Below are 144,179 nucleotides of genomic sequence, written 5' to 3' on the forward strand. Positions count from 1 at the left end.
CGCTTAGTGCACCTTCGTAAAAGGAGCCCTAAATGTAAATAAAGCGATGGGGCAGGATGGTGTACATCCAAGGATACTGGGAGAACTTACAGAAGTTCTAGAGGCTCGCTGGCTGCCATTTTCAATGCTTCTCTAGAATCGGGATTGGTACCAGAGGATTTGAGAAGGGTGGATGTGGTCCCTCTCCACAAAATTGGAAGTAAGAAAGAAGAAGAAACATAGAAACATAGAATAAGACGGCAGAAGAGGGCCGGCGGCCCAACAAGTCTGCCCACTCGAGAACCCTCCCTCCCTGGTGTACCCATCCTTTATGCATAACTCTATAGCACCCCCCACCTGTTTGTCCCATCGACTTTTGAAGTTGAGCACGCTACTAGCCTCGACCACATGGCGTGGAAGTTTATTCCATCGACCAATCACCCTTTCGGTGAAGAAGTATTTCCTGGTGTCACCATGAAATCTTCCCCCCTAAAGTTTTAGCGGATGCCCTCTTGTTGCCATGGGGCCCGTAAGAAAAAAATAATTCTTCCTCCATTTCAATGCAACCCGTAATGTATTTGAATGTTTCTATCATGTCCCCTCTTTCTCTGCGCTCCTCGAGAGAATATAGGTGCAGTCTGGTTAGACGTTCTTCAGGGATCTAAAGGGATGGCAAGTCTGATTTCTGTGGTAAGCAAATTAGTGGAAACACTTTTAAAACAGACAATAGTGCAGTTTCTGTAATCCGGTGGATTACACAACTCAAGGCGACAAGGAATCACTGGAGGCAGGTCTTGTCAGACAAATCTGATCAATTTTGGGGAGCATTGTAACAGTGAAAACATTCTGGATTGTCTATTAATTCATGAAATATATTAAGTCAGAATCTGAATTAGGTCCAGATTTTGTTTGACTTCCCCAGACTAAGGACTAAAGAGTTCAGACAAGTCCATACCTAATCAAATCAATCTCTTCCTGTCGCACATTATTTTCTAGAATTACTGATGCTTTATTGTATTACTATGAGTTGCATTGGTTGTATTGCACTGTTGTAGTTTTGAAAATTAATAAAGAATTTAGAATTACTGATGTTTTACAGTTCATTTAGCTCTTTGCCATCTGTTGCCTTGATGACACTGCGAATATGGGGTGAGTAATTTAGGCCCTCATTTACTAAGGTGCATTAAGCGTTTTAGCGCGCGCTAAATCAATGCATAGAAACATAGAAAAATGACGGCAGAAAAGGACCAAAGCTCATCAAGTCTGCCCACTCTAGTGACCCTTCGCCTTGATTTTGCTCACCACCCCCTGCCTTTACATCATTAGAGATCCCACATGAATATCCCATTTATTTTTAAAATCTGCCACGCTGTTGGCCTCAATCACCTGCCGTGTGAGTTCGTTCCAGTGATCGACCACCCTCTCGGTGAAGAAATACTTTCTGGAGTCACCATGAAATTTCCCTCCCCTGATTTTCAGCGGATGCCCTCTGGTGGACGAAGGTCCTACAAGACAGCCAACTGCTAACGCATCCATAGGATAACATGCACGTGTTAGCGTTTAGCGTGTGTTTAGCGCGCGCTAATATTTATCGCGCACTAAAAAGCATAGCGCACCTTAGTAAAAGAGGGAGTTAGTGTATTTCTGGAAAATACTTTTTTTGCATTATCTCTCTTGTTCTGCTACTCTGATTCTACACACTTTGCTATTGATAAATTCCTACTTGTCTTGTCTGATCAAGTGGGTCTTATAATCAAAGTTTTTTGTCCTAAACTTCTACTTGTAATTATGATGTTTTCTTGATTTCAGCACTCATCTTCTCATCATGATGTCTAATGCCTCATCCATCATCAGAACTTCCTTGGCTGCAGTGATTTTATCCACAGACATGTCATGTACTATTTTAAGAACAGAACGTCTTACTTTCTGTCAGAAGCTCATGCTTTTTATTTTTCTTTCTATTAGAAAAGATAATAGTTTCTCAAGCCTTTATCTATAATTGCACTGTGCAGTTAGTAATAAGTCACTTCTATACTAAATATTTCTTATATAATTTAAACGTGATATGGCACAATTATTATTCTGAGATGATATCTGATCTAAAATTTGGAACATCAATGTGAGTTGCCATGGAGCTAAAATTATAAGCCCCCAAAGTAGTAAACAGCAGTACTAGAGGTGTAAATAGGTTTTCTCTTTCAAATATAAGGTGATCATATGGATAAATGCTATCACATAAATCTGTATTTGCTGGCATTTCTTTTGCAAATACAGAGGGGTGCTGAAAAGTTCTCAGCCCAACCAAGAAGAAAATGATGTAGAGCTATGAAACTTACAAGTTATTCCATATATTCACCCCCTAAGTTCAACACATTTGGCCTACACTAACCCCGATTCTGTAACTGGCATCCATGTTACAGACTAGAGAGCTGCACGGGAACGGGGATGACGGGAATCCCGAGGGTTCCCCCTTCGGGTCACGGGGATCCCGTGGGGACACCCCCTAGGGTCACGGGAATCCCATGGGGACGCCCCCTAGGGTCACGGGGATCCCGTGGGGACGCCTCCGAGGGTCGTGGGGTTCCTGCGGGGCTGGATGTCATCGACAATGGTCATCGACTTGGCAGCTTAACTTCAATGCTAAAAAATGCAAAGTGATGCACCTGGGTAAAAGAAATCTGTGCAGGACTTACACGTTAAATGGTGAGACCTTAGTTAGGACCACGGAAGAACGGGATTTAGGAGTAATCATTAGTGAAGACATGAAAACTGCCAATCAGGTGGAAAAGGCTTCCTCTAAGGCAAGGCAAATGATGGGTTGTATCCGTAGAGGTTTTATCAGCAGGATGCCAGAGGTCATAATGCCACTGTACAGATCCATGGTGAGACCACATTTGGAATATTGTGTTCAATTCTGGAGACCACATTACCGGAAAGATGTGCTGAGAATGGAGTCAGTTCAGCGGATGGCCACCAGGATGGTCTCGGGGCTCAAAGATCTTCCGTATGAAGTAAGGCTGAATAAATTGCAGCTGTACTCACTTGAAGAACGAAGAGAGAGAGGGGACATGATCGAGACATTTAAATATATCACGGGTCGTATCGAGGTGGAAGAGGATATCTTCCGTCTTATAGGACCTTCTTCCACCAGAGGGCATCCGCTGAAAATCAGGGGAGGGAAATTTCATGGAGACTCCAGAAAGTATTTCTTCACTGAGAGGGTGGTCGATCATTGGAATGAACTCCCACGGCAGGTGATTGAGGCCAACAGCGTGGCAGATTTCAAAAATAAATGGGACATTCATGTGGGATCTCTAATGAGGTGAGGGCAGGGGGTGGTGAGCAAAATCAAACAGAAGGGTCAATGGAGTGGGCAGACTTGATGGGCTTTGGCCCTTTTCTGCCGTCATTTTTCTATGTTTCTATGTTTCTATGATGTACTCAGTCGCGCGGCTCTTCTTCTCCCTACCTGCTCTGCTTGCAGCACAGAGCCGAACGGAAGTCTTCCCGACGTCAGTGCTGACGTCGGGAAGACTTCCGTTCGGCTCTGTGCTGCAGGCAGGGCAGGTAAGGAGAAGGAGAGTAGCCTCGCGGTTCGAGTGGCTACCAAGGGAGGAGGGCGGTCCGCCCCGGGTGCAGCACAGCCGGCCAGGTCCCCTTACTTTTGTGGCGCTTCCCCGACCGACCGACCGACCGACAACAGCCCCGGTCTGACAATCCTCCCTGCCCTGTAGCCGCGAATCTAAATTACCTTCTTACAGCAGCTGTAAGAAGGTAATTTAGATTCGCGGTTAAGGGCAGGGAGGTTTGTCGGACCGGGGGTATTGTCGGTCGGTCGGTCGGCTGGCCGGCTGTGCTGCACCCGTGGCGGGAGAGAAGGAGGGGGGAGAAGGACGCTGAAAGCACTGTAGAAGACAAAGGGATGGAGAAGGACGCTGAATGGTCATGGGGAAGACGAGCCGAGGGGGGGAGGACTCTGAAAGCACTTGTGGAAGACAGAGGACAGAGAAGGACGCTGAAAGGCCATGGGAAGGGTGGGGGGGGAAGGACTCTGAAAGCACTTGTGGAAGACAGAGGGGGAGAAGGATGCTGAAAGCGCATGGGGAAGACAAAGGGGTGAAGAAGGACACTGAAAAGACATGGGGAAGACGGGGGGTGGGGTGGAGAAGGACGCTGAAAGGTCATGGGGAAGACAGAGAGGAAGAAGGACGCTGACAGGACATGGGGAAGATGGGGGGGAGAAGGACGCTGAAAGGAAATGGGGAAGAGAGAGTAGGGAGAAGACACTGGCAGGGAAGAAGACAGATGCCAGACTATGGGGGGGGGGAGCGGAGGGAAGAAGATGGGTGCCAGACCAATTTGGAAGGGGGAAGAAAGGGAGAGGCACAGTAACAGAGCAAATGGAAGATGCAGAAGGAAGAGAGACAGTGGATGGAAGGAATTGAATGAGAACATGAGGAAAGCAAAAACCAGGAAACAAAGGTAGGAAAAGAATTCTATTTCTTTTTTTCTTTTTTTTTGCTTCAGGATAAAGTAGTATATTAGTTGTGTTGATAAAAATTTATAAACATTAGAGGCTCTGGTAGAAACCCGTTTACAAAGTATGTATTCTTCCCAATTAATATTTCCAAATTAATAAAGTCTTTTTGCTTATTTGTAAATGGGTTTATACCAGAGCCTTTAATTCAGTAGCATAATTAAATGAAATAACTATTTCTGAAGTTTATAGGGACGGGCAGGGACGGAGGGGATTCCTCAGGGGGACGGGTGGGGACGGAGGGGATTCCTCGCGAGGACGGGTGGGGACGAGGGATTCCTCACGGGGACGGGTGGGGATAGGTGGGATTCCTCACGGGGACGGGTGGGGACGGGTGGGACTTTGGTGGAGACGGGTGGGATTTCTGTCCCCGCGCAACTCTCTATTACAGACACCGGTTACAGAATCGGGTTAGAGTAGATGCGGCTGCTACACTTATCGCGGCAAGGGTTCTCCCTGCCGAGATAAGTATAATGTCTTCGGCCACCTGTCTGATTGCCAGCAGGAGCGTGCCCAACCCCTCCTGCCGGAGGACGACCCCCCACGCTAATGCCCCCCCGCAGTGCTAACACCCCGATGACCCCCTAACCTCCCCCAACTAACCGCCCCCCCCAACTAACCTCTAATTGTTGGCCGGCCAGCTGGGTCTTGCTGCTGCCCAGCTGGCAGGCCCACCTCATTGAAATGAAGCGGGCCCACCCCTTCCCGGTCCATCCCAGCTAAGCTTAAGGCCTGATTGGTCTAGGGTCTAGAAGCCTGGACCAATCAGGCCTTAGGTATAACAGTCCGCCCATCCCCACTAAGCCTAAGGCCTGATTGACAGATGCCTAAGCCTGCCTAACACCACAATTCTCTAACCGGCGTCCATGTCATAGGCGCCGGTTAGAGAATTGGGTTGCCACTGAGCTTATCACAGTATGGGATCTCCCTTCCCCGATCAGTTTAGTAACAACCCATTCCCCCCCTTGCGAAGACTACTGGCAGGAGAGATGCCCAATTCCTACTGCTGGACACCCCCCCCCAATCGCAGCAAAGATCGCCGGGAGAAGGGATGACCAATCCCTCCTGCCGGAACCCCCTGAATGATGGCAAAGATCACTGGCAGGTGAGATACCCAATCCCTCCTGCCGGTCACCCAACTGCCCCATAAAATAGCCCACCTAGACCCCCTTCCTCTACCCCCCAGACTCCACCAAGCCCACCCCCACCCGTACCCCCCTACCTTATGATAATGGAAGGCTGGAGGCATCCTTCCTGCCTCCAGCTGGCTGGCCCACCTTCACTCAAATGGCAGGCCTGCCCCTTCCCAATGAATTGTGGGATATGCCAAGGAGGGACCTTAGGTCCTGATTAGCCCAGGCACTTAAAACCCCTCCTTTAGGAGGGGCCTTAGGCACCTGGTCCAACTGGAATTTTAGGCTTCTCTCGCAGTGCATTCTGGGATGCACTGGGAGTGGCCTGATTCTGATTTGCCAGATCCCTTAGGCCACCCCCATGCCACGATGGGAGGGCGGTATCTGACAGGAGGGATTGGACATCCCTCCTGCCGGCAATCTTTGCCGCAATGGGGGGACATCCCTCCTACCAGTAGTCTTCACGGGGGAGGGGGGAACAGGTTGCCATGGTCGCTAAACTTACAACGGCAGGGAGATCCTTTGCTGCGATAAGCTCATTGGTCGCGTCTGCTTAAAATGTAGGCATGTAGGGCCAGCTAAGGTCTACCTAAGGCCATTTCCAGGTGAAGTCACACCCACGCCTAGCCTTAGCCAAGCTTAGGCGGGCTTACGTGCCTCCCTAGGCTCCCTGAGGTGCCTATATTGTAGGCGGCCTGCCTCAAGGTTTTTTTTTACACATGCGTCTCAATTGGCTAGTTAGGCAGCAGTAGGTCACCTACAATCAGGATGCCATTTATATAATTTTCTCCTTTGTGCATCACTTTACGTGGAATAACAGCGGAACCTGGAGCGGTCTGCTTCCCCAAAGCAAGACTACCCCCCTACTCCTCATACCCCTCACCAAACCCAAGGAAACAATGAAACCATGTGTGGTAAAAACTTGGCCGCAGCCCTGTTTATTGAAAATAAACATATTTAAATAACATATTAACATATTTTAAATAAACATCTTGCAAACAGCATTAAATAACATTATTGAATTAAACCAACACAATGGTATCACCATTGTGCCCCAGATCCCGAGCTACCATCACCGATGTAACAGGCCCCCGACCCCGCCGTCTAAGCAAGGGTCCGAGGGGTGGCATGTCCCCATTGTCCCAGGTCATCTGACCCACCAAGCACGGCTTCCAGCCGGCCCACCACTCATCCCTTGATGAGCCCAGCAAAGCCCCGTTCACCCCCCCCAGAATAATGGTTGGGAGGGTGAGAAAGCCGACTTGGAGGACCGAAAGCTGTTAACGGTCCTCCGAGAGCCCGCCCTTTATAAAATTACCCAACCTTCCCTCCGGCTACGACCCGCCCAATCAGATGTCAATCCCCGAATGGGAAAGACCTCCCCCACGTCTGGTCTTGCTGCCTCTCACTCTCCTAACTGACAGGCGACCCCGTGGGCCTCCCAGCTCCGCGTTAGGGTCGTCCATCGAGACTAGCTCTCGGGCTTAGCATTCCTGCTCACAATTATAAATGAACTTATCATGGACTGTAGAAGGAGATGGAATAGGAAAAGATTAAAAAACAAAACTTAATCTTGCAGAATTAACTCAACTGAGGAAAGTAGGTCAGTGATGTCATTAGTATATGAGGATTGCCTAGATTTACAGCTGGGCAGTACTAATTATTTGCATTGAACCTAGATTATTTATTGATATCTAGATCTTAAAGTCAACTACCACATTTTATTTAAATAATACTACATTTATAATTAATTACATTCTCTCAGAAAATTATTTCAGGAAGAATTATGCTCAGAAGATTGATTACATCTGTAATAATGTAAGTAAACAGGGCTGTATATGTAAATTAATTTTGTTCTGAACTTTAGTGATTTCACTCTTTTTTCTCAATAATAATAACAACAACAAAATATTAAAAATAACATCCATATAAAAGAAAGGGCTATTCATAGTTTTCTAAAATATAAAAGCCACTTCAGTTGCCTGGGGGAAAAAAAAAAACCTGAGTAGTGTTGAAGCAGAATAAAATAAATGAACCAGTATTTCCCTCTTTTATTTTTATTTTTATTCAAAGTCTTGTTTGAGGGGTGAGAATCTTTTTTTTCTTGGTTTGTGTTAAAGGATCAAAAGGTACCTTGATAATGCAGAAAGTTTTACAATGAACAGCATAATAATGAGTTATTGAGTTTAATTATCTTCTGTAAGTATCCTCAATCAATTAGGAGGGGGTGCTGAAAAGTTCTCAGCCCAACCAAGATGAGAATGATGTGGCTATGGCTCAGTTGATGATCTGAAACAGGGGTAGGGAACTCCGGTCCTCGAGAGCCGTATTCCAGTCGGGTTTTCAGGATTTCCCCAATGAATATGCATTGAAAGCAGTGCATGCAAATAGGTCTCATGCATATTCATTGGGGAAACCCTGAAAACCCGACTGGAATATGGCTCTCGAGGACCGGAGTTCCCTACCCCTGATCTGAAACAATGGCAACAAAACAAAACCAAAACAAAGAAAAACTGCAGACAAACGTACAATGATGCAGGCTAAATTTATTATATCAAACAAACGAGTGTGGTTAACATTACCACCTTAAAACTAACCAAGAGACCCGACACGGTCCTTGTTTCAGTTAACATGCCCTAGTTCAGTGATTCCCAACCCTGTCCTGGAGGAACACCAGGCCAATCGGGTTTTCAGGCTATCCCTAATGAATATGCATGAGAGAGATTTGCATATGATGGAAGTGATAGGCATGCAAATTTGCTTCATGCATATTCATTAGGGCTAGCCTGAAAACCCAATTGGCCTGGTGTTCCTCCAGGACAGGGTTGGGAACCACTGCCCTAGTTGATAAGGTATCAGTTGAAACCGCAAACAAAAAACGTTAGCCTGTACCAGAAAACAATCACCGAAGAACGGTCTATGCAGGAGTTCAATGTCAAAACATAAAATTTAGTTTCTGGGAACAAAATAATACTTTTTTCAGCTACAGTGGCAAAATAATGCTCAGAATTTAGGAAGCTGATTGGTTAGCCTGAGAATTTTCAGCACCCCACCCCCCCTTTATAATAGGCAGCCTGCTGGATACAGAGAGTATCATCATCACACTTTTAAATGTCATTCCTTAAATTTTTGCTTTATGAAAATTCTTGCTTCATATATTAGCAGATGCAACCAAATGTGATACCTCTAGGGCACACATACACCTAGCATTGAAGAAAAAAAAATGATCAAGTTCAATAACCATAGCTTATTCAAAATGCTAGAGTTTTACATTTATAAATGGCATTTTAACATAGAATCAATACAGCAAACTAATTTGATAAACCACTTATTACATTTTAAATTAACAAGCCTGAGGTTAAAAGCTTTATTATTAGGACAGCCAATCAAACTAAGAAGATATTATTTAATAGTTATCAACATGCATTCTATTAGATTTCCCTGGATACCTAGTAAACAAAGCAGGATACCAATAAGTAATATTTTCCATTTTCTGTTTCATTGTCTTACTGTCTCTATAAATCACAAGTTTTCTATTTAACCATCTTTTTGTTTGTTTTTTGCATTTGTGTTATTAATTGTTGTAGGAAACAGAATACAAAGAAAAATCAGAGAACGTTTTGTAGGATATTGCTTAAGACAGTCAATAAGTCAACTGTGGAAAAAACTAAGCAGAACATTTTATTTACATAGATCTACTGTATAATCAGTGAAAAAGATGATCTTTATGATCTTTTTTAAAATCAATTATTTATCACTTGATTTCCCTACAAATATTCAAAGTTATGTACAACAGAAGGAAAACAATATACAGTAGTAACAAAAAGATACAACAGAAGCCAAACTGTAATGAATAAAGCAAGGTTGCTTACCTGCAACACTGGACAACAAATTATTCCAAAGGTTTTGCTTCCTTAAAACAACCTGGTGATTATGATAGACCCCTTCAAAATAAACACAAATATAATTTCCCACTGACTGTATCACATAGGACTTTTGAGAAACATGATGGAATCTTTAATTGACTATAACATGTTTTAATGCACAAAGTTTCTGATATGCTGTGATAGTTCGCTGTGGCTAAAAGTGTTTCCTGATGATTTTCGTTTGTACTCAGTGTCCGTTGCATCTCGTTGAAGTCCAACAATAGTCAGCCAGCATTGGTAGATTCCAGTTGCCCTGATACCTTTTCTCCTTAGTGGCGATGTCCTGATGAAACCTTTCACCATTTATGGCACTGACTGCACCAAGATTTGCGGGAAAGAAGTCCGAGGGCTCCTTTTAGAAAGGTGCGTTAGGGCCTTAACGCGCGGAATAGCGCACGCTAAATTGCTGCACGCGCTAGACGCTATCGCCTCCTTTTAAGCAGGCGGTAATTTTTCAGCTAGCGCGCATTATAGCGCATGATAATCTTGTGCATGTGCTAAAAACGCTAGCCCACCTTAGTAAAAGGAGCCCCAAGTGTGAATGTAGAACATGCATCTTCAGTGACATGTTGCACTTCATGGTTTTGTATGCTCTAAGTTTGTCAATCAGCTTAATAGTTTGGTGCTCTGTAACTGCTAAAAAAAAAAAAATTCTCAACGACATCCTTGAATGCTTTCCAGGTGAGTTCTCTGGCCCAACTAACAGATCTTCAAATTAGAGAATGACATGGTGACAAAATTCATCACCGTTCCCGTCCCCGCGAAATAATCCCATGTCATTTTTTAGTGTCTATTTCAGCCTCAGTCCTTCTACACCAGCATTCTTCAAAGCAAAGCTTGAGGGTCAGTGGTTGTGGCCATTCATACTCTGATTCTTCCCTCTCTCCTTAAAGAATGACATGAAGATGGTTTACCGCGGTTATCCACGGGGACGGGAACGGTGATGAATTTTGTCACCGTATCATTCTCTACTTCAAATCTCTTGTCTTGATGATATATTTGATCTTTGCACCGACAAAAATGCCTTCCTTAATCTTGGTATTAGTTATTCTTAGAAATATCTGTCTTAGATAAAGAAAACCTTTGCTTTCCTTGTTCATCACTTTTACAAAAAAAAAAAATATATATCAGTCCAAGTTTTATGTGAAGAGGAGGCAAAAATATCTTTGTCAAGTCAATAGTGGTTCATGTACCACATTTTTCTGTCCTGGAACCAAATTCTTATGAAGTGGCCAGTTCTTTTGAATGTAATGCAACTCCTTAGCACAGCTGTTCCATTCACAAAATAAAACAACAGTACTTGGTATATCCAACTGCATTCCAAATAGCAGAGCTATTATTTTAAGATCACCACAGATGTTCTAGTTGTATTTTGTGTACTGTATATGCTTTAATAGCAGTTCCATGTTTCATATGTTTCATGTGTGTAGCATAGCCAATAGGTATCGACAAGTAGACATTACCATTGTGTAACAACACAAAAGGAAGAAGAAACCTTGCCTCAATATACTGTACAGCAAACAAACAAAAAGACAAGTGAGATGTCTATCAACCAACTGTTACATTTATTAGCATAAAAAAAGTCCCAACAAACAAAAAAAGAACCCAAATATTCCACAGTGAAAAAATGGAAGTCCAGGCACAAAAGAAGAAAAAAGATTGTGGAATCCAATGATCTTGACAAGGCATTTATTTAAAATAGATATAACATCTCCACTTCATGAATGACTGACATATGATGTGATGCGACAGAACTAGAAATTCCACTCTTTAACCTCTCACATATTGAACTCATAAACCTAGAAGAAGCAGTATTAAAAAAGGGATTGAGTTTTGTTCCATCATGCCGTTACAATGCCTTTCAAACTCAAGTTGACTTGTTCAAATTTACTCGCAAATTACAGCTCATCCATGCTTTTTCTAATTCCGCCAACACTTACACAGATTATTTAGTAGTTAAAAGACCATCTAAACAGATACCATCAGGGAATAAGGATCCCCTAATAGAAGTATTCTCCACTTGCATTATGAATGATATTAAAAAAAAAAAAAAGAGAAAAATCAAAGATATATTTTAATTTCACCAAAGAAGAATTTCATCCTGTGAAGGCCTTGTCTACTCATCAAGACATTAAGAACATAAGAACATAATCAATGCCTCTGCTGGATCAGACCTGAGGTCTATCATGCCTAGCAGTCCGCTCACGCGGCGGCCCAACAGGTCCAGGACCTGTGCAGTAATCCTCTATCTATACCCCTCTATCCCCTTTTCCAGCAGGAAATTGTCCAATCCTTTCTTGAACTCTAGTACCGTACTCTGCCCTATTACGCTCTCTTGAATCGCATTCCAGGTGTCCACCACACGTTGGGTAAAGAAGAACTTCCTAGCATTCGTTTTGAATCTGTACCCTTTCAACTTTTCTAAATGCCCTCTTGTTCTTTTATTATTCGAAAGTTTGAAGAATCTGTCCCTCTCTACTCTCTCTATGCTCTTCATGATCTTGTAAGTCTCTATCATATCCCCTCTAAGTCTCCTCTTCTCCTGGGACAAGAGACCCAGTTTCTCCAATCTCTCAGCGTATGAAAGGTTTTTCATCCTCTTTATTAGATGCGTCGCTCTCCTCTGAACCCTCTCGAGTAACGCCATGTCCTTCTTAAGGTATGGCAACCAAAATTGGACGCAGTACTCCAGATGCGGACACACCATCGCCCGATACAATGGCAGGATAACGTCTTTCATTCTGGTTGTAATAGCCTTCTTGATTATGCCTAGCATTCTGTTTGCCTTCTTAGCAGCCACTGCGCACTGTGCCATCGGCTTCATTGTCATGTCCACCATTACCCCCAAGTCCCTTTCTTGGGTACTCTCATTTAATAACATCCCTCCCATCGTATAGTTGTACCTTGGGTTTCTGTTTCCCACATGTAATACTTTACATTTCTCAACGTTGAACTTCATCTGCCATCTCATCGCCCATTCCCCTAGTTTGTTGAAGTCCTTTGCAATTCTTCGCAGTCCTCTTTAGTCCGAGCTCCACTAAATAGTTTGGTGTCATCTGCAAATTTTATTATTTCGCACTTCGTCCCTAGATCATTTATGAATATATTGAATAGCAGGGGCCCGAGCACCGAGCCCTGCGGGACCCCAATCGTGACCCTCCTCCAGTCCGAGTAGTGGGCCTTCACTCCTACCCTCTGTTTCCTACCCGCCAACCAGTTTCTGATCCATCTATGTACGTCTCCTTCCACCCCATGGTTCTTCAGTTTCCGGAGTAGGCGTTCATGGATTTTTGGAAATCTAGATATATGATGTCTATGGGGTCTCCTTTGTCCATCCGTTTGTTAATTCCTTCGAAGAAGTGCAATAAGTTCGTTAGGCACGATCTCCCCTTGCAGAAACCATGTTGGCTGGTTATCAGAAGTTCGTTTCTTTCAAAATGTTCATCGATGTTTTCTTTTATCAGTGCTTCCGCCATTTTCCCTGGAACCAAGGTCAGACTCACCGGTCTGACATCGTTATTAAACCAGCTGACAAGGGCAATGGCATTGTCTTCCTCAACAGGACAAATTATACATGAGAAGTGTTAAGACAAGTTGAAGACAGAGGCTATTACTTACTTATCCCTAAAAGAAGATCCTACAGAGTGGTTAAAAAAAGAAATTGCAGAATTAGTTAATTTCTCCTTTGCAGCAGGCTTCCTTACACAAAAGGAGAAAGACTTCTTAAAAGTACAACATCCAATTATACCCACTATTTATATGCTACCAAAAATACATAAATCTGTCACTGACCCACCTGGAAGACCCATTGTTTCTTCAAATAGATCCGTACTGGAACCCTTGTCTACTTTTGTGGATCACTTTTAAAGACCCTATATACTAAAAATTGATTCCTACATACATGACTCTAACCATCTCATCAATCTTTTAGATTGCGGGTGTTGTCTGACATCTTTCTTGTCACCTTAGACAATGAAGCACTGTACACTAATATCCCTCAGATTAACACTTTGGGCTCCTTTTACGAAGCCGCGTTAGCAGTTTAACGTGCGTAATAGCACACGCTAGCCACTACCACCTCCTCTTGAGCAGGTGGTAGTTTTTCGGCTAGTGCAGGGGTAGCGCACAATTAAAAGTCACGCGCGCTAAAGACGCTAACGCGGTTTCGTAAAAGGAGCCCTTTGGCTTGGCTTTGGCTACAATAGCTCTTACAGAAAATTATTTTGAGTTCCAAGGTAAATTCTACCAGCAAGTTGTAGGCATGGCCATGAGTGCCACTATGGCACCGGATTTGGCAAATTTATATGTAGCGAACTTTGAAACTATCACCCCTTTCAGAGCAATATTGTGTTGTTTTTTTTATATAAATTATATATTGATGACATTTTTATTTTATGGAAGGGAGATGAGATTCAACTGGACACATTCTTCAACTGGTTTAATACAAGAGATTCCCATCTCAAATTCAAAATGAATTACAATGACAATAAAATTAATTTTTAGGACCTCTTAATATATAAAGGAACAAACAACTTTATCACTATGTATAGAAAGCCTACAGATAGAAACACATCTCCATTACACAAGCAATCATAAACCAACTCTCAAAAACAATCTTCTCTACACAAGGTTCCTGAGATTAAGACATATATACAGGTATACTGGCCCCCAAGACTTTGAAAACAATGCCATAGAATTGGCCAAAAGATTTTAATGTAAAGGAAATCCATCCTCTCACATATCTACAGGCTACAAAAAAGCATGGATGAAGGAATGAGCAGAACTGCTGCAACCCTCGATCAAGATTCTCCCAGACATTGTTTGCTCTTTGCAGTATACACATTTATCCAGAGATATTAACAAGATCATCAGAGCCCATTGGAAAATCTTAGAGGGACAACAATGTTTCCAGAGCAAAAAGCTTGTCATTGCTTATACGAGAGATAAGAATTTGAATAACTGGTTCCGTCTAGATTACCAGATATCTCCAAAGATAGTGCAACAAGCACACACACTGGTCACAGAATATGTGGCAAATGTACAGTTTGTCCGTGAGTCTTGAAATTAGCAGAACAAACTTTTGAACTACATCATTTATCAGATTGCAATACAAGTGACATTATTTACATCATATGACCAATCAAATTGATAGAGCATATACCGCTGTCTACTATTTCAGAAGGACATACTTTTTTGTACCACTGAATTATTCCCAATCTACTGCCAGTTATTTTTGAGGACATGTGAGCGCCATCTGCTGGATAGCAATTTTACCTCTGAAGCAAGCTTCCAAGCCGAAACATGGACCGTGTCAGGTCCATGATACACAGTGAATATATGACAAAGACTGTTACATTGTTATTTTAATAAATATTGACTAATTTGACCTTTCCCAGGTTGATGTGTACATTTCCTAACCCCACTTGATCGTTCTAGATTGTTTTATCGTGGGGCCCATTTCCTTGTTTTTTTGCATTGCACTTCAGCACAGCACATTATTAAGGATAAGAATTTCGGTGATTGATAGAGAGAGAATGATTGCAGTGAATTGAGGACTCACAAGAGGGAAGAAAACCCACCTGTCTACAGACATCTATATCTAAATAAACCACTCCACAACTAATCTCGTATTTTCTCTCACTGAAATTATATTTGAAACCTTAGAAATATGATGCCTTTATAAAATATACCAGAAAGAGGTGCCTACTTTGCCTTCATACAAAGGCGACTTGCTATATAATAACCTTCCTAGAGAATCTGCACAGATGTACATCTTTAGGGGAAGTGTACATTTGTGTGTGCACTGCTTGTGGTCATTGTAGAAGCCCACGTTATAAAAGCACAAAAGCGCCTATGTTGTCTTCATGAAATAGGCACCTTTTTTGAAGCTGCTTTTAACTCTTAACCCCGTGCTCGCCTGTTCAATACCCATATTTTTTGTAGTCATTCCCATAAACAATTAAAATCTCTAACCCCATATGTGTCCTATTGATCCCATATTTGTCATGTGTTTGTGGGTATTACGCCTCCCCACCATTTTCACCCCCTTTTGAACGCACAGGGATTAGACATCTACTCCCTTGTTCTGATTCAGCTTTTCTCAGTTTATATCCCCCATGTTCATTTTGCAAAGGTGCGCTAAGCTTTTTAGTGCACGCTAAACATGCGCTAAATGCCAACGTGTGCATGTTAACCTATGGATGCGTTAGCAGTTAGCGCGCCTGTTGATTTAGTGCGCGCTAGAGCTATGCTAAAATGCTTAGCACGCCTTTGTAAAAGAGGGCCTTTGTGTTTATCCATTAGTGTATGATTTGCATAGGGTGTTATCCAGTTCTAGGGTTACCAGTCCCCTAGACCCTCCCCCAGGCCCGCCAAGTTCTACCCATCCCCGCCCCGTTACACCCATGCCATGCCCTAGCCCTGCCCTCGTCCCAGCCCCTCAGCCTGCTCGTCTCAGTTGGGAGGGCATGCGCGGATGCCCCTCCTGACTCGATTTGCTTTTCAAAACCTGGACATGCCTGGATATGCCCTCTATAAAGAAGACATGTCTGGGTAGATCTGGATGTCTGGTAACCCTATCCAGTCCCCCTCTCCTAAGTACCATATGTAAACTGGATACAATTCTCCTGCATCACTACTGTTCTCCTTCAGCTTCGATGGAAACAGTTAAATGCTGATTTGTCCTGTTTGTTGAGCAGCGGCTGCCTCTTACATGTTTGTGTGCGGCGCTGCATATGCGCACTGGCACTATAGAAATGGTAAGTAGTGGTAGAATGAATAATAACAAAGCAAAGACTCCAGCGTTTCAGGAGGCAAAAAAATAAAAAAAGTGAGATATATCTGTTAAATGAACCGAAATGGGTTACTTTTTATGACCTGTTCTGACTTTGAAACTTGATTGATCTTTCCATTATTCTCACTCTGCTGTTATTATAGAGAGGAATCTCATTTCATAAAAAGTAGTTAAGTACATAAAATGGCAGGAATCATATTCTCAGTGTCTGATACAAAATGGCCTATCCTGCCGACCAACATTTTTGAAGAATAAAAGAGAGGCGTAATAGCTTTTTCTTTAAGCTGTGATCACCACACAGAGCATATTGATCTGAGCGGCAGTATCAATACAGCATTTTGTAACAGTTGAAAAGGGACATGTCATAACTTGTGAGTTCGGTTCAAAATATCCTCATTGATAAATATGCTAGACAAAATTTATTTATTCAATTTTCTATACTGTTCTCCCAGGGGAGCTCAAAACGGCTTAGATGCATTTATTCAGGTACTCAAACATTTTCCCTGTCTGTCCTGGTGGGCTCACAATCTATCTAATATACCTGGGACAATGGGGGGATTAAGTGACTTGCTCAGGGTCACGAGGTACAGCATGGGTTTGAACCCACCACCTCAAGGTGTTAACGCTGTAGCTTTAACTACTGCACCACACTCTGTTATCTGATCAAAATGGACAAAAAAACAAACCCACCTCTTTTATGAAGCCATGTTAGGCTTTTTTTTTTTAGGCCACAGCAGTATTAGCTCTGATGCTCATATGAATTATGTGAGCGTCGGAGTTAATACTGCTGTGGCCAGCAAAAAAAATGCCTTAACACGGGTTCGTAAAAGAGGGGGTATGTTAAAAACTTTTCACTTTAGTTTTACTAAGATGCATTAAGCAACTAGTGTGGGTTTTACCAGAAATAAACATGAGTGCATCCCTGCACTAATCTCTGAGGCACATTAAAACCAGCAGTACTGTGCACTTACTCCTGCTAGCTGCCTAAGAAATTCTTCAAAATACGTATAACAAATGTTCACATAAATATACCCAAAATCCATTATCCTTATTACACAGATATACTCGCTACTTATATGAGATCCCACCCATACACCCCCTGCCCCCCGACCAAATTATAATCAGCGACACACTTCCACACCACTGCCAACAGAGCAAGGACGTATTTGTCAGTGTGTCATGTCACCCTGAGAACTTTCCAACTTGTTTATTGACTTGAAACCACATGTTTATATTTTCTATTCACGTAAACCGCTCCTGAGTGATTCTTTTGTGCACCTCCAAATTCTGCAGAACATGGATAAGACTGCACAAAGACTCGATGAAAAGAGCATAATTGCCATCAATAAACTCAGAGATAAGAGGAACAATGCACGAAATGAGGACTAATATGGTTTGGAGACAATCAAAACGGACCAGAGTAACCAATTAAGAGAAATGACATAAAGGAATAGAGTTCTAATTTAGATGTTTGCCAAGGCAAAAACAATAGAAAAAGAACTCTTGAAACCTCCCTTTTAAAACTTTGAGAACATCAAGGCTTAGTATATGTATATGTGTGAGCTAGCATTACACAAGACACATGATAACCGTATGCGATGGTTCCATTACAGATTTCTATTCTGCCATTACCTTGCGGTTCAAGGTGGATTACATAGGAAATGTATGACATTAAGAAGAATTTAAGAAATAGTCTGAACATTTTCTAATTTGCTAAGGAGTAGATAGTATTTCAGGTGAAGTTTGGGACACGTTTGGTTGTGTTATATTGGTTTTATGTATTTTTTTGAAGAGTAGGGTTTTTGTTTCTTTTTTGAAGATTTTGTAGTCTGTGGTCGAGATCAGTAGATTGATGATTTGTCTGTCCAGTTTCGCTGCTCTGGTGGCCAGAAGATTGTCATACATTTTTACTTGTTTGACATTTTTGGTTGGCGGGTGTGTGAATAGTGTGTGGGTTCTCCTGTGTCTGGTTGAAGTGGATTGAATTAGTTGATTGTTCCAGTAGGTTGGGCTGTCTCCGTTTATAGCTTTAAATAGTAAGCAGTGAAATTTGAAATGTACTCTGGCTTGTATTGGGAGCCAATGTGAGTTGTGGTATGCCTCTGTGATGTGGTCGTATTTTTTCAGTGAATAGATAAGTCTTGTGTTTTGTATTGTTTGTAGTTGTTTTATCATGGGTTGCTGGGTAGGGGAGATATAGTATGTTGCAGTGGTTAATTGCTCTGAAAAAATGTATCTAATCATTGCCTGCATCTGATGAACCAAGATATCTGTTATCTGATCAAAATGAAAAACAAAAAAAACCCCTCTGAATCATTTTCTTTTGGAATTGATTTTGTCAGTGATTTTAAGCAGCTGCAGTCAATGTCAGTGTTAATTTTTGAAGCGATGTCACAGAAATTAGTGTTAACTACTAAATATTTGCTACACCTTTATGTTGTATCATACTTATAAATCTTTTGCTACGTTAAACCCTTTCATTATGTATGCTTTATAGATCCTAACAGAGATGTCAAGTAATGAAATTTTGCAAGTTCATAAAATCTTCATAAATCTCCATAAATTGTGTCTTTATAGAGACCAGCTTTCATTATACCTGATTTTTATTCATAGGCAACAAAAATGTTAATATACTTTAATTAAGCTAATATGATTTATCTTTTCACTCATCATATAAGTTAATTTTGTTCCAAGGAAGTCCTGTTTTCAAATTCTCTCCAGCAATTTGGTTTGGAAGTAATTATAGTTTGGCACAGGAAATTAGTCAGAAATGTCTCGATTTCTAAAATTGGACCTTTCACTAGACAGACAATGCTGTGTGCTCTGCAGAGGAAAAGATAGGAAATAAATTTAATTTTCATACTTCATATTCTGTACTTGGAGTCATCACATTTGTGAGAGAGACCTCTAAAACACCATCCCCCTCTTTTACTAAGGCGCGCTAGCCCTTTTAGCGCATGCTAAATAATAGTGCGCGCTAAACGCTAACGCATCCATAGACGTGCTAGCTTTTAGCGTATGCTAATATTTAGGGCTTCTTTTACAAAGTGCGCTAGCTTTTTTAGCACATGCACCGGATTAGCGCACGCTAGCTGAAAAACTACCGCCTGCTTAAAAGGAGGCGGTAGCGGCTAGCGCGCACTATTCCATGCATTAAGGCCCTAGCACACTTTTGTAAAAGGAGCCCTTAGCATGCACTAAAACAGCAAGCGCACCTTCGTAAAAGAACCCCCTATATGCAGCTGTTGACAAAGTAATAGAGATGTGCACAGGCATAAAAACCTTTCAATTCTTTTTCAGAATTTTCCAAACTTTTCCCATTTTGGGGTTGTTTTTCTTTTTCAGGTCTTTTAACACATTTGTTTTATTTAAAATGCTATAGCATAGTTGAAAGTTTTAATGCAAATCAATTCCAGTATATGGAGGGACAGGTGCATTAAATCAATTTTACATTCCCTAAAATATTTAAGATGATCTAAAGAATTAAACGAAACCTTATGAATGCACATTTCTTCAAAGCAATATTTTGTTAAATATGGTGACTAGGTAAGAGACATATTAGATATTAAACTGATAAAAACTGAAGCCTTTTGCAAGGCGGTAGGGGCTAGCATTTTTAGTAGACTAACCACACAGACACCCTAGTAGAGCAGTGGGGCACCTTAGTGGTGTGACAAACCTAGCACCAGCACTAGTCTTACCCCTAATAGGATCCGGTGCAGAAGAGCTGACCAGGTTAATTCTGGTGACCAACTCGAGGCTGACCTCCCTTGCCCATACAAACAGAGCAGTGGTGATCTGGATCAGGGACAGGCAGACTGGCAACAGCAGCATTATCCCAGGACAAGGAGGCAGCCTATTCTCACATATGGGTGACATCATCGACGGAGCCCGGATGCGGACGCCTCACAAGCAGATTTGCTTGAAGAAACTCGAAGTTTCGAGTCGCCCGCAAAACGCATGCAGAGCACGTCTCCTCAGTTCTCCACGGAGCCGAGAAGTCCATCTTTGACTCTGCGTTTAACTTCGTTACTTTGTGCCTTCTCTGAACCGCAGTTTGTATTTTTTTCCTCACGAATCGCTGTTCTTATTTTATTTCTTTCATTTTTAGTTAAAAAAAAAAAAAAAATTTCCTCTTCCGTCTGTTTCCTGGGACAGGCCGCTTGGCCGCAGCCAGAGGGCCTCAATCTTGCGGTGGCTATTTTTACTTCTATGTCCCGGCCTGTCCCAGGCTTCAAGAAGTGTAGCAAGTGCCAGCGTGCGATTTCTCTTACGGACCCACACCGTCGCTGCCTCAAGTGCCTTGGGCCGAAACATCATCCGAAGTCGTGCCTGCGCTGTGCTACACTTCAACCTCGAGCCTTCAATCGTTGTATTTTGGTGGACAAGCTCTTCGACATGGATTCTTCTTCTGATCCCTCGACTTCAAAGGCGACCTCGGCCTCGACTCCTACCGAGGTTCCTCCTGCTTCTACTGCTTCCACCTCGAGCCTCATCAGACCTTCGTCATTTGCAGTGGCTCTTTCTTCGACGACATCTGCTGTATCTTCCCATGTTTCCTCAGGTCAGATAGCTCAGCAGACAGTTCCAGCGGTAGTAATTAAAGTGCCTAAGACTTCCAAGTCAAAGCACACTCACACTACCTCGAGGGAACCTCCAGCCAAAGCAGGTGGTCCGGTTTCAGACGCGGATCCATCCTTGCCGGCTTCTTTCCAGACCATGTTGGAGAAGCAATTCATTCAGTTCCTTACTAATATGGGACCGAAGCTTCTTCCTCTTATCCAGCCTGGGCATTCAGCAGACTCCCGCGAGGTCAAGCTGCTTCCTTTGTCTCAGTCTGAGATTAAACACTCTTTGCAGGGAGCAGAGTCTCTGTGAGTGTCTGGTCTGGCATCTAAGCACGTATAGCAAGGAGCAGAATCTTTGCAAGTGCCTTGGCAGGAATCCTCACACTCTATACAAGGAGGAGAGTCTTTGGGAGTGCATCAAGGTTCCTCCACCAAGCCTCTGGAGCTTCGATCTATAGCCTCCAGTCCTATACATTCTTTGATACCATCGGCTGCTTCCATCTCCGAGGCGAAGTCTCCTCGGTCTTCAAGATCTGCTTCCAGGCGCAGTTCTCATCGACGATCGAGGCCTTCATCGAGGCATCCTTCCAGGCATAGTTCTTCTTCTAAAGAAAGACCTTCTTCAACTAAGCCTCAATCTACCCCAACTTCGACTAGACCACCGACTCCTCGTTCGAGGTCTCCAATGCCGGACCTTGAAGATGTCGCGGTTTCGATTGCCTCGTCCAAGTCACCATATTCCTTTGATGCCTTTTTTCCTGCCGTAGCTTCATCTTCGACCCAAGCTGCCTTGACATCCTCAAGTCCTTTTCGAGGCAAAGCATTGGCAGATCAGCTATTTTTCTCATCTTTTCTTCGTCAGATGGCTGTGGACTTGGATCTTCAATTTAAATACTGGCTCCAAATACTCTAAGGAGTATCTAGAAGTCATGCATCTTCCTCAACCTCCGGCAGAGTCACTTAAGCTTCCTCTTCATAAGCTTTTGAATCAGACTTTTGGTCGATGCATGGAAACACTTTTTCCATACCAGCTGTTCCAGGAAAATTGGACTCTAGGTATAAAACTGTGCATCGCAAAGGGTTTGACAACTCACAGTTATCTCATCAATCCCTGCTTGTCGAGTCCTCCTTGAAGAGGTTTATGCCACAGTTCCTCCTGGAAGGGAAGGGAAAACGATGGACAAATTCAGACGTTGCATCTATCAAAATGCCATGATGTCCTCTAAAGTCCTCAATTATAATTTTCAGTTTATTACTTATTTTGAATTCCTCATTTCTCTATTACCAAAATTCTTGACTTATTTGGATACTCAAAAACACTTTGAATTTCAAGAAGTCCTTGCTTCTTTATCTCAACTCAGATTACATCTCCTCCAGTCATCTTATGATGCCTTTGAGTTGTCTGCCCGAGCAGCTGCATGCTCTGTAGGTATGCATCACCTTGCCTGGCTTCATACCATTGACATGGACCCTAATCTTCAAGACCGCTTGGCTAATATTCCTCTTTGATGAATCCATCGAGGCAGCCACCAAGAAATTGTCTGACCATGAAAAATCCTTTGCTTCTATTGTCAGACCTAAGCCAAAGCTAGCTTCTGCCTAACCTGCACACCCTGCTCCTATCTATCAACGGCGTTTTGCTCCGAGGACGGCCCTTTATAATCGCCCTCCTCTTAAGAAACAGCAGCCTCAGAAGCAACTAAAACCTCAACCTTCTGCTGCACCTAAGGCTACTCAACCTTTTTGACTGTTTACAACAGAGCATAACCTCCACCGTTCTGACTATGCCTTCCTTTCCTCCTATAGGAGGTCGTCTCCATCTTTTTTACCCTCGATGGACGACAATCACATCCGACCTCTGGGTACTGACCATCATCAGGGAAGGATACTCTCTTCATTTCATTCAGGTTTCACCAGAGCTTCCTCCTAGAGAGTATCCTTCCAATCCATCCCAGACTGCCCTTCTTCTTCAGGAAGCTCAAACTCTGCTTCATCTCCATGCCATCGAACCAGTTCCCTTGGAACAGCAGAACAGGGTTTTTTACTTCCGTTACTTCCTTGTTCTGAGTAAGACGGGTGATCTGTGGCCCATTCTGGATCTCAGGGCTCTCAACAAATTTCTAGTCAAAGAAAAGTTTTGAATGTTGTCCCTGGCATCCCTATATCCCCTCCTCGAGCAGAACAACTGGTTATGCTCTCTGGATCTCAAGGAGGCCTACACTCATATCCCCATTCATCCTGCATCCCGTCAATATCTCAGATTTCGGGTGGGGAATCTGCATTATCAATACAGAATACTACCCTTCAGCCTGGCCTCGTCTCCCAGAGTGTTCACCAAGTGTCTGGTAGTGGTAGCAGCAGCTCTAAGGAATCATGGTCTTCAGGTATTTCCCTACCTCGATGACTGGCTCATCAAAGATTCCACATCTCAAGCGGTTATTGTAGCGACCCAATGGACTACCTGGTTCCTACAAAGTTTGGGATTCAAAATCAACTTTCCTAAATCTCAACTTCAGCCCTCACAGAATCTACAATTCATTGGAGCTGTTCTGGACACTGTCCAACTCAGAGCATTCCTTCCACAACAACGACTGGAAGCTCTTCTTCAACTCTGTCATACAGTGTCTTACCGCTCTTCCATCTCAGCGAGACACAAAATGGTACTTCTGTGTCACATGGCCTCCACAGTACACGTGACTCCTTTTGCCCGACTTCACCTCAGAATTCCTCAGTGGACCCTGGCATCTCAATGGACGCAAGTTTGCGACCCTCTTTCTCGACACATATCAGTCACTCCATCATTGAAGCAGTCTCTCCTTTGGTAGATGCTCTCTTCCAATCTTTCCAGAGGCTTGCTTTTACAAACACCCCACCATCAGAAGGTCCTCACGACAGACTCTTTGACCTACTCTGGGGGTGCTCATCTCGATGGTCTCTGTACTCAAGGCCTCTGGACCAGTACGGATCGTCAGTATCATATCAATCTGTTGGAACTCAGAGCGATCCTCAAAGCTCTCAACGCTTTTCAACATCTGCTTCGCGACCAAGTAGTCCTCATTCGGACGGACAACCAAGTTGCCATGTATTATGTCAACAAACAGGGAGGGACGGGATCTGCCTCAGCTGGAAAAACACCTGTAAAAACCCCTCGGATGTACCACAAGGTTCACCACTATCATCCACCCTATCCAACATCTACATATCATCTTTAGGACACTTCCTGAAAAAGCTAAACCTAAACTACTACATATATGCAGATGACATTTCCATTCTAATCCCAGTGAGCAGCATAACAAACGAGACCTCAGAATACATTTCTCATATTATGACCGAAATAGAACAGTGGACAATAAACTTCAAACTGAAACTAAACACAGAAAAAACAAAAGTCTTCCTTGCAAGCCCAACAGACAAAATTACCAAAACAACGTTAGGTGTAAAAGATCGCGACTACCCGATTACTAAAACAATAAAAATACTGGGAGTCACATTAGACACACATTTGACAATGGTTGAACACACAAACATAGTGGTAAAAAAGTGTTTCCTGATATTATGGAAGTTAAAGACCATCAAAAAATACTTTGACCCATTATCATTTAGACTACTAGTGCAATCGCTAGTGCTTTCTACACTGGACTATTGAAATATCGTTTATACGGGTATACCCCAAAAAACTGTGAGGAAACTTAGAATTGTTCAAAACACAGTGGTCCGCTTGATATTCGGACTGAAAAAAAGCGACCATGTCAGCCCCTACTACAGACTGCTTCACTGGCTGCCAATGGAGGCGCGAATAATGTTCAAGTTCTCTTGCATATGTTTAAAGCTAGTCTGGGGACTAGTTCCTACCTACCTGCTGCCGCATTTCTTACTATACAGCCCTACAAGACAAACCAGAAACAGCAATCTATTTGCATACCCAAGCATTACCGGCTGCAAATACAAATCCTTTCTGGATAGAACTTTTATGTACCAAGCAAACAAACACCAACACTGGCTAGACAACTACATTAATGGAGCAAGACTGACCTATGACGCCTTTAGAAAAGCCATAAAAACTGCCTTATTCGACAGAAATATCACCTAAAAAGTATCTACACAAAACACTAAATCAATTTCTAATATTACAAACATGTCCACTTCAGTGTATAAGTCTGATATTTCTAACATCTCTTATCTATCTGTATATTGTATTTTGCTGCCTTTTTAAGTTTCTGCATACTGTATTTCTCTTATCTCTGCATATTGCAACTCGCTGACTATCCAGCTCTCTTCAATGTAAACCGCCTAGAAGTCTCACGACTATGGCGGTATAGAAAAATAAAGTTATTAGTTATTATTATTATTTGTCAAGAAGCTTTGAAGGTTTGGGACTGGGCAATCCGCCACAACACCTTCCTCAAAGCTGTCTACATTCAAGGGGCGAAGAATTGCTTGGCGGACAACTTGAGTCGTCTATTACAACCTCACAAATGAACACTCCATTCCTCGCCTCTTCATCACATTTTTTCACAGTGGGGAACGCTTCAGATAGACCTCTTTGCAGCTCCCCACAACTACAAACTGTCTCAGTTCTGCTCCAGGATATACTCTCCTCATCGCCTCGAGGCAGATGCTTTTCTTCTGGAATGGACAAATCTCTTCCTCTATGCATTCCCTCTCAATCTCAAGACTCTGGTAAAGTTGAAGAACGATCATGCCATCATGATTCTAATTGCTCCTTGGTGGCCAAGACAACCTTGGTACTCCCTTCTACTTCAACTCAGCAGAAGGGAGCCATACCTTCTACCAGTTTTTCCTTCTCTGCTTACACAGAGTCAAGGATCTCTGCTTCATCCTAACCTGCAGTCTCTACACCTGACAGCTTGGTACCTCTCAACATAACCCCTCTTCAGTTTTCTCCATATGTAAGAGCTGTTTTAGAAGCTTCTAGGAAGCCTACCACTAGACAATGCTATCACCAAAAATGGACTAGATTTTCTACGTGGTGTTTTTCTCATCATAAGGAGCCTCAACATTCCTCCTTATCTCCTGTTTTGGACTACCTTTTGCACTTATCCAATTCTGGCCTCAAGTCTACATCTATCCGAGTCCATCTCAGTGCAATTGCGGCTTTCCATCAGCCTATTGAAGGAAAACCTCTCTCTGCTCACCCGGTGGTTTCCAGATTCATGAAAGGACTTTTCAATTTCAAACCTCCTCTCAAACCGCCTCCTGTGGTTTGGGACCTCAATGTTGTTCTTGCTCAACTGCTCCTTTTGAACCACTAGATAAGACTCATCTGGAGTATCTCACTTGGAAAGTAGTGTTTCTCATAGCCCTCACTTCTGCTTGACGAGTCAGTGAGCTGCAAGCTTTAGTTGCTGATCCACCATTCACAGTGTTCCATCATGACAAGGTGGTTCTTCGTACTCATCCTAAATTCCTACCTAAAGTGGTCTCAGAATTTCATCTCAACTAATCCATTGTTCTTCCAGTGTTTTTTCAAAAGCCTCATTCTCATCCTGGAGCAGTTACTCTTCATACTCTGGACTGTAAACGTGTTTTGGCCTTCTATTTGGAACGCACCAAACCACACAGAACTGCTCCTCAACTTTTTGTCTCCTTCGATCCAAATAAGTTGGGACATCCTATTTCTAAACGTACCATCTCCAACTGAATGGCGGCTTGTATCTCATTCTGCTATGCCCAGGCTGGATTACACCTACACAGTAGAGTCACAGCCCATAAAGTTAGAGCAATGGCAGCTTCAATTGCTTTCCTCAGATCTACTCCTATTGAGGAAATTTGTAAGGCTGCTACTTGGTCCTCGGTTCATACCTTCACTTCTCACTATTGTCTGGATACTTTCTCCAGAAGGATGGACAGTTTGGCCAAACAGTATTACAAAATTTATTCTCCTAAATTGCCAACACTCCCAGCATCCCATTCTGGTTAGCTTGGAGGTCACCCATATGTGAGAATAGGCTGCCTGCTTGTCCTGGGATAAAGCACAGTTACTTACCGTAACAGGTGTTATCCAGAGACAGCAGGCAGCTATTCTCACAACCCACCCACCTCCCCTGGTTGGCTTCTATGCTACCTATCTGAACTGAGGAGACGCGCCCTGACCTGGGCGGGAAGGCACTCTTGCATGTGCGGTGCAGGCGACTCGAAACTTCGAGTTTCTTCAAGCAAGTCTGCTTGTGAGGCATCCGCATCTGGGCTCCGTCGATGATGTCACCCATATGTGAGAATAGCTGCCTGCTGTCCCTGGATAACACCTGTTACGGTAAGTAACTGTGCTTTCTGTGCATAACTCAGCTAAGGTAGCCAAGGATAAATCAGTTGAGCCTAGGAAACCCAGGCAGAACAAACAAGGAAAGCCTGCAGTAGCACTAAAGCCTATCCCCCTCTACAGGCTGAAGGGGATTGGCTGGGGACTGATTAAAAGCAGGCTGAAGCAAACAGCAGGGGGAGGAGAGAGTGACGAGGGTGAGTCACTCCAGCAGCCCAAGGCAGTGCCAGAGCCTTGGGATCAAGCAGCAGAGGCAGAGTTTTCAGATTGGCCAATGCAGGAGGTGGAAGAAAGCCTCCCCACTTCTGACTTCCAGATTTCTGAAGGTGTAGAAGGAATGGAAGTGCAAGACGCTGGCCCTATACCAGAGAGCCAGGCAGATCTCATGGACACAAACTGAGAGTCAGTGAGTAGCTGGAAAACTGGTGGTATTTTGTTCCTTTCTAAGCCAGAAAAGCTTTAAGTATTTTTGCTGCCTATGAGCGATTTATTATTTTGGGTACAAGAAGTGTACTTACCTGCATGTGGATAGCTTGTTTTTCCTAAAGGGAAGTTTGTGGCTAAAGAGCTTAGGAACTGTATGAATGGGGTTTTTTTTTCTGTTTGAAAAACCTTACTGTGACTGCCGTTTGCTGGTAACATAATTACCTGATCTCCCACAGCTGCACTGGCTTCCAAGAGGTAGCTGCAGAGACAGTGGGCTCTTTGCAAGGCTGTGCTGTGGCTTGCTGCCTAACAGAGTATCTAACCTTGGCTGTTATAAGAGGTTGTTTTGAACTTTATATGAATGCTGAAAATCTATGTTTCCTACCTCTGGGATAAATACTGCTGAGAGGAAGTTTGGATTATGTTTTGAATACCACTATAAAGTCATTGCTGAATCAGAGTGCAAGAACTCAGGCAAGTCAATCTGTACATGATTTCTGCTTTTGTACCTTTATTTTTCCTTTGCAACTTAATTTGTTTTGAGTGAAATGCTACAGATATTTGCCTTGGTGTTTACCTTTTGGACCACTAAGGTCAGAATAAAAGCATTATTCTTTCTTGAAGAACTTGGTCTGAGTGGTGGTGACTTGAAGCCAGTGCTTACCTTGCTTGCTCCAGGCCTAGGCAGTTTCCTAGGGCCCTTCAAAAGTCCTGAAGATAACCCTGATCATAGGGGACACTCCAGAACAGAAGGTTTGTCACAGGATAGCTCTGCTCTGAGGAGTGTTTGTGACAGTGGACACTAGTGAACTTCACACATATATAGAGCAACATAAGCTTTTCCAGAGCATATAAAAAGAGGACTAATACACTGAAAAGAAAATTGGACCAATTCTTGAGGAAATATTCAACAAAAGTTAAGCCAGGTACGTAGACTTAGAAGCACCATGGCTCATCCCTATAAAAGAGCTATGAGAAATAGATCAACTTATGAGAATCTGCCTGGTATGTGACCAAGATTAATTAGTTAATTAATTAAGTAGTTAAGTAGTTAATTAGTTGGCTTACAAATGAATTAGTTAATTAATTAATTAGTTAAATAGTTGGCTTACAAAATACAAACATAATCATAAAACGACATAACACAGTTTCAATAAACTCATAAACCCCCCATACACCCTTTTACAAAAGCGTAGTGTGTTTTTTAGTACTGGCTGAGGCAGTAACAGCTCAGACACTCATAGGAATTCTATGAGCATAGGAGCTGTTACTGCTGTGGCTGGCGCTAAAAAATACACTATGCTTATGTAAAAGGGGGTGGTGGTAGAGGGTAATATCACTACTCATTCAGTCAAAAGCCTCCATAAACACAGGGCAGGATTAACCAATAGGCCAAGTAGGCACGTGCCTAGGGCCCGAAATGGTCAGGGGAGCCCGATGAAGGAGAGCATCAACATTGTTTTTTACAAACGGCGATGGACCCCTCCAGCATCGATTGGTAACGCCGGGCCCCCCATCGACGGAAAATAAGACAAGCAAGTAACGCGGGTAAGAAAGGCAACAGGAACTGTAATTGTGCAAGCGATGCTGCTTGCCCAAAGCTTCCCCCTGATGCAGCTTCCTGTTTCCACCTGGGCGCCTGGTGGGGTGGGGTGGGGCAAGGGGACCCAGTGTACTTGTGTGCCTAGGGGCCCTTGATGAATTAATCCTGCCCTGCGTAAACAGAGTTATTTTCAGTATCTTCTTGAATTTCTGAATATCAACGAGTGCTCTCAATGGTTCTGTCAAATTATTCCATAATGATTCCCCTGCTACTGAGATTACAGATGCTCTCATATTTTCATAATGTTACATTACATTAGGGACTTCTATTCCGCCTATACCTTGCAGTTCAAGGCGGATTACAAAAGAGCTAACTGGACATTTCCAATGAAGTTACAACAGTTTTGGGGGGTTTTTTTGGTTACAAGGGAGGAGAGGTACCTGGATTAATTCCGGAAGAACTTGCAAATTGGATATTAAATTGACTGTACGTTACTGTGTGGTATAACAAATAGATTACAGTTAGAGTACAAATAAGATTACGTTACATTTCAGGGATCTGAATACTTGGTTGGTGTTTTGGGGAGGAAGAGATTATTTAAGTGGAAGTTTGGGGGGAGAATTTATCTAGGAGGAGGGGGAAGGGTTGGGTTAAGATATCTGGATAAATTTTTTGAAAAGTAGGGTTTTGATTTCTTTTTGAAAAGTTTTGAAGTCGCTCGTTGCCATCAACAGGTTGGAGATGGAGTGGTTAAGTTTTGTTGCTTGCGTCACCAGAAGGTTAGCAAACATCTTTTTGCGCTGAGTGCCCTTGAGTGGAGGGAAGGCAAAAGGGATCGGAGTTCTTCTTTGTCTTGAGGTGAGGATCTGGTTTAGGTGGTTGTTTAGATAGGGGGGGGGGGGGGCGGAGCCGTTTAATGCTTTCAATAATAGACAGTAGAATTTGAATTGAATTCGTGCTTGCATAGGTAGCCAGTGAGAGTCTAGGAAGGCAGTTGTAATATGATCATATTTTCTCAAGAAGTAGATCATTCTGAGGGCAGTGTTTTGTATAGTCTGAAGTTGTTTTATCATGTTGGCAGGACAAGGTAGATAGAGGGAATTGCAATAGTCCAGTAGACCTAAGACTAGGGATTGGACAATTAGCCTGAATTGTGCTGGGTCGAAGAATTTTCTTATTTTACGTAGATTTCTCATAATTAAAAAAGCTTTCTGAGATGTTTTATTAATTTGGGACTGCATTGTGCAGCATCTGTCTATCATTACTCCTAGGAGTTTGAGTTCGGGCTGCATTGGGTATTTGGTGTTTTTAATTTTCAGTTCTGTAATGGTGGGAGTTTTGGCCTTTTCGAGCAGAAGGAATTTTGTTTTATCTGAGTTTAGTTTCAGTTTGTGGTCTACCATCCATTTTTCCACTGCATTTAGGGTTATTTCCAGTTTTGCTGTAGTGGTGGGCTCTGATGGGTCGAAGGGGAGGAGTATGGTGATGTCGTCTGCGTAGCTGAAGGATGTAACATTTAAATTATCTAAAGTGGCTCCAAGGGAGGAAATAAAGAGGTTGAAGAGCGTAGGTGATAGAGGTGATCCTTGTGGAACTCCGCATGGGTTGGACCATGGTTCTGATTTGATATTATTGGACTTTACCCTGTGCATGTAGGAGTTAATTTGTTGATAATCACATTGCTTCTTCTGACCTTAAAGATCTAAGAGGCTGGTAGAGTGTCATCACCTGTGTCAGATACCAAGGAATTTTATAATGGATCATGTTAAAGACCAATAAAAGGACTTTAAGGACAATATGAAAGTTTACACGCAACCAATGAAGTTTTTTCAACCCTGATGTAACATGTTCAAATTTATTTCCACCACATTTGTTTATTTATTTAAAAACATTTATAATCTGCTTTTATCTTAAGCGGCTCACAATTTACGGACACAGCTTAAAATATATGGAATTTCACAAGACCAAGTCCAAAACAGGGGAAAGAGAAAAGGTAAAGCTTACAAAAAAAACTATGTCATAGTCTTCTGTAAAAGGTAACATGATCATTATGGTGAAGTATAAATCTAACAAAAAAATGCTTGAACAAAAAGATATGTTTTGACAGTTTTCTAAACTATAACAAATTTCCATAAAACTGTAAAGTACCAGTCATGACATTCCAAAGAATGGGCCCAGCAGTAGAAAAACAGGATATTTTAGTTCACATGTGCGATTTCTGTATATCAAGTAACTGACGATTATCAGATGTCAGAGCTCTTAGTGGTTTGTACTTTATCAGGCATTTAGTAATATAGTAAATGATGGCAGATAAAGACCAGAATGGTTATAAACACCCTGTTGAACAAGTTTTACCTTTTTAAATTGAACTTGAAATGAAACTGGTAACCAATGTAATATTTTTAAGATGGGAGTAATGTGATCATAACAATATACTCCTGTCAACATCTGAGCTGCTGAGTTCTGAATAATATGTAAGGCATTGATTTGAGTAGTCGGTATGCCCAGCTAAATACCATTACAATAGTCTATTGGAGAAACACCATCATTTGTAATACCTAAGACAAGTCCGAAAATACTTTGAAAGAACACAATTTCAACTCATAGTTCAATCCCCAATCCTACTACACTATTGTAACATCCTTTACTTTCCCTGCCCTGCAACATTGACTAAACAATTACAAACAATACAAAATACAGCTCTGAGACTCTTGAAACATGAGCTTTAAAAGATAATTTGGCATCCAATAATACACCAAATACCCATATCTCTCCAAGTACCCGTATATTTTCACTGATCTTAATCAAAAATCTCTATGGGCCATAGATGTTCATCTGATCTCACACAATCAAAAATTTAGCTCCATGAAGACATTACTCCCAAATAAAGTGCATTACAGTAATCCAAACTTGAAATAATTGTGGTCTGTACTACCAACTGAAAATCATATCCTGATAACATCGATTTAAGTCTACTCAGGAAACACAAATGATAGAATGCAGATTTAATCACAGCTAGTATCTGATCTTTCATACTCGATGTCGAATCTAACCAAACCCCCAGGGTTTTCAGACTTGTACTTTGGCTGACTCAGCATGATTTTTCTTAGGTTCTTAGATTATAGAATAAAATACATCTGTTAAAATTAGCAGTTATAAAGGGTGACAAACAAAATAGCCAGTATAGAAGCGATCATTGTGAGAAAGGTCTGCTTTATAAAAATCTAACAATCAAGAATATTAAACTATTCAATTGTGAAACTAAAATTAATTATCTGCCTAGAGTAGGCTGTATAGCAATATAAGTTCTTCTAAAATAATCAATTTAAATTATGAGCAGACAATATAAATTATGCAATGATGAATTATTTTCGTGAACTTTTCTTCTATTATACTTCCATGATAACATAGTGTAGGAGAAGAACTTTACAATTTTCTTGTTGTATGATGGATGGCTATGACATCTTTTGAATAATCGTTGATTAAAAAGGAACTATATGTTGTCCATCACTGCATTTCTTAATATTTTCTTTTTATAAATTCACAGATTTATGCATAAGTAGATTAGTATACAGTTTTACAGTTAGTACTATGTAAAACCATAATTACCATAATTTACCAATAGAGGTTGGCATAGATAATGTGTATCTTATTGTAATTATGGTCTGGTGAACAGATATCCTATTCATTAGAATCTTAAATTACTTTTGCATAATGGCATTGCACAATAGAAATCTAATAGATGAGGGAAGTAATTTTAGAACAGTTATGGACAATTTACATGTCTAAAAAGATGATCTGAACATATAAATTGGAATAAACATATAAGTAGTGATTTCTTTTTAATGTGCCACTTATACATGGATGAATCAGCACAGAGAAATTATAAGGGGATATGCTCTGGGCTTGGTTTGGATGGTTCTTCAAGGCATACACTTATTCCATATTTTAAAACAGTAATTCACGTATACTGTTGAAAAGTTTTATATCAACAGTTATATCTTTTTTTTTATATAATTCTTTATTCATTTTCAAATTTTACATGAAGTGTACAAAATATTGAATTACAACTAATGAATACACAATATCACTTTTATATCTAATACATAATATTCTAAACATATTTTTATCTCCTCTCCCTCCCCCCACCCTTCAAGTACTTTCCAATCACCCCATACATATTGTATACCATATTATAACATGTTGTGTAAAAATTATTTTCACTACCCCTCCTCCATGTGTGTCACAAAGAAGATATTGAAAAGAAGAAGAAAAATCCTACTATTCATTCACTACAATATTTTGTCAATGGCCCCCATATTTTTATAAATTTAGGATATATCCCTCTTTGTATTGCTATTGCTCTTTCCATTTTGAATATATGACAAATTGTATTCCACCAAAATGTATAATTAAGGTTACTATGATTCTTCCAGTTATTAGTTATATGCTGAATGGCAACCCCTGTCATGACTAGTAAAAGCTTATTATTTTCTGGTGAAATTTGACTTTTTTTTCTCATCATCATTCCAAATAACACTGTATCATATGATATTGCTATATGATTTTCCATCAATTTATTAATTTGTGGCCAAATTGCATTCCAAAAACTTTTAATGCAGGGACAATGATACAGTAAATGATCCAACGTCCCTGGTTCCAGATTACAGTGCCAGCATTTATTGGACTTAGAACTATCTAATTTTTGCAAACGTGTAGGGGTCCAAAAAGCTCTATGTAATAAAAAGAACCAAGTTTGTCTCATAGATGCTGACACTGTACATCTCATTCTCCAAGACCAAATTAGTGGCCATTGAGATGCAGTAATTTGATGCTTAATCTCAATGCTCCAAATGTCTCTTAGACCATTTTTTGGTTTTTTATTCAAATATCCAGATATTAATTTATACCACAATGCGGCTTGATGCCCTAGGAAGTCTGCTTGAAAACATAAGAACTCTAAACTATATTGATTATTCAATGTTTTCCATTCAGGGAACCCAACCTGAATGGCCTGCTTCAATTGCAACCATTTAAAACTTTGTGTTTTACTAAGACCAAATCTATGTTGCAATTGTGAAAATTCCAGCAGTTTACCTTCTGAAATAACATCATTTAGAGATCGAATGCCTGCAATAATCCAGTTCTTCCAAAGGATTTGAGCTCCGCCAATTTTGATCTTGGAGTTTATCCATAGAGACTCATTAGTTGACTTGTTTATTGGGATAGGTGTTAATTTACTAATAAACCTCAACGTTTTCCAAGTATCCATTAATATCTTATTTTCTCTGTATCTTCTAGGCATGTTAATACTTGGAAGATGAACTAAATTTAGGGGAAACATAAGGCGCCATTCCAAATACAACCAATCTGGTGCATTATCTATAAGTTCTGGGAAGATCCAATACATACCCTGACGTAGAATATAGGCTTGATGGTACCTATAAAAATTTGGAAAATTTACCCCTCCCTCCTTAATTGATTTTTGCAAAGTTACTAAAGCTATTCTCGGTATTTTACCAAGCCAAAGAAATTTCGTTAAAATGCTATTAAGCTTTTTATAAAAGGACCCCTGAAAATAAATAGGTATCATACTCATTTGGTAACAAACTACAGGCAACATCATCATTTTAATAGTTTGAACTCTCCCCCACCAAGAAATATGTAAAGGGTTCCATTGCTCACACAACTCCGTAACTCTTTTTAATACAAATTTTTCATTTTCTTTTACAGTATCTTCAATTATATTTTTAACTTGAATACCAAGATATTTAAATCCTTCTTCCTTCCATATGAACGGAAGATCATCAAATAGACCTTTTACACAATGAACATTTAAAGGTATAATTTCCGACTTACTCCAATTAATTTTATAACCTGAAAATTTACCAAACGTATCAATTAATTCTAATAGACAAGATAAGGTAGACTCTGGATTTCTCAAATAAAGTAAAATATCATCCGCATATGCCGAAATTTTATATTCCATATCAGAATATGGAATACCCTGTATCCCCCTTGCTTGCTGTATTGCTAACAACAAGGGTTCTAATACAACATCAAATAACAAAGGAGATAAAGGACAACCTTGTCTAACTCCCCTTTGCAATTTAAAACCTTCAGATAACCTATTATTAATATTTAATCTTGCAATCGGGAAGCTATACAATGTTTTTACCATTTGTATAAATCCAGAACCTATACCAAACCATTCTAAAGCTTAATACATAAAATTCCATTCTACCTTATCAAACGCTTTTTCTGCATCCAATGAAACTGTAAAAGCCGGTTCATCCATTTTTAAAAATAAATTTAATATATGAAACAATAATCTAGAGTTATTAGAGGAATGCCTTTTAGCAACAAAACCAGTCTGATGCGTGTCTATAATATGTGGGAGAGCTTTGGCTAATCTCAAAGCCAAAATTTTCGCCAAAAGTTTATTATCCACATTTATTAAAGATATAGGCCTGTAGTTCGAAACCAAAGTAGGATCTTTATTTGGCTTAGGCAAAACAATTACTATTGATTCAGCCATAGTACCTTTAATATCACCTTTTATAAGTTGTGTCTGATATAAATTTAGTAAATATGGGGAAAGGACATTTTGAAATGTTTTATAAAATTCTACTGTATAACCATCACCACCTGGAGCGGATCCAAGTCTAAGAGATCTCAATGCTGTTTCTAATTCTTTTAATGATATAGGTTCATCTAAACTCCGTTTTATATGATCAGGAACCTTAGGTCCATTAATTAAATCTAAAAAATTTTTACCATCTTTTTGCCTCTCCAAATAAGGCTCGGAAGAATACAGGTCTTTATAAAATTTTAGAAATTGTTTTAAAATTATATCCGTTTGATTCGTTATTATACCATTATCATCTTTTATCCCATTAATATTAGTTCTTCTCTTTTTTGCTTTAAGATAATTCGCTAATAGTCTTCCCGCCTTATTAGAATTTCCATAATACATTGTCTGCTTGGAAAACAAATCTCTTCTTATCATTTTTGAAGCTAATTCATTATATTTACCTTTTGCTTTCAAAAGAGCTTGTAAAACCTCATGTTCCCATTTACTTATCAATTTATTTTCTAATATTTTAATTTATTTTTCTAACTCTATATACTGCATTTTAATCTGTTTCCTAACAAAAGCCGAATAGGATATAATATGACCTCTCATAGTCGCTTAAAATGCGTCCCATACATTTTCAATAGATGTATCCTCCACTAAATTTATTTGGAAGAAATCACTAATTTGTGTTTTAAAATTTTCTAAAAATTTGTCATCCACAAGCAATGCATTATCAAATCTCCAAAGAGGTCTTCTATTCTCTAATTGATCTAATTGTAATTCTATCCATACACCCGCATGATCAGAAATAATAATAGGATCTATGGCAGCTTTAATCACTTGTTGCACCTTATGTGATGAAATAAAAATATAATCTATTCTTGAAAATGATTTATGAACCTGTGAACAAAATGAAAATTCCTGATCATTAAAATGAAGAATACGCCATATATCCTTCAAATCACATGATTGAGCCAAATTATCTAACCCTAAAGATTTTATACTTTTACCTGGTTTTTTATCCAATAATGGATCCATTACAGCATTAAAATCTCCAGCCACCACTAAATTAGAAGCAGCCAGTGGTAACAACTTACTCTGCAACTTTTTTAAAAATTCTGATTGATTCGAATTAGGGGCATATATATTGAACAACGTTAGGGTATTATTTCCCATACTTATATCAATATGTAACCATCTTCCATGTGGATCTGAATTTACTACCTTAAAATTGGCCATACATTTTTTATTTATAAGAACTGCTACCCCTGCTTTTTTACCTACTGCTGGAGCAAAAAAACATTCCTTCACCCATCCACCCATTAGTTTCTGTGATTCCTTTATATTCAGATGAGTCTCCTGCAAACAATAAACATCCGCATTTTGCTTTTTTAAAAATGCTAATACTTTCTTTCTTTTGATTACATGATTCAGGCCATTAACATTAATAGAAAATATCTTAAAAGTCATAATATATTTTAAACTTCTCATCATAATCTTCTTCCCTTCTTCTTTCATATTTAAGATCTAAAGAACTTTTCTCAATGACACACATTTTTACCTCTAAAATACCCAACCCCTTATTGATCTTTTCCTTATTCCTTCTATTAATTCCTTTAAACCCCATCTTTTTCCCTCCCCTCCCTCCCCAATATAATGACTGCTTAAGGACACACATTGGAACAGCAACCCCAACTTCCCCCTCCCTTCCTAGGCAACCAATATTTATTAATAACCCTTTATCATTTCTTAAGACAAACTCATTAACCCTCCACAATGTATCTTAGTATATCTCTCTTCTAATCATTATATATATATTTTTTTATTTTTTATTTTATTTTATTTTTATTTTATTTATTTATTTTTTTTTTTTAACATTTTAAAATAATTACTTTCTCTATCTGTTATTTAACCTTTAGTCACATAACCATATTTAATTCCTAACTTTCCATTAATGCATCTTTATCTTCTCACCATTTTTTAAATTCATTTCCCCAATATTTTACTTCATACAACAAAATTCTATCATAAACATATATTTAATAAAATAGTATTATTTTTCCATATCTCATACACTCTAATTCATCAACCCCTATCATCCTTTTAATACCTAAAAACAAATATCCATATCTTCCTATACTTCTTTAAAAATTGTTTACAATTTTATAATTTTTATCTTCTATTTATATATAAACATTTTTATTTCATTCTGAAAAATAAATTTTTCATTTTATAATAATTTTTTTTTATACATTTTCCTCTTTTCCAATTAAAATCTAATCCTATTAAAATTATAATATTACAAAATCAAACTTTACATTTGATCTTTTAGTCATCTTCTTCAATTACCAATAAATTCTTATTATGCATCTTTCTTGTATATTATTCATTTTCCTTTCCTTTACTTGCATCTAAATGTCATATAACTTTTCTGTCTATAATTAGTCCATTCTACATTCTTCTTTTTGTTGTCTTTTCATTCATTACTTTTCATTTACTGACTTATTAAATTAATTGAACTTTCATATTTATTTCTTAGCTATATCCATCCTCTCTTAAGTCTCTTGACTGCCAATTGTCATTTTATTTAATATCCTTTTAGTCTATCCATTCTGCTTTCTTCTTCTTCCCATCTATTTATTATCTTGTCCATTCTTCACTTTTCTCCTTTTGTTAATTATTCAAGTTCTTTATTCCTTTCTGTTCACTCTTTACTCCAGCCATCCATCCTTCCATCTCCTAAAGTTCAGTCTCATGACTTTCCAGTCCATCCTTCTTGCATTTCCTTCTTTATATTCTTTTATTGTCTTTTTCCCTTGTCCATTTTATTTCCTGTTCTTTATTTCATATTCTTCTTTCTTCAAAACTCCAAAGTCTCATAGTTCTTTACATTAAACTTTTTATTCCATATCCATCAAACCAGTCTTAATATTTTTCTTTTCATTTCAACATCCATTGTGCTAAAATGACATAGGTTCTGATTTTGAAAGAAAGATCTTTAGCTTTTCCGGGTCTACAAAATACAAAGATTTATCCCCACAAGATACCCTCATTTTTGCTGGGTAATATAACCCATATTTATATCCTTTTTCCTTTAATTGAGGTCTCAGATCAAGGAATTTCTTCCTAATGTTTGTTGTATTTTTAGCAAAATCAGGCAAAAACCATATTTTGGACCCTTTATAATTTAAATTTTTATCTTTCTTGGCAGCATTTAAAATTTCTATTGCTTGCTGGTATCTTAACATCTTGAATATCAATGGCCTTGGTCTCCCTTGGTTCTCCACACGCTTTGTTGGAATCCTGTGTGCACTTCTATTTCTAAAGGCTGTTTGAAATCCAACTGCAGTATTTTAGGTATTAAATTTTCTAAAAACTGTATGGCATTTCCTCCTTCCAAATTTTCTTGTATTCCAAAAAGTTTTACATTTTTCCTTCTGCCACGGTTTTCATAATCTTCCAGCTGATTTTTCAGTTGAGAAATTTCCAAACTGTCATTTTTACATCTGATTTCTGCACATTCCAAAACCTCCATTTTGGCTTCCAGATCCGTTGTTCTTTTGTTTGTCACTTCCATCTGTCTATGTATATTCAATATTTCTTCCTTCATTTCTGCCATGCTGCTAACGTTTTCTTTCAACATTTGTTTTATTTGTCTTAATTCCCCCATAACTTCGGCTTTACTTAACTCTTCCGACTCATCCCCCAGAAGCGGAACCTTACACAGAGTAACTTGATCCGCCTTTTGCCTCTTCGCCGCTCCTCCGGTTTCAACAGTTATATCTTAGGAAATTGGAAGACTGGGCGTCCAAATGGCAGATGAAATTTAATGTGGACAAATGCAAAGTGATGCACATTGGAAAGAATAACCCAAATCATAGTTACCAGATGCCAGGGGTCCACCTTGGGAGGTTAGCACCCAAGAAAAAGATCTGGATATCATTGTAGACAATACACTGAAACCTTCCATCCAATGTGCGGCGGTGGCCAAAAAAGCAAACAATATGCTGGAAATTATTAGAAAAGGGATGGTTAACAAGACTAAGAATGTTATAATGCCTCATTCCATGGTGTGACCTCACCTGGAGTACTGCATTCAGTTCTGGTCACCTTATCTCAAGAAAGATATAGAGGAACTAGAAAAGATTCAGAGAAGAGCAACCAAGATGAAAAAAGGGATGGAACTCCTCTCGTATGATGAAATACTAAAAAGTTAGGGTTCTTCAGCTTGGAAAAGAGACACCTGAGGGGGAGATACGATTGAAGTATATAAAATCCTGAGTGGTGTAGATCAATTTTTTACTCCATCCAAAATTACAAAGACTATGGAACACTCAAAGTTATAAGGAAATACTTCTAAAACCAATAGAAGGAAATACTTTTTCACACGGAGAAACATTGCCAGCTCTGGATTACATTGCCAGGAGTTGTGGTAAGAGTGGTTAATGTGGTTTTAAGAAAGGTTTGGACAGTTTCCTGGAGGAAAAGTCCATAGTCTGTTATTTATTAATTATTTATTTATATCCCGCCATAAATACAAAACAAATCCCACTGAAGGGTACTAAATGAGATAGTGGAGAGAAATGGTCTCAGAAACCTGCTTGGATAAGGATATTTCAATCCAATACCAAGTCATTCAAGGTTTGTAATTTCCATCACTGACCAAATTGCCTCCACCTGTTTTTTTTTTTTGTGAGATGGTATTGGATTGAAATATCCTTATCCAAGCAGGTTTCTGAGACAATTTTTCTCCACTATCTCTTTTAGTACCCTTCAGTGGGAATTGTTTTGTAGTTGTGGATTGTTTCCAAGGAATCCCATATACCATCTTCCTGGTTTTACTCAGTGGTTTATATCTCACTATCCCAGAGGAGCTCAGAATCCCAAGGGAGTGACCTTAGGGATCTGGCCAATTAGAGTCTTAGACCACTCCCAGTGCATCCAAGAATGCACTGGGAAGGAGGCCTAAGACTCCAGTTGGCCCAGATGCCTAAAGCCCTCCTATGGGAGGGGTCTTAGGCACCGGGTGGACTTTGGATGTGGAGGGTTGCGGTTTCAGAGAGTGGAGGGTCATGTGTTTGAGGGTGCCGGCAGGAGGGAGTAGCCTGGGATGTTTGGGGGGGTGCTAGCAGGAGGGAGTGGGCATCGCTCCTGCTGGCCGACTTGCAGTGGGGTTCGGTGGTTCCCTACTGCTGCCACTCAGCTGATCACATCAGGAAGATTCCCTTGCCACAATCAGCTCAGTGGCAACATGATTCTCTAAATTGTGCCTGTGACATGGATGCCGGTTAGAGAATCGGGATGGTTAGGTGGGGTTAGGGACAGACACAATTCTATATAGGACGCCCATGTGCGATTCTCAAAAGCCACTTAGGCGGTTACCGAGACTGGGCATCCTATACAGAATCAGGTCCTACACATTTACATTACACCTGATCCCGCTGTTCAAAGTCCACTGCACTGACCAATAGACTACTCCTTATACTTGCTTTATTAAGAAGGGCCATAATACCTGAAGCTGTAATATAGCCAGTCACTTTCACTTCTTAGGAGGTGGGTGGGAAGGGGCCAGTAACCACTGGGAGATGAAGGAGGAGTTATGCCTTCATTCCTCCACTGGTCAGCTGCTCAATCAAGGCACCTTTTTGAACCCTGGGTGTGACTGAAACAGATCTAGATAAAAATGTCCTTCAAATTTTTTTTTTTTTAAATTCAATTTTCTAGACCATTCTACCAAGAGAGCTCAGAACTGTTTACATGCATTTATTCAGGTACTCAAGCAGTTTTCCCTGTCTGTCCCAGCAGGCTCACAATCTATCTAATGTACCTGGAGCAATGGGGGGATTAAGTGACTTGCCCAGGGTCACAAGGAGCAGCGTGGGTTTGAACAACCTCCTTCTTTTTTTGGCCTTGGATGTTTCTTCCCATTCCATTATTGCTGAAAAAATATTCTAATTTTTGGGACCTCTCTAGTTCCACCGAAAACACACCTCCAACATACCTCCTTGTTGTCTGGATGAACGACAGTGCAAAACATCCAAATTCTGCCTTCCAAAAACCATGATGTGGAAGTTTTGGGCAGATGAACGATTTTTAAGACCATTTTGAGACTTTATCTGCTATAAAAATGAGTGTCATTATGACAAATAGGTGCGTACTTGAATACAGCTTAGATGTAGACATACTTAGTTTGAGTGGATCATTGGCAGAGTCATAAAACATACGTCTATGCTATAAAATACTGACCTATGTGTATACTTCAGCTGCATATGCTTACAACAGCTCCCTAACAGGTATGATGCCACATTTTAGCCCAAATTTCAACTTTTTCTGCTGATTTATCTTCACAAAATAGGCATCGTATATTAGGTATCTATTTGACCACCTGATCTAGGCAACCTGTTATAAAATTATCTTCCATGCTACAACATGCAAGGTATTTGAGGTTCATACATTTCTCTCAATATTCCTATTCTACAGGACTCATTTTATTTAGATGTCAGCTATCATCTTTGAAGTTATACCACAGTATTCAAAACCAGCTGCCATCTGGATATCAGTGTATAGAACATAAGAATAGCCATACTGGATCAAACCAGTGGTCCATCTAGCCCAGTATCCTGTTTCTACAATGACCAATCCAGGTCACAAATACCTGGGAAAAATCCAAATAGTTGCCACATTCCATGTTACTGATTTCAGAGCAAGCAATGGTTTCCCCCATGTCTGTCTTGATAGCAGACTATGAATTTTTCCTCCAAGAACTTGTCCAACCCTTTTATTTTTTAAACCAGCTATGTTAACCACTCTTTCCACATCCTCTGACAACACGCCTCGGAGCTTAACTATTCTTTGAAAGACAAAAAAAATTCCTTCTATTGATTGTAAAAGTATCAAGTGTCCTTGCAATTTTTGATGGAGTAAAAAAATCAATCCACTTGTACCCATTCTACACAACTCAGGATTTTGTAGACTTCAATCATATCTCCCCCCCAGCCGTCTCTTTTCCAAGCTGAAAAGCCTTAACCTCTTTAGTCTTTCCTCATACAAGAGTATTTCCATCCCCTTTATCATCTTGATCGCTCTTCTTTGAACCTTTTCTAATTCCGCTATATCTTTTTTGTGATAACATTCTTACCCCCTGTTTTACTAAGGTGCGCTAATCAAATTATTGCACACTAAACACTAACGTGTCCATAGACTAACATGCACATGTTAGCATTTAGCGTGCGTTAATCAGTTAGCGTACCTTAGTAAAACAGGGCCTTAGTCTTATTTACCATCTCTTCCCTAAGTAATTCCTAGCATCTTATTTGCTTTCTTGGCTGCCACCACTCAATAGGTGGAAGCTTTCAGTGTATTGTCTATGGCAGAGGTGTCAAAGTCCCTCCTCGAGGGCTGCAATCCAGTCGGGTTTTCAGGATTTCCCCAATGAATACGCATGAGATCTATTTGCATGCACTGCTTTCATTGTATGCTAATAGGTCTCGTGCATATTAATTGGGGAAATCCTGAAAACCCGAGTGGATTGCGACCCTCGAGGAGTGACTTTGACACCCTTGGTCTATGGTGACACCTAGATCTCAGCTCAGATGAAGTAGATCTTTTGTGGATCTCACTTCTTTACCCCTCTTCCTGAACATGCAGACAACCTAATAACCTAATAGGTGGCAGTCAATTTTAAAATTTTTACTTTTTGCACAAAAGCAGTGGCATACCAAGGGGGGGCGGGGGGGAGGTCCGCCCCAGGTGCAAGGCCCGAGGGGGTGTTCAGCTGGCCACTTACCGGGCAATAGGCTGCAGCCGGGGAAAGGCTGCCATTGCCGTCAACAGAAAGAAGCCGGCGCCAAAATCTTCCTCCCTGCTGCTTCTCTTCCCCGAGCCGAGCAACTCTAGCTGTCCAACGTCAATTCTGACGTCGGAGAGGACGTTCTGGGCTAGCCAATCGCTGCCTGGCTGGCCCGGAATGTCCTCTCCGATGTTAGAATTGACGTCGGGCAGCCAAAGTTGGTCGGCCCGCGGGAAAAGTAGGAGGGCGAATTCGGCGCCAGCCTGTTTCCGATGGCCAGTGGCAGCCTTTCCCCGGCGGTGGTGGCAGCATGGTGGTGGTAGCGGCGGTGGCATAGGGGAGGGAAGGGAGAAAGAAAGAAAGGGGGGGTGATCCAGGGAGCCAGAAAGAAAGCAAGGGGGGGAGACAGGGATCCAGAAAGAAAGAAAGGGGGAAGGGTGAAAGAAAGAAAAAAATGGGGCATGAGGAAAGAGAGAGAAAGAAAGGGGGGCATGGAGAGAGAAAGAAAGAAGGGGGCAGGGTTAAAGAAAGAAATGGGGCATGGAGAGAGAGAGAAAGACAGACATACAGAAAGAAAGGGGGCATGGAGAGAGAAAGAAAGAAAGAAGGGGACAGGATGAAACAAAGAAAAAGTTGGGGGAGGGAATGAAGTCTGGAGGAGAGGAAGCATACAGGAGGCTGAAAGAAGGGAAGAAATATTGGATGCACAGTCAGAAGAATAAAGTGCAACCAGAGACTGATGAAATTACCAAACAAAGGTAGGAAAAATGATTTTATTTTCAATTTAGTGATCAAAATGTGTCCGTTTTGAGAATTTATATATGCTGTCTATATTTTGCACTATGGGCTCCTTTTACTAAACTGCAATAGCAGTTTTTAACGCAGGGAGCGTCGAGAGCAGCATGGGGCATTCAGCGCAGCTCCCTATGCTAAAAAACGCTATCGCAGTTTAATAAAAAGGGAGGGGGTATATTTGTCTATTTTTGTATAGTTGTTACTGAGGTGACATTGCATAAAGTCATCTGCCTTGACCTCTTTGAAAACCCACGGAATATAAATGATAATTAACATTTTCTCTGCATACAATGTGCTTTGTGTTTTTTAAATTTTATTGTTGGTAGATCATTTTGACTTGGCCACGAAGGTAACGGAGAGGGAGGGAGGGGAGCTGCTGGAAGATATCTAGTAATCCTTGCAGGCTTGACTGCAGGGAATTGTTTTTGTAAAATCATGTTTTGTTATGTGACTGGCATTATTTAGACTTTAATTTCTATGAATGAATAGAATGAAAATGATATAAAATTACTTGCTTGATTTTATGTGCGTGCGCTGAAGGAAAGTGGAGAGAGAGTGGGCTGAGGACGCTGTAGGGAAATGGGGAAGAGAGAGTGGGGAGAAGATGGTGATTTATAAATTGGCAATTGTACAGAATATTGTTTCTTTTTATACTTTAATATAATAAGTTCAATATAAATCAATTCAAGGCTTGTGTGGATGGAATCAGGTGGTTTGTGGGGATGAGGACCGAGCTTATGGGGATTAGTCCAATAAAATGGTATTTTCTTATTTCTCATTATTTATTTTATTTTTATTTGTTAATTTGTAAAGTGGTGATTGTTATGTATCATTTTTTTCAAATTTACATCTACTGTCTTTATATTTTGCACAGTATTAGCGGACATGTATTACTGTTTTTGTGGTGTTGTGGTGTTGCATTGTATGCAAAGTCTGGTTTCTTGGCAGTTCAGTTTAACTTTTGTCTACATATTTCTATTTTTAGTTTGTGATTATTCCATATTAGGCGAGGGTGTATCTGTCTGTGTGTATAAAAGGGACATGGCTTTCTGATAGCATCGACTGTACAGGATCAATTGACTGTGCAGGATCTGGTTTGTTTAGTTTTAAAATGTATGTGTTGGTGTTCTAGTGCTCACTGCAGTGTTTAAGATGCTGCCTTTTCCTAGGTACACTCTTGTTGTGCGAAATGTAGATTGTTACTAAAAATCATATTTTTCATATAGATGGAGGAGGTGTCAAAAAATGATGGGCCCCGGGTGTCACATATGCTAGGTACGCCACTGCACAAAAGTAATTTTCCCTTTCTGAATTATAATTTCTAGTACCATTGTGAGTCTTGTTTTATTGGTTCATAGTAGAAAACGTGCAGGACAGTCGAGCGCCGACCATACTGAGCAGACAATCGCGCGCAGGACATCAACACTCCGGACTTAAACTTAATTTTAAAGTGCTCCGAAGGGGGTTTGGGGAGGGAACCCCCGCAGTTAAGTTAGTACTGTTTGTGCTGCTGTTGGGTGGGGGTGTTGCGGGGAACCTCCATTATAGAGGAAAGAGACGTTTTTCCCATGTTCAGGGAAAAACATCAATTTCCTCTGTAATGTGTGTGTGTGTGGGGGGGGTTCCCCCCCCCAATGGCAGCGACAACAGTACTAACTTAACTGCGGTGGTTACTCCCCCCCCCCCCCAGAGCACTTTAAAATTAAGTTTAAGTCCGGCGCGCTGATGTCCTGCGCGCAATTGTCTGCTTGATATTGTCGGCGCTCGATTGTCTCACGGGCTTTTGTCCTGTCACCGTTTTATTATGTGGATGCATGTTTTGGCTTGTTTCCCTCCAATGCCTTACTTCCCATCAAGTTGAGACGAAGTGCGTACCTCACCTATCAGCATCCCATGAACAGATAGGGCCCTACAGCCAACACCCTGTTTTCTAACCCAAACTGCAAGAGCTCTCTCACCCATTCCATTTCTGCTCCCGATGCTTCCACCATTCCTTCCCCAACTTTGAACCACAGCAACAGACAGTTATGTCCCCTTTCTGGTCTCATGTGACTGTCATTCTACTACTGCTATTTATCACTTCAATAGCACTGAAAGGCATACACAGCACTTTACATTTTGACATTTAAAAGAAAGTCCCTGCTCAGAAGAGCTTACAATCTAACTTGGACATGATATATTGGGTTGTGGATCCAAAACCCAAAGTGAGAGGAGTTAGGAGTTGAAAGCAGTCTGGAAGAGGTAGGCTTTTAACTGGGCCTTAATAAAAGGCTGCAGTGCTAACCCAGTAGCAAGAAGTACCGCATGCCTTTACCGCAGTGCACTAACTAGTACGTTGTGTGTCTGCATGCCCACTACATACCCCTTCCTCCGCCCATTTCCATCTTCAGCCAAAGTAAGCTTTACCGCCTGAATTGTCATGTGGTAAATCTTTATTAACCACAGTGGCAAGTGTGTCGTGCCTGTTGTATATTTTCTGCGCAGTAATCCCCTACCATGCTTTAGTAAACGGACCCCTAATTTACTCACTTTGGAATCAATCCGGAATGTTCTGCAAAAAAGGTAAATTTCAAAATATCAATATCCTGATAAGAAAAGGGAAGTTTGAGGGGAATGATAGCCATTTTCTCTACTTTTGTGGCTTAGGCAATTAAGAGAGAACACTTATTACCCAGGAACAAAAAAATAAAATAAAATTTTGTTACAGAGTATAATGAATGTGACTGTTGGGCAGTCTGGTTGGACCAAGCGTGTCTTTTACAGTATCTGTTATCATTTATTATGATCACCTTTCCTTCTTCAGTGTGTTGTAGGAGGCTACTTTTTTTCTGGGGGTTCTGAATATTTGAGAGGGATACTTTATGTATTATTGACAGCTATGTCTCATACTACAAATATTTCCCTGTGGAGTAGAAACAGAGAAGCTTCTGGCAGCAAAAGTTTTAGACTTTAGTATCACAATTTTTCAGTCACGGTGAGGAGAAAAAAAATGACATGACATACTACGCAATTAGCATAACAAAAGGTCTGATTGATATAACCTCTAAAAAGAATGCATAATGGATGGTAAAAAATGATTTACTTAAAAGGAAGACCATCCTTGCAAGAACAAAGAGGGCAGAGAAGAGTGAACCTGTCAGTGTCTGGGGGAAAAACTCAGGGCAATCTGATCCATCAAGTGTGTTCCCCCCCTTGTTAATAGGTCTATACTGCTGAATAAATAGTGATGTAAATGTGATAAAATGATGGAATAATAATATTTGAAACTAATTGGCTTCTGATGCTTAGACAAGTAACAGCCTCCAGAGAACACCATGACTAGAGAAAGCTTTCTGATGTGTACATAGTGAATTTGTGTTTTAAAAGAGCAATTTATTTTACACAAGAAACATTAAGCACCAGAAAACAATTATTTAGTCCACCCTCTGAGTACAAAGAAATACATAAAGAACTATTTTTTTTTTTAAGGCCTTCTAGACAGTTTGGGCTAGATTTTCAGCAGCAGTGGTCAGCATACTAATTTAAATGCTGGCTGAAGTGTTTAATTTAATACGTATATTCAGCTGTACAAATGAGCAGATTAATTTCAGCCATTTGTAAATTATCTTCAGTAAATCTGAATAACTGTGCATTGACTCAGATTTATTTATTTACTCAGTTAATATTAAATTCTTTAATTGTATAAATATTTCACTGTGCTATTATGTTTCATTTGGATTGTACTGGCATTATTGGTATTATACTTTTGTTATTTAGGCCTCACCCCCCCCTCGCCCCCTTTAATCAAGTTGCGGTAGATTATTTTAGTGCAGGCCGGTGAGGTAAATGCTCTGATGATCATTCAATTCCTATGAACATTGGAGCATTTATAACGTGACCATTAATTTTTTCCTCAAAATGGGACAGGACCCCTGGATCCTCTCCTCTTCCACCTCCCCCCCCCCCAGATTTCAGATCCTCCCTGGATCCTCCGGATCCCATTAAATATAGTACAAAATATAGACAGCAGATATAAATTCTCAAAACTGACACATTTTAATTACTAAATTTAAAATAAAATAATTTTTCCTACCTTTGTTTGGTGATATCATGAGTCTCTGGTTGCACTTCCTTCTGACTGTGCATCCTCTCTTTCATTTTTTCTTTCTCTTTCCTTGCTCCCCCAAGCCACCCTGCTTTCCTGACGCAGCCTGCTTCCCCTGCCCCCAACAAGCCAAGCCAAGTCACCCTGCTTCCCCTGCCCTCCCGACAAGTCAAGCCATGCCACCCTGCTTCCCTGACGCAGCAACACCAAGACATTTGCAGCAACTGCACTGCACAAGCGCCAGGCCTACAAGTCTCCCCCCCCCCCCCACTACCCCGACGTCAATTCTGACATCGGAGAGGAAGTTCTGGGCCAGCCAGAAATCCTGGGTTCCGAAAATGGGACATTTTGGGTGTGCTTCGTGCCAACGGAACAAGGTAATTAAAAACGAGACAGTACCTCATCGGCTCATGCTAAAACACTCTACTGCAGATTGATAAAGGGGCCCTTAATATTGCACTGTATTGTTTTAAGTTATATTTATATTATTACTGAAATCTAAAGGGAAATTATCAACACCAGTGATGCACTTGGGGAGTAGAAATCCAAGGGAACCATATATGCTGAGAGGTGAGAGGCTGATAAGCATGAATAGAGATAGGGACCTTGGGGTGATAGAGTCTGAGGATCTGAAAGTCACAAAACAGTGTGACCAGGCTGCAGCTGTAGCCAGAAGGATGCTAGGCTGTAAAGAAAGAGATATAATCAGCAGAAGAAAGGAGGTGTTGATGTCCCTGTACAGATTATACTGTGCTCAGTTTTGGAGGCCATATCTGGCTAAGGATGTAAAAAGACTTCAAGCATGTCAAGATAAAAGCAACAGAAATGGTATGTGGCTTGTACCAAAAGACGCAGAAGAAGAGATTGGAAGACCTGGATATGTGTACTCTAGAGGAAAGAAGGGACAGGGAAGATATGATACAGATGTTTAAATACTTGAAAGGTATTAATATAGAAACAAATCTTTTCCAGAAAAAAGAAAGTTATAAAACTAGAGGGCATGAATTGAAGTTGAGGGGTGGCAGACTTAGGAGTAATGCCAGGATATTCTTTTTTCATAGAGAGGGTGATGGATGCCTGGAATGTCCTCCCCAGGGAGGTGGTGGAGATGAAAACAGTGACGGAATTCAAAAAAGCGCGGGATGAACACAGAGGATCTCTAATTAGAAAATGAATTGCATAAAACAAACTAAGGCTTGTACTGGGCAATCCTGCACGGTCTGTGTCTCATATATGATGATTTCGATTAGGATAAGCTGGGGAGGGATTTGATAGAAGCTCCAGCGACAGGATGGTTAGGATAGGCTGGAGTGGGCTTCAATGGCTACTCCAGCAGGGGGAACCTAAAGACAGTATCGGGCAGCCTACTATGGTCTTTTGCCTAGAAATATTAAAAACAATTCAACCTTGAACTTTTGATGAGTGTGACTATTGGTCTTTATCTGCTGTAGAGAGTTGCGCGGGGACAGAAATCCCACCCATCCCCACCCGTCCCCGTCAGGATCCTCTCCGTCCCCACCCATCCCCGCAAGGAATTACCTTCATCCCCACCCGTCCCCATAAAAAGCAGCAATTACTTCTGACAGGATCATCAATTCCACAGTTTCTTTTGTGTTTGCGCTGCTGTTTTCTTTGTGGAACTCTTTTTTTGATTTCTGTTCAGGTAATTAACTTATAAACCCCCTCTTTTACTAAGGCTGACGTGTCCATTATATTATATGGACGAACCCTGCTTCCAAAGCCTTCCATCCCCGTGGGAGTCCCGTGGGCCAGAAGGAGGTCCCTGTTGGTTAGGGGGGGATTCCCACGATCCCCATTCCCGTGCAGACTTCTAATCTGCTGTCATTTGCTATGTTACTACTGTATGTTACTATAATTATGTCTCAATGCATAAAATGTGACTTATGCTAAAATAGCATGAATTAGTGGTAAAATAACATCTTAATGGTAGCCCATATTTGATAAATATCATCTAAACGTGGCTATTTGCAAGTTTACCTCACTGTTATAACTGTATGTTATGCTGAATTTGGCAATTTTACATTAGCTATGCTGTAAGAACTATGTAAATTGGTATCTGCCAAGTCATTCCTCCAAGCAAAAACTTGATTCTTTTCAACTCAGAGAGGATAAAATTTTATTTCTATAACATCCTCTTATAATCTCTCTGATAAGTTTTCAAAACCTCTTGAGATTGAAACTACACCTCTTAATCTTAATTGCAAGCATTTATAGCCCACATTCTCCCAAATAGGTCTAAAGCGGATTCACTGAGAAATTCGCTGAGACGTTGCAGCAGTAAAACTATAAAAGTGACAGTTAAAAATACTTTATTATTAATGCCCAGTTATAGATAAACACTATGGCCTGGATTCTCTAAATAGTGGCTGCCAATCACGCAACATAGTAACATAGTAACATAATAGATGACGGCAGATAAAGACCCGAATGGTCCATCCAGTCTGCCCAACCTGATTCAATTTAAATTTTTTTATTTTTTCTTCCGAGCTATTTCTGGGCAAGAATCCAAAGCTTTACCCGGTACTGTGCTTGGGTTCCAACTGCTGAAATCTCTGTTAAGACTTACTCCAGCCCATCTACACCCTCCCAGCCATTGAAGCCCTCCCCAGCCCATCCTCCACCAAACGGCCATACACAGACACAGTCCGTGCAAGTCTGCCCAGTACTGGCCTGGTTCAATATTTAATATTATTTTCTGATTCTAAATCTTCTGTGTTCATCCCACGCTTCTTTGAACTCAGTCACAGTTTTACTCTCCACCACCTCTCTCGGGAGCGCATTCCAGGCATCCACTACCCTCTCCGTAAAGTAGAATTTCCTAACATTGCCCCTGAATCTACCACCCCTCAACCTCAAATTATGTCCTCTGGTTTTACCATTTTCCTTTCTCTGGAAAAGATTTTGTTCTACGTTAATACCCTTCAAGTATTTAAACTTCTGAATCATATCTCCCCTGTCTCTCCTTTCCTCTAGGATATACATATTCAGGGCTTCCAGTCTCCCCTCATACGTCTTCTGGCGCAACGTTGCTGTATAGAGGATTGTGCCTCCAGAAAAAAATAGGCGTCAGAAATGTAGGCAAGGGTTTTCAAGGCTTACATTTCTGGCACCTATTTTTGCTGTGAATCAGGCCTATGTAGGTGATTTATGGCACCTAACACTAGTTCCCAACACCACCCATAGTGGCATTAGGCACCAGTAGGTGCCTCCAGAAATATTATTCCGGAGCCTTTTGTTTAGGCATCGGTAGGCACTTTAAATTTAGGGCTCCTTTTACTAAGCCACGTTAGGGCATTAACGCGCAGAATAGCATGCGCTAAATTGCCACGCACGCTAGACGCTAATGCCAGCATTGAGCTGGCATTAGTTCTAGCCGCGTAGCATGGGTTTAGTGCGGGTTAAAATGTGTGCGCTAAAAAACGCTAACACAACTTTGGGGTCCTTTTATCCCTTCTGACTCAGTCATATCAGGGCATGCCCCTTCCCTAGAAAGGCCAACAGTCCTCAACAAACTGGGAGGCAGGATAAGGAGGAAGCTGAGGGCTATCTCCCCCGTGGACCTAACCTGGCTCAAGCAGGAGTAATGTCTGTGCACCCACGGAGGTAGAGGAAGCTGGAACACCTCCGGAATTAACAGTAGCAGATGAAGAAACTCTCATGGAACTTCAAGGAGAGCTGCCTGCTGAGAAGCTGTGTGTATTTCCAGAAACAATGGATGTGGGAGTGGTGATCAGCATAGACAGTGAGTGTTTGTTCTTATTTTTGTGGTTGGGTTCTTTTTACTGCTCTCACTCATTTTGCAAGGACTTTCTGAACTGTGCACTTTGAGTAGAGCTAAGAGTGAGTGGGGGAGAAGTTTGCTTACATCCGGGAGGGATTTTTGAAAGCTGTTTTGTGCTTGTGGAAAGGCAAACTTATAGCACTCCTCTATGCCCAGCCCTGATATGTTTTAGGCTGGAGGCTCTAGGTTTTGGTATTTTCACTAAGAATAGTGGACTGAAAAGCATACTCTACAGACACTGTTTTGAATACTGTGGACTGCATTTACCTGAGTTCTGCTGTGGAGCAGACTTGGGAAGAAAGAAGTTTGGAATATAAACAGTCCTGTGAGAGGATATATCACAGGCAGGAATGCATTAGGAGTGGAAATCCTGAATGCTGTCAGAGTTTTCTTCTGGCCATTTTTGTTTTGGCCATATGTTTGTTATGGCGAATTTTGATTGTTTGCCATTCTGACATTATTTTGCAAAATAAATTTTCTTTATTTGCCATTCAAACAACTGTGTTAGTGATGTGTTTGAGATCCTTAAAATCCTGCAGGGTGACTCCAGTCCGAGTCACACGCTGGTGTACTTTTTGTTGGTGGCCACTGAAGGCGCTGCTGAGTCCCAGCCTAGAGCTCCAGTGTGGCTACAATTGGAAGTAAGTGAAACTTGCTTGATACGTTCCTACCCCCCACCCCCCGAGGCCAGCAGCGCTGCTCCCCCCCTCTGAGAACCGGCATCACTCCCCCGCTCGTGAATGCCCCCCCCCCGTGCGAACTGGCACCGCCCGAACAGCATTCAGCCTTATCCCATCTGGCACCGACACACAGCCCACAGGACGTGCCGGTGCCGGTGAAAGAAGTTCCTGCCTCTTGCATGGTCCTTGAGCATCTGCATGCTCAAGGCCTTCTGGTTCTCGCTCTCTTCTTGAAATGCAAATCTATCTCATGCATAATTATTGTGGATATCCTGAAAACCTGACCTGGCTCCGGCTCTCGAGGACTGGAATTGCCTACCCCTGCCCTATGTAGTCCATCGTACCAAGGATGGATTGTATGTATTAATTTAATTCTAGTACTTAATATGGTTACTGTGACAGAAAATCCTGTTCATAATATTTATTTAATATTCTTAACATCTTATATTTAACTGATATGTTCAATTATTCAGCCAACAATTCTTTTTTTTTTTTTGAAATTCTTTATTTAAACACTGTGCTCACAAGTACTACAAGTACATAGTATAACATATCATCAACAGCAAGAATACAGTGAAAACAGTATATCAAGTCTCCCCCCGTCCCTCCCCCCCCCCAACCCCCTCCCTCCTCCCCCCCCGATCCTCCTAAAGTACCCTACTTCCTATACTCCTACAACCCCCCCCCCCCCCACCCAGGAGATATCATAAAAAAGGAAGAAGAAGTTGAATATAGTCCAAAGCTTCAGAGGAAATATAATAGAACTCACAGTGGGATTACCCTATCTAAGTCTCCAATGCCTGATCCTGAACCGCAAGGTCCCCCTCCACCTCCAGGAATCGTCCCCACAGGTCCTCAAATTGTTGCCGTTGGCGGGTAAGTAAAGCGGAGAGCCTAAACTTTTCACAGACCCAGCTCAATTTCACTCTCATCATCTCCACCGTTGGAACTGTAGTGCTCTTCCACAGGGACGCCAGCACCATTCTGGCAGACGTAAAAGCCAGTCTCGCCAGCTTATCCTGTGTGGCCTCCACAGTCCCCGGAATAATCCCCAACAAAGCTGTTGCTGCTCCACATGGGAATGGACATTGTAACAAACTCCCCACATATTGGAACACCTGGGTCCAATAGTCCCCAACCCGGGGGCAGTCCCACCACATATGAAAAAATGTACCCCTCAGACCACATCCCCTCCAGCACTCCCCTGTATGGGATGCACTCATCTTTGCAATCACCACAGGGGTGACATACCATCGCACCAAAAGTTTAAGTGCATTTTCAACCAATTGCGGGGCTACCGCTACATGATGTATGCGTAATGCAATTTGTTCCCATTCCTCCCTCGAATATGTGTGCCCCAAATCCTCCTCCCACGCCCTCATATACGTAGTTTTTTGATCAGGGTCTGCATGCAGCAATCTATATAAATTGGAAATGCATCCTCGACTCACCGAGTCCCCCAGTAATAACTCAAACCCGGAACGCTTATAAGCGGATAAGTCTCTCACTTTACAACGCATCACATAATCCTTCACCTGGAGGTAAGGGAACATATCACTCTGCTCTAGATTGAAGGAGGCCCGAACCTCAGGAAACTCACGAATACGCTCCCCCTCCAATAGCTGGCCAAAACAACGCAACCCCCGTCGCTCCCATCTGCAAAAGACTCCCCCTTCCCTACCCGGGGTGAAATCCTCCGCATACCGAATGGGCATAAGATGTAATCTCCGCTTTCCACCCACCAATTTCCTACCAGCCCCATTCCAAATCCTTAGCGTCCATTGTATAAAAGGATTAGGAATAGAAGCAATCTCTCTGTCCCTTAACCCCACCCATGGTAAGTATGACAAAGCTAGAATGCCCCTAGGCATCCCCAGGAGACCCTGTTCCACTAGAACCCACATTTTAGCTGGGGTCGCATGCCACTCCACCACCGCCCTAAGTTGTGCCGCCCTATAGTACTGTTCCAGGTTAGGTATTCCCATTCCACCCTCCTCTTTAAATTTGAACATGGCATATCGCGCCACTCTGGGGCGCCTACCCCCCCATATAAAGTGTAAAAGAGACTTATTCCAACGCACAAAGTATGCTTTGGGTACTTCTACAGGTAACACCTGAAAAAGATAAAGAAATTTGGGCAAAACCATCATGCGGAGCACCTCCATTCTGCCCATCCAAGACAAATACAAATGATCCCATCTATCCAGGTCCCGTTGGAGTGCCACTCCTAAAGGAGGGTAATTAAGGCGTAACAGGTCCTCCCAGTCCGCCCCCAGCCATATCCCCAAGTACTTGATTGGGCCCCTCACCCAGCGAAAGGGAACCCTACGCTGCAGTACCAGGGCCTCCACCGCTGGCACTGAGATGTTCAAGATCTCTGTCTTAGACAGATTAGCTTTAAAGCCAGAAATCCGTCCATACTCTTGCATCAAATCCTTCAACGCCAAAAGCGATCTCTCTGACCCCTCCACTATGGCCAAGATATCGTCTGCAAAGAGGGACAATTTATGCTCAACCCCCTGCACCTGCACCCCCTTCACTAGCCTAGATAAACGTATGCGTTGAGCTAAAGGCTCAATCACCAAAGCAAACAACAGTGGCGAAAGCGGGCACCCCTGTCTCGTCCCTCGATATAACTCAAAGGGTTTGGAATAGACCCCATTAACTTTGACACAAGCCATCGGGTTATGATACAGCGTGAGGATCCACGAGATAAATCGCTGCCCAAAACCCATCTGGCGTAGGATAGCCTCCATAAACGTCCAATCTACTCGGTCGAACGCCTTTTCGGCATCCACCGCTACCGCCACCCAGGGAGACCCCGATCTTCGGGCTTCCCACACCAGATTCAGCACCCGCCGTATACCATCAGCCGCCTGACGCCCCCCAATAAACCCCACCTGATCTGGGTGGATCAGGTCCGGCATATGAGCCGCCATCCTATCAGCCAGGATTCGAACTAAGATTTTAGTATCAATACCCAAGAGGGAGATAGGGCGATAGCTACCACACAAGGACTCATCTTTCCCAGGCTTAGGAAGGATCGTAATCCCCGCCAACCGCATATAAAAAGGTAAACATTCCCCCTCGTGCAGGGAATTAAACAATCTAGTTAACAAAGGTGCAACTAGAGGGGAAAGTTTCTTATAAAACAGCCCTGTAAACCCATCCAATCCTGGGGACTTTCCCGGCTTCAAATGTCTAATAACTCGGAGTACCTCATCCACCGTGATATCCCCCTCCAACCCCAGTGCATCCGAGCTGGACAAGGTGGGTAACCCCAAATCCCTTAAATAGGCTTGGCTCTCTTCCACAGAGCCGTTAAGCTCTGGGGTATATAGCTCCTGATAGAATTCCCGAAACCGTTTCTGTATACTTATATCGTCAGTAAGCACTGTGCCATCACGCTCCTTAATAGCCAGAATATTACTCCTAGATTGCTGCGTTTTGACCCTGTGAGCCAAAAGTTTACTGGCTCTGTTTCCTGTTTCAAAATATTTAAGCTTCAATTTCTCCAGATTAAATTTAATCCCCTCATCCTCCAACTTCCCAAGAGCCATTCGGGTTTCCTGAAGCCGGAGCTTTAACAGCGGGCCCCCCTGTCCCCTCTTATGTTGGTCCACCAAAGTGCGGAGCGTTGCCCGTAGCTTCAATTCCTCCCTCTGTCGGGACTTTTTCTTATAAGCTGCAATAGATATCAGTTCCCCTCGCAACACTCCTTTCAAACTCTCCCAGATTGTCATGGGGGAGAACTGATCCACGCTATTGAACTCCAGGAAATCAGAGATCCCCATTTCTAACTTATGCACTACGTTTGGATCTCCCAACAGGGTATCATTCAACCTCCAGTACGTATCCCCTCCCCTTGGCCCGCCCCAGCATAGATCCATCCAAAGCGGGGCATGGTCCGACCAACCAATGGTATCAATCTTGGTCTCTTTCACTTTACCCCCCCACCCTTTATCCACACATATCATATCTATGCGAGTGTAGACCTCATGTACTGGAGAATAAAACGTGTAATCCCTACCCATCCAATGTTGCACCCGCCACCCATCCTCCACATTAAGGACTTCCAGAAATCTCTTCAGACATTTTCTATCACTCTTAAGTCTATCTCCCCCCTTACCCGTGGAATCCCAGGCTGGATTGAGAACCAAATTAAAATCTCCCCCCACTACCAAATGCCCCACCTTAACCGACAAGATCCTAGCCAATAGGAGATCAAAGAAGTGGCCCTGTTGAGAGTTTGGTGCATACAAATTGACCAACGTTACCCGGGTTCCATCAATAGTCCCAGTCCATATGAGCCACCTCCCACCCTCATCCCTCCATACCCTATCGGGAACTACCTTCAGCTTGTGAGAAAACAAAATCCCCACCCCCGCTTTTTTCCGCTCCACCCTGTTAGAAGCCCAAACCCTCAGAGGATAGTCCCGAAACTGTACAAGTTTTTCCCCAGCTTTCACAAAATGAGTTTCTTGAACAAAACAAATATCAAAACATAGGCGCTTAACTTCTTTCAACAGCAGTTGCCGTTTACGCGGCATGTTAAGCCCCTTCACATTCAGACTGCCCACTCTCAGTACATTATCCCCCCCCATTTTCGATTAAGAACACACACCCACCTCCCTCCTGTTCCCCCACCTTCCCCTTCCAGACACCATGCCCCCCCTCCCCGTCCCTCCAGCTCTCCCCCCTTCCCCCCCTCCCCATTCTTCCCCTCCCCCCCTCCCCACCCCACCCTCGCACCCACTCTCCCCACTCCCTCCAAGACTTCAAGTGACAACACCCCCCCCTCATGTCACCTTATTAATCCATCCCGTCCCCACATCCAAACCCCTCACACCCCAGAACCTCCCACCAATCACCTCCCCGACTCCGATTCATACAGTCCCAAGAACATGCTCACAGTCCCCATTGGATCATGATCAAGGTCCATACCACTGGAACCAGGAAAATTAGCCCCCTCAGTTCACCAGTCAGGTGTCAGGAACCGCGGCTGCACTCAGCTCAGCCACCTCCCCCTCCTGTCGACCACGCTGTCGTCCTCTCCTTCTCTGGGGCACCGCCTTCCACTGATACCTCTCCAACTTCTGCGCAGGTACGTTGCTCAGCACGGAGTCGCCCATCTTCACCAGGCCCTCCTTCAGGAGCAGCGCCTGCAGCTCCGCCACTGTTGACACTCGCTTATGCACACCATTAATAGTGACCAATAGGCCAAAAGGGAACAGCCAGCGGTAGCGCAGGCTGTGTTGCTTCAACACCTCCAACAACGGACGAAACTCTCTCCGCTTCTGCAAAGTGATGCTCGACAGATCCTGAAATATTTCCACTCTCAGATTCTTCCAGGGAATAACACCCAATTCTCTAGCTTTCTTCACCAATCGATCCTTATCAGGGAAATGGTGGATGCAGGCTATGATATCTCTCGGGTAATCCCCAGTTTTTGGACCGAGGGTTCGGTGCGCCCTATCCACTCTCAGGCCCCCACCGGTGGTCTCAGAGGCCCCGTCATCCGCCAGTAGGAACCGGCCAAGATCCTGTACCACAGCCACAGCATCTCCATACTCAGCAGTATCTGGAACTCCCCGGATCCGGACATTGTTCCGTCTGGACCTGTTCTCCAAATCTTCCACTTGAGCACAGCAGTCCAGAAGATCTTTCTGCACTGCCTTCACCTGCGTCGTGAGTCCTTGAACCGTCTCTTCTTGTTCCCCCATCCGACGTTCAGTTTCATCCACTCTACTGAGCAGGTCTGCAAAGTCCTGCCTGATCTCTTTCACAGCTTCTTTAATTTTTCCTTTCACCGCCGCCACCTCCTCCTTAATTTCAGCAGCCCACAGTTTCAAATCAGCCTTAGTTACAGCTACAGCCACCGCCGCCGATCCTGCACGTCTGAGCCTCGGGGAAGCGCCACGTTCTGACTCATCCTCCGACACGCTTTCCCCCGACTCTTGCGCTGACTCGCGCGCTGACAGGCCCGAGGTCCCTCGCACATGGCGGTGGCCCCCCTGCTCGCCGCCACGGTCCGACGCCCTGCCGGGCTCCACTCGCTTTTTTACCGGCATCGTAGAGGTGCGCCCAGCTTCCCCCACACTGTCGCAACTGCGCGAGGTCGGGTTTCAGCAGCTCGCTCCGGGAATGGGACGCTATAGATAAGGGAGAGTCAGAGCAAAATCTCTAACCCTCCATCTTGGGTCGTGACGTCACCGGAAGTCCAGCCAACAATTCTAAACAAAAAAGAAAAGAAACTGCTCAGAAAACTGAAAGACCACAAGCCTTCACTGGAAGAAAATCTCTTTTTGTCTGAAGCTATGTGCATCACTGGATGAATCACAAATACTGATGAAATCATGCTCTAGTGTGTTAGTTGCTTCATTCATCGCCTCCTGTCAGTTTCTCTGGAACATTCTTGTCACTGCTTTTTTTCAGACATGCCAACAGAGCCTACAAGTAACTGTTGAATTGTCAGGAAAGTAATGTTTCACTGTGGACTTCCACACTGTGGGGCCATTTACCACCCTATATAATATAGCATCCTGCTATATTAATTTTCAGATAGCCTACATTCATAGAAACCAAATGCTCAATTTAGAGTACAGTATTCATCAAGAATTTTATGAAATTCTATTTCTAGTAAAAACGTACTTTTTTAAGTCTAAAAGGAGCCACTTCAGTCACATAAATACTGTTAACTGAAGATGTGCAGCTCTATTATATAAAATGGTACATAATGCAAAGTATTTATGAAGCAAGAAAATGACCAATTTTCCATTTATTCTATTAATAACCATGCACTAAGGTTGCCATTAACACATAAACTTGATAAAAGTTACCATTTGAGCACTTACCAACACTAAAGTGCGCTAGCGTTTTTAGTGTGCACTGCATTGCAGTGCATGCTAACCCCAAGCTACATGCCAAGAACTAATGCCAGCTCAATGCTGGCGTTAGCGTCTAGCATGCACAATGCAGTGCATGCTAAGCGTGCACTAAAACCGCTAGCGTAGTTTAGTAAAAGAAGTCCTAATTGTAGCTGCCTAGCGATGCCTAACTTCTGGATCCATGATTAACTTTTTTTTTTTTAAATTGGCGTAATTGGTATGGTAATTGACCAAACCAGTTTTCAGCCAATGAAAAAAATATTAATTAAACAATTTAAGAGTTTGGCACTTAACTCTTAGGATGCCTTGTGCCACCTAAGTGGAGGTACCCTCTCACTCCTAATGATGCCTGATGCCTATCTCAAACAGTAGGCATGGTTATGGGTAGAGAAGAGGCATGGTTGAGTTAGGTGTCCGACATAGGTGCCACCAAATTAGGTGAGTGAAAATCTGACCTAATGATGCCTAGCGACACTTAAGTCCTCTTAGGTGCTGTTAGGTGTGATTCTATAAACGGCACCTAGCGGTTGATTGACCACCTCACTGATGGGTGCCTACAAGGTAGGCGCTGTTAGGTGCCATTTCTAGAATTCGGTCCTTAGGACCTGATTCTATAAATGGTGCCTTGTAGCGCCTACATTGTCAATCAGCTGCTAGACATCCTTTATAGAATCCTGCCTAGCGATGCCTAGGTATGCGCAGGTATCACTAAGTGTCCTGGAGGTAGGCATCAGTACATGGGGAGTGTGTGGTACAGTGGTTGAGCACCCTGGGGTTGTGGGTTCAAATCCCACACTGCTCCTTGTGACCCTGGGCAAGTCACTTAATTTAATACTCCAAACACCTAGGGGATATACTCACTTTTTCCCTAATTAAAAGGAATTAACTTTTGGCTGATAGGTTTAGCAGACCTGTAATATTTGAACAGGAGTGTGGAATGCCGATGATATCTTGAATTGCAAGGGATAGCGATAAGTGGTGTAGCTTAAAGCTTTTGTGTATATTTTATGCTAGCACTCATCCGATCGTAGTTCTAACACACTAGCGCGAAGTGATTTCATGGTCACTCCCGAGTATCTCTGTTAGGCCCCCTCCAGCTTAAGAAAGTTTGGAATGTAGTGTTTAGCTCTGATGAGTTGTTTTAATATAAAAATTTATTGAAAAATTATATAAACAAATTTAGTACTACATTAAAAATTACAAAATTAATTATTTGGTTAAAAAATTATAAAATCAATAGAGAATTATAAAATTTAATAGAGAATCATTGGGAAGAGGAGGTTTTTGAGCCAATGTGGTAGCTCATGAATACAGCCTGTTTGAAAGCAGTGGCAGGCTGGGAGTCTGAGGCTCTTTCCTCCTTTCCTTATGGTATCCTTTGAGCTGAATATAGTATGATAGTATAAAATTATATAGAAAGTTAATTCCTTTTAATTAGGGAACAAGTGAGTATATCCCCTGGAGTATTGAATTTTTGGTTTCCTTGGGGTTGTGTGATTGTGGAGTGTTTCAAGTCACTTAATTTCCCAGTGCCCTAGGTACATTAGATAGAGTGTGAGCCCACCGGGACAGATAGGGAAAAATGCTTGAATACCTGAATAATTTGTAATCCGTATGGAATTGTAGGACATGTGGAATATAAATTGTCAAATGCCATTAGGCCAGGTTTTACTTAGCTTAATTTACTGGCACTGAACTAGTAAGCCTAGTGATGCCTATGTCAACCACACCTAATCTCTGCCTCTAACCAATCTTACTTTTCAGCACATTGTAGTTAGAAGAAGTAGACATTGTCGTGTTTAAATGCTGAAAAGAGGTGCTTCCCTAATGTAAAAATCCCCCCCCTGCCCCCCACCAGCAAAACAAATATTATATTGGAAGTGATTTAAATGACTGGTAACAGTGGGAAGCATTATATGCAGCAAGCATTAAAGTGGTTGAAAACTATTATACTTCAGATAAGTGGTGTTGTGCTTATTTTAAATTATTATAGGTGAAAATCTGATGTAAGGAGTTCTTTAATATAAAATGGGCCAATGATGTGACTCCAATTCAACTTGAAGGTGTTGGATTGGGTCTGGCAACTGTCACCTGAAGGTCCAGTAAAATAAAAACAATATAAAGTATTTTTTCTGAACCATTTATATAGGGTGTTACTTTTCAAGACAGGTATTATTAGGTGTTGGAGGACACCTTGACTTAGTGACTTGGTGTCCTAAAAGTTCTGCGCCAAACTCTTAATTAGTGATTCTTTTTTTGATTGGCTGAAAACTTGCATGGTCAATTACCATGCCAATTAAATAAAAACCTGCATGCAGATTCCAAAGTTATTCATCGCTAGGCATCCTTGAATCTGGACTTAATGTAATCTAAATCTTAGATTTATATACAGGATCATCCCTAAAGATATAGGGCTCGATTCGGTTTATAATAAAAATATGTTTACAAAATTTTAAGATTGATTTTAAGATAGATTTTAAGATTGATTTTAAGATAGATCATTAGGAATTACATTCTAAAAAACGTTGAAACATAGTTTTTAAAAATTTTATGGAAAAACTGAAAGGAAATACATGATCGTATCTGAATGGGAAGGTCATTCCATAGTGCAGTTAATAGGAAGGAAAAAGATTGAGCAATTTCGCTGGTTGACCGAAGGAAAAGATAACTTAAAGTGTTTGAAGAGTGTAAGGTTAAGGGTATTCGAACATCAAATAATAATAATAATAATAATTTATTTCTTATATACCATAGTAACATAGTAAAATAGTAGATGATGGCAGATAAAGACCCGAATGGTCCATCCAGTCTGCCCAACCTGATTCAATTTAAATTTTTAAATTTTTTTCTTAGCTATTTCTGGGCAAGAATCCAAAGCTTTACCTGGTACCAGAAAGTACCGGGAATAAAATCCGGAGTTCCATTGTTCCGTGGGAACTTCCTCAACCGCCTGCTAGTAGATCTCGAGATCCGGACTTGGACAGCCTTGGTGTAGAGCAGTGTTTTTCAACCGCTGTTCCGCGGCACACTAGTGTGCCACGAGATGTTGCCTGGTGTGCCGCAGGGCCGCCATCAGGGCAGTACTACCAGTCCTGCATTCAGGGGCCTGGAGCTGACAGGGGGCCCGAGGCAGGGGTGCCAGTAGCTCGCCAAGGCAAAGTGAGTCGATCACCCAGGACTCACTTTGTCTTGGCGATCTAATCTATCGAGCCGATAAGTCTTCTTCTCCCCGACGTCAATTCTGCACTCGGAGAGGAAGTTCGGGCCAGCCAATCGCTGCCTGGCTGGGCGGAACTTCCTCTCCGATTGCAGAATTGACGTCAGGGAGAGCATGCGTCGGCGTCGGCTTTGGGGCCTGTTATCCATTGGTGGGTCCTGTTCCCCGATGGCAGCGGCAGTGGCAGTGGCTTGGGGAACGGCAGGGAGAAAGAAAGAAAGGGGGCAGGCAGGGAAACAGAAGGAAAGAAGAGAAACAGAAAAAAAGAAAGAAAGGTCAGGGAGAGAGGAAGAAAAAGTTGGGGGAGGGAATGAGGTGTGGAGGAGAGAAAGCATACAGGCTGATAGAAGGGAAGAAAGATTGGATGCACAGTCAGAAGAAGAAAGTGCAACCAGAAATCACCAGACAAGGTAGGAAAAATGATTTTATTTTAAATTTAGCAAAGTGGAGGCAGTATTACCACAGTTTTCAAAGGAATTTGCCCAAATAACTTAATAGTTAACTGGGTAAATTCCCAGAGATGAAAACTTCCTTTCACTTACTATGCACAGTTCTGAATTTATATCTGCTGTCTATATTTTACAATATGGTCACCTTTTACTAAACCGCAATAGTGGTTTTTAGCGCAGGGAGCCTATGAGCGTCAAGAGCAGCGCTGGGCATTCAGCGCAGCTCCCTGTGCTAAAAACTGCTATTGTGGTTTAATAAAAAGGATGGAGGGTATATTTGTCTATTTTTGTATGCTATAAAAACCAAATACAGAGAGAGACTGAGAGCTGTTGACGAAGAGCTACGTGTGTGTCTTTCTTCGATTCCAGCCAGAATATCAGCTTTGTGTTCAGCCAAACAGGCCCAGGTTTCGCACTGAATAAAGTATTTTATAATTTTTCACTATTCTGTTTACTTAATATTTCATAATAAAGTAATTATAAAATACTTTCTTTGTGTTTATTTGATTCCTATTCAAGAGAATTACTTTATATATAGTCAATATAGGCACAGAGTTAAATTTTTTAACATTTTCTAATGGTGGTGTGCCTCGTGATTTTTTTCATGAAACAAGTGTGCCTTTGCCCTAAAAAGGTTGAAAAACACTGCTCTAGGGTATACATATTCAGGGCTTCCAGTCTCTCCTCATACGTCTTCTGGCGCAAGCCTCCTATCATTTTCGTCGCCCTCCTCTGGACCGCCTCAAGTCTTCTTACGTCCTTCGCCAGATATGGTCTCCAAAATTGAACACAATACTCCAGTGGGGCCTCACCAATGACCTGTACAGGGGCATTAACACCTTCTTCCTTCTACTGGCAGCAGCCACTGCCTTGTCACACTGTTTTTTCGCCTTTAGATCTTCGGACACTATCACCCCAAGGTCCCTCTCCCCGTCCGTGCATATCAGCTTCTCTCCTCCCAGCATATACGGTTCCTTCCTATTATTAATCCCCAAATGCATTACTCTGCATTTCTTTGCATTGAATTTGAGTTGCCAGGCATTAGACCATTTCTCTAACTTTTGCAGATCCTTTTTCATATTTTCCACTCCCTCTTCGGTGTCTACTCTGTTACAAATCTTGGTATCATCTGCAAAAAGGCACACTTTTCCTTCTAACCCTTCAGCAATGTCACTCACAAACATATTGAACAGGATCGGCCCCCAGCACCGCTATACAAACAATCCATGAATAGTTTTTATAAACAATACCTGCACATTTAAACTGAACTCTTTTCCCATGCTAGTCCTACTACTATTACCACTATTATTTATTATTTCTATAGCACTATCGGACACATGCAGTACTGTACAGTATATTAAATATGCATGAGACAGTCCCTGCTTATAAGAGCTTACAATCTAATTATGACAGACACACTAGACAAAAATGGTGAATAAATATATACAGTTTATGTAGGGAAATACAAAGGGATAAAGAGGTAGAGAGGGTCAGGGACTACAGAGAGGATTATAGACAAATATGGTGCTTTACAAGTCGGTGGGGTTAGAATTTAAATATAGCTTTGAAAAAGTGGAGTTTTAGCTTGGATTTGAATACTGCCTGAGATGAAACCCAATGTACTGAGTCAGGTGGCTTGTTCCAGGCACAAAGCGCAGCAATACAATGGGGCCGGACTTGAGAGTTGGCAGTAGAGGAGAAGGGAACCGAAGAGAGACTTGCCCAATGAACGGAATTACTGGGGTGGAGTATAGGACGAGGAGAGATATTGATGAGACGCAGAGTGAATACACTTGTAGGTCAGTAAGAGGAGCTTGAACTGTATGCAGAAGTGGACAGGGAGCCAATGAAGCAAAATGAGGAGAGAAGTTACTTGAGCATAATGACACTGGTGGAAAATGAGGTGTGCAGCAGAATTCTGAACAGATTGAAGGGGAGAGAGATGGCTTTGCAGAAGATCTGCAAGAAGCACCGAAAGGAAAGTCTGGATTTTTGTGATGTATAGAATGAAGCAACAAGTTTTGGTGGTCCATTAGATATACAAAGAGAAGGAAAGAAATGAGATGAACATGACTCTGAGGCATGCTGAGAAGTGAGAGATTAGAGAAACTGGGCCTCTTCTCCCTTGAAAAGAGGAGACTGAGAGGGGACATGATCAAAACATTCAAGATAATGAAGGGAATAGACTTAGTAGATAAAGACAGGTTGTTCACCCTCTCCAAGGTAGGAAGAATGAGAGGGCACTCTCTAAAGTTGAAAGGGGATAGATTCTGTCCAAACGTAAGGAAGTTCTTCTTCACCTAGAGAGTGGTAAAATACTGGAACGCTCTTCCGGAGGCTGTTATAGGGGGAAACACTCTTCAGGTATTCAAGACAAGTTCCTGCTGAACCAGAACATACGCAGGTAAGGCTAGTCTCAGTTAGGGCACTGGTCTTTGACCTAAGGGCTGCAGCGTGAGCGGACTACTGGGCATGATGGACCACTGGTCTGACCCAGCAGTGGCAATTCTTATGTTCTTATTTTCTTATGAAAGTTTTATCCACCGAAACAGAAAACAGAGAAAGGGAAGAGGCAGATTTAGGAGAAAAGAGAAGAAGTTCACTCTTGGCCATGTTTAATTTTAGGTGGCTGCGAGACATCCAGTTAGAAATGTCAGCCAGGCAGGCTGAGACTTGGGTTTGGATCCCTGTAGAAATTTTGGGTGTAGAGAGGTAAATTTGTAAGTCATCAGCATAGAGATGGTACTGGAAGCCATGGGAGGAGATTAGAGTGCCAAGGGAGGAAGTGGAGAAAAGAAGAGGTCCTGGGACAGAGCCCTGAGGTACACTGACCAACAATGAAATGGCAGCGGAGGAGGATCCTCCAGAGCATATGCTAAAAGTATATAGCGAGAACTCACGGGAGCCATTCAGAAGGCCGCTCAGCGCCGAGCAGCATTGCCAAAGCACGCTCCTACTCAGTATCACTCATCAACTGAAGCCAGAACTTGCACCTCTGGTGCAGTGCCTGGAAGGGAGGGGGCTGGGTGCAGAGCTTGACAGGGGATGGAGGGAAGGGGTCTGGGTGCAGAGAATGACAGGGGAGGGAGGGGGCGCTGGGTGCAGATCCTGGCAGGGCAGGGCACTTGAATATTAAGCCACTCAACTTATATTCAAGTCAACCATTTTTCCTCCTTTTGGGGGGGAAAAATGAGGGTCTCAACTTATATTCGAGTATATTGAATACAGTACAAAAAAAACCCAGATACCACTGTGCTAGTTTGGAGCCCTTTAGTATACTGCAGTATATTTAATAGTATTTGGAAACACTTAACATGTACAAGCAATAGGTATAGTAAAAAAGTGAAGAGTAGTTTCTCTGAAGTCCCTGTTTATGTAACAAAACAGAGAAATTAGGTCTATTAACCAAAACACTGCATTCTGCAATTGTTTGGAGATTGTGCAATTAGTGACATTACATGGAGAAAAAGTTTTGTCTACTGTTGATTATGTAGATTGAGAACTCAGCAAGTGGTAGTTAATGGCAGAATAATTTACTTATAAAATCAAACTAAATTAGAGTATTATTTTTTCCATATATTAATGGGCTTACTCTTTAGATGTTTTGCAATGAAGATTAGGCGGTGATATATTGGGCACTGAAAAAATGATCTCAGGATTGATTAAATTTTCATTAATATTTCAGAGAATGATATAATAGATGCAGTGAAGTAAAAAGCTGAATTAATTCTGAATTAGTGGAATATTTAATCATCATATAGCATAGAAGTCGGCATTCAGGAGTTTCTTATCTATGCAAAGGGGAATTGTGGGAGGTGTAGTTCTCTTAAATTTCCATTTGTTTTACTTGTACACTTCTCCCTCCGTATTCGCAGTTTCAGCAATCGCGGTTTCGATTATTCACGGTTTTTAGCTTGCTGGCTCCTCCCCCCAAATTACATCAGCTTGTATAGAGAAATCGCTGATTCCAAGCGTTTACAGAGATAATCGCTGCTTCCCAAAACTTTCTTCACCGTGTTATGCCTCTCCTTCAGGATTTCTTCACCATGTTTTGCCTCTCCTTCAGGATTTCTTCACCATGTTTTGCCTCTCCTTTAGGAACAGGCCAAGTCTCCCATTGTGTTATTTGCGGTTTCACCATATTCATGGTGGTTTTTAATAGAAAAGAGCGAATAACACATGAAAAAGTTATTTGCGGTTTTTCTGTATTCACGGGTCTATTAATCCCCTATCACAGCGAATACGGAGGGAGAAGTGTAGTTGGATAGCCTTAGCTGATGTCATCTCTAAGATTTTCCTTTTCGTTCTTTTGCCTGACAGGTATATTGTGCTGGATGTTTACAAAGTTATGAATTTCTCTACACAATGTATTCACAGGCAGTTCCCGGTATAAGAATGAGTTACTTTTTTAAAGCTGTTCTTAAGCATATTTTTGGTGCATCTTGTATCCTAGTATTTTTGGTGCACTAGTATCCTATAATGGCACTGAAGCACCATAAAAGAGATGCTAATTTATAGATTGGTCCCAATTAGAACTGGCAAATAGCATGATTTGACTCTGAAAGAACTTGAAAGAACTGCCCATCTGAAGTTTCTGGAGAGTTTGTTTTGCTGGACATCAGGTATTAACCAGCCTTTGTTGCTAAACCAGGATATTTCAGGGACACAGATAACCACTTTTATATTGGAATAACACCTTTGCATTGAATTTACTTGTCATGGGAGCCATAGTATTCAGAGCTGTTATGGATATGTAAATCTTTGCTATACTATGTTACATGTTTTTAAGGAATGCCAGGAAGTGAGTTTCCTGCCAGATGAGCTGTTTACCTATAGAAGTCTATCTGAATATAAATACATCCCTTCATTAAATTTAAAAAAAAAAAAAAATCTAAAACAGAGATGTACATGTGTTATGATAGGGTTGTCGGAAAGCTAGGATTGGTCTAAAATCTCCCTTTTCAAACTGGATAACTTGGTATGTCCACTGTTGTGTTTAAAATTTTCCAACCGCCCTTAGGCTCTCTATACTGAGTCTGCCTTAAAGGCACAGGCTTTCCTTTGAAGTAAGCCAACTTGCCAAATTTGCAAGTGGGGTTATTCTTATAGGGATATCCTGGCCTATCACTGTCTAGCTCCATAACTCATTCCCCTTCACTCTCAGAGAAGTAGGCAGCTGGCTCAGGGTATTTATGATTAACTTGGTCAGCTCTTTTTGTCATGTTTTTTTTTCTTAAACCTACTAGGACAAAACCAGGGCTGGCATTGGGTTTGTCACAGCATGCATAGATCATGGTATTTTATATTCTAAGGGATTGATATTCATACCATGGGAGACAGCCCAACTATCTCCTGTGGCTAATGGCAAGCCTATAAATTCAATGCCAGGGTCATATCCCACTGGCATTGAATTTCCAGTTTAATTGCAGGTGCCGTAGACATAGCTGGCCACGCTGATATTTATCGGCTGGCTGGCAAAATCATAGCGGCCATAGATAGACCCACTATTTAAGCGGGTCTATCTGGCTGCCGAACAGCCGTTGAATATTGGTGTTGATTGGCTATGTCATTCAACATAGCCAGTGACCAGGCTAGCTAGTTGCCGGGATATTTAGCGGGAGATAGCCAGTTATCTCACGTAGAATATTAGTGGTTATGTGGCTTATTGCTATTTAGCTGGAAGGAAGTCCATGTCCTGCCCAAGCTCTGCTGATATAAATGGCTATGTGCAAAATATGCACCACTGAATATAAATGCACACTTATAGAAAAGATCCCTACCACTTCCCTCCCCCTGCTTGGCCTATCCATCCCATTTGTATGGAATTGAAAGATAAAAATACAGTTTAAAAAAGGGCAGATTGGCTATTATAGGTGTGTATGGAGAAATAATAATAAGGGAATTTTTTAAAACATCAACAAAGCCATGTCCAAACTTACATTACCTGAGGTATAAATGGATGGTCCAGAAAACCACAAGGCAGAGCATTGACTCACTTCAAGTATGATTAGGCGGTATAACAAATTTTAATGAAACTTGAACTTGATACTAAAACACCCCTTTATCAAGCCACAAGTTTTTTTTTATTACCAGCCGCTGTGGTAAAAGTTCTGACTCTCATAGAATTCCAGTGGCCAGCGATAGAAAATCCCTAACACAGCTTGATAAAAGGGGGCCTAATGTAGGTTCAATTCTCACCCTTGCAAGAAGCTGACACAATAATATATAGGGTTTTTTGGGGGGTTTTTTAACTGAAACTCCAGTAATAGATCAATAAGGGGCATAATTATCAATGTGGATTAGTGTTACGATGTGTTATGCTACCACTAACTCATCCTATTTTAGCATAGCTCCTGTTTTATTCAATGAGACCTACTTTAGTTACCAATAGCTGGGGCTAACAGTAAAATGGCATGTCTCATTGATAACTTGATCCCTAAATATGATAAGAACATAAGAATTGCCACTGCTGAGTCAGACCAGTGGTCCATCATGCCCAGCAATCCACTCACGCGGCAGCCCTTAGGTCAAAGACCAGTGCCCTATTTGAGTCTAGCTTTACTTGCGCATGTTCTGTTCCAGTAGGAACTTATCCAACTTTGTCTTGAATCCCTGAAGGGTGCTTTCCCCTATAACATCCTCTGAAAGAGTGTTCCAGATTTCTACCACTCTCTGGGTGAAGAAGAACTGCTTTACGTTTGTACAGAATCTTTTCCCTTCTAACTTTAGTGAGTGCCCTCTCGTTCTCTTCACCTTGGAGAGGGTGAACAGTTTCTCTTTCTCTACTAAGTCAATTCCCTTCAATATCTTGAATTTTTTTTATCATGTCCCCCTCAGTCTTCTCTTCTCATGGGAGAAAAGGCCCAGCTTCTCTATCCTCTCGTTGTACGGCAACTCCCCCAGTCCCTTAACCATTTTTGTCGTTCTTCTCTAGACCCTTTTGAGTAGTACTATGTCCTTTTCATGTACGACGAACAGTGTTAGGCGCAGTACTCTGGGGGTGGGGTGTGGGGGTACCTTTTCAGATCTGTTTGTGATCCCCTTCTTAATCATTCCTAGCATTCTGTTTGCCCTTTTCGTCGCTGACGCATGTTGCACGGACAGTTTCATTGACTTGTCTACAAGTACTCCCAAGTCTCTTTCCTGAGGGCTCTCTCCGATTACAGTATCGGACATCATGTATTCATTTTTGTTATAGACATGCATCACCTTGCACTTATCCACGTTGAACCTTATTTGCCATTTTGTGGCCTATTCCTTGAGCATTTTTATGTCTCTTTGTAGGTCTCCGCAATCTTTCTGTGTCCTCACTACTCTGAATATCTTAGTATCGTCCGCAAATTTAATCACCTCACTCGTCGTGCCAATTTCTAGGTCGTTTATAAATATTTTGAAGAGCACAGGCCCAAACACCGAACTCTGCGACACTCCACTCGTGATGCTTTTCCAGACCGAGTATTGTCCATTCACCCCCACTCTCTGTTTTCTATCCGCCAGCCAGTTTTTAATCCACGTGAGTATATCACCCTGAATTCCATGGAAGAGTACAGCAAAATATGCCTGCATTTTTTCGCATGCTAAATAAACGTTGGCTTTTACAAAGCTACAGTAGAGATTTCTACTGTCAGCCAGTGAGGTAAATGCTCTGATACTATATGGTATCCCTCAAGGTTCTATCTTGTCTCCCCTTTTATTCAATATCTTCCTAGCCCCTCTTCTTACATTAAGCCAATCCATAGGATTTTCTGTTTACGCTTACATAGACGATATCCAACTTTTACATCCAATAAATACTGCAGATCCTAATGAGATAATGAACATAAATAATAAGTTAAAACAAATTAGTCAATGGTTAAAAGACAATATGCTAGCCCTTAATCCATCTAAATCTTCAATAATGTTCTAGCCATGGAAAAAAGACATCACATTTGCAGCACAAATCTATTTGGATAATTTTCCACTACAAAAAGTAACAACGATTAACATATTGGGAATATTATTGGACCACGAGCTATCCTACCATGATCAGATTAGTTCCGTAGTTAAAACTTGTTTTTATAAACTACGTCTCATTAGATCTTTAGCCAAAGTTCTAGAACCTAAAGCCCTTAATCTGTTAATTCACTCTTTGATAATTTCTAGGCTGGACTACTGCAATACACTGTACCAAGGTATAACACAGAAAGAAATACGAAGGTTACAAATAATACAAAACACAGCAATAAAAATTATTACTAATTCCAAAAAATATGATCATGTCACTCCAAGAAGCACACTGGCTACCGATTTCACACAGAATAACATATAAAATCGCGCTATTAACATTTAAAATCCAGAAAACTAATACTCCCATATTTTTATATCGATATTTAATACCTTATTCCCCAGCTAGAGCTCTTAGATCAGCTGATCAGTATTTGCTGTCCATTCCATAACCTTCTCTATCTTGGGACCCCAGCTTTGGAATAAACTTCCAATTTTTTTGCGCGTTGAAACTTCCTTAGAAAAATTTAAGAGCAAACTAAAAAGCTATCTTTATAAAGATGCATATGAAACCTAGATCAGATAATCTCTTTGATTTTCTATCATCATTCTAGATCAAGTCTTTTATTAAAAAAAAAAAAACAACCAGTTACTTTTAGACCAAGTTTCTGTAAAACCTATTAATATCCCTCCTGATGTTGTTCTTCCCTAAATGTTTTTTCTTTTGGTTATTTTATTTTAAACAAATGTAATTTATCCTTGTATTACTTATGTATCTTCAAATAACTATAGATAAGATTGTATGTTTTTATTGTTTAAATGATCGTTATTTGTCCCCCCAAAATTACTATTGTTAAACGCATTGAATAATTTGATATAGCGTTCAAATCAAAACTTTAATAAAACTTGAAACTTGAAAACTTGAAACCTCGCTGGCCCATGGTAGAAACCTCTACCACGGCTTTGTAAAAAGAGCCCAAAGCTAATATACCTTTTACACATGTAAAAGAAAAGACCTCTTTGGCAATCATACAGGCAACTGGGAAGCCCAATGTAGAATCAGTGGCATAGTAAGGAGAGGCGGGCGGGTGGGCGCCGTCTTGGTGAGGGCTCAGGCACCCATCCTCCTCTCCACCTCCCCCACCCCCCCACTGTCTCGTGTACACCCCATCTCTTTCCCTGTACCTTTTAATATTCAAGGCCCGAGCAGAAACCCTCAACCTGTTGTCATGCTAGCGTCGGCTCTTCCTCTGACCCGTGCCTAGGAAGTGATGTCAGAGGAAGAGCTGATGCTGGCATGACAGCAGGCTGGGGGTTGTTGCTCATGCCAGGAATGTTGTAGAGGTACGGTGAAGGGAAAAGGTGCATACGGCAAGAGGGGGCAGGGAAGGAGCTTCTGGAGGTGGGGGCGCCATTTTTTTAACCTTACTTGCCTTACTTCACAGATTGCTGGAAATATTCAACTAAGCGAAGCAGTGCCATAGTTCCTGAAGAAGAAAGAATTGACCTTTGAAACGGAGCCCTGTTGAACTTATAGCAGCATGTGGAGCTGATTGACATTCCTGAGTTTTCATACCAGTGAGACAAGTACTGAGTTGATATTTGATTTACTCTGGCATTCTTGCGACTGTGATTTTTTGGTTTTACACTTCTCCCTCCCTATCCGCGGTTTTCGAATCTGTGGATTCGCTTATTTGCGATTTTTCGGCTGCTGACTCTGCCCCCCCCCCCATTTTATCATCATTAAAGTTCTTTTTCCTTTTACTGTACCGATAAAAAAAAGTTTATCACTTACCATTCACTGAAAATCGCTGCTTCAATGCTTTCTCCAACAAATTCGCTGCTTCCATGCTCTCTCCCACAAAATCGCTGCTTCCCTGCTTCCCAGTATGCACTGAGAAAAACCCTGCTTCCCAGCATCCATAGAGAGAAAGGCTTCTTTCCAGCATGCATGGAGAAAATCACTGAGAATTGCTGCTTGCCTGCTCCAAGCCCTGAAATCGTTAGGAATCGCTGCTTGCCTGCTCTAAACCCTGAAAAGTTATTCGCGGTTTCAATAATAAAAATGACGACGTTTTCTAAAAACCGCAAATAACATATAAAAAGTTATTTGCGGTTTTTCCATATTTGCGCCTATGGTCCACCCGCATCCCCCGCGAATATGGAGGGAGAAGTGTATTGTGATGGTATGGACTATGGATGCTGAAGATATGTGCTGCTCAGGGTCGTTTAAAGAATATGGCCTTAAATGCTAAGATTTCCATTGTATTTCTATGAGTGTCTTTACATTTAGTGCACGCCAACGATTAGGGCATACTAAATTGGTTAGTGCATCTTAGCATAAGGACCCCTTAGTCAGTGTCAAGGGCCCACCCCACATGGCATATAATTTTAGATTTAGAATAATTAATAGAATATGCAGCCAGAATTACATCAGAGGTGGGATTAGCTGAACCAAGTCACCAAGCTAGAGCAAAGTACACTATGGAAAGATTAGTCTTGGTAAGTGAAGTTCCTATGTGAAAACCAAAAATAGTGCTTAGTGGAGGAGTGATCTAGTGGTTAGAACTGCTGTCTTCATATCCTGAGGTTGCAGGTTTAATTACCAACACTGATCCTTGTGAACCTAGTCAAGTCACTTAACCCTTCATTATCCCAAGTACCATAGGTAGACTGTGAGCCCCTGGGGCATACAAGGAAACACATTGAGTACCTGATCACCATTTAATGTAAACTGCTTTGGATCCTCATGGGGTATATAAATGGAAAATCTAATCAGTGTCGCAGTAAGGGGAGGAGGGGAAGCACTGCCCTGTGCGCCATCTTGGTGCCATGCTCGCGCCCTCCCTTCCCTGCCCCCTGTACCACTTTAAAATCTTCACCAGCGCAAGCAACTACTCTAGCCTGCTGTTCTCGCCAGCCTGTCTCCCTCTGCAATCACTTCTAGGCCGTGAGGCTAGGAAGTGACGTCGGAGGGAAAGCCAGCGCAAAGCAGCAGGCCAGAAAAGCTGCTTGACCTGGAAGATTGAAAGAGGTACGGGGGTGGAAAGGGAGGGTGCGAATGCGATGCGGAAGGAGTGAGGGGAAGGGTGGTGGGGTAGGAGCTGGAGGTCAGCACCACCCCAGTCGCCTCCTACCCTCACTATACCACTGAACACAATGACGTTCTTATTCAACAAGTAATACTGTTCCAAATCTCAATTTGTAAGTAAAACAAAGATGTGTGAGGATAATAAGTTCAAAAACGGTAAAGAGATGCAGGTAATTCATAAGCAGAGTTAACAGCCAATTGAGAGAACTGATTGGCACTTTTGCAGAAAGCAAATACAGCATATTTTCAGTCTATCCTTTGTTTAATTAGAATGATTTACTGAAATAATTATTTTGAATCAAAAACCTTATTAAACCAGTCATTTACAATGTTGTCATGTACCATATCTATACTCCAACCAGCATCATTAGGCACTGGCCCGTGCTTTGTCAGTGATTCTGGGAAAATAAATAAATTCCGTTTATTATTACTTCCATTATCTTTCTCATGCTGCACAGGAAGAATACTGTTTATGGATTCTGCTGGCTCATCTAATTTATTTATTTTTTCTTATTAGTGAAATGTGTTCATCTAAGTCAGAGGCTCTTTATGATTTTAAACAAAGTGGATGGAGAGTAAAAAGCGACAACAAAGATTAAGGGCCATTACCAACAGAATGAAAAAAGTGGAAAATCACTGGACCAAGGGGGTCTTTTACTAAGGTGCGCTAGCTGATTTAGCGTGCGCTAAATGCTAACGTGGCCATTATATTTTATGGACGCGTTAGCATTTAGCATGCGCTAATATTCAGCACATGCTAAATCGGCTAGCACGCCGTAGTAAAAGACCCCCTAAATGTATAGCTCTTATTGAAGACTGCCCCATCTTGGTTGATTGGGTTGAGAACTTTTCAGCAGCTCCCTATGAATCACAATATACTGCACACATGGATGATATTAAAAAATGGTTGGATACTTTACCTATACCGAAATTAAAATTTTCTTTACAGGCAATTATAGACAGACCTTTCACACAATATGAGGTTTTAAATGTATTTAGAAAGTTAAAATTGATTAAGGCTGTAGGATGCCACGAGAGAAAACTATTGGGGGTTCCAAAATTTGAATTTTGAAAAGAGGCAGCTCCACTGCCAGCAGGAGCTGCCTCCACTTGCCTCAGCTATTTCAGGGAGTGAGGTGAGTCGTATTGGTGTGGGAGAGTCATTCTACCCCCCACCCCCTTGATGCATCTGCAGTGCGATGCTGCAGGAGAGAACCATTGGAGGCTCCAAATTTGAATTTTGAAAAGAGGCAGCTCCACTGCCGTCGGGAGCTGCCTCAGTGACATCGGGGAGCAAGGTGAGTCGTGTCAGCATGGGAGAGTTGCTCCACCCCCAACGCCCATGCAGCATGACACCATATAGGGCAACACACTTAGCGACCTGTCATTGCTAGGCATGCCATCTAAGATGCATATCAAAGGTGCGTTTCTTAGCACACTTCTGTGCGTATTTCTTTGAACAGTTATTAACTTCAGCAGAATAATTCAAAATTTACCTCTCCAATTCTGCAATTCTACAGTTCTCGAGACTACGATGGGAGTTCACGGCAGCCATTTCCTATAAGTGATCTGCATGGAGCAGGAGCGTTGGAAAATTGTTCCTGCCCCGAAAGCCCGCTAGACCACCAGGTATGGTTCAGGGGAGTCTCAGAGGGCTTAAGGTAAGGTCTGGGATTCCGGGGGAAGGCAGGGGGTGGGTCAGAACTGGCCCGAATATAATTCACATTCTTTTAATATTCGCAGGCTGGCTCTGCCCCTAACCCATGCGAATATTGAAGGATAAGTGTAGGTATATATTTTTTTTATGAGTAGGTATGTTTACTTTGTTTTATCTGGTAGAACCTTGACTTTTGATCTCATGCAATATAGAAATCCCCCAGGTGAAGAATATATACCAGTAGAATGTCTATACCTAAACACAGTGGCGTACCAAGGGGGGGCGGGGGGGGCGATGCGCCCCGGATGCCAGCCCTAAGGGGGTGCTCCCGGCCTTGCCGTTCAGTCCCCCCTCCACCCCCGAAGGACCACTCGCCCCACTGACCTTCCTGCACCACCTGTGAAGCAGCCCGCAGCAGGATCGCGAAGTCAGCGTCAGCGATCCCTGCGCTGCTTAGGCGCTGCTTCCTGCGCCGCGATCCCGCCCCTCCTCTGATGTCAGAGGAGGGGAGGGACCGTGGCACAGGAAGCAGCGCCTAAGCAGCGCAGGGATCGCTGACGCTGACTTCGCGATCCTGCTGTGGCTGCTTCATAGGTGGTGCGGGGAGGCCAGGGGGGCGAGTGGTCCTTCGGGGTGGGTCGGGGCATCAGGCCTTCAGGGTGGGGCGGGCGGGCAGGCAGGCAGGCAGGCTTTCAAGGGGGAGGGGGTGACAGGCAGGCAGGCAGGCCTTCAAGGGGGGACAGGCCTTCGGGGGGGGTGCAGACCTTCAAGGGGTGCAGGCCTTCAAGGGGGGCAGGCAGGCCTTCAGGGGGGTGCAGGCCTTCGGGGGGGTGTAGGCCTTTGGGGGGGTGCAGACCTTCAAGGGGGTGCAGGCCTTCAAGGGGGGAAAGGCAGGCAGGCCTTCAAGGGGGGGACAGGCCTTCAAGGGGGGGAAAGGCAGGCAGGCAGGCCTTCAAGGGGGGACAGGCCTACAAGGGGGGGACAGGCTTACAAGGGGTTGGGACAGGCCTTCAAGGGGGGACAGGCCTTCGGGGAGTGCAGACCTTCAAGGGAGTGCAGGCCTTCAAGGGGGGGTGCAGACCTTCAAGGGGGTGCAGGCCTTCAAGGGGGGACAGGCCTTCAAGGGGGGGAAAGGCAGGCAGGCAAGCCTTCAAGGGGGGACAGGCTTACAAGGGGGGGGGGAGAAGCTACAAGAGGGTGGGACAGGCCTTCAAGGGGGGGACAGGCCTTCGGGGGGGTGCAGGCCTTCGGGGGGTGCAGACCTTCAAGGGGGGGACAGGCAGGCAGGCCTTCAAGGGGGGGACAGGCCTACAAGGGGATGGGACAGGCCTTCAAGGGGGGTGTAGGCCTACAAGGGGGGCAGGCAGACCTTTAAGGGGGGACAGGCCTTTGGGGGGACCATGATTTAGAAGTACACAGAGGGAAGGGGGTGTTCAAAGAGACGTGCATATGCCAAACTTTGTGGGGGGGGAAGAAATAATGGATCTGAAAATAGAGGAGAGGGAGAGAGATGATGGACCATGGGATTTAGGGAGGGAAGGAACAGAAAGGGAGAGAAATTGGACACAAGGGATGGTGTGGAGGAGGGATAGAGATACTGGATAGGAGGGTAATTAGGAAAAGAAAGGGAGAGATGGTGGACTCTGGGGTGGTGGGGAAGGAGGGAGATATGCCGGATGAAAGGGTATTTAAGAAAAGGTGGATCTGTGGAGGGAGATGAAAAAAAGGAAAGATACCAGACTTCCTGGGAAGGGAAGGGAAATGGAAAGGGAGGACAGTTGGCAGATGGATGGTTAGCATGCAGAAAGAAGGAGACCCTGGCAAGCAAGTTATCAGAAGAAAACCAGAGCCTTGGACCAACAAGATTTGAAATATAACCAGACAACAAAAGGTAGAAAAATTAATTTTATTTTCTGTTTTGTGATTATAATATGTCAGATTTGAAATGTGTATCCTGCCAGAGCTGGTGTTGGACTGCAAACGTTAGCTAGGATTTAACAGAGAGAGGAAAAGTCCTTTTTGTTTCTTTATTTTATTTACACCACAGCGCCAGTGTGGTTAGGAGAAGCCAAAGGGGGTGAAAAAGCTATAAAACCCACCAGGAGTTTTGAAAAAAATCACCCAACTGGGCAGGAAAATCGAATTGAAAAATCAATTCAATAGGCCAGGGGTGTCCAATGTCGGTCCTCGAGGGCCGCAATCCAATCGGGTTTTCAGGATTTCCCCAATGAATATGCATGAGATCTGTGTGCATGCATTGCTTTCAATGCATATTCATTGGGGAAATCCTGAAAACCCGACTGGATTGCGGCCCTCGAGGACCGACATTGGACACCCCTGCAATAGGCTGAATCGAATCAAAAATTTTTTTCCTGAATCTGGCAGCATTAGTTTGTGCTACTGTCTTAGACTTTAGGACCTGGGATTGGGGAGAGATGGCATCCTCAGTACTTTATAATGCAAGTGAAACGAGGATTTGGTCAGACTTTTGAAGGGTCTGCACTCTGCAGAAGAAAAATATTGTATAGGCCGGGGACATGAGACAGCAGGAAATGGGAACTTTTCTTCCTTCTATTTTTGTGAATGGAAAGGCTGAGGATGTCAGAGAGTTCAGTTAAAATATGTGCTATATAAGAAAATATAATAATGTGTTTTATAAAGTTTATAGCATAGCTGGCCTACCCAGTGAGGTGTTCCTAGTGGCGATGGTGGCAGCGTGTCAATGTGTTGAGAGGAAGAGGTGGTCTGGGAAATTCTGCTGAGCAAACTCCGGGCCCATTTCCACCCCCCAGTTAGTCCACTCCACTCAACTGGTTCACACACTGAGTGGGTCTTTGGGTGTTGTTTTGGGATCTCTTCCAGTGGTTTATCTCCTTCTGGTCCAAGGAAGGAAACTTTGTTATCCTTAGCATTGACCTACAGAATATGTTTGTAACAGCGCTGCTTGTGTGACATTAGGCTATGTAGTGATCGAAAGAAAAAAAACAGACCTTTGCACATTTTTGCACTATATGGTAGGTGTATGAGGAGATTCACATTTCCTGCACAGCTAAGTCCATGTGAAGTTACCTTGTGCTGTATTTGACATCTAGCAAGGTCTCTGTTTGAAAGGAAAGATCTAAACTTAAAAATGAAATGGCCAGAAGTTATGGTAAAAGCAGATAGTGTAGCTGGTTTTAAGAAAGATTTGGACAAATTCCTGGAGGAAAAGTCCATAATCTGTTATTAAGACATGGGGGAAGTGTCTGCTTGCCCTGGATCGGTAGCATGGAATGTTGCTACTCTTTGGGTTTTGACCAGGTATTAATGTCCTGGATTGGCTACCATGAGAATGGGCTACTGGGCATGATGGACCGTTGGTCTGACCCAGTTAGGCTATTCTTATGTTATGTTCTCATCTGTAGGGGCCTTTGTTTTCACTTCTTATTTTAATGTATTTTTTTTCTGGGAACTTATCAGTGTTTTTTATAATGGGAACAAAAATGGAAGAGAATTAATGTGTGTGGGATGAGGGGGTAACTAATTTCTTCAGCTAAATAATTCAATCCACTTCAAACAGACATAGGAGAACTCACGCACCATTCACACACCCTCCAACCAAAACCGTCAAAAGAAAAAAACTGTTCGACAACCTCCTAGCCATTCGAGCTGCAACACTCGACCCCCAACTCTACAACCAATTGACATCGACCACAGACTGCAAAACCTTCAAAAAGAAATAAAAACCCTTCTATTCAAAAAACACATAAAACCGAACTAACACAATCAGAACTGTCCCAAGCATCACCTGCAACTACTCCATATGTACTTCTGATGTCATGACAATTCAGACATAATTTATGTTATGTTATGTTTGGAATATAAGAAAATTTTCACTGCCTGTTTCTATTCTGACCATTTATTCTGTTTCATGGTCATTACAAAAAATATTTTTTTACATAGGGGGGGGTGTCAAAAAATGATGGGCCCCGGGTGCCACATACCCTAGGTACGCCACTGCCTAAACACACACACTGTCTGTAATAAGACCGATTTTGAGAAATCTAATATTGTAATTACCGTGTTTCCCTGAAAATAAGACACTGTCTTATATTCATTTGGGGCCCAAAAAAGGCACTAGGTCTTATTTTCGGGGTATGCACATGATCACCTCTCCCTCCCTCTCCTTCACCCCAATTCTTCCTCTTTCCTTTCTCTCCCCCACATGTGCAGCATCTTTCCTCCCCTTCCTCCCTCCCATCCCTCTGTGCAGCAGATGTTTGCCCAGCTTCTATCCTTCCCTCCCTCGTGCAGCCTTGCCCAGCTTCTATCCTTCCCTCCCTCCCATCCCTCTTGCAGCCTTACCCAGTTTCTATCCTTCCCTCCCTCCCATGCCTTATGCAGCAGAATCCTTGCCAAGCTTCTATCTATCTTTCCCTCCCTCCCTCCCATTTCTTGTGTAGCAGAACCCTTGAGCACCCCCCCCCACCACGCAGCCAAACCCCTGCTGACCTCCCATCCTTCCCTCCCCGCCAGCCACAAGTGAGCCCTACCTTCAACCGAAGCAGCGTCGGGCCGGCAGCACTCTAAACAGGCTGCTTGGCCTTGTCCATCACGGATTTCATTCTGACGTGTTACAGTGGCATTAGGTGCCACATTACAGTGCGTTACAGTGGCATTAGGTGGCAGCATGCACCTCCGGAAGCGCAATTCTGGTGCTGTTATTTAGGCACTGGCAGGCGCCTTGAAATTTCGTTTAAGTACTGTTCAAATGGCATTTTAACTTAGGCACCAGTAGGGTGACTACCAGGGCCTATGTTAAGGCTTCAGAGATTATGGTTTGTCTGTTGTTTGAAGATAACTGTGTTTAAATTATTGTGTCCCTTATTTTTATTAATATTCTAAGACTTGGCTTTATATACTGAGACATCGTTCCAAGAAAGTTCGACTTGGTTTACAATAGTTAACTTAACAAATAAAAACCATGAGGAATGAGACTAGCCCTCTGTTTTACGAAGCCGCGCAGCAACGTTTCCGAAGCCCTTTAAATCTCTATGGGCTTCTGGGCCATTATCGCAGCGCAGATGTTAGTGCAGCTTCGTAAAACAGGGCCTTAGTTTCGGAAGATTAATTTTCAAAGTGTTTAGCAAATAAAATGGTTTTTAAAGATTTATGAAAAGTGAACTGAAACTCCTTAAAAGGAGTGGGAGATCATTCCAAAATTGAAAAAACTTAAAAATCAAAGATTGAGTGAAAATCTTGATTCCTTTTATCCCTTTCCTGGAAGGAAGAGACAATTTAAATTGTTGATTATCTCTTGCAAAGGAAAATCTGTAAATGTTCCAAGATATAGGAAGGAGAAGAGTAAAGATAACATATAGGATTTTAAAAACAATACAAGCACATTTGGAATAGAGAGCTGCACGGGAACGGGGACGACGGGAATCCCTTCGGGTCACGGGGATCCCGTGGGGACGCCCCTAGGGTCGCGGGGATCCCGTGGGGACGCCCCCTAGGGTCGCGGGGATCCCATGGGGATGCCTCCGAGGGTCACGGGGCTCCTGCGGGGCTGGATGTACTCAGTCGCGCGGCTCTTCTTCTCCCTACCTTCTCTGCTTGCAGCACAGAGCCGAACGGAAGTCTTCCCGACGTCAGCGCTGACGTCGGGAAGACTTCCGTTCGGCTCTGTGCTGCAGGCAGGGCAGGTAAGGAGAAGGAGAGTAGCCTTGCGGTTCGAGTGGCTACCAAGGGAGGGGGGCGGTCTGCCCCGCCCCGCCCCACCCCGCCCCGGTTGCAGCACAGCCGGCCAGGTCCCCTTACTTTTGTGCCACTTCCCCGACCGACCGATAACAGCCCAGGTCCGACAATCCTCCCTGCCCTGTAGCCGCGAATCCAAATTACCTTCTTACAGCAGCTGTAAGAAGGTAATTTAGATTCGCGGTTAAGGGCAGGGAGGTTTGTCGGACCGGGGCTGTTGTCGGTCGGTCGGGGAAGTGCCACAAAAGTAAGGGGACCTGGCCGGCTGTACTGCACCCGGGGCGGTAGAGAAGGAGGGGAGGGAGAAGGACGCTTAAAGGCCATGGTGAAGGCAGGAGGGGGGGAGGACTCTGAAAGCACTTGAAGACAGAGGAGGGAGAAGGACGCTGAAAGCACATGGGGGAATACAAAGGGGTGGAGAAGGACGCTGAAAGGCCATGGGAAGGGCGGGGGGGGGGAGAAGGACTCTGAAAGCACTTGTGGAAGACAGAGGGGGGAGAAGGATGCTGAAAGCACATGGGGAAGACAAAGGGGTGGAGAAGGACGCTGAAAGGCCATGGGGAAGACAGAGAGGGAGAAGGACGCTGAAAGGACATGGGGAAGATGGGGGGGAGAAGGACATTGAAAGGAAATGAGGAAGAGAGAGTAGAGAGAAGACGCTGGCAGGGAAGAAGACAGATGCCAGACTATGGGGGGAGCGGAGAGAAGAAGATGGGTGCCAGACCAATTTGGAAGGGGGAAGAAAGGGAGAGGCACAGTAACAGAGCAAATGGAAGATGCAGAAGGAAGAGAGACAGTGGATGGAAGGAATTGAATGAGAACATGAGGAAAGCAGAAACCAGGCAACAAAGGTAGGAAAAGAATTCTATTTCTTTTTTTTTTTTTTTTGCTTCAGGATAAAGTAGTATATTAGTTGTGTTGATAAAAATTTATAAACATTAGAGGCTCTGGTAGAAACCCGTTTACAAAGTATGTATTCTTCCCAATTAATATTTTCAAATTAATAAAGTCTTTTTGCTTATTTGTAAATGGGTTTCTACCAGAGCCTTTAATTCAGTAGCATAATTAAATGAAATAACTATTTCTGAAGTTTATAGGGACGGGCGGGGACGGAGGGGATTCCTCGCGGGGACGGGTGGGGACGGAGGGGATTCCTCACGGGGACGGGTGGGGACGGAGGGATTCCTTACGGGGACGGGTGGGGACGGGTGGGATTCCTCGCGGGGACGGGTGGGGACGGGTGGGACTTTGGCGGGGACGGGTGGGATTTCTGTCCCTGCGCAACTCTCTAATTTGGAATTGAAATCTAAAATAAACTGGGAGCCAATGGAGACTCTGGAGCAACGGAGTCACATGATCAAATTTATGTTTCCCAAAGATCAATTTCGCAGCAGTATTTTGAATCAGTTGTAATCTATGAAGTCAAGTTTTTGTGATACTGAGGTAAATGACATTGTAATAATCGAGATGAGATAATATAATTGACTGAACTAATATGGAAAAATGTCGATGATGAAAGAAATGTCTAACCTTCTTTAATAAACGCAGGTTAAAGAAGCATTTTTTGACCACAGAGTTGATTTGATCCTTAAAAGAGAGAAAGGAATCAAGGAGGACTCCCAAAACCTTAGCAGAAAACTCAATCTGTAGAGTGGATCCAGAAACCAAAGCTACAGAAAGAGGAAGACAATCCAATTTTTGGGCCTAACCATAATAATTTGGTTTTGGTTGTATTAAGCTTCATCTGGACAGACTTTGCCCAGGCTTGAAGTTTCATCTAGAATTTTTGATAGGCATGTAATCAAATTTTAAATAAACTATGAAACTATGAACATGCTAATCCTGCATTAATCAGTTACTATGTGGCAATGCCAATGTGCTAACTAATTAGCACAGAAATGCCTACTCTATAGCCCACAGAAATGCCTCCTCACCCATTTTTTACCACATAGTGTGCACCCATTTGAAATTTACTGTGGTACACCTCGGCCTTCTTTTGTGGTAAGTCCTTTTAACTACTGTAAAATCTGGACCCATGACCCTGCCTCCATGCCTGCCCAGCACCCGCCTTTTTCCACCCGTCATGCCCCATTCTGCCCCAGGCTCGCCCCAGCCCTTGACATGTTCTCATGCTCGGAGCCGCGTCAGGAGGGCAGATGCACATGCACAGGTGTGACGTGATGACATCACCACGTTGCATCCATGCATGTGAAGATGCTTTCCCAGCGCAGTCCCATGCTGGAAGCTTTTCAAAACCCAGATAAAGTGCTGTTTTTTGAAAAGTTGTCCGGACACCCGGACATATCCATTTTTTGGGGTAAATCTTTATTCATTTTCAAAACTTATACAAAGCGCAAACAAAGTATACAATCAGAAGAATAACATATAAACAGCACTTATCTTCAAACAGATAATAAATAAAATATTTTACTCCCCCCCCTCTTTCCCGCCCTCCCTGGATGTGTATAAAGATCATCAAGGAATTAAAGGTTCATCAATTAGTCAGTCTTTAAGTTAACAAATGTCTCTAATGGAACCCATATTTTTAAAAATTTATATTCTTTCCCACTTGCTCTGCATACATTCTTTCATATCTGTAATACAAGCAGAGTGTTTCCCACCAAAAAGAATAGTTTAGCCTATTCCAGTTTTTCCAGTTTCTGGTTATCATCTGTATGGCCACCCCTATCATGATCAGAAGAAGTCTGCTTTTGTTTATGTTTATTGGATTCTTAGCAGTCAACAATGTCCCAAATAGGACCACATCGTAAGATAATGGTATCGATACCTCATGTACCATATTAATGTTCCCCAATATTGATTTCCAAAAATTGAATATCAAGGGACAATAAAACAACAAATGATCCAGTGTCCCTATTCAAGATGACAGTGCCAGCATCTATTAGACTTTGAACTATACAACTTTTGTAAACAAACTGGGGTCCAAAAAATTTTATATAACAAAAAAATCCAAGTTTGTCTCATAGATGCTGATGTTGTACATCTCATTCTCCAAGTCCAAATCCGTGGCCATTGAGTAACAGAAATTTGCTGCTTTATCTCAATACTCCAAATATCTTTTAAGCTTGTTTTAGGTTTTTTATTCAAAGATTCAGATATGAATTTGTACCACTTGGCGGTCTGATGCCCTTGCAAATCTGTTTGAAAACATAGGCCCGGCAAGCTATACTGATTTTTAAGTTACGCCAGTCAGGGAACCCCTTCTGAATGGCCTGTTTCAACTGCAATCTTTGTTTATTTTATTTGTTCTAGGGATTCTGAATTTTCATTTTATTAAATTTGGTGTGTACTTATGAGTTTAACTATGGTTAAGGTGAAGCAAGCCTTTATAATGGTGTCATTTATTCCTTATAGTTTTCATTTGATGGTGTCTAACAGTAGATTCTTTATGGATGTTTATTATTATAATTTATGACTATTCATCACATTATTGGATAATTTCTGGGAACACGGCTGATATTAGTTAATAGAATCCCATGAATTTTGATATTCTTAGTAGAGTAAAGTTCATAATGAATTAATTATATTTTTATTAATTTTTTTAACTATCTTCATGCAAATGTTCATGTCCTAGAAGATATGATTTGTCTTGTTCTTTAAAAGAAGCTGTTTAATGATAAATGGTAATATATTTTGTTTATTAATTACTTAAGATGAATTAACATTGTATGGTATTTATAAGCTATTGTGTTTTTATACTTGATCATATTAATATTTTGCAGAACATGGAGGGTTAATTTTGGATAAATTAAAGTGCTTGGGGGGGAATGGTGACCTCCTAGTCTAAATATTTGAATACAGGTTTTCAAGTGATTTACTGGGTTGGGATAGGGGTGGGAAGGGGGATTTATTGTTTAGGGTCCTGGATGTGTGTGGAAATTTTATTTTTAAATTTGGTCAATAGGAAATTGTTGGTTTATTCTTTAAGATTTTGTAATCAAATAAAATGGCTTTAAAGTTATATTCCTTAAATTTCAATGGACTTAATCATCCCATAAAAAGGAAAAAGATTCTTAATCGGAAGATTTCTGCTACATTTGATAACTTTCGGGCTGATCCCATGGGTAGATGGCCCTATGTTAATATGACTTCAGGAAAAGATACCCTGATGCTTCTTAATATTTACGCACCTAATTCTAATCATAACATAACATAACTTTCTTCTTCTATACCGCCAACAATCAAATGACTTCTAGGCAGTTTACACAGAAGAGAAACTGGACAATCAGCGAAGTATAAAGTATTGAGAATAAAAGTACAACATGTTATCTAAAGTATAGATAGTATAAAATTATTGTTAAAAATAAAACTTCAGTTAAGAAATGATTTCTTTTAAAAAAAAAAATCTCCAACAAACAATTTTGTCACTGGCTACGACTAATTTAATGATAGCTGGAGACTTCAATGTTGTAATGGATCCAATAATGGATAAACAACTGAGTAGGCAATTAAAATCATTAGGTCTGGATAATCTTGCAACCCAGACATATCCTTAAAAAGAGGACATGTCCGTGCTAATTATGACTTCTGGTAACCCTAGGTATAAATTAGTTCACACTGCAACTTAGTTAAAGGACCCTTAGGATGAGTAGATCCTATGAAGAAAAAGCAACATGGACTATCAAAGACTGAACCTCCTCCTCCATGGAGAGGAAGCTGGGAAGAGAAAATGTTAAACAGGACACAGAGAATGTTTTTATAATTAAACTTGTTTCTTTATTGAACTAGAAAGGCTTTTGTGTAGTAAAATAGCACAAAAAGATTTTGGATGCCAACACTTAGATGCAGTAAAGTTTTGTGATTCCTCCCCCAAACCTCCCTCACTTACCCTTATGAATTAAAAAGGCTGAGGTAAGAAGGTTTCACTCTTCTTGAGCCAATTGTTTATCATGCAGAGAAGCTGTAAGCTTGGACTCTGTTTATAATGTTGTTATTAAACTAGTTCAGCTGTCTTTTTTTTTTTTTTTTTTTTGGGGGGAGAGTCTAAGGTTCATGGCAAGGGTTGCTTTAGACTGGAGTTACACTAGTACCCACTGCATGTTCTTATGTTCTAGTGATGGTAGATGATAGAATTTGTCACTGTACTAGTTTAGGCTTGTTCTCATAGACATATTTATTTCATTCATTTTAGCAGTTTCTTTAATGTTATCCTATATTTATTTTTTTATATTCTTTTGTTTTTCATGGAAGGATTTGCATTTGATGTTTAGATTTTGCTGTATTGCTTTCCTTTGACTTCAAGTTTTCTTTATTATGGAATTGCTGAAATGAGAAAAAATAATTAAGTTTATAAAACTGAGTGATAGGTTTAGATTTGGGAGACAGTAAGGGGAATGACACCCTGCCGTATCCTCAAAGTACAGAAGAGGAACAACTCCTGGGGGTTACCCAAAGAGAAGAGCTGTTAAGAATAAGGCAGATAATTGTGCCCATCAGAGAAGTCTGAAGGAGTACTCAAAGCAGCATAATCTGCATCTTGGGAGCTGCTATGATATGGCACTGTAAGCACTGAATTCCAAATAAGGTAGGGTGCTGATGTCATCTTCTGGGGTCACTGGTGGGCAGAGCAATCATGTTCATAGGATACAGCTCTGTGGGTGCTGTAGGTGCTAGAGGAACCCAATTTTGAGCAAACTCCATGACTGTGCCCATGAAGGGGTACTTTCTAATGGGTTCTGCACTCCCAATAGAATTCTGAAAAATTGGCTTCTATGATCAATTAGAAAGTGTTATCCCATAAACAGAAAAACAAAATGAAAAAAAAAACAGTTCTTTGATCTTCTCCTGAACTGCATCACTTGCAATCAGAATTATATTAGTTACAATAAAGTGAAATATCAAATGCAATAAAATTAATATATAATTAAATAAGAAGTAGCCCTAAGCAGCAGCACTGCGAATTTATTTTCCTCCTACAACCAGGTAATTAACTTCATACAATTATATTCCCCAAATTCTTCTAATATAGCTTGTCAATTGTGTTATGGTTTGGTTCTGTACTTAGAGAAGTTGGTGTGCTTAGAATCATGGGAAGAAGGCTGATTTTCACACCATGACATAACTCCTGATATATGAGAGGATGACTTTAGAGACTTTTTTTTTTTACAATCCCAGCTAGAAACTAATGGGCAGATATCGAGGGGAGGAAGAACCGCATAAAACAAGGAGGAGATATCAAAGAAATATAAAAACAACTGACAAAATGTGACTTAAAATTCAGAATAATTTAAAACATATATCTTTTTTTTTTTTCAAATACAGGTGCAGAGAGGAAACAAAATTGATACCAACTTTTCTTTGATTATTTGAATGTTTAGAATTTCTCTGGATTATGTTGACTTTGTAATTTGATTGCCATGCAGATGTGAACTGCGTTGATTACATTAAAATATGCAAAGGAAATGAGATAATAATACCTAGCTGTATGCAGGAACACTCATGCAACCTTCTTACTAAGAAGTTCTTCCTCCAAAGAAAGAGAAAACATGGTTTTATGAAGTCCTGAAGAGGTGCTGAGTGAGGATCTGCTAAGGGGTTGAAAAACTTCATTGGGATATCTTACCTGCTGGCATTCGGACTTGAGAAAGGCTTCAGTAGGTGATTTCATTGTCTTTTCATTTTCTTTTAAATTAATTACACTACTTGTTTTGTAAAGTCAATTTAGACAATCGTGTAGCCTTTGAAGTTTCTGTTAGGGATTTATATAATAAGTGTTTGAGTCTAGGTGGCAAGACTGAGAAGCATCCAGACGACAGAAAGGTTAATTGATAAACTGCTTCGAGGGGCATCAAAGATTTCTGGCTGTGGGGAAGAGGAGACGTTGCTGAGGGAGGAGAGCTGGACTCATATTATAAGATCCTGCAGGACTGATACTATGACTTCACCTGCCTTCGAACTGAAGAACCAGTATGCAGTTGTAGAAGTGGATGAGATGAAAACATCTCAGAGAGAAGAACCAAAGCTCAAAATCTCCAAAGTAGCTAGATCTGTGACCACTAGGAGATAAAAAGTAGTGGTGGCTGGTTATTCTCTTCTGAGATTAAGCAGCATAAAATCTTTAGGATCTTGCAACTTACTTATGTACTGGATTGGCCACTGATGAAAACAGCATATTTGGCTTGATGGACCTGCGGTCTGTTCCAGTATGGCAGCTCTTATGTTCTTATGACTAGACATGATGTCCCAGGAGGTATGCTGTCTTCCTGGTGCCAAAATTCAAGATGTTATGGAGAGCTTTCTGCGTGTCATCAAGCCTAATTACTATTATCCGATGTTTCTCATCCATATTGTCACTAACAGTACTGCTAGGTATTCCTCTGAACATATTAAAAGTGATTTTGTAGTTCTAGGAGAGAAGGTGAATCAGACAGGTGTGCAGGTAGTGTTTTCATAGTTCCACCCTATAGATAAGTCATGTCCAACTTCGAACAGGTTGTGATCTACTTTTGTTGGCCAAAAGTGCCGGTGATCTACCACCTTGAAAATTAAGTTTCAAATTAGTTTCAAATTAAATTTTAACCCAGTAAAGTTGGAAGATTCCCCCTCCCCCCATTTTTAATGAACCTTTTGTCATTTACTTGGATATGATCAGATGTTAAGCAAATTAAGCAAAAACAAAACAGAGAAACGAACATCCAGTAAGAACTGCGAAGAGAAATGGAAAGTACATTTTTTCTTAAAGTTTTACTGAGTAACAATTTTCTTTAACTGTCTTAATAACTTTCTTTAAGTTTTATTGAGTAATTTGTGTTAAATTTAGCTTGTGTATTGATCCAGGCTGATCTTGCACAATCTTTAATATTTCTCTCTTGCCATTAGTGAGACGTCTGAGCCTGCATTTCATCCACCAGCTTTTTGAAGTTGGATGAATATTGCGTGAGGGCCAGTCTCAGGGAATCCTGGAGATGTTCATCTGTCATATTGGAACATTGTGTACTCTTTGTCATTTTCAGATGGGAAAACACAGATTCACACAAATAAGTTGAACTGAAACAGAAATGTACAGCTTCATTGTATCTTCTCAAGTTGGGGAATTTGTCTCTAGGCACTAGCTTCCAAAACAATTCTTGCTCAGCACGGGTCTTGAGAAAAATGTCATTGATAAGGGTTAATATTTCGTTTTCAAGAGATGGATTGTTCAATGAGTCATTTTTACTGATAGCAGCTGCAGTTTCTTTAATGTCCACATCTGCTTTGAATGGGTATGACAAGTACTCCACAACTATTTCAATTTTTTGGAAGTAACAGAATCTATTTTCGAATTCCTGGATAACAGAACAGATTTCTGTCGCATACGTCTCGTTCTGAAAAACAAAATTTGGATATTGTCCCAAATGGTCCTGCGTATTTGGAAAATGATCAAAAGTGTTGTTTGCAAGGTCAGTCATCATTAGCTCAAATTTGCTCTTGTAGGATGAAATTGTACTCATCATCACACTAATGCATTTGTTTTTACCTTGTAGTTCAAAGTTCATATCACTTAGTTCACCTGTAAAGTCAGCGAGAAATGCCAGATCACATAACCACTCCCCATCTTCCAACTCTGCTTGGTCATCTCCTCTCTCCTTCAAAAAACTTCTTTTTACATTCAGCAAATCACAAAATCTTTGCAGAAATTTGTGCCTACTTAGCCACCTTACATCTGTGTGCAAAATGATTTTTGCTGCCCCTTCATCAAGATTGAAAAGCCTTCTTTGAAGTGATTTTTCACAAACTGAATTTACAATTTTGAAAGTGATGTCCATGACAGTCTTTGTATTGAGTCTCTTGCTTGCCAAAACTTGTTGGTGAATGATACAGTGATAAGAAAGGAAATCTGTCTAGAGATGGCTATGAAACCGTTAATCTTACCTGTCATCAGTAGTGATGGAAACAAGTCTATACAATGGAAGATTATACTTTGTCACAAAAGAATGGAAATAACTGAATATTTCCTGACCAGTAGTTCTCCCTTTTAAAGAAATAATTCCAAGTAGTTCTTATTTAACACTGAAGTCTTCATAAACCATCCGGATAAAGACTAGTAACTGGGCTATGTCTCTTATGTCTGTAGATTCATCCAGTCGGAGTGAGAAAGCAACACAATTTGAAACATCCTCCAACAATTGTTCAGTTATGTCTCCACACATCTTTTCTATTCACCGCACGATGGTATTTCTTAACAATTGTACATCTTGAATAGCAGCTATGATCTCTTTCTTATTTTTAAATCCTTCAAAAAGATTGTCAGCTGCTTCAAGAAAACAATCTTTTACAAAGTCCCCTTCAGTGATAGGTTTGCATTTCTTTGCGATCAGGTTGCTGACCTTGAAGGATGCTATGGTTGCATTGACCGAATATGACCTCGGCTTTGCCATCAACTGTTGCTGAGTAGCCAATTTCAATTTAAGTCCTTTGAGCTTCAGTTTACAAATTTCACTTTTGGGTGGAAAATCAGCATCAGACTTATTGCTATGTAGAGCCTTATAATGATGTTCCAGATTACCCTTTTTGGGCAAGGATACTGAGGCGTTACAAATTAGACCACAACACTTGTCTTTCACCATGATGAAGAAGTAGTCCATTTTCCATTTATCATGAAAGTGGTAGGTTTTGCTCTTCTTTGGAACACTCATCTTCATTATACTGGGGTGGCTGGATGTAAGAAGGCCAAATCTGCTAAGTTAGTATAAACACTGGCCGAATCTGGTCCAAAACTGTCACTGTCCCAAAGTATTAAAGATCAACAGGAACTGAAGACCTCTGGATGATGTGCAAAACAAGGACTGGAGATGCCAAAACCACATGCAGTTCTAAAAGTAAAAACAAGAATTCATCATACTGGCACCAATACCACCATACAATCATAAAAATACCCTCAAACACCTGTCCAGCAAACTAGATAAAATCAAATACCGCCAAACAAGTTCAAATACCACCACACATGATTTAATAAATTTTGCACACAGTGTAGAATCAACGCAAAGGCTAGGCAAAATAAAATTGCAGAGGCAAGCAAAAGTCACAGTGGTTTGAACCAATTTTAAGGCAAGGCACAGGCAAGTTAGAACAAAATTTGAAAAGCCCGTCAAAATCACCAAATTCTTGACACTTTGTTGTGTCTGCCCAAAAATTTTTAATGAAAGTGAACTATAAAGCGACCAATGACCAACACACAACACAACTAATACGGTAAGTGTATTCAGATAGAGCCCGGGCGAATGGATATCGCCTGGTATATAACACACTTCTAAGGGGTGTTGGGGTGGGGGCAGGAATGGGTGATTCTGAGAGGTAGGAGACCATATATGATGCCGGGCCTGTGGCGTAACGTCATGGGGCGTGGGCAGCACCCCCCTGGGGTACCCACAAACTATTGGCATGAAAACAACAAGCGCCCCCAATACACCCGCAGACAAGATTCCTGCAGGCAGGGAAAAAAGAGAGGCAAAGAATCAGCAGCGGCGGCAAGCCCTCGGCAGATGACCTACCGTCACGAGCTCTCTCTTAGCAACAGTGCGAGCTGCTGGAGAGATGGAGCCCCTCTCCCCCATTACTACACTACTGGCTAAGAAGGTAAGGAAAAAGAGGTTAGCTTTCATAAGCTAGAAAAGATTGCAAAAGGAGGAAAACAGGCAAAAATATCTGGTCAAAAAGTCAGGAAAGTAAAGATGCAAATGGAATTAAAAATAGCTGACATGGTAAAAATGGGGGACAAAGCATTTTTTTTTTAGATATATTAGTGATAGGAGGAAGTGAAAAAGTGCCATTGTAAGGCTCAAAGGTGAAGGGGAGGAATATGCAGAAGGCGAAGCTAATAAAGATAAGGCTGAATTGCTTAACAAATATTTCTGTTCTGTTTGTTGCAGGTTTCCAGGTCCCACTCTCTCTTGTCAGATAGAACCAACATTACAGCCATCATTCTGTGGCTTTCTTCAGGGAATGCTGGAAGATCTGCAGTTTGTATTTATATAGTAGGTCCTTAAGCTCGATTGCCTGGGGCTTGAGGTGAATGAGGCATGAATGAACATAAGAATAGCCTTACGGGGTCAGACAAATGGTCCATCAAGCCCAGTAGCCCGTTCTCATGGTGGCCAGGGTTCAGATGGCAGGGAGAGATGAAATGGTCAACAGGGGGTGCAGCAGGGGCAGCGGGGGGGAGGGGAGGGATAGAAAGATGCTGCACAGGGCGATGGGAGGAAGGGATGGATAGAAGCTGCAAGGGTTCTGCTGCACAGGGGGATGGGAAGGAGGGAGGGATAGAAAGGTACTGCACAAGGGGATGGGTGAGAGGGGAGGAAAGATGCTGCACATATGGGGGAGAGAAAGGAAATAGGAAGAATTGGGGTGGAGGAAAGGAAGGGAGAGATGATCATTGCACATGAAAAAAAATAAGATCTACTCGAAAATAAGACCTAGTGCCTTTTTTGGGCCCAAAATTAATATAAGACAGAAACACGGTAGTTCTTGGCCAAATCCCAAGGAGTAGCAACATTTCATGCTACCAATCCAGAACAATAAGTGACTTCCCCCATGTCTTTCTCAATAACAGACTACGGACTTTTCCTCCAGGAACTTGTCCAAACCTTTGTTAAAACCAGCTACGCTATCCGCTCTTACCACATCCTCTGGCAATGCATTCCAGAGCTTAACTATTCTCTGAGTGAATGAAAATTTCCTCCTATTGTTTTTAAAAGTATTTCCCTGTAACTTCATCGAGTGTCTTCCGCATCCTCCTTACAGCCTGGATCTGCTGCCTAGCGATGAACACATCTTTGGTCCACTGAAGGAGATGCTGTGAGGTTGCAGATTCACCTCTACTACTATTACTTTTAATTATTTCTATAGTGCTACCAGATGTATGCAGCACTGTGCAGAGTCACAAAGAAGACAGTCCCTGCTCGAAAGATCTTACAATCTAAGCAGACAGGACAGATAAACAGGATGTCATGGATACAGTTAAGGGGAACAGTTAATCTGATGGCTGATGATGAAGTAAAGGAAGTGGAGCTTACCAGGCTTTAGGTGCAGCTGAAAACCTTTTTCTCTGCAAGATTGCAGAAGCTAGTTGAATGATACAACAAATGTGTCATGTGGAAAAGTGATATGATCAATTGTTCATAGTTACTTCTATTAAAGCCTTTAAATGTATTTTGCCTTTACTACCACCTATTTTGTAGATGGTAAGGCCTCAGGCACTAATGAGGTAGTGCATGGCAATGTAGAGTAGATGCTTTAATTGATTAGCACAGAAACACCCACTCTCCGCCTCAGACATGCCCCTCCTAGAAAACTTTCTAAAAATATTTTTAAACATGTGGTTTGCACATGCTTAGGGATACCATATGGCTCCAGAAAAAGGAGGATGGATCGAGACATTTGGGTTTCACTTCCACTGAAAGCAATGGAAGTACGGAGGACAGATAAAGACATCTGGGTTTTACCTCCATTGATGACAATGGAAGTAAACCCAGGATATCTCAAACCATCCTCCTTTTTCCTGAGTCATATGGTAACCCTACACATGCTCATTTAGAACAGTAAGACCTTTAAAGCTTACTGTAGCATAGAAAAGTAAACCTTTGTGAGCTAAAACAAAACAAACCCTACATTACTATCTAATCTTTGAGATGTGACAAATCGGGGGACAAACCAGTTTAGACAAGTTTCTGCAGGAAATGCCAATAAACCAATTTAAGCTAAATAGACTTGGAAAAGACACTGTTTATGATCAACCCGAAATGGATCTAGTAATTTTGGAACTTTGCTGGGTAGCTGTGAACAGGATTGGCCACCTTAGGAAAAAAACATACCAGCAATTCTCATGTTCTTATATTCTCTTATACAGCTGATGTTAATTATGTGGCATTGAAGAGTTACTTGACCTATGGTCAGCCTATGATGGTAAGATTTTTCAAACAGGGATGCTTCGACTATATGAATTTTGCATTATATCACTACATCCTCTTGGTTTCATGTAAGAATTATCATATATTGTATATAGACACTACAGGATCCTCAGAAGGCTGGGGGACTGTATCATATAATTAAATCTTTTTCAATAATTTTCTTGATGTAGCACACATTTTTGCAATATCAAAACATGACAACAAGGAGCTAATATGATGGCTAATTATACTTTTCCACATTAAAATAATGCATTGTGAAAGACATTTATTTCACAGGTCCCTTTTGAAGCTTTCTTGCGTGATTGCAAATGGCGTGTGTGACATTCAGCAGTCCTCTTTCCTGCACAGCACTCACAGATTAGACCGAGTAAAAAAGTAACAGCGGCAAAGTGACAGCTCCAATCGCTTAATGAGAAGTTTATTAAGAAACCAGGACTGATTATCAGCTGCAAATTAGCCATAATGCGAGTAATCAGCAGAGATGTCACATTTGTGGAGGAAGGATGATAAACAGGGGAATACTCTCCTTGTTCTAATCAAAAAGTACCTGCAGTTCATTAAGGAATGTCATTTGCAAGAATTCTCCAGTACAGGTTTAAGGAAGCTTAATATGTTTTTGCTCACTTAGCATTCTGTTTCTTAAATGCACATGAGCATTATATTTAGAACTGGGCTCTAAAATGATGATGATGATGATAGGTACTTAAAGCCCACTTTATCGCTTAAGTTAGGTTCAGAGCATTTTAAGAATACAAGAAAAAAGGCATATAGTATGGGGGTAATAATAATAATTAAAAAAAACATCTAAAAAGTGTCCTAAGTGGCTACTTGGACGATCAAAAAGCCTGATCGTCCAAGTACCCATAACCAAAGCTGGTTTTTAGACATATCTAAAACCAACTTAGGCCTTTCCCCTGCCTCTAGATGCACAGAGAGAAAAGAGGCGTGTTTAGAGGAGGCGTTTTGTTGGTTCATTATGGACAAAAAGTGTAGACGTCGTGTAGGTGTACTTGTAGACGTAGTGGTGATCTGGGCGTTTAGTAGAGGCAGGCCATAATCAAAACAAGGATGTTTGTTTTGGTTATGGACACTTTCCCTGCTTCTGCTTTGAACGTTTAAGGACTTAGGCCAAAAGAGGATTTAGACGTTTTGTTTGATTATGCCCCTCCACGTCCCTAGCTACAATAATAATTACACTCAGAATAAAAATACTGTGTTATCATAGTAAAAACCTTGAAAACAAATATGATTTCAGCAATTTATAGAAATAAATTTAAGAACATAATCAAATTTCAACCAGGAGTAATGGGAGCAGAAGGAAGCTCTGGAATGAGAGGGCATAGGATGAAGTTAAGAGGAGTAAGCTAAGGAAATACTTTTTAACAGAAACGGTGGTTGATGTGTGGAACAATCTCCCAGAAGAGGTGGAGGAGACAGTGACTGTGTCTGAATTCAAGAAAGTGTGGAATCTCTTAGAGAGAGGAAGAGATAATGCTCACTGTGGATGGGCAGACTTGATGGGCCATTTGGCCTTTATCTGCTATCATGTTTCTAAACTAAACTAAACTAAAACTTACTTTTAAAAACCGAGTCATCAACCAAGAGGAGCTCGACTTGGTTAACAATAATGTAATACATAATACATAAAATTGACAAGGAAAAGTAGACTGAAATAGTTAATTTCCAAAATGTTTAGCAAACAAAAAAGTTTTCAGAACTTTCCGGAATAAAGCAAAAGAACCTAAACTTCTTAATATAAGCGGTAAAGCATTCCAGAATTTGGTTAATTTAAAAGCAAAAGAATAACTAAATCTCTTAAAGGTTCTGTTTTTACCACTGAGAGAGGGAAATGTAAGTTTTAATTTTTGAGAACTTCTGACAAGATGAGATCTATGAACATTCCAGTCAAAAGGAATCAAAGTGGCAAAAATTCCAAATAGGATCTTAAATGTAATACAAATGCACTTAAATTGAATTCTGAGATACACTGGAAGCCAATGTAATTCCTTGAGCAGAGGGGTTACGTGATCGAATTTACTCTTACCGAAAATAAATTTAGCTGCAGTGTTCTGTATTAATTGAAGTCTCTGCAGACTGACCTTTGTTTCTAATGGAAGCGGAAGGCTCAAGTTCAGATCCAACAGCAACTCCTCATGGCCTGGGGCAAGTCACCTACCCCCACCCCCACCATCACCATCACCAATGCCTTAAGAGAAGGCTATGGCAATTCACTCCTCTGTCGTACCAAGAAAACCACAAAGGGGAATCCCTCAATGTGTGGTCATCTGGAATCAACTCTAACTAGAGGATCTATGAAATGACTTGCTTGCATAGTTATTATTTAAAAAGTAAATTATATATTTAACTTTTCAGACAAAAGGCTTTATTGGAACAGACTTATTCTGGAGGAAATAAAGGGGCTTGTATTCAAAGACATGCAGCCAATTAGGAGGTGCCACTAACTGGATAAGTGTGGACAAATGGGATACTTGTTGATAATGACCAGCTGAATATTCCCTCTGCCCAGCTCAGCAATATCTGAACAGTGCTGGTGTGGTCTGCAGGCAGAGCGTGGTTAGGGTCAGCATTTTTCTGCTTAGCGGCTATATTCAAACTGCCAACTGGATAACAATCCAGATAAAGCTAAATGATTGTGCTAACTTTGTCTGGTTTGTTGTTTGGTTAATGGTCTTAATATTGCTGCTAATCAGATAACAATTTGGTGTCAGTATTGAAACCAGATATTCAGTACCAATCTATATCTGGGTTTTATATCTGAATATTCAGTTTATTTTAATTGCGTCAGCTGATGGTTTTCTTACCTTTTGACCATTATGTTTGAATATCAAACCCAAAGACTTATGGAGGCATTTCTATAGCTGATAATCTTCCATACGAGAGGCCACTGAAGAGTTCTCAGCCTAATCAAGAAGAGAATAATGTGGAGCCATGAAACTTACAAGTTATTCCACACAGTGGCATACCAAGGGGTGGAGGTCTGCCCTGGGTGCAGCCTTAAGAGGGGTGCACAGCGGCCAGGTCCGGAAAATTCCTGGGCTGCAACAGCGATGGCACTCAGTGGCATCAGCGACAGCACTCAGTGGCATTGGCGCCCTCCCCACTCGGCGATGGCACTCAGCGGCATCAGCCCCCCTCCGCGACAGCACTCAGCGGCATCGGCGCCCCCCCGGGACAGCACTCAAGTTCAGTCTCCTTCTCCCAGCATCAACAGAACTTCAGTCAAAAGCTTCCCCTGACTCAGCTTCCTGTTTCCGCCCAGACAGTTCAGTCAGAGGGAAGCTTTTGACTGAGCACCTGTTGCCGATCTGAAGTTCTGTTGATGCTGGGAGAAGGAGGCCGAACTTGAGTGCTGTCGCGGTAGGGGGGTGGTGCCGATGTCGCTGAGCGCCATCGCGGAGGGAGGGGTCCTTGCCGATCTTGTTGCCAAAATCGGAAAGGTGAGGAAGGGAGAAAGATGGGCCTGTGGTGGATGGAAAGATTGAGAGAAGGGGACAGATGATGTAAGTGGGGAGAGAGAAGAGGGCAGATGATGGAAGTGGGGGGAAAGAGAGAGAAGGGGCAGATGATGGAAGTGGGGAGAAGGGGCAGATGATGGAAGTGGGGAGAGAGATGAGGGAAGATGACAGAAGTGGGGAGAAGGGAGAGCAAATGCTGAATGGAAGTGGAGAAAGAGAACACATACTGGATGGAAGGAGGGATAAAGAAAAAGGACATATGCTAGATGGGGGAAGAAGATAGAGTTAGTGAGATAGTGGAGAGGTGAAGGAAAGGGGTGGCATGCTGTGGGTAGACATAGTGAAAAGAGGGAATTTGAGGACTGCATAGTAAGAACAAATGTAATTTAGACGGACACAGAAAATAAAGAAGGAAGACCAGAGAAGGAAAGGGAAGAGAGAGAGGAGAGAGAGATGCCAGAGAATGGGGAAGGAGACAGAGATATCAGATCTGAGCGGAGGAAATGAGAAGAGAGAAATGCTAAAAACCACAGGGGGGAGGGAAAGAGAGATGAAAGGAGAAAGATGCCAGACCATGAGGGAACAGAGGAAAGATGATAGATGCCAGACAAAAGGGGGGGGGGGGGGTCTAGAGGAGAGATGGCAGGGGGAGACAGACAGTTTCTGAAAGGGGCAGACAGTGGATGGAACGGGCAGATGGTGGATTGAAGAGACAGGGCAGATGCTGGAAGGAAAAGAGTGAAAAGAAGATAAAAGCAGATACCAGAGACAACAAAAGGTAGAAAAAAATCATTTTATTTCAATTTTGTCATTAGAATATATTAGATTTTAAATATGTATCCTGCTAGAAACATAACTGGGGACTGCAAAGCCCAGGCAGTGCTTCTTTAGCTTCCAGCTGGCTTAGGACTCTCTTGGACCAGGGGGCATTCCCCTAACACTATTCCTGTCATGTGTGACTGCAGTATTCTGTTAGGATGATATTTCTGTGTAGCATTCTATAATAATTTGGCTTGTTCAGTTTTCTTGATAGTAGAGGGGATATATGTGAAAGGGAAGGGAGACAGGGGTTTTGTTGGTCTTGCTCCGTATATTTATATTTATAAAATGATAATTGTACAGAATATTGTTTCTTTTTATACTTTAATAAAATATTTTCAATATAAAATCATAACTGAGACTTATGCGGATGGGATCAGATGGTTTGCGGGGACTGAGCTTGTGGAGACGGGGCAGAAATGTGTTTTTTAAATTTCAGTCTTAGTAGTTTGCTGGTCCACAAAATAATTCTTTTATTTCTGCCAGTCCACGGGTGTGAAAAGGTTGAAAAACACTGCTTTAGAGCAGAGTCGGCAGCTGCACTGAGGTGCAGGAAGGTCCCCCGATGACTCGTTTGCCGGCTTTGCTCCGGAAGAAGTAAGATATGTCGGAGGCGGTCCTTGTCGCAACTCCCTGTGTCTGCCGAGTCAACCCCCTCCGACGTAACTTACTTCTTTCAGAGCACAGCCTGGAGTCATCGCGGGACCTTCCAGCATGCGGCTGCTGACTCTGCTCCAGAGCTAGTACGTCAGAGTGGGGTAGACTGGCAGCCGGCATCTACAGTCATCGCGAGAAAGGAGCAGGACTGCTGGAATGAAAGAGTGGTGCAGGGAGAGAAAGGGAACAGGGTGGAATGGAAGGATGGTGTTGATGGTGTTGCCTTCCAAGGAAAGTTAAAATTGTCTCACATACTGACCGGAAGGATGACTTTTAAAAAACAAACATACTGTCATCCAGGGCCAGTGTTAGGGGTGGGTAAACAGGACAATTGCCCTCGGCTCCCAAACTGGCCTAAATTGAAAGAAGGACAACTTCCAAGCTTTAGGGCCCATTTAGCCCAGGGGTGTCCAACCTTTTGGCTTTCCTGGGCCCCATTGGCCGAAAATTTTTTTTCTGGTGCTGCACAAACATGCAAATGCTGCAGCAAGACAGAGGAGGGAGCTGGCAAGACGGTAAACACCCAGGGGAGCATAGGAAAACACTGCATCGCCCTCGGCTGGGGCTACACAAAATACTTCATGGGACTGCATGTGGTCCTCGGGCTGCAGGTTGGATACCCCTGATTTAGCCCATTATCCCATTTTCATGGTGGCCAATCCAGGTCACAAATACCTTGCAAAAATCCAAATAGTATCAACATTCCATGCTACTGATCCAGGGCAAGCAGTGGCTACCCCCATATCTGTCTCAATAGTAGACTATGGACTATTCCTCCAGAATTTGTCCAAAGTTTTCTTAAAACCAGCTATGTTAACTGTTCTTATCATGTCCTCTGGCAATGCATTCCAGAGCTTAACTATTCTGCAAGTGAAAAAATGTTCATACATAAAAATATCTCCCTTGTAACTTCAAGTGTCCCATCACACTTTCTACGTATCAAATGGTAGATCTTATCAGCTCTACTGTAATTTTTGAGATACAGAGCATGTGCCATTTACCACTCTTCACTTTGCTCGCCCATTAAAAAATCAGGATATTTTAATGTAGTGTTTTTATTAATATCTTATAAGCATGAAGGAAACATATTAAAAATTAAAAGAAAAGTGTACAACATGAAAAATCTACTTATTTCATACCAAAAGCACAAGTTTATGATACAAACTTTCCAGTCATTCGAAACACAAGAAGCTCTTTGTGTAAGAGTTACGAGAGTGGGATCTGCCAGGGCAATCCCGTATAAGAATCCAACAATAGTCTTCCATCATGTTTGCATCCCATCTTCATTGGTATCTGGCTTCCATTGTTTTTATGTCTTGGTGAAATCTTTCACCTTGCTCTTCGCTTAAGTCACCAAGGTTCTCCGGAAAGCGATCTAACTGACTGTGCAGATAATGGACTTTAACACTCATGTTACAAGCCTGCTGAAATGAAAGATCATATCCTCTACTAATTGTGTGTAGATGTCTGCCTTCTTGTTGCCAAGAAAGTTTTTCACAGCAAGAACAAATGAAGACCAGGCACATGATTCAGTTTCATTCATTCATTGATGCTATGAAATGTGGGTCATTATAAGTTGTCTGATCTGTGGATCATTGAAAATTTCTGCCTTTAGTTTTTCCATGGTAAGTCCAGGTGCACTATATATTCAATGCATGAACCATCTTTCAAAATCTTTACAAATTGTTTCAATAGGTCTTGCTTTATATATAGTGGTGGCAGTATGATTCTATCTCATGCTACCAAAGGTTCATTGATTATATTTTGTCCTCCAACCATCGTATATTCCCACAGAGGCCAATCTTTTTTTTTGCCCAATGTTCATGTTTGGCTCTACTCTGCTACTCCTTGGGTTTTGGCCAGGTACTAGCGACCTGGATTGGCCACCGTGAGAACAGGCTACTGGGCTTGATGGATCATTGGTCTGACCCAGTAAAGCTATTCATATGTTCTTACTATCCCAAAGGCATAAAAAGCATGGATACTTTGTGTAGCCACCATATCTAAGAAACTAGAGCTGATACAGTCTATCCAATGCAATTTTCTGAATCAGTGCCCCAAATAACTCCAGGAACAGGTAAAAAAAACAACAACTCAAGACACCAAGATATATCTATATATATTTTTGTTGTTGTTGTTGGCCTGTGTTATTAATAAAAACATCTTATTTCAGAAACGAACCACAATTTATTGATAAATTACTTATTCCCCATAGCTCATCACGCTCTTTAAGGTCCATTAATCAAAAACTTTTAGCAATTCCATCATTGAAAGTTATCGGAACCCACCGTCATGATATTTTTTCTGTGATAGCCCCACAATTATGGAACACCTTACCTCAGCATTTAAGAGAAGAAAATGACTTGATTCATTTTAAACGCTCTCTGAAGAGCTTCTTTTTTAAAGACACTTTTAATTTATAATCACATCTGATGATTATCGTCTTTTTTAAAATATATTTTATTCCCCCTTCCCATTATTCTTACCATTCATGTCTTCTTTTCTAATAAATACTATTGTAGTTCTGCCCTCTTTTCCTTATGTATCTGTTAGTTTGTTTGTCAATTTGTCAAATTTATGAAATTTATTGTAAAAATTAGTATATGTGTATACCTTTTTATTTTATTATGTAAATCGCTTAGTAAATTAAATAAGCGATTCAATAAGTTAAAAATAAACTTGAAACTTGAACTAAAATTTAAAAATATAAAATTAATGGATACCTGTCCCATCCCAGTTGGTAGTCATTACATTTTCAAATTTAAATTAATAGCTTCCAAAGCTTTGATATAAATTGCTGACACAACTAAGGGCCTCTTCTATTCCTTTCCACATCCTCTCTGAATATATTAATTCATTCTTTTATAATATCAAAAATTGATTATTGTAATGCCTTATTTCTAAATATTACTAACAAGGAAAAAAGGAGACTTCAGATAATTCAGAACAAAGCCGTAAAATTAATTTATAAAGCAAAAAAGTTTGACCATGTTTCTCCACTCTTAATAGATGCGCATTGGTTACCTATTGGCCACAGGATCATGTTTAAAATATTGTTTCTTATTTTTAAGACATTGGCATTTAACGAGCCACAGTTCATTTCCAGATCACTGATCCCATACAAACCTAAACGTTCCCTGTGATCATCTGAACAAAATCTACTCTCGGTACCGTCATTGAAGATTATTGGGACCAGAAGATCAGATACGTTTACAGTTATGGGCCCACAATGGTGGAATACTCTGCCTCAGTATATTCGATCTGAACAAGATATTGTAAAATTTAAAATACTGTTAAAAACCCACTTATTTAAAGATGCCTATGATTCTTAACATTAGTTTATTTTAACTAATTTAAAATTTGATTATTTCATTTCAATGTGCTTTGGTTTTATAAATCCCTTCCTTTTGTTTTTTCCTTTTTTTTCTAAACAATCCCAATTATTGTAACTTTTAACCCTATTCCTCAAACTCATGTCTGAATTGTTTTAATTTGTTATTTGTATTTATTTTGTAAGTTTCTTCTATCTAAATTATAATATGTACATCGCCTAGAAATTGTAATAGGCGATTCATCAAAAATTAAATAAACTTGATAAACTTGAAACTTGAAACTGCGCTAGCAGTTTCTAACACAGGGAGCCGCGCTGAATGACCTTCGCTGCTCCCGACATTCATAGAGTTCCTATGAGCATCGGGAGCAGCGCGGGCCATTCAGCGCGGCTCTCTGCGCTAAAAACTGCTAGCGCAGTTTAATAGAAGAGGGGGGTAAGTGTTTCATACATTTCAGTTTTGCTAATTTGAATATCCTAATTTTATCAAGAGAATGAGTACTTTTGGTCCCAAAAGTCGCTTCTGCTAGCTGCAGACATAGGGCTCACTTCTAATACCTTCTCATCCATGGTCTCATTGTGCTGTTTCCGCTTCTACTTTCCATTTTGGGCTCCTTTTACTAAGCCGTGTTAGGGCTTTAACGTGAGGAATAGCGCACGCTAAATTGCTGTGCGCACTAGACCTTAACGCCAGCATTGAGCTGGCGTTAGTTCTAGCCGCGTAGCGTGGGTTTAGCATGCACTAAAATGCTGTTTGCGCTAAAAACACTAACGCAGCTTAGTAAAAGGAGCCCTATATATCAGATGTAATTGTACCATAAGTGACAAACATATTATTTCTTCTTGTTACATTGAACTTCCTATCTTAATTAAAAACCTCCTTTCCCCTCTTATACACCCAGCTAGCTCATTATTCATTTTAAATTATGACACACATTTCCTCTAGTCTTTAATTATTTCTTCTATTTAAAAGGATAACTTAATTTCCTTTTTTAACTCTTGGGCGTCTTAAATAATTTGGTTAAGGTCACCGAGTAGAGCAACAATTGGGAGAGTGTCGTGCAATGGTTAAAGCTACAGCTAGAGAATGACACGGGGACAAATTTTTTCCCCATGTCTGTGGGAACTCATTTTCCTGTCCCGACCCGGCGAGTTTTTTTTCCTGTCACTGCCCCAGTCCTAAAAGCTCTGTCTTCATCTTTAAAATAATAGGTGTTTAAGTGTTCAAGGCAAGAACAGGGACAGCACCAAAACTCACGGGATGGGACATGGAAATTGTGTTCCTGCAGGGATGGGGACATTCTCTAGCTACAGCCTCAGCATCTTGAGGGTTTTAGATTCAAACCCACACTGCTCCTTGCGACCCTGGGCAAGTCACTTAATCCACTTTTGCCCCAGGTACATTAGATAGATTCAGGGCACGATTAATTCATCGAGGACCCCTAGTCACACAAGTACACTGGGCCCCCTGCCCCACTCCACCCCACCATGCGCTCAGGTGGAAACAGGAAGCTGCGTCAGAGGGAAGCTTTGGGCAAGCAGCACCGCTTGCAAAATTACAGTTCCCGTTGCCTTTCTTACCCACGTTGCTTGCTTGTCTTACTTTCCGTCGATGGAGGGGGGGGGGGGGCCGCGTTGCCAATTGGGGTGGGGCCTGCATTGCCAATCAATGCTGGAGGGGCCCATCGACATTGGGAAAAAACAATGTTGATGCCCTCCTTCAACGGGCCCCCCTGACCATTTTGGGCCCTAGGCACGTGCCTACTTGGCCTATTGGTTAATCCTGCCCTGGATAGATTGTGAGCCCACCGGGACAGAGAGGGAAAAATGCTTGAGTACCTGAATAAATTCATGTAAACCATTCTGAGCTTCCCTGGGAAAATAATATAGAAAATTCAATAAATAAATATCATAATTGTTTTTACTGGATTGCAACAAGAAGTTGAAAGATTTCTGATCATTAGCAAAAAAACAACAAAAAAAAAAACTAAGGAGGAACAGAAAAGTCATTGTTTTCTGATCCATCCCTTTCTCTGTTGTACTCCTGTGCAGCTTTGTTTCCACAAGGAAAAGAGAAGATGGAACTGGATCAGTCAGCATAATCTTTTCTCTGCTGTTCTTTGCAGTATGCCTTTTCCTTAATCAGCAGCACTGGAAGGCGTGAGGAAAAGAAGAAAAGTTTGTACTAACAAAATAGTGGAAAAGAGCCGTTCACCAAAATACGCAGGTCCTTATCCTCACACTCTGGATCAGAGGGTTATTTTTCAGTCTGCATTCTGGAGTGGTGGAATTAATATAGGTAATGCCTTGCAGCCTACTGTGCTTCCAGGACTTTGGTATGAAAGGGGAAAAGAACGAGTGTTAAAGTGGCAAAGGAGAAGGAACTGAATGCTGGTGGTGACTTCTTGTGGCAGTAGAGTGTGAGAATTAGTGAATGATAAAGGAAGTTATGGGTATGAATCTTTTTTTTTTGGGGGGGCCGGGTAATTCAAAAGAGGGAGAATGCTTCTAAGTGGGGGTTAAGAACATAAGAACATAAGAAGTTGCCTCCACTGGGTCAGCCCAGAGGTCCATCGCGCCCAGCGGTCCGCTCCCGCGGAGGCCCATCAGGCCTATGGCCTGTGAAGTGGTCCCTGACTATTCCTATAACCTACCTCTACTTCTATCTGTACCCCTCAATCCCCCTATCCTTTAGGAACCTATCTAAACCTTCCTTGAACCCCTGTAGTGTTCTCTGGCTTATCACAACCTCTGGAAGCGCGTTCCTTGTGTCCACCACCCTCTGGGTAAAAAAGAACTTCCTAGATTTTGTTCTAAACCTGTCCCCTTTCAATTTCTCTGAGTGCCCCCTTGTACTTGTAGTTCCCCACAGTCTGAAGAATCTGTCCCTGTTGTATGAGAAAGGGTTAAGTGTTGTGAGAGTGAAGGGGTTTGAATGATGGGATGTAAGGTGATAATTGAATGCTGAGTTTAGCACAAAGAGAAGATGAATGCTAAAGTGAAGGGAAGGAAGGGCGAGCACTATTGTCCTCCCCATTCCCTGAAATGAACAGTACATAGTAGAATGTTCTGTAACAGGTATAAAAGGACCAGGTTCAGAGTAAAAGTTGATAGAGGAAGTGAGAGGTGTTTGAAGGAGGGTGTTTGCAAGAAATGGTAAATGGAAGGGTAGGGTGGGGTGGAGAAGCAGAGCCAGAGGTGGGGGCATTGAGGACTTTAACACAACCAGAACAAAAGAAGTTATCCTGCCGTTGTTATCGGGCGATGGTGCGGCCGCATCTGGAGTACTGTGTCCAATATTGGTCACAGAAGGATATGGCGATACTCGAGAGGGTTCAGAAAAGAGCGACACGATTGATAAAAGGTATGGAAAACCTTTCATATGCTGAAAGATTAGAGAAACTGGGGCTTTTTTCCCTGGAGAAGCAGAGACTTAGAGGGAACATGATAGAGACTTACAAGATCATGAAGGGCATAGAGAAAGTGGAGAGGGACAGATTATTCAAACTTTTGAAAACTACAAGAACGAGAGGGCATTCGGAAAAATTAAGAGGTGACAGATTCAGAACCAATGCTAGGAAGTTCTTCTTCACCCAAAGGGTGGTAGACGCCTGGAATGCGCTTCCGGAGGGTGTGATAGGACAGAGTACGGTTTAGATAATTTCCTGAAGGAAAAGGGGATAGAAGGGTATAGATAGAGGATTACTATACAGGTCCTGGACCTGATGGGCCGCCACATGAGCAGACTGCTGGGCATGATGGATCTCTGGTCTGACCCAGCAGAGGCACTGCTTATGTTCTTATGCTTATGTCCAAGCATGCTGAAATGAAAGAGCTTATCCTCTGGTAATTGTGTGTAGTTGTCTTCCTTCTTGTTGCCAAGAAAGTTTTTTCACAAGAAGAATAAATGAAGACCAGACACATGAGACCCAGCAAGGGTGATGACTATGAGTGTTTAAGAAACAGAGTGGTGATGAAAAGGGGAAAGATAGTCTGGGTCAAGCAGAAAAAGGGAAGTGGTCAGTGCTCAGCCTCTATCTCTCTTATAATGGAAATTATACTAGGGCTGCCAAGCTTCCTTTATTGTTTGACAAGGGGGCATCTAACACTGGGGCACTGAACCTTTGCCATTCTTGTAAGGCAGAGCTGTTTTATTTTCTTGTTGTTTTGGTTTTTTTGTTTTTGTTTAACATATCTTTTTTGAAAGTGTGGATTTAGTTCACATCTTTTCAAGATGAGTTATATTTTTGCATTGTTATTCTCCAGGTACTTTAGTTAGATTGTGAGCCTTCGGGACAGTAAGGGAATTTCTAAGTACCTATCTTACTTTTTAATTTTAATTGTTACTGTTACTGGTTACTTTACCCTGGTTAATCTGACTCTGCATCTTCGCTGTAAATGTACAGTCTCTTCTCCTGTAAACCGCTCTGAACTGTTTTATGGTATTGCGGCATACAAAAATAAAGTTATTGTTATTATTATTATTGTAGGCATTTCTATGTCCTTGGAATGTTTACAAGCTTTTTTATAACTGAAGCAGCAAACCGAATTGCTCAGTGTGACAAGGAGCATCAGATAGCTTCAAAAGCTGGGTTGTCTGGTTCTCAGTCTAACTAAGCTATTCACGGCAGCTGCTGAGTTCCTCATTTTTCTTGTGGGGGTATTGGGGGAGTTATTGAACTGGGGAGCAAGGAAGAGCAAGAGAAACTGGTCATAACATTGAGAGGAGAGAGAGAAATGTTGAGCTTAGTGTAGGTGAAAAACACAGGGCCAGAATTCTCTAATGGGTGCCTATCACATATCAATCACTCTTAGGCGCCCATTACAGAATTGTGCTTAGCAGCGTCTAACTTAAAAATTTAGGCGCCTGTAATATAGGCCAGGGTTTTAAAGGTCTACATTATAGGCATCCTAAGTCCTTTATGGAATCGTGCCTAGCGGCACCTAAGTCACTCTCCACCCCTAAATACGTTACTATTAGTCATCATTAGGTGCCATGCAATAGCCATCTATGTTTTGTAGAATCACACCTAAGAAAATAGGCGCCTATAGCCCAATTAATTAATTTTTTTTTCCAATTATGGGCTTGTTAAAGTTCATAATTAAAGCCAATTTACTAATTAAAAGAGGTGCCTAACTTTAGGAACCTTTTTAAATATTTGACCCATAATGAACAGAGAGCTGGATGCACTAAAAATGGTCTTGTGGGTCGCTGTGGGCTGAATTTTTGGCTGATTTCAAAACGGCGATCAGTGTTCAAATGGCTTCCAATGTAAAAGAGTTTTGCATAGCTCTGCCATAATCCCATCCGATCGATCATTTAGAAAGCGACTCTCACACGTACACAGAGCCTCCTGCCACTCAGCTGTTTGGGACTTGTTTCCTTTTTTTGTTTAATGGCAACAGATGTTTTTTGTGTTGTACATGCACAATACCTATCCCCATTAAAAAAAACCCCAAAAATGCTGCCCCCCCCTTTCTGATGGCCTTCCCCCCCCACTGATGATACCTGAAAAAAAATTGCAGCAGGAGGGATGCCCACTCTCTCCTTTCATAGGATGGCCCATCGCAAAACCGGCCCCTGATGCCGCAAACTCCCCTTTCCCTACCCCAAAATTTTGAAAATAAATCAGGAGGAGGGATGCCCACTTTTTCCTGCCACTCCTGCCAAACCGACCCCCCATGCCAGGATCCCCTTCCATTTCCCAGTCCTCGTACTTTGAAAACCAAAATCAACAGGATTGATGCCTACACCCTCGTGCCTCTGGGTGGCCCCCCGCCAAACCAACCCCCAATAGACCCTCCTATGCCAGGACCCCCTCCCCTCCCCCACTCCTCATAGGTAGAAAAAAATCAGCAGGGGGGATGCCCACTCCTTCTTGCCTTATCCCCCTGCCCCCCACACCCCCAACCCACCCCTGTACCATCTTATCTGAAGAAGACAGAAGGAAGGATGCCCAGTGGCCTTAGGCATTTGAGCCAATTAGGGCCATTGGCTCCTCCTAGTATATACCAGGATGCACCGGGCAGGGAGGCATAAGGCACTTATTAGCTCAGAAGGGTGTGAGCATCTCTCCTACCTCTTTTTACTTGTGTTCCAGGAAGTCATCAGGAGGGGGAGGGGCATCATCGGAGAGGGCTAACATGACTTATTTTTATATGGGGCAGATATTGTGCATGTGTTACATACACATGTCTGTGCCCATAGAAAAAAAATGAAAACATATGGCAAACCTGTCGGTAACACATTTTTTTTCAGGTCAGTATTAGCCGTTGTTAAACCATGGGGTTTGCCATGCTAGGCCATTGCTTGGATGGCTCATTTTAATATTAATGACTTCATTTTAATACTAATGAGGTTGTTTGCATGGCAGAGTCTGAGAATGTACAAACACACAGAAAACCACATGGTGAGACATTTGGAACACTAGGTCGGAAAATTAGATTGTCTCTAAACCAGCCAAACTGGTTTAACGACGATCATTAGACGATGAGACAATTTTGTACATCTGGACCACAGAACATAAGAATGGGAGAGATGCTGAGCAGAGACTACTGTGAGGATTAAGAGACACTGGTGGGGACAAGATGGTAAGATTGTGATAGAGAAAGTCTGATGGAGACAGAATAGAAGAAGTGAAAGATTGATAAGATGGCTGAGCAAGACAGGCAGGGAAAGGAAAGAACTCAGGAACAAAGAGAGCGACAGAGAGAGAGAGAGAGAGAGAGAGAGAGAGAATTTCCTAATCCTCAAAAAGGGATAAAAATGTGAAGCTGGTACTGTATATTCTGATCACATAGTTCTTGGTGCATGCAATATTAACCGCCTGTATTATACTGTAGTATACAATATGTGGCCCAAAGAGTTAAACCCTTGTGAGACCTGTAGAGCAGTCTTTACTTTTTGACCTTGATGATAAAAACTTTGGTATGCAAATTACTCTGCATACTTGCATGATACAGTACATGCTTAGATTAATGAATACAAGAATAAGAGGCTACAGAGTTGATTTATGCGTATTGATTAATTGTCAGCAACAAACTGTAGGACATATGACCATAGGAACCAAAAGCTGAAACAGGGAGACTTACTGTAACATGTATAATTTCAAGTTCAAGTTTATTAAAACATTTGATTAATCGCATATCACAAATTTCTAGGTGATGTACAATAATTAAAATGGGGGAAAAGTACATATAACATTAACTAAACAAACATATCAATCAATTATTTTACCATTACCACATTTTTTTGCTCTATAAGACACACTTTTTCCCCCCCAAAAAGTGGGTAGAAATAAGGGTGCGTCTTATGGAGTGAATGCCTCCCAGTACCTTCTTCTTCTTACTTGGCATCCTTATCTTTAGCTGTCCCTCCCCCTCAGTCCGACATGAAAACAGCAAGAGTCCCACCACCGCCACACATCACCTCAGCAGTAACAATCATCGCCGGTGCTAAGAGAATGGTGCGCGAGTCTTGTGGGGAGGGGGGGGGACGGTTTCTAGATACTGCTGGCTACCTGCCCAGCAGAAAAGCAAGGGCCAACAGGTTGCACACTACCAGCTACAGGCCTAACGCTAATAGCGCCCCTGAAGCACGCCCCTAGCACGAGACCATGGATGTGAAATCAGCAGAGCGTGACAAATTTCAGAGAATTCTCTGGCGAAGGTATCGACTATGAATTAGGAAGCGTCTGCGAGTGAAATACACAGTGTCCGTTTTAAAGTGTTTGTGAATAAAGTTATTGCGGGCGGAAGCCAGAAGCTTTGGATGTTGAAGAGAATGAGGGCGAGTTAGCAGCTAAAAGTAGGTAATAGAGAAGGAAAGGTATGATATACAGTATACTTAGAGATGCGAATTGAGGGAATATTGATTCTATACTTCTTTTCCGCTGTCTTTTAGTTTTCCTCATTCACAACCCTTTTGCATTTATTTTTCTTCCCTTAGTTGGTTTATCCTAGCTTTTACGCCACGTGGCTTTTTTCTCTCATATGCTGCAAGCTTTATTTGGCTGCTGGTAAGTGATAATAATATCAGTAGTACATCCCTTTTGTTATGGCTCCCTTTTCTATTAGCCTTCCTTTCCAACCTTTCTATCTCCTCGATTTTCCCCCATCCGCCTACCTCCTCCCTGAAGTGGTACAGCAACAGCCTGGTTGAGGACAAGCCACATACTGAATGCTACCACTGTTGTCAAGTGCGTCTTATAGAGCGAAAAAATATGGTAAATAATATTTCCATTCAGTTTTGTGGCATACAAAGCCAGAGAGTGCCTTCAAAATAACATCTGAAGGAAAGACAAAGTTGACAATTAGAAATCTATTGGGAAGTAAAACACAAGAATTGTCACACAAGATTTCAGAAAAGGAGGAAATCCCTGCTGGTGGAGATTAGGGCACAGAAACAGATTAGGGCACAGGAAGAATATAGCAGGATGATTAGCTTGCTATTTACTTAGCTGTTATAACATAAAAGTGGGCGTTAAATGCTAATTTTGGTGCTCAGTAATTATAATAAAAAAGCAACATTGGCTAAAAAATTAATAAACTATGTCACACACAAAAGCATGTACAACATCTCATTGATATTCAAATTGCATAATGTGGAATGTGATAAATATCTTGATTTGCATTATGTGACTGAAGTCACATAATTACACTCTATAAGGTGTACTTAACTAGCACTAAGAGCATTGGCAAGTTAATATGCCTTGTGATGATCTTGTGTTCTTTCCCCCCTAGTCATACAGAATGGAAAGCTTGCAAAACCTTCATGCAAAGAAACAATCGGCCACCCCAAATCCCTCTCTCAAGAGAGAACCCTGCCATCATTCAAGATATTTAAAAAGTGCCCCTCTCAAATACTCATCATCACCACCAGGCCTTCTATTACCAGCTAGACTCTTCAAATGTTCATGGGGCAGGAATGATCTCTGGTTGCTGTTGCTTCCCATAGCCTAATACAATACAATACAATCTTTATTTGTATACCATAAATACCTATAACAAGTTCAAAGTAGTTCACAAAAGAAATAAAAACAATTTACAGGAATAACAATGATTATAAGAAAATTATTCAATTTTACACTCAGACATATTTTTCACTCGGAAAGGGGGATTGGGTTGGAGGGGAAGGAAGGAAGGAGGAGGTCACTGGGCTACCAGGCAACTATTTGAAGAATGGACCACTAAACTCACTTTTTTGCTGTTTTTTTTAAATCTCACGAAACATCTTCTTCACAGTTCATTATATAAACTTCAAATTAGCTTGTAATTATAAATATAACTTATAGTATAGCTGATCTTCTCTCTGTTCAACCATCACTAACATGAATGTTTCATCTAACATCATCTATATCAGGGTGAAGTTTTCTAAATGCATAGAAAGAAAAAATTCTAAATTCAAATGTGTCCAGTCAAAAAAACCAAACAAACACCTGTTCAAATCAACTTCAAATTAAAACATTTTGGCACTTTTAAGAAAGGTTTGGACAAATTCCTGGAGGAAAAGTCCATAGTCTGTTATTAATACATGGGAGAAGCCCTGGATCGGTAGCATGGAATGTTGCTACACTTTGGGTTTTGGCCAGGTGTTAGGGACCTGGATTGGCTACCGTGAGAATGGGCTATTGGGCTTGATGGACCATTGGTCTGACCCAGTAAGGCTATTTTTATGTTCTTATATTCTTGTGTGCAACATGGCTGCTTGGCGTTCAAGAAGCTGATGTCATACCTGACATGATCATAGCTCACGAACAGGATCCATTCAAAATGCTCTCTCAACCAACAGACTTTCAGAGGGTTGCATTCACACTATAGTTGATATATGCCAAACCAACTTATTAATTCATGTATGGGACAGTGAGAACAAAATATGGCAATACTGATTGATTTCCAATAAAATGTGGCGTCATGCAAGGATGCATCTTGTCATATGATCTGTTCAACCTTTATGGTGAAGCCATCTTCAGAAAATCAAATTTGGAAGAAGAGAGTGTTGGTTTCAAAGCTGGTGGCTGAAATATATACAACTTGCGCTATACAGGTGATATAAAGCTCATCACCAGCAGCAAAGAAGACATGCTGTATCTATTGAGAAAAGTCATTCCAAAAGTCATAACATGGGATTAGAACTGAACATAAACAAGACGAAGATCACGAACAATGAAAATGAAGAAGATTTTGAGCTTGATGGTGATAGAATAGAAGTTGTAATGCATTTCAATCTCCTGGGCTCTTTAATAAACAAAGAATCAACTAGCGGGGAAGAAATACTCAGCAGAATAGCACTGGGTCACTCTTCAATGAAGGCACTTGACAAAGTACTCAAAGGCAAGGAAATAACACTCCAAATGAAAATCAGAGTTGTCCACACACTCATTTTCTCAGTGGTCAATTATTGATATGAAAGCTGGACACTACGGAAGCAAGATAGAAAGAAGGAGCAGAGTGTGGGGTAGTGGTTAGAGCTACAGCACCCAGAGGCTGTGGGTTCAAACCCTGCATTGCTCCTTATGACCCTGGGCAAGTCACTTAATCCTCCACTGCCTCAGGTAGATCGGAAAAGATAGGGTACCTGATTTGTAACCCATGCTGAGCTCTTCTGAGAGGACAGGCTAAAATCAAATGAATAAAAGATTGACTCTTTTGAGCTTTGGTGTTGGAGAAGGATTTTATGCATGCCATGGACTGCCAGAAGAACTAACAAATCGATTCTGGAAGAGATCAAACTGGCTATGTCAATTGAAGCCCAAACGATGAAGTTATGACTGTCTTATTTTGGTTACACTGTCAGAATAGAAAGATCATTGGAGAAGGACATTATCCTCCACTGTTACTAAGGCGCGCTAGTCAATTTAGCACATGCTAAACACTAATGCATCTGCAGAATATAATAAACACGTTAGCGTTTAGCGTACACTAAATTGGCTAGCGCGTCTTAGTAAAAGGATCTCTATGTTTGAGAAATTCGAAGGAACCAGGTGAAGAGGGTGGCCTGCAATTAGATGGCTGGATTTGTTGACTACAACCATGAGGATGATGCTGGAGGGCCTTACCGGAGTAGCCCAAAATCGATCTCTTTTTAGATCTGTAATTCATCAAGTCACTAGGACTCGAATGCGAGTCGATGTCATCTAACTAACTAACCAAGGGACATCCAATCTAATTTGGCATTTAATTCTTTTGGTTTCGATGTTTGTAATTCAAAAATCCACCTTTGCTCCTTAAAGTTAACAGAGTCTCTTTGTCATCACCCTCCCACCATACTATGATTTCTTCAAAAATTTGCCATTTCAGGTCTAATAATTATGGCCAGCTTGTTCCCAGTGAGCTACTAGCGGAGCTAATGGAGTACAGTTTTTCAATCTGGATTTATGTTCTGTCAACCGTGTTCTTAGAGTCCACAAGGATCTTCCTATATATAGTTTTTGACGTGGGCATTCAGTGACGGGACAATCGCACACCAGACACCAGCGCGCCGACAATCGAGTGCTAACAATTTGGCGCAAGACACAAGCGCGCCATTGGAAAACTTAGTTTTAAAGAGCTCCGATGGGAGGTGTGGGGGAGAACACCCCCACACTTTACTGCATACTGTTTGCACTGCCGTTGGGGGGGGTGTGCAACCCCCACATTATAGAGAAAATGGAACTTTTCCCCCCAAAATCAGAAAAAGTTCTGTTTTCTCTATACTGGAGGGTTCCAACCTCAAAACCCCTTCCTAATGCTGTTCTTCCCTCAATGGTTTTTTTTTTTTCTTTATTTTTCTTTTTTTCAACAATTGTAATTTACCCCTGCCTTCCTTATGCATTTCCAATTCATTATGGATATGATTGTATGTCTATTGTTTTAAATGATTATATTTGTCCCTCCAAATTATTATTGTTATACGCATTGAAAATACTTGATATTGCGTTCAAATCAAAATTTTAATAAACTTGAAACTTGAAACAGCAGCGCGAGCACTATGCAGTAAAGTGTGTGTGTGTGTGTGGGGGGGGTTCCCCACTTACACCCCACTTCGGAGCTCTTTAAAACTAAGTTTTCCCGCGGCGTGCTGGTGTCTTGCGCTGAATTGTCTGCCCTCCATTGTCAGTGCGCTGGTATCTCAAGCGTGACTATGAACTGGGCATTCTATTACATAGATCAATCCTTTTTAAAGACATGATGTATTAGTTCTAGATAGGATCTTATGGTTAATTGTAGGAACATACCAGCAAGGACCCTCTATTGTGTATTCACACCACTGACAAGTGCCACATTTTGTGTGCCCCGTCAATGGGGTCTCTACAGGCATGTAGTCCAATCTTTTATAGGTCAAAATTTATCCAATGGTTTTCTCTTTACGATAAGCAAACACAGGGGGAGCTAGCAGTTCATCATATATTGTCAAAACAGACCAGTGTCTGCGTATAATATTTCTCAATTTCTCACTATTTACTGAAAAGGGAAATACCGCAGCCAATCTGTCTTCTTCCCTTTTGGCCTGATATTGTAACAATAGATCCCTACCGGTGATATTCAGTGGCAGCATCTGCATAGCTAAGCAGGCAAAGATAAGACTGCCTTTCATTTGGTCTTATCTGTCTGTTTAAGTAAGCGGGCACTGGCACCGAATATGGTTCCTCCGTGATATTGTCCATGAATCATTCTAGCACTAATCAGGCAGAGATGATATTCAGCAGCTCTGCTTGAGTAAGTGCCACTGAAGTGCAGCTGGTACTTTGAGAGCAATCAAACTACTATTACTACTACTACTACTATTAATTATTTCTATAGCGCTACCAGACATGCGCAGCACTGCACAGAGTCACAAAGAAGAAAACAGTCCCTGCTTGAAAGAGCTTACAATCTAAACAGACAAGACAGACAAACAGGATGTCAATGATACAGTTAAAAGGGAGCAGTTAATCAGCTGACTGGGTTGGTGGGCAGTGGGGGAGTAGGGTTATGGATTGAATGCTATATAAAAAAAAGGTGGGTTTTCAGTCTGCTTTTAAACAAGGGAAGGGGCTTGGCAGACCTGTGTGAACTTTCAGATGTTCTGTATGATATCCCATTTATCCACCTCAGCAACAGAATAAAAATACCTCAGACGCTCCCAATTATCTCAAGTACAGTGCAATTCAATAACTGAACATTACTTGGGTATACTACTACTAATATTTATTGTTTCTATAATGCTGAAAGGTGTACGCAGTGCTTTTCATTTAACCTTCAATAGATGGTCCCTGCTCAGAAGAGCTTACAATCTAATTTGGACAGACAAATAGGACATCTCAGGAACCTATTCATTCATTTTTATTTATTTATTTTTATTAGGACTGGTGGCAGTAACATCATTACAGCAGTGGACAATGATGACTCAAAGATGATCTGATGCTTTGCATACTTGTTGATTAAGGGGCATCTCAGATCTGGTAGACGAGGAGAGGAAGGAGAAATTTATCCTGTAGAGAAGGACATCATGAATTCTCACTGTTAACGGCTCTTACCAGAATAGGTGGAAAAGTTGGTTTTGATTGTATAAAAAAATATTCCTCTCCTGAATTTGTCTGACTTTGAAAGCCGGTGGCCTTTTTTTCTTCACTATGAACACTGATGCCCACAATCTCTGGGGGAAAATTCAGTAACCGTCAGCCAAAGTCTGGCACTGGGATGATGCCCGCTAAGTGCAATTCTATAAAGCAATTCTATGCAGAACAGCTTTTATAGAACATAGGTATGAGTGTGCATTTTAGGCCACAATCAGTAAATGGAACCCAAAGTTAGGCGCCATCATGATCTGTGCTAAGTGACCCTTATTAAATAGTGTGACCATAAGGCTCCAGAAAAAAGGGGACGGATTGAGACATCCGGGTTTTACTTCCATTGCTTTCAATGGAAGTAAAACCTGGATGTCTCAATCCGTCCCCTTTTTTCTGGAGCCATATGGTCACACTACCCTTATAGAACAGCACTCAGTGTGCCTTTCTTTGAGCATGAGGACTTATGTCTGCTGAAACCTGCCAGCGGACAGGTACATAAATGCAAATATTCTATAACATGGCACCTACCGTATTTTCACCCATATACCGCGCACCCGTGTAAAACGCGCCAGGCTGGACTAGGCTTTGAGCATTTGCGCATGCTCAAAGCCTAGTCCAGCCCGGCACAGGAAGAAGGAGGATCTCTCTCGCACCACACCGCCCAGCCCAGCCCAGCCCAGCCCAACCCAACGAGGGAGGGTCTTCGGGCACTGGCACTGGCACATCCTGTGCATTGGTGCAGGTGCCAGTGCCCAATCGGGTAAGAGTTGTCTTTGACGTGCTGGGGGGGATGTAGGATCGTGGGGGAGGGGCGGGAGGATGCCAGTTCGCAGGGGGAATGCCGGGTTCGAATGAAAAAAAAACATGTGTACAACGCGCTCACACGTATAACGCGCATGGTTATGCACGGTTTGTAAAAATTGTGTATAACGCGCACGTTATATGCGTGAAAATACGGTAATTTCTGGGAATCCTCCTGACTAGGGTTATCATATGGCTCCAGAAAAAGGAGGATGGATTGAGACATCTGAGTTATATTTCTATTGCTTTCAGTGGATGTAAAACCCGGATGTCTCAATCTGTCCTCCATTTTCAGGAGCCATATGGTAACCCTACCTCTGCCCCACCCAGAGATGGCCACATACCCATTTGAGTTGCTCATTATGAAATTTAGTCACGCATGTTATAGAATAGGATGTAGAACATGCAAAAGGTTGACCCTTAATCCCACAGAAAATGCGAACCCAGCAAAAACAAAAACTCTGTGGAGATGATGATGTTCAGGATGCAGGCTTTATTAAGAAATATACAAATTCATAATCCACATAAAATATATCTAGGACCCAAACCGTTGAGAACTGTGGACCCAACATGGTCTATGTTTTGACAATATTGTCTTCCTCAGGGGTCCCTAAAAGTCCTGATATAAAAACACATGGATTAAAATCTGAAAACAATACTGAGTCGTAACTCTGCGCGTAATAGGGCATAAGGCAGGTGTACAGGTAACTCCAAATTAATGCCAATTAACTCCAATAACTGATTGTTAGCACCTAATTAACTAATTATTTTTATGCACGTATCTGGGATCTACACACAAATTTGGGTGCTCACCTTTGGGCAACCTATATAGAATCCAGGTGTCTGCACCTAACTTTGAGCAGGAGCATTTATGCTTGCTAAAGGCCAGTGTAAATGTTCTTGCCCAATTAAGGGCAGTTAGGTATATAAATTCAAGTATTCTATAACCCTGTGCCTAATATCTAGACATTCCCCTGATCAGTCTGTCATTGTGCCCTCAGAGCTGTGCAGGAGTCCTCCAACTACCCTGCTGCCTGTGGGAGGCAGTGCTTCAATATTGTGTTATCAGTTAATAGAGAGAGGTATGTTCTCTGGAGTCCCGCAGAACTTGCTTGTCCCTCACTATTGAAAATGTGATAGTGAAACAACACCTCTCTCCTCCCCCTCCCCCCCCCCAGAAGGAGTATAGTTGGATAACTCCAGCTCAGCTTAGAGGGAACAGTACCTCCTAATGCCTTTCCCCCTGGCCACTTAGGAGTTGAATACAATAGAAATTAGGGGTTATAGCATAGGGCAGAGGCCTGCAACCTTTTTTAAAGCAAAGAGACATTTTATCGTAAATGTTTGATCCAAAAGTTACCATGAGCTGCAATGGGTAGAGAAGGGAGTTTGAGATACAATTTTTTTAAATGCGATATGGGTATAAATGTATTTAACATCAAAATAAAACTTCATGTACTTACCGAAAATAAAGAAAAAAATAATTTAATGAGAATGTTGACGCTGTATTTTCGCACGAAGTTGCTTCATGTCCAACATTTATCCCTCTGTCATCCCCTGGACTCTGTGCAGCATCTTTCACCCTTGCCCACCAGCCCTATGCCCAACATTTCTCCTTCTATCACCCCTCTCCAGCACCATGCTGCATCTCTTCCTCCATTCCCTCCACCACCATGTCCAACATTCTTCCCTCTTGCATCCATTTCCATCTGTCCCACTGTTCCTGCTTTACCACCATATCAAACATTTCTCCCTCCCATTTTTCTCTTCCCCATGCATCTCTACCTCAGTCCTCTACCAGTATCATGTCCAAAAATTTTCTCTTCCTGTCCCCCATGGCCAACAATTCTTTTTCTTCTTTTCCTCATGGCTTTGTGAAAAAACACGTGAAAGGAAAGAGGAATAGGTCAACAAGAGACAGGTACACATTACGGGATCCCCACAAGCGAAGAGCCGTGACCATGTGGTGAAAGAGCCACGTGTGGCTTGCAAGGCACAGGTTGCTGACCTTTGGTATAGGGCATAAGGCATTTCTGCTACCAACTGGCTCCAAATAACACTTAAAGACAATTGATTGATCCTAAGCACCGATTAAGAGCCAATTAACCTATTAGGTTGCATGCACGGAAACTGCGCATGGAAATTCACACTTAGCTTTGGGCTCCGTATATAGAATCTGGAGGGTTTGTCTTATGCTCCTCATCTGTTGTTGCCATTCTGGTTGATGCTGCGGCTGTTGACAAGCCGTTTCCTGATCACTGCTGCTTGGCCTTTTTCTGCTGACCTGCAACTTGTTTGGTTCTACCATTCACAATAACCAAAGAATAAAATTATGAGTGAATAAAAAAAAAATATATCTATATATCTATACTAGCTGATTACCCGGCGTTGCCCGGATATTTATTTATCCCAAAATGTCCAACCCCCTACATGTCCCACCCCCCACGTTACCCCCCCCCCCCACATGTCCCATATGCCCCACCCCCATGTCCCAAACCCCTACCCTCCACATGTCCCAAAGGAATATCCCTCTCTATGGGGCTGAACTTAGACTTAAACGGCATCGGGAGTGTCGGTATTCATCTCTGCGAGCCCGAAAACTATGGGTTGGACATTAATATCTGTCGCTTTTGATAATTTTAACATATCACCGTGTTCCCGCTAAGCTGCGCTGGGGTGCGCTCACGCACAAAATATTACCTCGCAGCGCACAAGTTTCTCGTCACAGCGCACACAGTGTAGAGCACAGTTCTTCAACCGCCGGTCCGCAAACAAAATCTTGCCGGTCCGCGAAGGATTCGGTCCCCGCCGCAACGAAAGGCCGGCGTCAGCTGACTTGCAACTTCCTGTTGCAGTCGCTGTGCCGGGACTCCTGCCTTCGCCGGGACTCCTGCCTTCCACCGCGTTTGCCTCCTGCCTTGTCTCCGCACCTCCAGACCAGCAGCGGCAGCTGTGTATGCTTTTAACTTCGGCACAGAGCTGCCCCTAATCAATAGTTTAGCGCGGTTTCATAAGGCAGCCTCGGGGCCTTTGCTAGGCCGGCCCACATCGCATCATCGAAGCGGGCCGGCTATCAAAGGCCCCGAGGCTGCCTCATGAAACCGCGCTAAACTATTGATTAGGGGCAGCTCTGTGCCGAAGTTAAAAGCATACAGAGCTGCCGCTGCTGGTCTGAACTCTTGGGCCGCTGAAGGAGGGCAAAAAGCAGCTGTCCTGGAGGTTTCCCTTCCTCTCGCCTTTACAGGTTCCTTTTTTCCACCTTTTTTTTTTTCCTTCAAACGGCAACGGGCCCCAGCATCGACATCAATCAAGTAAGTTCCACTGTCAATCAAGCGGTTCTGCTCGGCCAAAGCTTCCCCTGTGACATGAGCCACCCTCAGGGGAAAGAAAGTGACCCACAAAGGTGAGGGGAAGGGGGGCAGATGATGGAAGTTGGGGGGGGGGGGGAGAGAGAGAGAGAGAAGGGGCAGATGATGGAATGGAGGAGATGAGAGAGAGAGAGAGAAGGGGACAGATGATGGAAGTGAGAAGAAGGGAGAGAGAGCAGAAGGCAGATGGATGTCAGTTGAGAAGGGAGAGCAGATGCTGAATGGAAGTGGGGAAAGAACACATACTGGATGGAAGGAGGAGATAAATAAAGGAGGAAGAAAATAGTAAGATAATGGAGGGGTGAGGGAAAGGGGTGACAAGCTGTGTGTAGACACAGTGAAAAGAGGGAAACGGGACTAAATAGTAAGAAAGAATTTAATTTAGATGGAGGCAGAAAATAGAGAAGGAAGACCAGAGAAGAAAAGGGAAGAGAGAGCAGAGAATGATCAGATCTGAGTGGAGGAAATGAGAAGAGAGATATGCTAAAAACCACAGGGGGGAGGGAAGGATAGAGATGCCAGACCATGAGGGGAACAGAAGGAAGATGATGGATGCTAGACCAAATTGGGGGGTGGGGGGGGGCAGGAGGAGAGATGGCAGGGAAAGACAGACAGTGAATGGAAGGGGCAGATGCTGGACTGAAGAGACAGAGAAGGTTATCATGCTGCTGTACCGGGCCATGGTACGCCCTCACCTGGAGTACTGCGTCCAGCACTGGTACTTTAAGAAGGACACGGTACTACTCGAAAGGATCCAGAGAAGAGCAACTAAAATGGTTAAGGGGCTGGAGGAGTTGCCGTACAGCGAAAGATTAGAGAAACTGGGCCTCTTCTCCCTTGAGCAGAGGAGATTGAGAGGGGACATGATAGAAACATTCAAGGTACTGAAGGGAATAGACTTAGTAGCTAAGGCAGGGAGAACGAGAGGGCACTCTCTAAAGTTGAAAGGGGATAGATTCCATACAAACGTAAGGAAGTTCTGTGGTAGAAAGCAACATATTTATTTGGCTCATAACTTGCTGGCGCCCGATATTTTTAGCTCACAGTGAAAAAAGTTTGCTCACAACACCCGCCCGCTTAGAGGGAACACTGCTTCCCACCCCCACAGTATTTTACCCCGTCCCACCTGCACAATATTTTTCCTCAGATAGTAAATCATATGTGTACCAAGTTTGGTTGAAATCTCTCCATGCGTTTCAGAGTTATGCTGAGTATTCATGTGTGAGCCCGAAAACACTATGGGGTAGATACTAAAATCTGTAATTTCAATCATTTTTAAATATCCCCCCTTCCCACCCCCACAGTGTTTGTCCTCAGATAGTAAGTAATGTGTATGTCAAGTTTGGTTGAAATCTGTCCATGCATTGAAGAGTTATGCTGGAACATACATACATACATACATACACATATACATACACACATATTCAAATTATAAAGTGAAATATTTGACAAAATGAATACAATACAACTAACGCAAAACGTGATTATAAACAACAATTTTAGTTTCACCTCCTGGAGCAAGAACATATAAATTATTGGGTGAACCCACCCTTGAGCAAGCACCATAGAGTTGTGGGCCGCGAGACCCCCAGAACATATCAACCCAGGTAGTGAGGGATCAGCATACCAAGTTTCGTTCAAATTGGTGAAGCCGTTTTTGAATTAATGTGAGAATGGCAGCTTTTTACATTTTTTCCATTGACATGAATGGGTGAAATCTGATTTTCTGTTTGTAGCTCCGCCCACGTGTGCAGGTGGGCCGCGAGACCCTCCCCAGAACATATCACCCCAGGTAGTGAGGGATCTGCATACCAAGTTTCGTCCAAATCGGTAAAGCCGTTTTTGAATTACAGTGAGAATGGCAGCTTTTTACATTTGTTCCATTGACATGAATGGGTGAAATCTGATTTTATGTTTGTAGCTCCGCCCACGTGTGCAGGTGGGCCGCGAGACCCCCAGAACATATCACCCCAGGTAGTGAGGGATCTGCATATCAAGTTTCGTTCAAATCGGTCAAGCCGTTTTTGAATTACTGTGAGAATGGCAGCTTTTTACATTTTTCCCATTGACTTGAATGGGTGAAATCTGAAGTTCTGTTTGTAGCTCCGCCCACGTGTGCAGTTGGGCCGCGAGACCCCCAGAACATATCATCCCGGGTAGTGAGGGATCTGCATACCAAGTTTCGTTCAAATCGGGCAAGCCGTTTTTGCGTTGGCAGCTGTTTTACATTTTTTCCATTGACATGAATGGGTGAAATCTGATTTTATGTTTGTAGCTCCGCCCACATGTGCAGGAGGGCCGTGAGACCCCCAGAACATATCACCCCAGGTAGTGAGGGATCGGCATACCAAGTTTCGTTCAAATCGGGCAAGCCGTTTTTGCGTTTGCAGCTCTTTACATTTTTTCCATTGACATGAATGGGTGAAATCCGATTATATGTTTGTAGCTCCGCCCACGTGTGCAGGTGGGCCGCGAGACCCCCAGAACATATCATCCCGGGTAGTGAGGGATCTGCATACCAAGTTTCGTTCAAATCGGTCAAGCCGTTTTTGCGTGATCGCGGCACATACATACATACATCCGATTTTATATATATAGATATATAAAATCGGAGGTATATATGTGTGTATGTGTGTGTGTATGTGTGTATGTGCCGCAATCACGCAAAAACGGCTTGACCGATTTGAACGAAACTTGGTATGCAGATTCCTCACTACCTTTGATGATATGTTCTGGGGGTCTCGCGTCCCACCTGCACACGTGGGCGGAGCTACAAACATAAAATCAGATTTCACCCATTCATGTCAATGGAAAAAATGTAAAAAGCTGCCTTTCTCACAGTAATTCAAAAACGGCTTGACCGATTTGAACGAAACTTGGTATGCAGATCCCTCACTACCTGGGGTGATATGTTCTGGGGGTCTCGCGGCCTACCTGCACACGTGGGCGGAGCTACAAACTGAAAATCAGATTTCACCCATTCATGTCAATGGAAAAAATGTAAAAAGCTGCCATTCTCACTGTAATTCAAAAATGGCTTGACCGATTTGGACGAAACTTGGTATGCAGATCCCTCACTACCTGGGGTGATATGTTCTGGGGGTCTCGCGGCCCACCTGCACACATGGGCGGAGCTACAAACAGAAAATCAGATTTCACCCATTCATGTCAATGGAAAAAATGTAAAACGCTGCCATTCTCACTGTAATTCAAAAACGGCTTGACTGATTTGAACGAAACTTGGTATGCAGATCCCTCACTACCTGGGGTGATATGTTCTGGGGGTCTCGCGGCCCACCTGCACACGTGGCCGGAGCTACAAACAGAAAATCAGATTTCACCCATTCATGTCAATGGAAAAAATGTAAAAAGCTGCCATTCTCACAGTAATTCAAAAACGGCTTGACCGATTTGGACGAAACTTGGTATGCAGATCCCTCACTACCTGGGGTGATATGTTCTGGGGGTCTCGCGGCCCACAACTCTATGTTGCTTGCTCAAGGGTGGGTTCACCCAAGAATTTATATGTTCTTGCTCCTGGAGGTGAAACTAAAATTGTTGTTTATAATCAAGTTTTGCGTTAGTTGTATTGTATTCATTTTCTCAAATATTTCACATTATAATTTGAATATATGTGTGTGTGTGTATGTATGTATGTTCCAGCATAACTCTTCAATGCATGGACAGATTTCAACCAAACTTGACATACACATTACTTACTATCTGAGGACAAACACTGTGGGGGTGGGAAGGGGGGATATGTAAAAATGATTGAAATTACAGATTTTAGTATCTACCCCATAGTGTTTTCGGGCTCACACATGAATACTCAGCATAACTCTGAAACGCATGGAGAGATTTCAACCAAACTTGGTACACACATGACTTACTATCTGGGGAAAAATATTGTGCAGGTGGGATGGGGTAAAATACTGTGGGGGTGGGAAGGGGGTGATATGTTAAAATTATCAAAAGCGACAGATATTAATGTCCAACCCATAGTTTTCGGGCTCGCAGAGATGAATACCGACACTCCCGATGCCGTTTAAGTCTAAGTTCAGCCCCATAGAGAGGGACATTCCTTTGGGACATGTGGGGGGGGGGGGTAACGTGGGGGGTGGGACATGTGGGACATAGGGGGGTGGGACATGTAGGGGGTTGGACATTTTGGGATAAATAAATATCCGGGCAACGCCGGGTAATCAGCTAGTATATATATATATATATATATATATATATAGCATCCCTTTCATAGTGCCTTGGGCTGTTTTGTGCTGATTTGAAAATAATGAGGCTTGTATTTTGTGAAATGAGGTTGACAATATATTGTGCTATTCAGCACAAAGGTTTATCCAAAAGCAATAACTTTTCTGAACCAAGAAAAGTCTTGAAACCGCTTTTTTGTTTTAAACATTGAATTTGAATAATTGTATTTGATGTCAGTATGATCATGTATGCTTGGAATGTAAGTTACACATTTGGGCAAATCTAACAGATAGATCATGGAATTTCTTCATCTAGATTGTTTCTTGTTTTAATTTCATTTCTCTTTAGCTTTTCCACTTCTTGAATTAAAAAGAGACAGCTTATAAAGTCATTAAACAGGTAATTCCCACTTGTTTAGAAAAGCGAAAGACTCCCTGAAGGCTTATGCTACTTCTTGGTATTTATTGAACTTTAAGCTACAACCAACAGGCTGGTTAATAACAATTCGTGCAGCTGTCAATCTTTTCGACCAATGTCATCAATATTTCACACAACCAAATAACAACCATTAAAAAGCAGGTCCAGAGGAAGCACTTGGGGCAAAAGTGTTCCTAACAGCGTAATGTAAAATCGACATTATAGTACAGACATTTCCAATGGGCATGCATAAGAGAGCGCTTTCTGATTTTCTGTTCAAAGCAGAATAATAAACTGTTATTTATTGCAAACGCGAAGCCTTCCAACAGCAAGATGTGCTATAATCTGAATGCATTAAACTCAATGTTGGCATACAAACTTTACGAAATAAAATTAAGAAAGCTTCAAAAAGTGAAGCATGCATTACAAGAAGAAAAAAAAAGCAGAATTCTATAATTACAATAGAGTACAAGAAATGCAAAGCTGTACAAAATTGCTGCTCAAATCATTTTCACATCATCTCCTAAGCATAACAGTCTATGGATAAAATGAATTACTTTAGCAGGTGATACAGAAATTTAAGGAAATTATTATGTACAAGAATAAAAAGGGGATTTTAGAAATCCATTCTGGCTCAAATTCTATACATATCACCTAAAAAATTGGCGTCAACTAGTATGGTGTTAGCTACGATTCTATATGTTAGGCACCCTATGTAGAATTGCATATAGTGCCACTTAAGCAGTGTTTGACATTACCATGCATTCTAACTTTTAGGCACACCATATTTATGCCAGGGTTTTCTTAGCACAATGGCACCTAACTCAAAAGCATATTCATGATCCACTCTTTCTTCTTCTGTTTCACTCTTAACCACACCTAATTTGAACTAGGTGCTTTTTGCACTAGGCACCTAACTTTCAATTAAGCTCAGTGGTTGGTATAGAGAGGTTTCTATAATGCAAAAGGAAGTCAGGAGTGTTTTAGGGGAGAGCAATGTAAAGGATGCAAATTATCCCCATCAACTGTTGTTAGTGATCTGTAACCTGTCACTAAAATCATCTGTAGTACCTGTAGATTGGAGGGTGGCCAATGTAATGCCGATTTTTTTTAAAAAGGTTTCCAGGGTTGATCCAGGAAATTACTGTCATGCCTTATGGAATGAGAATGCTGAATGGAATTTGAAGTTTTGTGAGCCTTCCCGTTGGCTGATATATATATAAAATGAGAGCCCAGCGCGTGGTAAGTCAGAATATGACATCAGGGATTTTTCAATTTAAAAACACTGTGCTACAATGCCGCGACCATTTTGAAATGCAGGCAGGCTGGCTGTGCTAGCGAGGAAGCTATCATAGAATGAAGCTAGGTAAGAACGAGAGCTTTAAGGGTTGCAGGATTCTTTGGTACTGGAATTATGGGGGAAATTGAAGGTAATTCTTTGTTTCCTTATTTTGTTGTACTTTAAACATCAAAAATCTTGACCCTGAAGAAGGTTCCTGTCACCCGACAGAAGGGGTGAAGTTTATAGATGGCAACAAAAGATAAGTGACATGATTTTAAAGTATACAGTACACAACCTGTCTCTTAGATAAACTAGAGTACAAGTAATGAATAAGTTGCAGAAAAAAAGAAATTTGTGGTGGACCTGTGATGATATGTACGGTGAGTTATGTTACCACACGGGAATCTGAGGTCTGAAGAGAAATATGAATTACCAGTGTTTAAGCCTGTTTCATTAACGGGTGCTAGAATATATGTCTGTCTGTCTTTCTTTCTTACTTTCTGTGTCTCTCCCTGCCCCTGTCTCTCTCTTCCTTTCTTTCTGTCTTTCTCCCTCCCGCTGTCTGTCCTTCTTTCTTTCTGGTTCTCTCTCTGGCACCCTGTCTGTCTTTCTTTCTTTCTGTCTCTCTTCCTGCCTGCTGTCTTTCTGTGTGTCTGTCTTTCGTTCTAATGCGCTGCCTGCCTGCCTGCCTGTCTCTCCATGGCCCCCTTCTGTCTCCCCTCCCCAAAGCAAACCAAGATTGCTCCCAGGCCCCCTTTCCCTCTCCGTCCCCTCCACTTCCCTTTGCAGCAGCAGCATTTCCCTCCCACCCTTCCCTGTGCAGCAGCAGCATTTCCTGCCCTTCCCTGTGCAGCAGCAGCATTCCCCCCCCCCCACACACACTACCCTGTGCAGCAGCAGCATATCCCGGCCTTCCGTGTGCAGAAGAAGCATTTCCCCTCACACAGCAGCATTTCCCCCCGCACACACTTCCTTGTGCAACAGCAGCATTTCCTGGCCTTCCCTGTGCAGAAGCAGCATTTCCCCCCCACACACACACTTCCCTGTGCAGAAGCAGCATTTCCCGCCGCCCACTTCCCAGCCGCCGCGTTTAAATTGAGAGAAAAGCGCTGCACCGCGCTACCGCTGGCTTCGGCGTCTTCTATCCACTGCGGCCAACCCTAGCAGAAACAGGAAGTAGTCAGAGAGGGCGGGCTGAAGTGGACAGAAGACGGCAAAGCCAGCATTAGTGCGGTGCAGCGCTTTTCTCAATTTAAACGTGGGTGAGCCGGCGAGAAGGAGGAGGCTTTGGCGGTGGTGGTTTTGGCGGTGAGTGAGGGTGGGAGGGGGGAGTCGCCGGCTGTGCTGTGCTGTGCTTTCCCGATTTGTCTGGCCGCCGCATACGCACTCTGACCACGGACCTACGGATCACAGATCAGGGATCACAGATCACGCAGGTTTGAGTGCACATGCGCGGCTAGCTTTTTATTATATAGGATAGTTTCCTGCAGAACATAATGCTATTTATATAACTCCAACCCAAAAACAATTGGTAATAAATTCTGAATCCTACTCAGAACAAACACCGGTGTCTAAATTTGTAACTAATATTAAGACTTCAATATGAGTAAACCAAACACATAATTTTCGGTTTCTTTTACCGCAGGCAGAAAACTCATAGGTGACAAGCACTAGACTGTAAGTCTTGCCCCGTATATCATTATGTCTTAATTATTTCATTTTCAGATTCTTAAAATGTACAGTATAGTCAAAATGTCTGTGACCAATAAATCTTTACTAAAAAAGACACTCAGTTTTGATTCAATGAGGAGGAGACAAAAAGAGCTTTAAATCCCCAAACTAGTGATTTATTTAAAGTGCAAAAATCATTGCAAAGTTATGGCCGTAAACACGGTCCAGTTGGACCCATAGTCCAACTGAGTCCCATAGGAATGCTGTCACCCCTGACAGAGCTCCATTTCATTCTCTTCATCAGGAGCGGAGACAAATAAGAGATAGATTCACTAAACTCACCGATCTAGATCATTGTTGGGTGATTCGTGGCAGAGTTTTGCCAAGCGACCAATTCACTACAGATTCAGCATGCAAATGATCTGATCGGACGCCCACAAGCGATCCCATGGATTGCTGTAGAGCGATCGAGACGCATGCGCAGATTATCCTTGTTGGTTGTAGATACCATTTGCGCATGAGCTTGCTCTTCGCAAAAGCGAGTTCAAAATAAAGGGGGAGGAGTGGCTGCAGTTTACTTGCTGGCCCTACGAGTGGACATTTTAAAAGGAATGATTTTTGCAGTTTTACAGTTTTATATTTTTTATTTTGATAGTTGGGGTTGTAACCTCGATACTGGGATTTCAGGGCGGCAGAGAGCAGGAGAGTCAACAAGGACAGTCGCTTCATTTCGGATAGGCAAACTCAATCAGTGTTTCTTCTGCTTTGTGAATTGATGGCTTCCTACTTATGCATGCCATTTCCCCTCATTTGCATGGGCAGATTGGATCGGGTGGGAGACTGATCGGGCAGAAGGTTAGTGAATTGGGTCGGGGTCAGGGAACATTCGCAAACTGATCGGGACACGATCGGCGAGTTTAGTGTATCTAGGTATAAGTCCTTCTGGGAAAACTAAGACACAAGTAATCCTTTTTGTGATTTCAGAGAAGCCAATGAATCCCCAAAGTATGTCCAGAACTTTGCTCAGTCAATATAGAACTTGAACTATTTATATAAGCCACAGCGAAGTTGTTTTGGACTTAGACATCACTAGGTGCCTAACTTAGGCGCACTCATTTAGGCCAAGAAAACCCTGGCTTAAATAGAGTGTGCCTAAGATTAGGATGCCTATCGATACCTAAGCCCACTTTAAGCAACAGTAAGCATGATTCTATTGAGTACTCTTAATTTTTAATAGAATCACGCTTAACGGCAGGCTCATAAGTGCCTAAGTTTTAGGTGCCATTTATAGAATTGGGCCTTATGTGCACACATATATTGCACCACAGTGGATGGGGTGGACAATTATGTGCAATTATACTTTTACACCCATTGTTTAACAATCTAGGCATGAGCATTTATGCCAGCTCTAAGTGGTTGCTCCTAAATGGTAGTATTCTGGTCATTGCTGCATGTTCCTGGCACCAAAATATTGACAGCTTCTTTAAAGAATTACTTCTTTAATGTCCTTCGCTAAGTGGATTAGTACATTTGAGCATTAACCCCGTTAAGTTTTAGGAGTATATGCTTTCTGTCCTATATGATCTATATCACCCTTATAGCTTGTTATGGATAAAGGGGGGTGTCAATAAATGTGATTTTAATTTTCAATTATTAATTAACGCTGACTTTTATGAAACCGCGGTAGAGGGTTTTGCTGTGGACTTGCAAGGTAAATGCTCCAATGCTCATTCAAATCCTATGAGCATCGGAGCATTTACCTCGCCAGCCCACAGTAAAAATCCTCTACTGCGGTTTCATAAAAGCAGCCCTAAATAAGAGGAAAATTTCAAATAGCTCGCATATTTGCAAAGTGAATGGTACATTGCAAATAAATTTCAAAGGAAATTAGACTGGGAGTTTTCCTTTGAAAGATAACATGTGTGCACACTCTGAAACCTCCCATTTACTTTGTATGTTCTCTTTGTGGAGATGGGTGAGGGGTAAGATAGTGCATGCACTTTGGAAATTACCAGGTATGGATAGGTAAGCTTTTGTACTCCCCCCCCCCCACCAAAGGCTGAGGAAAAATATGTGCATTGTGAACCCCAGATGCACTTTTTAGGAGAATAGTTTTTAAGATGAGCTGAATTTTCTGGGTAAATCACTATTTACCTTGGTAGATTTTTTTTTTTTTTAATTATCCCTTTGGAGCAGGGGCTCTCAACTCAGTCCTTGGAACACTTCTAGAATAAATTTGCATGCAGTACCTCCATTGCATGTAAATCTATTTCATGTATATTCACTGGTCAGCTTGCATTCAGCATATACTGTAACTTCCTTTGAATACTGGCCTGAGATTTTACTTGCACAGACATGCTTAATTTATTCTTGTGGATACATGCTTTTTTGTCACAGCCTGTTAGCAAGTACTAAATAACATCAGATGTGGTAGATTTCTCTTTAGTGACTTGCAATGAAAAAAAATCAATATTTCTTCATTATTAAAGGAGATTAATCAATGTTTACATCCACTATAACCTTTACAACAGTTTGTGTCTTACAAGTATCAGATAAGATATACTGCCATTATAAATATGCAAACAAGGTTAACCATTTTTTTAGCTGTGATGTCAGTTAACACTCCAAGGCATTTTTCAGTAGTATTCATCACCATGGGAAAGAAATCCACCGTGCCTTTGTAATTTATGTAGTAGTTAGACCGGTAATATATCTTAACATTCTGCTTAAATTATTAATTCACTCTCTTAGTTGAAGCATTAGAAGCACGCTTGCTTTGGAACAGGAGCAAAATGATTTGACATATTGAAAAAAGAAAACAATTTTATTTGAAAAAATCTCTGTTTTATTTGATCCTCCTAATTTTAAACAGTTTGTTCTTTTCTATGATTCTACCTTGCGCTGAATCATGCACTGTGAGACTGTTAAGCTTTAGGGCCAGATGATATACTGGAATGGTCTTCCAAGAGCTGCTGAACAGAGAAGGGATGAAGTATCTGTCACAACATACAGGTTTTAAACTAGGATCCCAGAAAACAACAAGGCAATTGGTTGGCAATATCCAACAACAGCGAGCTGGTGAGAAGATAAAGTTAAAATTTATTTACTTATTTCACTGATTCACTTTACTGCAATCTGGGCTTGTGATGCTGCAGATCTTACTAATTAGTCAAAATTGGACTTTAGGACCAATTGGTATTTTATTATACCCCTGATGCAGCCCTTGGTGAAACATGACTATGTCAGGCATCTGCTTTTAGAAACTGGAGCAAAATAAATGAACAGAGCTTACCTTTAAACTAGGATTGTCAGGGAAGGGTGAATGAAGCCTCCAGTAAGTAAAAGCCATCAATTAAGTAAAACAGTAAATAGTATAGTAAATAAGATTAAAGGTCTAAAGGCTGTGAAAGGAAAAACTTACTTGGGTTTAGGGGTGGTCACAGAGACATGGATCACTGAGAACCATGTCTGAGATATAGTTATACTGGGATATAATCTATTCGGTATAAAACCGAAGAAAGGGAGGAGTGGTGTTATATGTTAAAGATAATATTAAAGTGATAGAATTGCAGGACTTATGAGGTAAGAAGAAGGTATTTTATATAGATAGAACTGTTTCAACAAGTTGGTAATGAAACCCATATGGGATAGAGCCATACTGGATCTAATGCTTATGAATATGCCTCTTCTCTTGCTGCCCAGTGTCCCTTTTGGCCACCTACTGGATACTGAGGAGGTCTTATAGCCCATATGCATATTCCTCCCAGCATTCTGTGGGGTGACTTCTAGGTCCACCCCAATTCCGCAGGTCCTCCATTCCTGCTACCCAGTTCTCCCTCCAGCTATCTACCAGGTGCTGAGGAGTTCTTGAGCACATCTACCTATTCTCCAGGGTGACTGCCAGGTCTACCTTGATCCACTCAGGACCTCTCCTCCAGCTGCCCAGCATTCCCATTATCTGTCTAACAGGTGGTGCATACCATTATGAGTTAGATTTGCATGCAACTGAGTGAGGCAGTGCATGCAAATCTATCTCATGCATATTCATTGAGAATATTCTAAAAACCCAATGGGACTTGGTGTTCCCAGAGGACTGGTTTAGGAATGGCTGGATTAATGAGGCAAAACCAACATGGATTTAGTCAAGGGAAATTTTTGCCTCACCAATCTAAATTTACTGAATAAACATATAAGGTGAGCCAGTCGATATGGTGAATCTGGATTTTCAAAAGGCATTTGCTAAAGTACTTCATGAATGATGCCTGAAGAAATTAGAAAGATGTGGGATAGGAGGTAGTATCCTATTGTGGATTAAGAACTGGTTGAAAGATAGAAATAAAACCCCAAAAAAACAAAAAGTAGGGTTAAATGGTCAGTATTATCAATGGAGAAGGGAAGATAATGTGGTTCAATCAAAAATATATATAGGATACAGAGAGACAATCGATAATCTCACAAAATACCTCTCTGTCACACTTTAATAACTTCAAATAAATGGAAACAGCGAGGCGTATTCTCCTGCTAGGCTTATCTTAGACAGTCAGTCCATAAAAGGTGCTTTATAAAGGGGAGGGCCCTCAGATCCCCGCACATTGTCGGTAGGTTTTTTCAACAACTGCACTGGACAGGGAAATAACCTCATCGGCCCCAATCCCCCTCCTGCCTAGCAATTCACCAATGCTATTGTAGCTAAATGTTCAAAACAGTGAAATATAAAACAGCTTAGGCAGGGAACTTTTTTGTTGTAGAATTCTTGCTGATCTTTGTTGGTCCACTCCCGCCAATGTTTCGCTATATGGCTGCATCAAGGCGGTAGACTCCTGTACAGAGAAAATAAAATAAAACACAACAGCATCAGGATAAGAATACCAAAAGGATACCTGTTGCTGTTTCCAAACTTACTCGGCGTCAGTTAACGCTCTATTCAGCAAAGATAGCCGCTGCTGAAAATTGCTCCTATTTATTGACATCAATGTCTGACGTCTTCTTCCACTGCATGAGGTTCCAGCTGATGTCAATCATTATTCTAATGCGGGGGACTCCATTGTTAAAAAATGATCAAAACTTTCATATTGTAAAAAGGCTGACAGGAAGTGTTGACTGTATGCTCAACTGGCGTTTCTAAAAAAATAAATGCCACTCAATCTTAGCGTTTAAACCTTTGGGTTCCTCAGAACTCAAATGGAAGATCCATTCTTGTTCTTTCTGCATCAGAATGAGTCTTCTATCTCCGCGTCTTGTCATTGGTGGCACATGATCTAGAATTAAACATTGAAATTCTGTGGCTGCATGTCCTGCTGATGTAAAATGTTGGACTAGAGGTTCATCTAGTCTCTTGCAGACTAGACTGCTCCTGTGTTCCCCAATCCTAGTTCGGAGACCACTTTCAGATAAATTGTGAGCCCACCAGGACAGATAGGGAAAATGCTTGAGTACCCGATTGTAAACCACTTAGATAACCTCATAGGAAAAGAATGGAGGACATAAGTGAGACTCACAATCAGCAGACTGGGAGCCAGTTGCCAACCAAGTTTATTTGAATAACTTTAACTAGATACCCATCAGACTTGATTAAGTTCTTAAACTAAATATAACCAGTTAAAGTTGTCTAGTCAATGTTATCCAGATCAGTTTTATCCTGCTAGTTCTGCAACTCAAGCAATGGATTAAGTTTAAGACAGCAATTTTATAACTGGTCACATGGATTGAGAGGGTTGAAAAGGTGTCCAGGTAATTCCTAGATACCCAACCAAATCTTTTGGATTCTGACCTCATAATGCCCTAAGGACTCGAGAAAATGTTGACTGTACATTTCACAGCTCTGTTCAATTTGTCTTTAGAGATGTGGAGCTTCTGAGAAAGCAGCAGAATTTATAAAGTTTGGAACAAGAAAAAAAGGTTCATAATTATAGATTCATCACTTTCACCTTTGGTAGAAGTTAAAAAAATATAAAGAAAACCATAGCGAAGCACCCTGATGGAAGCAATTAAATGAGCCCAGACAACAAAGGTATAGAGGGTAGATCCTTTCAAGAAAATGTTATTACAATTACCCCTCCATATTTGCAGTTTCATGGTCTGCGGTTTCGATTATTTGCGGTTTTTCGATTGAAGGCCCCCCCAAAAAAATTTACATCACAGAAAATCGCTGCTCCCAGCTGCACTTTCTTCACTGGAACAGGTCAAGTTATTCGTGGTTTTGTGTCTTTTTTGGCTTTATTACAGAAAAACTGTGAATAACATGAAAAGTTATTTGTGTTTTTCTCTATTCGCTGCCTTGATGTTCCTCTCTCTCCGTGAATGTGGAGGGGGACGTGTATATTCTACCATAGAAACAAACCAGTAACATATCGGTTACATATTCCTATCAACTTGAATGAGTAACACAATCAAGATCCTAGAATTCATCTCAGTATTCCAAATTTATTTCTGTGTTGCTTATCCTCCCCCTCCCCCCACACACAAACATGGTTTTGTTCTTTGTTTACTTACTCCCCCCCCTTTTACAAAACCGCAATAGCAGTTGTTAGCGCAGGCCGGCGTGCTGAATGCTCTGCACTGCTCCCGACACTCATAACTGACGTCCATGTTACAGAACCAGGCTGTCGTAGACATGGCTGCTACACTTATCGCGGTAAGGGATATCCCTGCTGTGATAAGTATAGGGTCACAGCTGCGGCCGCCAATCCCCGTCCCCCCCGAATGAACGAGGCAGGAGGGATGCCCAACCCCTCCTGTCGGAAGACCCCCCCTCGCCCCCCAAAGTTTGGCGGCAGGAGGGTGCCCAACCCCTACTGCCGGAAGACTGCCCCACCCCCTGAAGTTCACCAGCAGGAGGGTGCCCAACCCCTCCTGCCAGAAGACCCCCCCATGAAGAACCCCCCATGCTAACACCCCCAATGCTAAAACCCCTACTAACCTTAAAAGTTGGCTGGACGGTTCTTTGTACTGTCTGTCCGGCAGGCCCATCTCCATCAAAATGAGGTGGGCCTGCCCCTTCCCAGTGCATTGTGGGATATACCAGGGAGGGGCCTAGGCCTGATTTAAAGCAATGGAAGTAAAACCTGGATGTCTCAATCCATCCTCCGTTTTCTGGAGCCATATGGTAACCCTACTCCACTCTCCTGCGCTTTTACTTTATGAGCAATTACTGGAACATCTGGTAAAATGTGGCCTCTTATCTGGATCACAGCAAACCTGTCATTACATAGAAAAAAGGTACCTTGTATATCAAAACCTGCTCTTTTTGCAACTCCTGAAACTTTTTTCTACTGTCGAGAGAATATTCAGTATTACCGTCTCTATTTGTTCCAGTCCATTATGTTATGCTTTGGTTATACGAGTGAACATGCCCAGTACTTTGGAGTAACCATAAATCTGTTCTTTACCTCCTAATGCGCAACCAAGTGTCCTAATCAGTCAATCCCAACACCTGTGCTAATTATTGTATTTACTGGTGTCGTTCATAAAAGTATTCTTTTTTTCCTGGAGAATCAATCACTAATTACATATGATCAACAGAGATTCCCAAAAATATCAATGAAATCCTGTATTTTACTGTCTGCCTGGAGCCAAAATACGGGACGTCACCACCAGCCTGGGTAAACTACTTACACCTCATGACCATTTTCCTATGCTTCTTATCCATATAGGTACGAATGACACTGCCAGGAACACCCCGGAGACCATCACCAGAGACTTCGGAGCCTTGGGTGAGAGGCTGAAGCAGACAAGTGCGCAGGTAGTCTTCTCATCAATCCTCCCAGTTAGAGGCAAGGGAAGAGCCAGAGATGAATGCATCCTGAGAACAAACGAATGGCTACAAGGATGGGGTCGAGATATGAATTTCGGATTCCTGGATCATAGAAAGGCACTGCAGGGACTACAGGGACCAGACGGACTCCATTTGACCAGCAGAGGTAAGAACATCTTCGGACACCGACTTGCCTGCCTGCTTCGCAGGGCTTTAAACTAGGTAAGTTGGGGGAGGGGACCTACTCATATACTGGTGTGGAAAGGAACTATCCTGATGGGACGAGTCGACACTCTGTTTCCGAGGTAAGGACCCAATTTGCAAACAGTTCTCTAGGAGCCACACAGACTCAGTCAGGAATAGCCTTACAGGGACTCAGCAAACACAAAGTGTGGAGGGCCATGTATGTTAATGCACACAGTTTAGGCAATAAAATTCTAGAACTGGAAACTGAAATAAGGGATGCCAACCTGGACGTGGTGGCAATATCCGAGACTTGGTTCACGGACACACTTGGGTGGGATATGGCTATACTGGGGTACAATCTACTTCGTCAGGACAGAGATGGCAGGTTAGGTGGAGGGGTAGCACTATACATTAAAGAGGACATCAAAACCACCAGGATCACTGATGTCAAGTATACCGGGGAGTCCCTCTGGGTAAACCTGGCAAGAGGTGGCAAAAAATGCCTGTATCTTGGTGTGGTATACAGACCTCCAAGACAACCGGAAGACATGGACGCAGAATTAATTGAAGACATAGAGAATATAACTCTACGGGGCGACACTGTACTGCTAGGGGACTTCAACATGCCTGATGCAGACTGGAACACATTTTCAGCAACAACCAGCAGCAGCAGGAGGCTTTTGACCTCCATAAAAGGAGTATATCTCAGACAGATGGTAACGGAGCCCACTAGGGCCCAGGCGATCCTAGACCTGGTACTCACCAACGGGGAAAGCGTCTCAGAGGTCTCGGCAGGAGATACGCTAGCCTCCAGCGACCATAACATGGTATGGTTCAACCTTGGGAAAGGATCCCCTAAATCAATTACAAAAACAAAGGTGCTCAAATTCCGGGGCACTGACTTCGCACGCATGGGAGATTTCGTTCATCAGACGCTGCAGGACCAAGCAGAGACCGGCAATGTGGAAACTATGTGGTCGTACCTGAAGTCATCCATACACGAAGCAACTAATCGCTACATAAAATCAGTAGATAAACGGCAAAGAAACAACAAACCCCAATGGTTCACTGAAGAGATCTCACACCTCATTAAGGAGAAGAAAAAAGCATTTCTTTCCTACAAACGTACGCAGAGAAGAGAAACTAAAGTAGAATATAAGACCAGATCTGCAGCGGTCAAAACAGCAGTTAGGGAGGCCAAACTTCGAGTGGAAGAAACTCTGGCAAAAAACATTAAAAAAGGGGACAAATCCTTCTTTAGGTATATCAGTGATAGGAAAAGGAACACAGATGGTATAGTACGCCTTAGACAACCAGACGGAAACTACGTGGTGGCGGATTCAGAAAAAGCAGGACTACTAAATGAATATTTCTGCTCAGTCTTCACCTGCGAAGCACCGGGACACGGACCACAGTTGAAGATAAAACAAGATGTGGATGACCCGTTTCAGAGTGCTCAGAGAATTGAGAGATGTTCTGGCGGAACCGTTGGAAGTGCTCTTCAATCTCTCACTAAGTACGGGGAAAGTTCCGTTGGACTGGAAAACAGCCAACGTCGTTCCTCTACATAAAAAGGGTTGTAAGGCTGAGGCTACGAACTATAGACCGGTAAGCCTCACCTCAATAGTGTGTAAATTCTTGGAAACACTAATTAATTATAAATTAGATACGATCCTGAACGAGGGAAATCTCCGGGATCCCAGCCAACATGGATTCACCAAGGGTAGGTCATGCCAGTCCAATCTAATCAGCTTCTTTGACTTGGTAACAAGAAGACTGGACTCAGGAGAGTCCTTGGACGTTGTGTACCTGGACTTCAGCAAAGCGTTTGACAGCGTCCCACACCGCAGGCTGCTGAACAAGATGAAATCGATGGGATTAGGAGAGACTCTAACTGCATGGGTTAAAGATTGGCTTAGTGGCAGACTTCAGAGGGTGGTGGTTAACGTTACCCTCTCTAAAATGTCAGAGGTGACTAGCGGAGTGCCACAGGGTTCAGTCCTGGGCCCACTCCTCTTCAACATATTCATTGGGGATCTGATTCAAGGGCTCCAAGGCAAGGTAACCTTATTCGCTGATGACGCCAAACTATGCAATATAGTAAACGGCTATAATCTACAGGATGCTATGGAGCAAGACCTGCATACTTTAGAAAGTTGGTCCTTGATCTGGCAGCTGGGCTTCAACGCCAAGAAATGTAAGGTCATGCATCTCGGTAACGGAAATCCTTGCAGAACTTACACCCTGAATGGAGAAACTTTAACAAGGACTACGGCAGAACGAGACTTAGGAGTAATCATCAGTGCTGACTTGAAAGCAGCCACTCAAGTGGAGAAGGCTTCATCTAAAGCATGGCAGATGATAGGTTGTATCAAGAGAAGCTTCGTCAACAGGAAACCTGAAATCATGATGCCATTGTACAGAGCCATGGTGAGATCTCATCTGGAATACTGTGTGCAATTCTGGAGGCCACATTACCGTAAGGATGTGCTCAGAATTGAATCGGTTCAGCGGATGGCCACCAGGATGGTCTCGGGGCTAAAGAGTCTCCCGTACGAAGAAAGACTGAGCAAATTGCAGCTCTACACTCTCGAAGAGCGTAGGGAGAGGGGAGACATGATTGAGACATTTAAGTACATCACGGGACGGGTCGAGGTGGAAGATGATATCTTTCTTCTCAAGAGACCCTCGACCACAAGAGGACATCCGCTCAAACTCAGGGGAGGGAAGTTTCGTGGAGACGCCAGGAAGTACTTCTTCACGGAGAGAGTGATTGAGCATTGGAACAAGCTTCCAGTGCAGGTGGTCGAGGCACGCAGTATCCCAGACTTCAAGAACAAATGGGATGCCTATGTGGGATCCCTACGAGGGTCATGCCAAAGGATAGGGTCACTAGGACTTGAATGAGCGGGTCAGTAGAGTGACAGTATAATTACAATTATACTTTAGGGGGTCAGTAGACTTAAGAGGGTGGGTAAATAGTGTGGGCAGACTTGATGGGCTATAGCCCTTATCTGCCGTCATCTTTCTATGTTTCTATGTTACTATTACTACTACCAAAATTAATTATTTCTATAGCCTACCAGACGTACACAGTGCTGTACAGAGTTACAAAGAAGACAGTCCCTGCTTGAAAGAGCTTACAATCTAAACAGACAAGACAGACATACAGCCTGTCATGGATACAGTTAAGAGGAACGGTTAATCTGCTGGCTGGGTTGGAGGGCAGAGGGAGTATAGGACAATCAAGCCATTGTGACATCACTGATGAGGTTGGCTCTTATTGGTGGAATGAGGCATTATGACATCACAATCTCAGCTCTGCTTCCCAAAGACTGAAACTCTTCATAGTACTACTACTACTACTACTATGAATTATTTCTATAGCACTACAGAGTCACAAAGAAGACAGTTCCTGCTCGAAAGAGCTTACAATCTAAACAGGCAAGACAGACAAACAGGATGTCAAGGATACAGTTAAGGTGAACGGTTAATCAGCTGGCTGGGTTGGTAAGAACGTTATTGTTGTTATCCAAATAGGAAAAAAAACCTTAAAAATTATATATATATATATATATATATATATATATATATCCTTCTAGCATATGGGTAAAAATCTAATACTATCCTACAGAGCATCTTGTTTCCCTTCTTCATCAGGTGCAGGTACGCTTCTACAACAACTCCCAAAGGCATCTCAAAATGGTAGCTCTCTATGCAAAGTGGCCTAGTGGTTAGAGCTATTGCCTCAGCACCCTAAGATTGTGGGTTCACTCCCAGTGCAGCTGCCTGTGACCCTGGGCAAGTCACTTAACCTTTTGTTCCCTCAGGTGCCATAGCTAGATTGTTACCCTGCTGGGACAGACAGGGAAAATACCTAGAGTACCTGCTAGTCTATGCTGTGTTAACTGCTGTGATCTGTTGCACAAATGGGTCTCCCGCATGACGATTTGAAGGTCGGGGTTGGTGCCAGGGCATTAGTTGCCCCATATGAATCTGCAGCCTTTTGTCCCCTCCTCCACCAATTAACTTCAAGGCTCTTAGGTGCTTCCCTAAGATTTTGATACATTGAACAATTGTGATAATCTTAATGCCATACCTCATCATATACATGCAGAAATGCATTCCCATGCAGAATTGTCCAACAGAAGGCAGTGTGTAGCCTTCTAGCATTGTTGCATATTGAAAAAGTAGGAATGGCCAGGGCAGGATTAATTTGTCGAGGGCCCCTAGGCACACAAGTACACTGGGCCCCATGCCCCGCCCCACCATGCACCCAGGAGGAAACAGGAAGTTGCGTCAGAGGGAAGCTTTGGGCAAGCAGCACCACTTGCAAAATTACAGTTCCCATTGCCTTTCTTACCCGCTTGCTTGCTTGCTTGCTTGCTTGTCTTACTTTCCGTCGATGGGGGGGGGAGGGGCACTTTGCTGATTGGGGGGCCCGCATTGCCGATCGATGCTGGAGGGGCCCATTGCCGTTTGGAAAAAACAATGTTGATGCCCTCCTTCATTGGGGCCCCCTGACCATTTCAGGCCCTAGGCACGTGCCTACTGGGCCTATTGGTTAACCGTGCCCTGGGAATGGCAGCACATTTTCTGTCTTCAGCTCATGTTTATGCTTATTAAAATTTGATATACTGTCATAGCATATAACTGTTCATACAGGTTTACAATGAAATACAGCATAGACAAGAACTCCATCAATATATAGAAACATCTATCTAAAATCTACACAATTAGGCACAATTTTATATTACTGGGTTTTTTTTGCAAGTCATCTATGAATTTGATAATTTTGACATTTCTAAAGTGAAATGGTGTGGTGGCCATGTCAGTCCACTTTCGAAGATAATATAAAGAAATGAAACAAAAAACTATTTCAAGAACAAAAACAAAAAAACAGATGTATCAGACTGTTATAAATAAATTTAAATTTTCCAAAGTACTGGAGCTTTTAGTGTTTTCTCTTCTTCGAACATTATCATTATAGAACAACTGCTGGTGGGGTTTTTTTGTTTTTGTTTTTATTACTATTATTTTTCTGAAGGCAGCTTTTCTGGGATTCTCTATGGCTGCAACTGCATGCTGTTAAAAATGTTGGCCTACTTTGCTGTTGGCTTTTATCTGGTAAAATATTGCTCAGCATGGACGCTAAAGATGAAGAAAAGACAGTTAATATTTTGATGATATGCCCTCTCCTAAATTATTAATTTGAGTTAACATGAGATGGTTAAACTGAATACATATTCACAATTATTCTAATTTCAAGCACACACACACACACAAAAAATCAATGGATAATGTAAGTATAAATGCAAGAAGATGGGGTTATTATTTTGCATGTTCATCTTCAATACAGGCTGAATCTGTAAAGGTTACAATAGATAAGCTTTGATTTAACTATGTACATTTCATTCTCATGCTGCTTATTCTTCTGGTATACAGCAAGTATGAGCAATTCTGCACGAAATAAGTTGTTTCAGAGTTAGAGAAGCGTCATGGTCCGTAATATCATTTCGGCAGAGTTCCGGCAGTTAATTAAACCATACTGCAGTTACAATAAACACCTCTTAACCCCTGTTTTACTAAGGTGTGCTATGCATTTTTAGCGCGCATTAAGGACTCCTTTTACTAAGGTGCGTTAGGGCATTAATGCGTGGAATAGCATGCGCTACAATGCCGTGCGTACTAGATGCTAATGCCAGCATTGAGCTGGCGTTAAGTTCTAGCCGTGTAGTGTGGGGTGAGCGCATGCTAATCTGCTGAGTGCGCTAAAAACGCTAGCGCACCTTAGTAAAAGGAGCCCTAAATCTATACACATGCTAAACGCTAATGCGTCCATAGACTAACATGCACGCATTAGCGTTTAGCGCATGGTTAGCGCGCACTAAAACGCTTAGCGCACCTTTGTAAAATGAGCCCTAATTTAGTTTCTTTAAATACATCTGCTGAGGCATGCAGTCACTAAAATCCATGTTGCATCATTCTGTATATGTATTATCTTCTGTGATATATATTATCTTCTGCGATGTGTATTATCTTCTGTGATATGTATTATCTTCCGTGAAATTGAAGTATCATAATTCTTTACTGTTCCTGTAACTTACTCTTATCCTGTAATGTAATTCTACTGGAAATGCCCAGATATCTTCTATATTGTAATCCGCCTAGAACCGCAAGGCACAGGCGGAATAGAAATCCCTAATGTAATGTAATGTAATGTAATGTATATAATAATAATGTTAGGTTTACTTCATTTCAAAACCTTCAGACATTGGCACGTGATTACTAGTAAATTTGATCCCAGTTCATTATTATCTTTTTTTTAGAAAAAGAAAAGAATGGCATATATGGTTCATAAAGCAAGTTTTTATTTATTTTTTATTTATTGATACAGACTAATTGCTCAGTAACATATGCCCCCTCCTTTACAAGGCTGTGCTAACGTTTTTAGTGCCAGCCGTGACGGTAAAAACTCGCGTTGGAGTTCTTACCGCTGCGGCTGGCGCTAAAAATGCTAGTGCGTCTTTGTAAAGGAAGAGGATAGTAACATAGTAAATGACGGCAGATAAAGACCCTAATGGTCCATCCATTCTGCCCAACCATACACTTTCTATAAAGTAATGATTTAATATGAATTGTTCTTTTTCTTAGGTATTTCTGGGCCAGAAACCCAGAGCTCTGCTTGGTACTGTGCTTAGGTTCCATCTGCTGGAGTCAAAGCTCACTTCAGCCCATCTAAACCATCCTAACCGTCAAAGTCCTCCCCAGCCCGTCCTCAAATGAATGGCTATATATGGGACACAGACTGTGCAAGTCTGCCCATTACTGGCCTTAGTTCTTCAATACTATGATTAGATATCCTCAGGATCATTCATTTGCTGTCTAACAATCAAAATGGGCACTATTTTTCACATTCACATTTAACAATCCTTGGCACTACAACACCTCAGGCCAAACAACTACTCCACATAATCAGCTAACAGAAGGGAAAAGAATGAAGGACTGTACAATGACAGAGGGCACTCACTATATCCCTGACCTCTCAACCGATAACCCTTCACATATCCCCAAACCACACTCTTTGCATACACCACAGTCAGCTCCACAGGTTTGGGTGCTGCCTTGCAAGATATACCTGAAAGTCCAAAACCAGCAGCCCAGTACATACTCCCGTAAAACCACTCTTTCTCTCTGTCACCCTTCCCTACAGAACCCCATCTATATCCATATGTGTTCTCCATGCACCCCAAAATATTCTTTCTCAATAAGGACTTTGCCAACCCAAACACCACTCATCTGTACAAGAGTTAGAATGACAGGTACCCAAAGATCACATCCCCTACCCTTAAACCACAACCATGCCATCTTCGAGGGGCAGTCTTCAAAGTTGAGGCAACACTCAGGCAGTAGCACAAGCTCCCCTGGTGGGCTTCAGGCATCTTCAAAATATATATATTTCCCAACATGCCTGCTCTCATTGACCTGTCCACATACAATGGTCCCATTTGTGCATCATCTCTGGACCACCTTACCCTACACTTTTTGCTATTGTCAGCTTGTTGCTGAGGGAAGATGATTGTGGCGCAAAGGGAGCATATTTGGGGGATTTAAGTCTTTCCTACTATAGTCTTCAGTTTCCCTTTTTAACTATGTCTATCTTCAGCTTGCCATCTCTTTCACACCACCGCAGCCCACTGCATCACACCACCACAGCCCACCATCCAACTCCTCTCTGCTGTTTCTTGTCACTCAGTTTCATGCCTAGATGCACTCCTGAGTCGTGACCCAATGCAGCTTCACCTCTCCGCATCCCTTCCCCAGCACTCAAAAGGTATGTTGT

Source organism: Geotrypetes seraphini, chromosome 2 (assembly GCF_902459505.1).
Source record: "Geotrypetes seraphini chromosome 2, aGeoSer1.1, whole genome shotgun sequence".
Lineage (NCBI taxonomy): Eukaryota > Metazoa > Chordata > Amphibia > Gymnophiona > Dermophiidae > Geotrypetes > Geotrypetes seraphini.